Below are 103,223 nucleotides of genomic sequence, written 5' to 3' on the forward strand. Positions count from 1 at the left end.
GGGGAGTATGGCCAGTACAAAAGGGGGGGAAGGGAAAAAGTAATTTTAGCCACTGACGTATGAGATGCAACCAGGAGAGAGGGAAGCCACGACAGGAGAGATGAGGGGCTGCAGCCATTAAGGTGTTAAGGCAGACTGATGCTTTGTGAGGTGGAAAATGTATGGGCCAGGTCAGAAAACACATTCTCCTTCTCCCCCTTATGTGATTTTAGTCTTTGAAAAGTCCTCCAGCCACTTATAAATGCATGCAAAACACAGAGCTTTTGTTATTTTATTTTTTAAAACAGTAAAACAAAGTAAACGGGTGACACAAAGGTATTGTTTGCAGGATGTCTTGAAGATCAAAAAGGCTCGTGCTACAGAGATATGGCTGATGTCATTTTTATCAGTGAGGATCCTCCTCTGCAACCATAACACTAGCCTCCCAATGCAGCTGAGGGACAATAAGGACCAGAGTCTCCAATTAATAATATTTTTAATAGGTTGTCATGAAGAAATGGGACCTGACTATCCCAGCAAACGTCTAATGTTTTATGTAGCCTTTGCTGCTCTATCTGTCCTTATAGTATTGTGTTATTATTTTACAAATAGTGTGTTTAAAAAGGTTAATGTGGATTATAACTGCTGCATAGACTAGAAGAATTATCGTGCCTAACATAAAAGTATATTGGCAGTTGTGATACCCATTTATAACTCTCAAATCTTTTACATAAACTTCAGTACTGGGAATAGTTCCTGAACTGACTGCTAATCTCTCAATAAAGCTAACTAAATGCAGCAGAAGATAAATTTTACTCCATGGAGAAAAATAAATGTTGTGATTATATACTTAAAAAAAGGTCATGCCAGCATATAGTTCAAGTTTTTGATGCACCATTGTCCCACAATCCATCAAGAACAGTTAGAGGAAGCTTCTAGGAGGAACATCTTAGAGGAATCGGAGGTTAAAATAATTTTTAATTATCTGGTATTCCTTTCTTCCACTTAGAAGAAGTGTTTTCATCTCCTGTAAGCGCTTCCATTCCGATGAAAATAAAATATAAGAACTTCCAAGTGGTAATCTAGATGGTTTAATGAGTAAAAACATTTTATAAGTATTTTCTTCTGGATTTACTACCTTTCTTTATGTAGTGGGTTTTTTGCTCTTCAGCTTGCCTTTTAAAATTTCTTAAATGTATTTCTTTTTCTGTTGTTGCTGCTAGACCCCTTTTCTCCTTGTGCTTCCTTTTTACATTTCCTTCTTCCTTGCTTTCCTCATTAACCTTTGTTTGCTTGTGTGGAGTTTTTTCTCACCTAGATTAGGATGAAGTTTTTACTTTATGTAATGTGAACATAATATCTGTATAGATAGATGCAGATGGACAACCGCAGCTCAGTGTAAGCAGGTCATAGAAAGCACAGGCTTTTTTGCTAATCCTTAGATTGTGGCACGCGCCACAAACACTGTGACAACCTGTTTTCCAGTGAGTCTCTGTCCTCCTGTGTTATCCACTAGCACTCTCAATCCAGAGCCCAGTGAAGCTGGAGGACATCCTTCTCAGTTTCTGCCTGTTCTGCCAAAGCTTGTCATCCATAGTACTACAGGAGGAATTTCTGCTGTTTCCACTGACAAGGGTGACAGTAGGATTTTTTCCTTTGTTCCCTATCACAGCTGGACATAATATCACTGAGCAGCATTTAGTGATTTGCGGGTTCCTCTTTTTAAACTTGTAACTATCGCCTCCTGATCATGGATTGTTTCTTTGTTTAAGGGCTGGTGACGCACTCCCTCAGTACCACATCACGTAAATGAAAGAGGTAGAAACAGAAAAGCAGGCAGCTCTTGAGTTAAATAGAACGTGGTGGTGCTGGGCTTCCTGGTGCTCAGGACATGGAGGTATGGAAGTGTTCTAGTCACAAGCTGAGAAACTGGGCTTAGCTTTCAGTGAATGCTGTGAAGCATGGGTGAGGTTGGGAGATCCTCCTGCTTTGTCTGTAATTCTGAGTGCTGTTTGTACAGAGAGAAGTAACAGGAGCACTTACCTGTTCGGAGCTATTTCAGTCATTTTTCCCCGAGGTGCAGGGGAGGGTTGACACAATGCACGGACAGATCCCCCAAGTCAGCATACCCTTGAAGCACGGACCACTGCTACACATGTATGTCCACAGGCAGTTTGTTGCTTACCTGGAAGAAAAGCATGAAGGCAGACTGTGGCAATAGTGACTTGCCAGTTAGTGTGCCCTTGGCATGCAGTATTCCTTGAGTAACATCCTGTGCCCCGCTTGGGTGGCACACATCTTCAGCTGGCCCGGCTTTCGAGGTCTGTTCCTTTCTTCTTTTTTTTTTCTCTTGTCATCCTCTTGCACATGGTGTATTTTGCCTTCTTTCCTATCGTGCTTTTCACATTGTCCACTTCTGGTCTCTTCCCTTCTCGGGAAGCTGTTCACTGCCACCGTTATTCTAGGTTTTTCTCTTTACAATTTGTCATTCTCCATCTGAGGAACCTGCTGTTCATAGCAGTCCTTCCATCTACTGTTAAAAGCAGCCCCCCCCCAACTTCATACTCCTTACAAGGGAAATATCTCCACTTCCTGTATAATAGCATCCAAGATAATATCAGTGGGTAATTATCCATCTTGTAAATACCTCAGTGTACACCAGAGCAAAAGAAAGGCCATATGCTCTCCAGGAGATACTTCTCAACCATCCAACAACCTTTTATCAATTTATGCTGCTCCCAGAAAATTGGTTTATTATGCACAATAGCAAAACAAACTTTGAGAAGAGAGATAAAAGCATGTTGGGAAGAGGAATATGACACATTCCTAGTCAGTGTTGCACTAGCACTGCTGTAGACTGCCCTGTAGTTATTCACACAGCATTTATATTTTAAGTCCTCACTTAAATTTGTATTTGAGCAGTCAACATTGGCAGAAGCAGTGCTGATACTTTTTTCATCATGGCAAAATACCTCTTTCTGTAACAGCTGGCATTCTGTAGTTCTGTGGTCTAGGCTACATAGTCACTCTTAAAATTAATTCAGACCGTGAAATAGAATAGGGAACGCAAGCTAGGGCTTTGCTAAGAATAATTTGTTATGTAATTAGTACAAGGGTAAGAATAAATCAAAACCCATATTCTGTCAAGCATGGTAGGCATAGGGATTCTTCTCATGTGTTTCCAACCTACTGGTTTCAACTGCTTGTACCTCAGAATTTTTCAGATTTTTCATTTGTTTGAAAGCAGCTGTTTTATTTCCAGAAAGTTTGATGGGGAGCGAGAATTTCTTTTGATCAGACTGCATTTATAATAGCGACAGCACTTCAGAAAATAAAATGCATAGCTCAGAGACCTGTACCGATTTTGGAGAAAGTCCTTGATAAATCAGAGATTAAAAAAAAAAAAAATTGGCAAGTCAAACTGTATTTTTAGGTGGTAAAAGGCTTCAGAATATGAGGATGTAGAACCCTTTGATCAGAATTGCTTTTAGTGGGAAATCCTTTTGTCTGTCACTGTCCCCTTCAAGGTAAAAGATAATGTTCTCAGTGGAAGCATTTAAAAAGGCAGGCTTCAAAATACTGCATATGAGTCATATATAATTCTTTCAGTTACTGAATAGTAACTTCTGGATACTGGATCTAAAATAGTCACCTTGGAAGGTATGCTGTGGTGTTAACCAGGTATTCCAGTTTATTTTCTGCTTAATTTTTTTGCCCTGCAGAGCATATACTGACTTGGTTACGTAGTCTAGTGTGGAGAAAACTGAAAAATAATTGTTCAAGACTCAAGAGATAATGGCTTTCAGCTACTTAGCAGTAGTCTGTCATACATCTAAAATTGCCGTTTTCATTTATTTCTTCAAGCTCTTACTCTACATCTATCAATAACCTGTAGCCCCTTACAACTATTCTCCATTGTATTGATGAGTTCCTTATTTTATAAATGTAATATCACTTGGCTTTTATTTTGTACTTCAAAATTAAATACATTTTTCTTGAAGGCCTCAGAACTGGTGTTTCCTGTGGCAAAATAGTACTTCTTTCTTTCTGGATTAAATTGGGATAGCAAGCATCTGTCAAAGCTCTTCATAGAATTTTCATTGTTTTGTAGTGGAAGAGTTTAAACAAATAAATGCTTTGAAAATTTGGACTTTATCATTACTTCACTAACTTTGAGAACTGGATTATTCAGATCTGATTATTCAGATAGTAACTTGCTATCTTCTTCCCATTACAGAGTATTCTCTATGCAGCAGATCCTAACTGGTGAAGCCAATTTAACAACTAAAGGAATATGGTTGCACTTTTCTTGTTGACTTTTCGTACCCTTCCAAGAATCAATAACATTTATTTTTTAGAGCTGGTGAGTTCGCTGCTGCTAGTAACATTTCAACTTATTTTCTTGGAGGAAGCTGGAATCTTCTAACATCATCCCTCTGTGAACCTGGCTTTTTTGTTCTCTTGAACTAGCCCAGATGGGAAGACAACAGCAGGTGAGACTGTGTACCAAACAGCGGCACCAACAGCTGAGTAGGTGGCATGCTGCTGGCAGGGACAGCTCACCTTAAGACTGGTCCTCATACTTTGAGATTCTAGGTTGATGCAAGAGCTGTGCAGAAAGCCAGTGTGTTTACAAGCTTTTGTGCAGCTGCTTGCAGGGTGTTACTGTAAGATGAGGAACCTGATTGTATTCTGAATTCAGGCATGGTGATGTATTATAGGAAAATTGCTCTGTCTAGGGAAGATTAATAGTTGAGCTGCTTCTTTTTGTATGGTCTTGCACAAATTCTCAGCATAGAAATTGAGGATCAACATAGATTTTTTTTTTTTTCACGTGTAACAATTCTTACAATCTTGTGATGTTGTCACTATGGATGAAACCTTGGAATGCTGCTTTACCAATAAAAATAGCAGTACCAAGTCGTTATGGTGTCTGCTTGTCTTCACTTAAATGTTATTATTCATTCTAGAAAGTCAAAACACTGTTGTTAAAATCCTTTCAGTGTCTTTTTCAAGTGTCAGTGTTTGATGGAGACTGTGCTCACTACAACACAATAGAATTAGTAATCTCACTCCACAATTTATGTTTTCCAAAATAGAGCCTTTTAGGCTAGGGTTTAGGTTTGCAGGGGTTTTTTTCCTTTTTTTTTTTTTTGTTCCCCAATCTTACTGCTCTTGAACTACACTAATTCAATGTTTCCCTCTTAGCATATTAAGAAGTATGTAAAATATTGAGAGCCTTCCTACTAGGCGTAACAGCCAGATCTCATTCCAGCCCCTGCAAGTTAGCAGACAATTGAAAAGTTAAGTTTTTCTGCTGAAGGATCTATTTTCTGGCCACTCTTACATCCATGTATCTAAGCTATTAAATAAACAATGCTATGTTAAAACCAATTGATTACCATAGGAAAGTCAGCTAGCTGTCAAGAGAATTAAGGGAAAATATTATTTGTGCATTGGGCCACCCAAGAGTCCTAAGTCTCTCTTTTTGTGAATTTACGCATACTTACAAAAAAAAATATGTAGCCTTTAATCTTGCACAGAAAAAAATTCAACCCTTGCAGGAAAATTTAATTTGCAAGGCTTTAACTGCTTGCTATGTTAAAGCAATTAAATAAGAAACCCAGAATGGAGATGGAAATGGTAAGATGACAATACTGAAGTCTCTTTGAATAAAAATTTAGGATTTTGATTAATTGAGCAACTCTTGAAAGCCAAATTTACCATTTCTGTGACAGTCAAACAAATTATGGTTAGTCTCCCACTCAATTAAAAACTGGGCTATACTTAATCTAGATTCCAGTATTCAGTGCTAGTGAACAACATTGATTATGCTTCTTTTAACAAGTTTCAGAAAACAAAAATGGGAATTCTAAAGGCTGCGTCTAGTCCCTGTACACATTACCAATAACCTTGTGAGCCAGTTCTCCAGCTACAATATTCATATTTTCAGAGCTTTGCTAGTATTTTTTCACGTTATTTACTGTCTTCATCTTTTTATTCTGATCCCTAGTCTTCTGTTGCAGCTTCTTATATTGTACCTTGAGGTCTGTGGCCTTTACCCCTACTGAGTAGACTACAGGAAAAAATAAAGACGGTGTCAGACAAAGATGTTAAGAATAGGAATAACAAAAAGAGGTGTTAGTAAACCTTAAAAGGAAAAAAATATCAGAAGACTCAGTATTTTACTGGATAGAGTAGGATTATTTTTGACAGAGATGTTCCAACTGGGGGGTAACAGTACAGAGAACCAAATTACAGAACCTTTTTAAGTCCCTTCAGACTTTATTCTGTGTTTCAATTGAATCCAGCACACCAGCCACAAGACATCAATGACAAATGCTGAACAGCACAGCTCATTTCATGTCGATACCTGAAATGTTTGGACACTGTCTGCAGGTGATCCATTCAGCTGCTGAACCTAATTGTCTGTTTTAACTAAACCCTTTTCCTGGTGTTCTGAAGCAAGATCTCCCCTCTCTACTTAATCCATCCTCAAAATAAACTCTAACTGCTCTTAATTCATTTGCCTTCTGTTCATGTACCTTACATGTGAAAGGTGCTATATAAAAATCAACATTATCACTCATGTGATTCCCATAATAAATTATTCCCCTTTGTTTCATGCATTCAGGTGATGTAGCCCCACAGAATTATCCAGACTTTCATCATCAGTAGTGCAGTTTCAGTACTTTATTTTGAAAGTCTCTTAATAGCTAGTTTAAAACAAGTGAACAAATGTAAAGTGTTCTTTATTAAATAACTCAAAAGGTAAAGCAAATTGTGCGATTAAGAAAGACAACAACATGGTTCCAAAGAATTTTTACAGCAGAAAACAAATTGCGGCAAATGAGCGTTTCAGTCTAGCAGCCAAATTGTCCTCATTTTTATGGAGTTAATTACGGTCCTCAAATTGTGACTTGTTTTTTAAAAGATATGCTGCTAGAAATTCAATGGGATTTGGCGGTCTGTAAAGAAAAGAGTAAATCAAAAGCAATTATTTTTTGTTATATGAAATTAGGTAGCTGAAGAACTAATCACCTTCCCTGAAAAGCCACGTAACTCCTCCTAAACACTTACAAGCATTGATTTGGGGATGACCAACTACCTAGAGTTACCCTGTAAATTTCCAGTTTATGTCTCATGAGTAAGTTTTTAATGAGTTTCTGTCACTGTTGGTTCAACATTACTAAATTGCTAAAACAGTTACATACCTAGAACTAGGGTATAATCCATAAGCATAAATACTGTATGTACATCATTGGAAGTTACATGCATTTGCCTATTTTTTTAATGCATGCAATATAAAGTAAAATTTAATCTGTCAGTGCTTTCTTGCTTCATTTTCCTGAAATGGTTATTGTGTAGCTTCAGTAGTAGAGCTGTTTTCATGGTTTCTGGTAGCTGCTGTTTCTTTTTAAATGAACACACCAAATCCCTCAATTTTGAAGAGCGCTGTAATTTGCAAGTAGTCAATAATGCACACTTTTGATTGCTGGCCTTAGCCTGTAAATTTATTTTAAATGCTCCTTCATCTACAGTGCATGAATCCTGCTAAGCTAGACTCTGTCTGCAGAATAAATGGCATGCTTACTTATTCCACACTGAGTCAAACCAAAGGTCCAGGTAGTGAGCAAGTATGCCTACAAAGAGCGTAAAGAATGGAAGATGTGCGCAGAGATACTTCTCTGGACCATCTTTTTGCCCTCCAAGCACGCACAGTTAACCAGCTTCCTGAGCTAGCACTTTTAAGTCCTGGTGGATCCTCTGCGACTTTGACTAGTTGCTCCTTGAGTCCAAATAAAATGTTATTATCCTCAACCTGATGCAAGTTATATACCTAAATTATGTGACCTATGAAGGATCATCTCCTTTTGTTCATTAAGAATTTGCTACCTCCTAGCTTAATTTGATTACCATATCAGAATAGATAATAAACAATCCATCCCAATGTAGTATCTCCATGTTATTAATGATTTAACAGATTCCTAGTATGTTCTCTCAGAAATCTCTTTTCCAGGTTGAAGTATCACCTATTCAGTCACTCCCTCTACAGATAGCATTCCATACTTCTGACCACCTTGTCACTCTTCTTACGTCTTCACATTCTACCAGAATAGAGGGGAATTGGAATTGCAATATTCAAAATACAAGAATACTATACATTTAAATAGTGACATTATGGTTGTTTTTACCCCACCAATTTCTAAGTCCTACCATTCAGAATTGATTTTTCATTCAGCAATGCACTGACATATACATTTAACAGTTTAAAGGTATTTTTCATCAAGTCTGAATGTATCATCTTGTCACTAGCATTAGGGTATTTATTACTTTCCTATGTGCATAATTTTCTGTTTATTTGTATTCAATTTTTCTTTTTTCCCCAGAGATTCAATTTTGCATAGCAGTCATCCATTGTTTCACATCAAATTTATGAAGTTCCTGTACAATTATTTACAATTGATCAACTTAAAAAAAAACCAAAACACAACTCAAACTCAAGAGAAAACAAAACATAAAAAACCCCAACCTATTCATTAAAACTTGGTATCATGAACAAATTTTGTCAGCCACGTTTTCAAATAGTTATAAATGACCCTTTCTAGGATTCTGGCAGTGAGCTCATGTCACCATTTACTTCTACCCTCTATCTCATTTCTTCCAACCAGTTCCTCATCCATATAAAGGCTCTTCCTTTAATCCCACAGCAACTTGCTCTTTTTAAAAGCCTTTAGTGAAAGACTGTGCCAGAAGCCTTTTGGAAATTTAAGCGGACTGTATCATCTAGATTTGTGTTTGTGTGTGCTCACCGACTCCTTCAGTGAGCTCCAAGAGACTTACGAACCCTGACAAAAGTTGTGCTGACTCCTCCCAAATACAACATTTATCCATATGCTTGCTATCCTGGATGATAATTTCTACTGAATTCCAGGCGTAGCCATCAGATATACTGGGCTGTTCCATGAACATCTCTATATTCCTCAGAAAAAGAAATTAGCATCCACTAGTTACTTTCCAGTTCAATTTTAAGCAGAAGATTATACAACAGAGCTGGTAGTTCAGCTTTGTCACCCCTGAGGTTTTAATATGCTCAACTGTATAGCCAATTTGACCTTGGCAGTTTGATACTGTTAATTTTTCTCCTATACATTCCCCAGCCTCTTCCAATTTCACTCCTGTGATCAGTCCCCATAAAAAACAGCTCCTTCTATAGTGAAGAAAGATCTTAAAAAAACAGAAAAGACCAAAGAAAAAAAAAAAGTTTGTAACACAAGTATCCAGACTGTAAGCGTGGGGTATCCACCTCTGGCTGTGTTTTACATTCAGTCTGTAGCAGAACTCCCACAAATGTCAACTGAAGATCTGCACACTGCTCAGGTGTACCTTCCTAGGTGCTCTTTTGCCTAATCAGCTGTCTGTACAATACAGTTCTAATTCACCACACCTTTTGAGGTTAAGACACTGGTGATGGTTGTTCTGCTGTAGGTACCGCAATGGGATTATGGTCATCCATACCAGCTTTTCATAATGCTATTTCAGCAAAATTGAGAAATAGTTTACATGCAGTATGACTCACCAATAGTTCGGATACACCAAAAGGCTACAAATTAATTTGTATAAGATGACCAACTGTTTGCTATTATTGAAGAATACCCTGCAACATTGACTGATAAGAGATTCAGGGCACCTTGACAGCATAATCTTCACTGAAAGGATAAACTATCAGTTTGCTTCTTACTGCATTGACAGTACAGGGTCAGCCTCATCCTTTAGATAGTGTTTTAATCTCCAACAAAGACGAACGTCAGGCACAATTTGTCTTTCTCTTAAATGGCAAGCAGAATTCTTTATACCACACTATGAAAATCTTGTTCAAAACTAGAACAACTTCTTGCCTTGCTTCTATAAGGTGAATTATGTGATAAAATTAATTAAAAAATACATTTTTTCCCTCCAAAACCTTTGCAGTATCACACCTCATTAGGAGATCACAAATTCAATAAATAACTCCTACCATGCCATATGCACCTAAATGAGGAACATGTCCTGCATGGTCAATCATAGTAATTCATAGGTTCATAAACCTGTTGTAAGGACTTTCTTAGAACTAGCAAACTAGCAAAACCATGTCTGGTGTGCGAGGTCTGAAAAGGTGACATACTACGCAAGTTTGAGAGCTACTTTTGTCCTAAGAACAGAAGGAACATTGAAGCACCTTACCTCTCTTTTGCAAGAACAGCAAGTCCCTGTAGCAAGATAGGTACAACTGTCTGATCCAAGTAGGCACGCGTGGGTAACGACTGAAGATCCACCTTCTGCTTTGATGTTTTCTCTGCATTTATTTTCTCATTTTCTACTATCCTCTGAAGTAGGGGGAAAAAAAGGTGAATGAGCATTGGTAATAGCAGCCATATCTGCTTTGAAGCGTGAGTGCAGACAAAATACCCATTTCTCTGCAATTAACTGGCAATAACTTCTTTACATCTTGTAATAAAATTTAAGCATGTATTTTTCCTTGCACAAAAATCCAATCCAGAGGACCCTTCTGTTAAATTCTTATGTTTTGGGGAAACGATGTTAGGAATTCATAAGTTTTCCAAACCAGAAGACACCCAAACTCTATCATTGTTATTTCTGCTTTTGCTTTCACAGTTAAATTCTACACCATTGTGACAGGAATGACTACTAACAAGGGTGGTCCCAATTAAATGGTTCCTGCATGCACTCACTTCTAACACAAAATCCTAAAAGCACTAGAAATTCAAGTGAAGTCTGACACAAGGGACTCTGTTACAAAGTCAAGCACTTTGAGACCTGCTCTAGTAAAGCATAGATGGACACTTTAAAGAAAACATATGAAAAATGCTTCCAGGTGCCTTTTGGTCAAAAAGCGCTGAATCATCTTACACCATTAACTGTAGTTAAAAGAGGATACCCTGCCACTGTCAGTTAACCAACACAACACACACCAATCTACTGATATGGGACCAACGTATCCAACGTGTTCTAGTTCTGTAGTGGAAGTTGAGGCGTACAGGCAAGCAGTTATCAGGGAAATGAGTCTCAAAGGACATTTAAGAAAAGTTTCTGCAAAAGCTTTGTATAGAGTAGGAGCTTGTAATGAAGGGAGACTGAAGGCTTTTCTTTAATGAGGAACAATAAACAAATATCATAGCATTATTATTCTAACCTATGTTGTTACCAACAGTGGAGAGAATGGATTGTGTCTATTCTTTCTCAGCATAATTAAAGATAGCTTGGAGTATTCTAATCCAATATTTATATTTACAAGAATATGAAAAGAATCCCTCCCTTTGATACTTTCATAGAAATCCATCTTTCATCAACTCCTCCTACTCCCCTCCCTGTAATAAAAGTCTGGCTGGCTTTTTGTGGCATAACGTATTAATGGATTACAGCATACTTCCAAAAAGACCCATCTCATTAAAAGATTCATTATTTACTTCAGTACCATTTAGTATAATGGAAGCAACACAACAGAAAACATATTAATTAACAATTATGCGAGGGATTAATATCTGTTGGTTCAGTTTCCATCTAACTTTCTTGGGAACATGACATTTGCTGAAGTTAGACTCAAGACTGCACATTTTTCCCTTTGATCGGGAATGTAACTTCCACTGTACTTTACAGCAACAAAATCTTTGTTACCTCTACATTTTCAGTGAGACCGTATTCAGAATGGGGATTTTCTGGAACCTGTAAAATAACACACGGTCAGCAAAGTGGAAATGCTCCTTTTACGCATGTAGCATGATGCACGTAAAACATTTCTTGCAATACCTGTGGCTGTCCCTCCATAATCTGTTCTGCCTCCATGATTTGAAAAGCAGAATTTCCTGGACGTACAGTAATCTTGGAAAACAATAAAAAAATTGGTCAGGACGCTGAGAAGACGACAAGTGTTAGCTAACTGATACTGCATCACTTGGTTACTAAGGCACAATTACTGGAGAGCAAAGGGAGTTGCTCTGTGCTCCCCCACTGCCGAACTTGCACACGTTTTTCCCCGCATACAGAATTGAGAAGCGCCTCAAGGTTCGCGTTACGTCCGCTGAAGAAAACGGCACCGGGATTAGAAAAAACGGCATTCATCATTTAAACAAGGACCCCCAGCGACGGCCCGCTCCTCTGCCCGGCCGGGAGCGCCAGCGGGAAGGCGAAAACACCCCTCCCTCCCTCCGTCCTTCCCTCTCTCCTCTCCTCTCCTCTCGTCCCGTCCCGTTCCATCCCTTCCCTTCCCCGCACGCCTGCCCGCCGCGCCGCCTTACAGCGCCAGTGCCCCAAGTCCCCCCACCGGACCCCCGGCCATGCTCCCACCGCCCCGCGAGGAACAGGCGACCCCTCCGCGCCGCTCTCACCCGCCGGTGGGTCCGGAGCTCGGCAGAACACCGACAAACCTCTCCAGAGCAACCAGAGCCGCTAACGGAGGTGTCGTAAATTGTTTTGACGTAAGTGAAACGGTCGCGTTGCCGCCGCCGAACCCCGGCGAACTACGCCTGCGCAAGGGGAAGCCCCGCCCAACCCTGAGAGCCGGCCTGCGGGGAGGGGGAATGCGGATGGCAAGTTCGAGCGGCCGGTGAATGATGTCATCTCTGGGCGGGGCCTTCACCCTTCTCAACCCCCTTCCCATTGGCGGGTGGGCGCGTGGAGGCGGTTCGCTGGGCGGTGCGGGTCGCGCGGCGGTTCTTCAACCGCGAGAAAGCGAAGGAAAGAGAAGCCTTCGGCTGAGGGGAGGGAGGTGCTAGTGGCCGCTGGGCTGTCGTCAGGGGCTCCCCGGTCTTGGTCGGGCTTTGATCAGGTACTTGTCACTACGCCGAGCGACTCTGAGTGAGGCGCTTTTTTTTGTTCTTTTTTTAAAAAAAGGTAATTTTCTTCATTGAAGCAGAGGCTCTGTCCTGACCTCTGTTAACTGTTTTCAGGTGCAGCACAAGGAGCATTGGTTAAGGCCAGTTGTGGGGGAGCAAACAGGTAATTCCATTCCACTTATAGGTGCCCTGTCAGGACTAAAACTGGTGGGATGTTTCTGTTCTTTAAACGAGCCTTTGAAAGCCACTGGCCCTTGAAGGTTTTGTGGTACAGAAACCTACTGATAATCAATGCAGTTTGACATCTGGGGAGTTCACTGCAATGTTTATGCAAAATAACTTTGCTGAAACTAACCTTGAACTGAAAAGGGGGGTTTGTTAGTGAAATAACCTTTCAAAGCCTTGTAGAGTACAGATTGCAAAACAATGACTGTTTGCCATTAATTTTGGCTAGTTGTCTCTGTGTTAAGGAAAATGCAGCTGCTCAGCTTTCTCTAGGTATTGATTGGCTTTAATCATCCTGTCTTGACTTGAAGCTATCAAGAAGTGAAAAATCTACTGTTTGTTGTCATACTGTTACAAATTGCATGAGGTTTTTAATATCTATGCCTGATTTCTTTGTTTTGGTTTTTTTTCATTGGGAATTAAGTTCTATGTCTGGTAACATCATTTGTGCTGGTAGATTAAAAAGATCTTTAGAAGCTTTTTATTTTTTTAATTGATTCTGTAGCTTGTCACTAAAACCATTATCATTTGCTCACAATTCCTGACTGATGTCTACTTCTGAAGCTGTGTTTTGGCTTAAGTTGTTATTCCCCTAACAGGTGCATTGTTTACCAGTGCATCAGTCTATATTTGATTGCTGTGATATAGTCACATAAATTTCAACGGTGTCATTCTAAGTTTTTTTTTTTTAATAAAAGTAACTGAATAGATTTGAGTAATCAGAATTGTTTTAGATTCATCTTCCTACTGTCATCCAATCTGTCCTTTAATTTATTAATCAACTTATTCCTTCACCAGCTTTTCTATTCTTTTGCTCAGGAATGGGATGATGCTTTAGATAGTAAATGGATCATAGAGACTGTAGATGGGTAATCTGTTATCATGTGTCTTATTTCACTTGATGTTTTTGAATGCTACAGAATACTAACACCACTTGAAGCTTCTGAAATTTCTTTGGTATTCCAAAATTTCTTAAATTTTTGTATCAGTAATCAAGAATTTTTTTTTTTAAAGGACTGTTAGGTATATTGATGGGGGAAAAAAATTAAAAAAAAAGATACCGAATTTTTTCCAGTCACGAGTGGACTGGAAAATACTTCATGATATTTTCACAATAGAACTACATCATCCTTCTTACAAAATACAGAAGAAAAATACTTAATGAACCTTGCTGCATTTTTTTATTGGTACTGATAGGTTTACTATCTCTGTCTAATAATAGTTCTAGGTCATGTATAGTTATTTTGGGTTATATGTTTATATGTTATTTTACATGTTAATAAAATTTTGTGTTTTATACAGTAAGAAAACTAATACTTGGTTCTGTCGTTCAAAGAAAAACACTCTCCTCAGTCATTTAAGAAAAACAATACATATTACCGGGGGGAACTTTCTGTACTAGAAGTAACTATGTGTGGCATGAGCAAACAAGAAGAAAACCAGTAGTTTTATAGTAATTTAGGAAAAATCAGTAAAACATTGGGGACAACAGTGATTTCAATTTGGCATATCCTTTTAATACCCCACCACCCCAATTTCTTGCTATAAACTGGGGAAGGGAGCTGGTGCACTGAATTAATTCGTAGTATCTTTCTATACTTTTGGGACAGCCTAGGCTACTATATGCAGTTCTGGGGTGTTGGGGAGAGATGATCTGTCATAATGTGGCTCTTGGCATTTCATTTGTAGAACAGTGAGTGTGTGACAAAGCAAACCAAACCAACAAAAACCCAACAAGCAAACGAACAAATGAATTCAAAATAAAAGGGGGAGGGAGGAGATTGAAGCAGAGAGGAAAGGGTTTGCTATATCGTTGGATATAGCAGTAGCAAAACCAGGAACAGAACATGGGAATGCTGCTGGTGTGTGGAGGTCCAAGTGTACCAAAGCATTTTTAGATCTGAAATAAGCAAAGGAGGAGGGAGCTGGAGGATCTGTATGATCAGGGAAGACTCAAATAAATAAATATTATAGTGGCTGGGACAACAGGGTATTCATATTTGTAATGAGGGTGGAAAAAAAGAGTTAAGATTTTTTTTTTCCACAGTGATGCATCTATAATGTATACTCAATTTTGTTAGTTTTTGTCACGTGAGGAGACTGTCATTTCAATTACAGAAATGTGGAGCAGACAAAGCACTGGAGAATATTTTTTCGGGGGCAATTCTACAGTGGTGGGAAGATGGACACAATAAATTACTGGCTGTTACACTTCTCAGTGAGAGAGGTCTGTGACTTTCGAAAAGAGGGAATTCCCCCGAACCCTCCTCATCTGCCTCTAAAAATGATTGTGCACGGGGAGCAATGCAAGGTAGCTGCACTGCATTTTGCCTGCAGGGCCGTTCACAGCTCCAGTTAGAATAATTAATTTTATTAAACTATTTATCGTCTTTCCACTCAGTGTGCTTCAATGCTCTGAAGTCTAATGGGCCTCGGCTAGGGCCGGAGCACGCTGATGCTCTCCAGGCACAGTGCTGACAGGACGCGGAGCTCACCCCTGGCCGCCCGCCCTCTCCCTCCTGTCGGGGTCCCCGCCGGGGACCAGGCTGCTGCTCCCAGAGGCAACCGGGCCGCCACATACCGTCCGCCGCCGCGGCAATACGCTTCCCGCGCTAAACGAAGCGCTGCTGCCGCCCGCCCCGGAGCACGCCGGGAGCCGTAGGCGCCCTGCGCCGCCATTCCCGCCTCCTATTGTGGCTGGCGCTGCGGCGCGTCGACAATAGCGGTGCTGGGGGCGGCGCCGCTGCCGCTCCGCATTCGGCAAGGGCCGCTGCGCACTCCTCCCCCTGGGGCCGAGCGAAAGGGGCGTCGCCGCCGCCGCCGCCATGGCCGGTTGTTATCAGTCCTTGGCAGCGGGTTATGGCGACGGCGGTGAATGAATTCTCCGGGCGGCAGAGGGAAAAAGAAGGGCTCAGCCGGCTCCAGCTCTGCGCCCCCAGCCGCCGGGGCTTCACCCTCTTCGCCGCCCGGGCCGGCCCCCCCCTTGCCGCCGGCGGGGGCGGCGGCGGCAGCGGCGTCCCCCCACAAGCGGAACCTGTACTACTTCTCGTACCCGCTCTTCGCCGCCTTCGCCCTGCTCCGCTTCGTCGCTTTCCAGCTCGGGCTGCTCTTCGCCTGGCTCTGCGAGCGCCTCTCCCGCGGCGCCCTTATGGCCGCCAAGGGCAGCAGGGCCGGGGCCGGCGACGCGCCCGAGCCCGGCGGGGCGCCCGAGACGGTGCGGGCCTGTCACAAGCGGGCCTTCGAGTGCATCTCCATGGCGCTGCGCATCGACGAGGACGAGAGAGGTAGGGGAGTGCCGGCGGCCGCCCCGGGCTGCGGGGGGAGGCGGGCCGGGCCGAGCCAGGCAGGCCGGTGTTGGGAGGGCGGGTAGGGCCTCTTGGCTGGGCGCCGGGACACCGGGGCTGCAGCTTTGGGTTAAACAAAACCCGCTTACGTGAGAAATGCGGGTTGCGAAGGATCCGTGCGGGAGGGTGAGCTCCGGTGCCGCTGCCTGCATGCGGTTACGGTGCTTTGCTCCCCCGCCGCCCCCAGCTGGGTCGGTCCCTGTATCGCCGCAGCCGGCAGGCGCAGGTTGGATCAAAGAGCTGCGGCTCAGGCTAATTCCCCACGCAAAGCAAGTGTTTGCATTTCATTCTAATAACTTTAATTTAAAGTTTTTGACGCGGAGGTCTGGGTGAGGCGGTTAAAAATCAAGGGATGTGACTGTAACTAGCCTTCGGTTTAACCAGGCCACCCGACAACAAAAGCACCAGGGACAATAATAGGGGTACCTCCTTTAATGTACTGTCTGACAAGTGATGGAAGCGTTGAGGTGAGCTTTCAGGAAACTTTGCTCTCCAACTGCCCATTTGGAGTCATGTGACTTTTAAGGAAAGAAATATTTATTCACATTTTGGCAGTTGCTTTTTAATCTGACACACTTACTTGAAAAAATCCCTATCACTATGTGATTAGAAGACCTTAAGGAGGATGTTTAGGGTTCGATTAAATAAAATGCAGGAGTGAGGATGGTTTTTTTCTGTTTAGAGGATAAAAAAAAAAAGGGCAATTGCTAGTGCATTTGACTTAGGTATTTAGTCCAAATGCAGCAGCACAACTGTCAGCATCCAAAAGGTAGTCCTTAGGGGCATGCTGGGCTAGGTTTTAAAATTGTCTGGACACATCAGAATACCTTATTACGCCCTTTCAGTTGAGCTTCAGTGAAACTGTTATCCTAGAGGAGGAGGTTAAAAATATGGGAATAGACCTTCAATAGAAGCTACATGCTGAGAGCACCATAAAAGCAAGGGATGTGTCTTGCTTTGCATTGACAACTTGGGAGTGGCAGTGGTAAGCTCTGGGAGAAAAGAACCCACCATGTGCGGCAAGGTTAGTTCAGAACAGATGTACAGTATAAGAGCATTGAGGGTCATAGGTCCAAAGCATGAAAGAAGGTGAGGTAGCTTAAAACTTCAGTGGTGTTGATGATTGCTCTGTGAATAGTAGCTAAGCCTTAAATTATCAGGGGTCTCTTCCACTGTTGTGGCTTGTGACTGTTGGTGGTTTGAAGGTTAAGCCTTCAAATACTGATTTTAATCACAGACTTGCCTTAGAGATATTTTTAGTGTTGCCATATAAGAATTACCTGCACAGGTCATTTATTTAGTCAGGAAAAAGTCTCTGCTGCTAACACAAGCAGTTGCAAAGCTGTTACAACCCTGTAAATGTAGTAGTCATTTCACTGAGAACTCGCTTTGCTTTAATTCATAGATTTGTTATTTGCTTATCTGGTTTTACTGGAATACATGCATACCTTTGAATTTGTTTGATATGTAAACAAGCTTTTTCTAACTTCCAACAGAAGACAATTTATTAGACATAGTATGTGAAATGCTTGGGATTTCTGGACTATAATATCCTGTTAATTATGTGGCATTTTTGCTGTTCTGGAAGCTATGCGCGCTTTAGTAATTATAATAGCACTTCTTGTAATTTTTATGATTCTGAATTATTGGGCAAATTTAATATTCTTGCTTTAGTATTTTCAAAATCAAGCTTAACATCTTTTCCTGGGACTGAGAAGGTACATGCGGTGGGTTGGCCACAGCCAGCAGCTAAGCACCCACATAGCTGCTTGTTTACTTCCCTCAGCAGGACAGGGGAGGACCAGAAAGTGAGAAAAGTTATGTTTCAGCATAAAGACGTGTTAATGTGCAAAGGAAAGAACTAGGGGGAAGACAAATGATGCAAAGGCAATTGCTTACCAATGCCCAGCCAGTTTCTGAGCAATGGCTGCCTTGGAAGACAGCCCCCACCCTGTTCTTCCTCTACCCAGGTTGTTACAGCTGAGCATTATATGACATGATATGGAATATGCCTTTGGCCAGTTTGGGTCAGTCATCCAGCCGGTGCCCCCTCCCAACTTCTGCACCGCTAGCCTACTCCCTGGGGATCCAGAACAGGAAAAAGAAAACCTTGAGGCTGTGCAAGCTGTTCAGCAATAGCTGAAACATTGGTGTCTTATCACCACTGTTATAGCCACAAATCCAAAACACAGCACCACATGGGCTGCTGTGAAGAAAATTAACTCTATCACAGCCAGACCCAGTACAGCAAATTAATGACTTCTAAGGAATGTGACTTTTTTATTATATTTTTAATGTCTTAATCACTGAGAACTGGTAAACCGTTCTTTGCGGATTCAGAGCGCTACTTTTGCAAACAGCTCGGTTTGATATATTGTTTTTAAGACTTCTCCAGTTAAAAGGTGGAAGTGAGATTTTAATGAAGAGCTTGGCATGTTCGCAACTGCTCTTCCGAATAGCAAAGCAATTTAGGCAGTAGCAGCGGTGGCTGAAATAATCTCAAATTTGATTTCTAATAGCTGTAGTCAGCATTAGGCGTACACTGCAGTCAAAACTGTTTCTATAGGTGATGGGAGGAAGCTTAAAGAAAAAAAATGGCTACAGAGAGCATCAAAGTCACTGATGATTTAATTTACCTAGCTTTGTCCTTAGCAGTCAGGATATATGAGGCTGGCAGAGAAACGGCAGTAATAAAATGATTCCCAAGGTGTGTGATATACATGACTGTAGGAAGGTGCTGCTCCTGTGGTTTGTGTTGGTAAGAAGAGCAAAGCGTGAAATTACCTGCACAGAGTAACTTGCCAAATGTTATTAAAAGGCTTTGTATCTGGAAAGGAGCAAGAGAAAACCCTTACGAAGATTCTAGAAGTGCATTGAAATATTTTTACTGGCACTAAAATTTGCTAGAAAATAGGTTTGGGACTCAAGTTATCAAAAGATTTGAGTGCAGAAGCAACACAATCACTGGTAACTGGCACTTAGGAATAGTTTTGTGAAACTTTATCTCTTCTGAAACCAGGCTAATGGTATCTGAAGGTTTCATTCTAGGCATTTTTGTTTTTTCTCGCACTGGCAGCTTGTTAATACTAACCAGGTTTAAATTGTAATACCTAACGTGCTGTATTTCTGTGTGGAAAGGCATGCTTAGTGTGGCATAGCTAACTTGCAAAAGTATGTTTCCATATGCAGGCAAGTAGCTTTTTAATGGAGAGTATTTATAGAAGGGGAGCAATGTGAAGTAGATACTCATATCTCTTCAATGGGTTATTTGCTGTCATGGTGTCAGATAGTATAGGTTAGGCATAGGCATGTTCATGGTTGTATTTGCTGTAATATTCGTTTAGGGCATTGTTGGTACAGAGATGTACTCTAAATTCTACATTAATGTACTTCGTGTGATAGTTGATATATACCTGCAATACCACAGCTTCATGACAGGATGAACAAAGAAATACCCTCATGACAAATGAGCTGCTCTGTACAAAAGTTAACCAGAGGAAAAGTGTCTCTTGTCTCACTTGTGTAGTATCTTAGACTCGTTGCTTTTCTTCTTGAGTTTCTGTGCTTCTAGCGTTACTTTGGCATGGGCTTTCACTGGAAGATTAAGAGGCATGTCTCAATTTGATGTTCCAGAAAGAAAAACACTTAATTTCACCATTTCTGTTGTGAACGAATGGTAGGCGTGGGTGTGGTTTTTACCTTTTTTTCTTTTTAAGGCAGGTGGAGAAAAACAGGCAAAAGTGATTTGAGGCTGGTGTAGTACCTGGTTTTAATAGAAAAGCGTATTTGAAATTAAGTAGATACAAAGTTGACAGTGTCCCTTTAAGTGTTTCTTTAAATCATAGAATTTTGTTCAAATATCTCTTCATTCCTCTTACTTGTTTCACGCAGTGTTATATGGAACCATTCCTAAGTTCTAATTCATTACAGAAAATAATGGGTTCACTTCCTTTTTAAGCAGGACAAAAGGAACAAGCTGTTGAATGGTATAAGAAAGGAATTGAAGAACTGGAAAAAGGAATAGCTGTCTTAGTAATTGGTCAAGGTAAGCCAGTTTTGAGTTTTGTGGAAAAGATTTTGGTTTATGGCTTCTTCAAAGTGAGGGATCAATATTGCTAAATATGGTAGGTGCTAGGAATGGTCTGCTGTATGAATTCATTCACAAGAGTGTTTCTTATTCCTGTTATAGCCGTAGGTGAACACTGGTCCATTTCTCTGTTCTACCTTAATGTTCTGGTCTATAACACATACAAATCTTGTTCCAAATATTTTCAGACTATCCAAAATCATAAGCAGTTCATGAAAATTCGAAAGTAAAACACTTGATTTCTTATATAATGTGAATGCCAAAATACTGAGTTCTGATTTGATTTGCCAAAGTTGACTGTTCATGTTCTCACTTATGCAGAATTTTATATTCCCTTCGGTATAATTAAACCAGAAACACCCCGATTTGGAATGGGCTAGCATTGTGTTTCTGAATAGCTTATGCCAAAATAGCTGAACATTTCCAGCAAAGGAAGAAAGCCATCTGTGTGTATGGAAATGTTTTAAGCTGTAGTGTAGAAGCAGGTATGTACCATAGAGACATAGGTGTAGTGAAGGACTTGCGAAGAAGTCCTCAAAATAATATATTAATAATAACAACCACCCCCCACCCCCCCAAAAAAAAACCCCAACCAACCAAGAAAACCCACCAGACCAGTAACTGCTTTTGCAGACTGCTGTTTTGTTCCACAGTTATGTTTAGAAATGTTTGTGAACAGTTTATGGTGACATGTTACTTATCAAGCAATACCAGTGGCATTTGATACAACCTGTCTAAATTGCACAGTTAAAAAAAAAAAAAAAAGCTTGACTTGAACAAACATAAACAGACATAATTGTTTTAGGAAGCAGTGATATTGTCTGTAATTCTGTGTGTTTTGAAATGTAAAGGGACACAGTCAACTGAATTTAAATCTGTCAATTTTGCCAAAGCGAATTATTTCAAATTGTACTTGCCTCTTAGTCACTTTTCAAGCTTTTTAGAAATCTTTTTTATTTGGCTTCTGTTTAAAAAAAATGCAGTGACAAAGAACATATATTAGGTCAGCATGAGATGTTACAGAATATACAAAGCAATGCTTAGGTTCCCACCACTCTACGAGCAATATCATAAAGCAGATAGTGTCAACTAACTTTAAATTCTTGATTAAATAGAAAGCTTTAGGATTTTTTCGTTAGTTTTGTAATGATGTTCCGTAGTGGAGGGGGTAGATAAGGTGTGGGAGGAAGAGGAGGGAAGGCTGGGTGTCAGTATTTTAGCACTTATAAAAGTTAATTTGCCAAATTGTATTTTAACATTGATTTTTCTTTGTAAGGTGATCAGTGTGAACGGGCTCGACGTCTGCAATCTAAAATGATGACAAATTTGGCAATGGCCAAGGATCGCTTGCAGCTTTTAGGTACCAGTTACAATTCATGACTTTGGAAAGTTTGTCATTTCTTGCACAACTTCATGTAATGCATTCTTCTGAAATTTTACTTTGATTTTTAAAGTGAAGGGGTCATTATCTGTGTAGGGTCTCAAGGCTGGTTTTTAGATGAGAGTAATAATTTTTCAATGCTGTTGGTGGATTTTGAAAATTGGAATCTCATGACCCACTTCCCTGTGCCTTAAGAAATAGGTGTAAAAGTAACTGAGAAGTCTTTATATCATAGCACGCTTCACTCAAACTGAGGGAGTCTTGACTAACTCTTGTTGGAGTTAGTTTAGGATTTCTGTGTTAGAATTGTAGTAAAATATGATATATTGCTGATCATGAGTGCTAAGTGTGCCTTCAGTAAGTGTAACTACTTCATGTTCTGTTAATTTTGCTGTCACTTATATAACAATTTTCCTGATTATTGGTATGTACTGTAATAATAATTCTTTTTGCATTATGTAGACCATAAGGTTGTGAAATCCTAATTCTCGTAATTTTTATCTAGTACTGTTCTATTTTAAGAATAGCAGGTAAGATCACTGCTTTTCAGAAGCATAGTGTTATATAGTTGTAGCTTTATCAAAATTAACTGTTGTATATAAGCTCTTAATGGACAGTGTAAACCAGGCGGGACTGGAAATGGCATCTTGCTGTGCATGATAAACAGACAAAGATCCCCTCCATCAAGCAACAAACCCACAGCTTTGCGTAGTGAATCCTCTAAACTGAGAACTTTGGAAATGCATTCAGTTCATGCAGTAAAATGAAAATAAATATTATAATTTTTTTTAAATTGCACTTTAAGGGAGAGTACTTGACTATAAATTGCATATCTGCAGCTTTAATCTTGTCCTGTGTTGAGTTCTTCTAACTCCCTCTCCTAGGAAGTATAGAGCAGACAAGAAAACTCACGTTCTTTTCTCCTCTTACATTTTGTGATTCTGTGGCCCTGCCTGGTGATTGGCAGGGAAATTTTGGCAACCACAAGAAAGTGAATCCCTTTTGTTTCCCTTGAGTTCCCGGTGTCCTTAGTTCTTTTTGAAAAAAGTGAAGAGAAGGAACATGAGGTGAAAGAGGCTTCTGGCTTTTATGCTTTCTTACCGGTGTTTGTGGGTAGAACCTTAGTATATGCAGAAAAGGTATTTTCTACTCATTAGAGTTAAAGGGTGACCAGAGGTAATATAAACTAGGGAACAAGAGAGTGAGTGATTACATGCTAACAATCTTTGATAAGGTATGGCTTGTTGCTGACATCCTAATTGCAAGTAACTAGGATTTCTTTGAAAAAATGTGCTGTTCTTTGAATCTTGATCTAGCAATGCCTGGGTTTTGTGGGTAGTGCTTCATTGTTGCTTGTATTACTGCAGTAGCACTTGCGATGTTGATAATTTGCTTGCTTGCTGTGCTCTGACTGAAAAGATAAAAAGGGTAAACATTGCAAAAAACCTAAATGTGAAGTCAAGCTGGTACATTCGTCTTTACTACCAGAATGTGTGATCACGTGCTATTGGTATTCTTCATTCAGAGTGCAGGTTGAAAACTAAACAGATAGAATAGTGTTTTTTCAGTAAGTTGATGCCAAATATGATTTTATTTTATTTTTACTTTGAAAATATCAGAAGTTTAGTATTCTGTTCTGCATAGGTTCTTGTTTAGCTTGCACTAAGGATCTGCCTCAAACAATGTACCTGAGAGCAAAATTTGGATGGAAAGGAGCAAGTGAAGGCATCTGCCGTTTAGGAAGGAAAAAGATGTTGTTTGGAGAGATATTCCAATGGATTTAAATCCCCGCAAGCTTGATTATTATGGATCTATTTGAGTATATTTGTTATACCATCTAATCAACTTTCAAGTATTGACAACATCTGTTTTTATTACTTTATATGTCATTTTACCTGGATTTTGTGGAAATTTAAGGTACTCTAGAGTTGAATTGCATGTGCAATTCTAAACACAGCTTTTAGCTTTTTACTTACAGTAACAGATATTTGGAAGTTTTAAAGTGGTGTAGAGATGCTTTTGTAGTTGAAGTAAACCAGAGGCTCTTGAAGCTCTTAAGGTTCAATAAAGTGATTTTCCGTTATGAATCCAACTCTTAAGATCAAAGAGTGTTTTCCTCTAGCGCTGTGAAATGTCTCCCATTTCTTAAAGGAGAATAGGCAAGTCCTTTATTGCATTTGCTGGCAGGATAAACCAGATTTAAAGTAGATAATATCAAATATTTCATCCTGCTTGCTAGATGGAGATGTGGTTGCAGACTGCCTAGCTGACATGCCATCCAGTCAAGCAAGTTACATTGGTAACACATAGAAAGTGAAAAATAAACCATATGGATTATAACTGCTCCTTAAAAGTGCTCAGTGGTTTGATTTTTTTTTTTTTGAAGTGTGTTGGATTATCAATGTAAGTTTAAATTGCATGACACCACTGATGGGGTTGTGATGTCGATCACACCCATGTGTTATCACCATGTGTCATCAAAACACCGATGCCTTTTAAAGTTAGACCAAGAGGATGTAGCTACCTACCTTGGGTGATGGCTTTAATATTTTGAGCCCAAATTACTGTATTGTGTTTGTTTAAAGCTGTACTGTGACATAGCCTGAAAGCAGAAGTGACTCCAGGTATGTTTCAGAGCATGTCGAGGTGACCCAATCACTTTGGCAGTCCAGTGACAATATTGAGTTGTGCTGGCTGTCAGGAGACTTCCAGGTTCTACCATTAGAATTGGTAGAAGTCCCTGGTTTTGACATAGTTTAGGGGGTGTTAGCTGTGCAGTTATTTAGATGAGTGGATAAATCTTGCTCTGATGGTCTTCGCGGACCTGATTTCTCCTGTGTGACTGATCACCCATCTTAGAGTCATCATATCTGATACATTTAGAATCGCAGGAGGATATTTGTTTTCTACAATTGATACATAAAACTCAGCAGTTTGCCGTTCCTGAAGATAGATAACCACAATGTCCAGTGCGACGCTATTCAATTCTAACGCTATAGGCATGTTGTACCAATCTGTGTTCTCCCGTTTCAGAGTGACTTTCTGGAGGGGATCAGATTGCTGTTGGCACAAGTGCTTTTCTGTTTACTATGTGTAGCTTCAATATTTTGGTTGAAAGTATGCATGTGGCACGCAATTCAAATATCTTTCATCAGTATCCTCTTTGGTAATAATTCTGTGCATGTATGGATATGGGCTTCAATGGACACCTTTTGGGATTCTTCCACTTTCTTAGAGGTGATGGTGGTTTTGCTTCAGGCTTATGTTATACGGTAACAGGTTTTTTCATTCGAAATCAGTTACCTTAAACTTAAGGTCTAATGTTGCCTAAATATGATAATGGCTGCAGTGGTGTTTATTGGGTAGGTTTATGTCAACATTGTATCATCAAGGAGAAATAATGAATGAGATTCTGTAAATATTTTTTTTTAATATCTGGAGACAGAGAGAGAAAGCATTTCAATGGAAGGTAATAGAATGTCCTGTTAACTCCCTGGAATAATATTTAATAGCTCGATTTATTTTCATTATTCCAGATGGCTCTACAGCTACACTGTTTCTCAAGAAAGGTGATATATTCGCTTTATGTAATTTTATGTGCAATATTAAAATTACATGTTAATATGTAATGTGATGGGAAGATAGTGTCTGAATTGAAACTGGATAACAGTTGGATTATGTTTTTTTTGGTTGCAGTTTTGGAGTTCCTGAATATATGGAACTTGCTAAGCCATTGATAATTGTGGTAAAACCTCAGTTGTGAACTGTAGTGTTGAAGCAAATAGCATTTCCTGAATTCCTGCCCAAGCCAATTGATTTTATTATGGTCACTTGCTAGAAAGTTTTTTGTAAAGTTCAGAAATGTTGTCCAAAACTTAACTGATTATCTAGTATCTTACCAAGGCTGTTAATACTAATTTTGTTTCTTAAGCTTCTCTATGTGCTTTCCATTCAGCTTGCACGCACTGGGCAGGGAGTATTCTGCTGTCTCCTTCAGTAGTGCTGTGCCCACTAAAATAGTACACTGTGTTTGTGGTCAGCCATACTAAAAGGACTTTTCTTAGACTTCTTTAGAGGGAGGTTTCTTTGGGTAACTTCTTGCAAGTTACAAACCTTGTGGTTGTTTGTAGACTGTTCTTGTGTGACTAACATTTTTTTGTTTTACTGTACCCGACTCGTCAATGCTTTCAGTTTAAAACAAAGGAAACCCTGGGTGCACGTGCTAATCTTGAACTTTAGCTTTTCATATTTGCCTGTGGCTACTAAGTTTTCACTCTAAACCACATCTTGTTCAGTCTGGACATTATTACTTATATTATTATTACTTAAATTATTGGGACTAAAGATACTTTTCAGGGAAGATAAGTGGTGAGTGATCAGGAGCAGACAGAAGAAGAAAGGAATGAAGCAGAAAGACCATAGATCTGCAACAGACGAAGTAGAAACAAGGAAGTGTTTATGCTTGTTCGTTGTACAATCTGCAAGCTCTGAGTGGCAATTCTTCCTCCAGTGAGGGCATTTATGATCTTGGCTGTGCACATTTTCAATAGAACTCAGCTTCTTTTGCGGTATGTGCTTTCATGTTGCCAGAGGACATCACTCCTCTACTTGGCCATCTGTTTTCCTGTAGCTTCTTGGTAATGAAGTACTCCTTGGGGGAGAGGAGGAGAAAAAAAAAAAAAGAGGGGGGAAGGAGTGTAACAATGTATGCCTTGCATCTTTACAAACCATGTTTTGTTTTTACAAAAAAGGGGAGGGGTGTGAAATAAAGGTGAGAGAGGCTGTAAAGCGCCCCAGAAGTAAGTCCTAGAGGTTTTTAGCTGCAGTAGGAAAAGCAGGAATGGTAGGTGAGCTGTGGAGAACAAATAGTCCTGAGACTTAATTCTTGGTTTGTGTCATTTGCAGCCTTACACCTCTTTGGCTAGTTTATCATGACTTCTTAATTTTTTTTCTCCTCAATCTTTGACCTTATAAATCTTGTATTCAGATGTTTCTGAAGTTAATCCTCTTAAAAAACACAGCTTGCATGACAATTTTATTAACTTAATTTCAAGGCAATTGTATTTCTAAATAGAGATCTTGAAAGACATCATCGTAATGTGTATATGGTGTTTTGCTTGAACAGTTGAGGTTTCTGTAAAATATTGACTGGTGGTTACTACTGAAGTGAAACATGTGATATGCAGGAGAGTGATGACTCCTTGCAGTTGTTCAAAAGTAATGCCTTTGGGAGGACTTTCAAAAATGGGTTATCAACACAAGTATTTAGTAAATGAAGTTGAATTAATCCTGACCATTGCTCTGGGAAGTAGCTACAGTCACTAGATGGGAAGATTGTTGTACTTAACTGAGCTGTAAATGGCTAGTTTTAAAGGTGTTTTCAGTCATGCTCATACTGACAGAATTTTCTTAGAAATTTGCTAAACATGTAGAATAGACAGAAATACTCCTTTTATCTTTAACCCTGTATCAAGTATAACAAAGCCAAACTTGACATTTGTGTATTCAACATACATAAATTTTCTTGGTTCATTTTTATTTTTTGTTTGTTTATTTTGTCCTTTTTCCTCCCTCCCCCTCTGTCTATTATGTAGAGAAGCTGCAGGCAGTTTTGCAAATTTCCAAGCCGCAAATGGAGGTCTATAATGACAGTACTAACCTGGCATGCCGCAATGGACATCTCCAGTCAGGTGGGTTTGGTTTTACCAGTGCCTATTGAGGGGATGTCTCTCAGTTTCTGGTGTATTACAGGGAAAAATATGCAATGCTATGTTCTGGCCCCACCAATCTTTTAAAAAATTGCTTTATATTTGTTTTTAAAAGCTTTATATAAAATACATTCCATCCTTTCTATGGCTTTGATGACACTGTTTTATTTTGTAGTATTCAGTTCTCTCATACAATGTCTGTCCTAGAATCCAAAACTATTAACTAAGACAATGTTTTAGAGAATATTTCTAATGTTATATACTTAAAGGAATTAAATTAAACCTGTTTTAGAAAGTGTCAAAGTCAATGCAGGACATGTAGGTTATATATTGTGCCTACATAAGTAGTTCTTCCTTTGTGATATTGTGAGTGTGCATTTGCATTAAGCTGCTTTAAATGTCAGGGGTTTTTTACTATGAGAAAGTGATACATGATTAAAACAAGGGGGGAAAAAACAGCTCTTGCTTTCTGTCAAAGAAGGTTGTGTTTATCCTTTCTCAGAAGACTGCACCAGGGATACTAAAGTATATCCAGAAGTAAACTTGTTTGTCCATACACAAGGAATTTGTGAGGTTTTTGAATTGTCTTCAGGGAATGTTTTAAGCCAGCAGTAAGCTGTTGTTACGACTGTGATTTCAACTGATAATTCCTACAGTAGACTATAATGAGGTTAAATAAAATGGAGAGCTAACAAGCAATGGAATTCATAAAGCTTGTCTACTGAGTCGAGCAGTATTCAGTTTTTAAACTAAATAAACTTGAAACAGTGTAAACCACATGGTTTGTCTTTCTTTTTAGCTCAATTTCTAGTTCTGAAGTCATCTTACTGTTTGGGTTTATTCCTTCTAATGTATGAGAACTTATAGTGGAACGATGTCATGTTAGAGACCTTTAGATTACTCTGTGTGTGGTATTTTTAACTGCATTTGTCAAAAAGATTTAGTTAATATGGCTCTTCTGTGTAAGTTCCTATGTAGATTGAGCTTGAGAACTCTTTACCTTAAATGATCCATTACCACTCTGCTCTTTTTACCTGGTTGGGTAGAGATTGAATGAACAAATAGACATATCACGTAAAAGTTGATAACGTGCTCCATCTGATTCAATGCGAACAGCTTTTTCTTTAAACTCTTTTCTCTATATGTTGTTGTACCTTTTTCTCAGAGTATCTCAGAACTGGATGCTGCAGGAGAAGGTTAGACTTTCACTCTTAAAACTGCTAATTTAGCTACTTTGATCTGTTAGTAACAAAGCATAGAATATCCATTGGCATCTACTGGACAGGAAGAAACATTTTGCCATTCTGTGGCAGGTGTTTTTATTTACAGAAATTCCTGTAGCAGAGTTGGTCACTGTTGGTAAACTTGTGGAAATTGATACTAGTCAATTTACCCGTTTGGAGTCATATTATAGAAGATGGATGACTGAACCACTTCTGCAAAACTGTGGAGGAAAGGGTAGCAAAACAACTGCAAAGGGCCATGGTCTTCTGGGAATGCTTTTTTTCTAAGAGTCTTCCCACTCTCTGAAAAGGAACGCGGGCTAACGGAGAAACTTTCATTTACCAGCCTCAGTGGGATCTGAGAAGAAACAGAAGGACTAAAGAGCAGGTCATGAAAAAGAGTTAGGTACCAGGCATCTACTGATTACTCTGAACAAGACTTCAAGAGGCTTGTTCCATTTGCATTTACATTGCCAAAGGTAAACTTTAGATTCACAACTTGTGGAAGTTAGAGGTTTACCCAAAGTACTGAACTTCTCCTGCAGCTGTGGGGTCCTTGATAGTACTAGGAAAGTCAGCCTATTAATTGATGTCTGAATTTCTTAATTGGCTGGTGCCTATGCTTACTCTCCGTCATGCGCTCTCTCTTTTTTTTCTTTTTTTTGGGGGGTATGGGGGCATGGAGTCTTGTTTGTAACAACATGTTGGTGCTACACTTTTTTCTTAAAAGTACTTCCTTTATGCATGTATTTTCACATGGACAGCTGCAATCATTGGAAAACACAAAGTAGATAACAAATTCTTAGAAAACTGTACAAAATCAGCTTGCAGGCTACTTGAGATAAGAGGACTGCTGTTACTGAGACAATAGAGGTAACTGAGCCACAGGACTCTGGCATAAGCTTCATTTTTCTGTCTACATAAAGTATTACCTGTGCTGTTGCCTAATCAGGCTGGACTTTTTTAAAAGTCCAGGATTTTATGAAGTGTGAAATATGGTCATTCATAGTTTTAACGTCCAGAAAGTGGATCCGTTCTTTGGTCAAAAAGTGTTTTGCTTTCTTTCGTTTGCCTTTAAAGACCAGAGTCTTTAAAGATGGTTTTTGCTTCTTAATTCTGTCTGATACTCTATTCTCGCAGCTATACTGCACATTTTTTGTATTTCCAAAATGTTACTGATGTGAGATTCTTCCTTCTTTGAAGATACTATTTGTGTCAGCCTTTCAGACCTATTTACTTGATTCTAGCACGAATGGCTACCTATCCCTGTCTTCCTCATTCATAGTTTCCTAACTTGCCTGACTAGCTAGAGATTTTTCTTGAAAATGTATCTGATGGATTTATAATGAGGTTTTATTAGACCTCATCACAGCAGTATCACCAGTCCTTCAGTTGCAGAAGGCCATGTAGTAACTCATCTTAAGAGTAAGAACAAGACCCAAGACTTTTATTTTGAAATACATATTTATTAATATCCATCATTCTTGTTCTCATAGCAATCTTAAATTAGATGTAAAACAATTTAGCTGTATTTTTTTACTCAAACGTGCATGTTTCCCTTTGCGTTGTGGGTTGTTGGGTTTTGTTTTTAAACTTGCTTGGGAAGGAGATTATACCCGTCTTGCCAAAGGCAGTGTTGATGAGTTTTATGAACTTACTGGGCATACAATACTGATAGTATTACAGTAATTCCAGTGTACCATTTTACATCTAATGGGTAAATCTCAGCATGATACACAATCACAGAAAGTGTTCAGTTTTTCTTTCTTACCACAACATTAGCACTGCGCAAGTAGCTAGTATTTTATCTCAGTTTTCACTTGGAAGGATTTGCTGGCATGTCTTTAATAGTAGACATATATTGGCAACGGTTTTCAAGTTGCAAAAATTCTACTCTTAATACTGAAGCCTTTTTAAGGAGCTTCCCAAGTAGAAGAACAAGTAGCAATAAGATTGTTTTTAACACCATAATTTCGCAAGAGTAGATCTTTGACATGGCTCTGTCAATTCAGAAAGAACAACTGTGTCCCTGATCTGTGGAGCTGTGCTACCATTTGAAATGTAGAACATGTCCTTGTTAGTTGCTGAAGCTTTCTGTTAGGTAGCTTTTATTACTTGAATCTACCTATTTGAAACATCTGAATATAATCTTAGAAGGAATTACTGGTTTGGAGCTATTGCGAATGCTGATCCTGAATAACTATCAGTCTTGCAATTGCTACATGTATTTTTCCATGCAATATTTGCAGAAAATGTATAGCTAAGCAGTTTAAAGATTTATTTATTTTTTAAATAAAACTATATACATAAAGTTGCAGACAATTCTAGACTGGTGAAATATTTTTTTTCCAACTTGGGGTCCACAGACCACATGTAATAACTTCTCTTAGTCGCTTCATATCAGTTGTCAATAGGCATACATAAGGAATTTCTGAGGAATATTCCCTGATGATTTTTAGGGTTTCACAACTAAAGGCTGGAAACTGTTCTGCAGTACTGGAACCGCTGCTGCTAGTTTTCATTTAAACTCTTTTTTTATGCTTAAGAAATTATAAAGCAGCAAAAACTTGTTTATTAAGAAGTGCCTTAATCTGTTGGGGTTTTTTTCTGTATGATCTAGTGGTGTTAGCTTGGAGCTTTAAAGTAAATTATTCTGCCCAGTCAAGAATAAAATCAAAATGATCAAGCTCCTATTGCTATCCTATAAGTATATATGAAGTAGACAATTGAATTATTCAGTGTTTCAGATACACTTGAACAAATGCCATGGTCTCTCTCTGTGATTAAACATATTTTAGGCACGTCCTTACCGTTTTATACGGAATGGTGAAACGTTTGGCAAAAGGCTGCTGGAGATATTACAAAGGTTTTAAGGCTGCTTGCAGCATATTTTCAGTCTTTCAGCAGCTGACAAATACAAATGGATAAGAAATGTGGTTTGGGGGTTTTGCATTTGTTACAGCAAAATATATATTTTTACGTAATGAAACAGTAGGGGCTATCAGTCTGGCAGGTGACATACACGTGCTTTAAAACACTTAACGCTTTAGAAATAGGTGAATTTTAGTTAAACTGTAATTCTGAGAAGTTTGATCACATTTTTGTTCTTCAGTGAAAATTTGTAGATAAAATTAAGTTTCTCTCTGGAGTTGACACTGAACAGCTACGTTAAGAGTAGTGCATTGGTGCTTCTTTCTGTGCTACCCATCAGGACTGACCACAGAACATATGTCAACTTAGTGGTCTTGATTCCTGGAGATACAGCTAGAGTAAATTGTAATTTGTATTTAAACCCTTCTCTTTTTCCTTCTCCCTCCCTGCATTTCCAGCTTCCAGAAATACTCCTTACCTGTGCAATTTTATGATTCTTAAAATTGCAATATGTGTCTATTGTTCTCAATAGATGGGAAAGTGTGATAATTGAGCAACATGTTGGGGTGAAGGAGACAGAGAAAAACTACTTTAGCTTTTTCGAAGCCTTCCCATGTTGACTTCAAGCCAGCTGTGCAAATGAGGCTGAAGAAAAAAACAGCTGCCAAACTGAGTGCCACCTTTTGATTAAATTTGATCAAAGTGTTGAGTAGCTAGCTTTTTTTATAGATTCATATGCTGCTTTTTGAACTTGAAAGTTATTACGTCTGCCTAATTTTGAAGAGTTTTTGACTTGGAGATTCCTGTACAGGAATCTCCTAAGTAAATGTAACCAGCTCTGGATCTGTGTGTGATTTAGTCAGTAATCAGGTTTTTTTGGTTGGTTGGTTTTTTTACAAGAAATATCTTACAGGTAAATGTAGTTAATTATATTCTTCAAGTTCCCTTGTTTTTTGCATATTGATACATCTGCCTTGTTTATGATGACCCCTGCAGAGTTTCTGTACCTCTAAAAAGGGGTAGATTTGTGACTGAAGAAAGGCTTTAGGAGCTCGTTAGCCAGGTAGTTCAACCCATGCATAACTGCAGACTGTGTAAAGATTTGCTCCTGGTAGTATGCAAGACTTAAGTTTAAGGAGGCTGAGAACATGGTAGTAATTAATTAATCCTTCCATAATACTGTTTCACTGAAGTATTCTTACTTGAATGTTTTAAACACAATATTCAAAATTATGATGTTTTCTACTGAAAGTGCAGTTCAGTGAAAAATAATATTGCAATTAAAAATTATTCATAAAGCTGTTAACATCCTTAAAAATCAGAGTTCTCTGGCCTGCTGCTTGAGACTAACAAGACAAACTGAGCTGAATATTTCTAAAATCTTAGTGAAGAAATTTGTAGCTGAAATCCATCTTGAGCTTCCTTACCTCTGATGCCATATTTCTCTTATCTAATCAAAAGGCTTCTTAATCCTTTTAAAAGGATATAAAATAAGACAGCATTTACTGTTTTCATTGCAGACAACACTACTGTACCAGACAGCTTCCAGTACTGTATTCTCACCACCAAAAACCCTGATCTGATGCTGTGCTCTAATCGTTAACCAGCCTGACCAACCTGTGTGCTCACTGTAGCACATTCTTACCTCTTAGTCTCTGTTTTGATGTTTTACGCTTGCCATTTCTGTGCCAAGGAACCTTATTCTATCATGTATTCTGTACAGAGAATGTAGAAAACAAGTGTTATTTCACTTACTGTGGACCAAAATGGCCTTTTGTAGTTTAATCACCTGTGGCCAGTATGTTGTTATATCTGTCACCAGATTTGAGACCTTTCTGCTCCATCATGGAGGTGAATTAGAGCAAGTGCGAACAGAATGTGTGGTGGTGGTGGTTGAATTCAGTGGTATAATGTAATATTTTAAGACTTAATTTTAAATGTGGGAAGGTAAGCTGCTTCAGAGCTGTCCATTCAGAATTTGCTTACCCCTTGAGATTCCTGAAGTGAAACAAAGTTCTGAGAAAAAGCTCCTGATAGTTGCTTGCAGGTATAATTATTTTAATTTTCCCAAATTAAAGTGCCTTGGTGAAGCTTCTGTGTGGAAGGTGCTAGTTAGTGTTAGCTAGTATCCAAAGTAACTAGCATGCTAATATCACTTAAGGAATGAATGCTCTGGACCTAATGGCTAATGAATGCTCTGGATCTAATTGCTTGAAATTTGGGGATTATTATAATGAATATTCTTACGAGTTCTTGGGAAGGAAAATCTTCTGGCTTGTGTTCTGTTGTCTTCTGTCTTAAGGAACAGATGATGTTCTTCCCTTAATACAGGACTTGGCCATCTCCATCTTTTCTAAGGTGGCTAACTAGTGTTGGTTTTGAGAGCTCCTAAAAATGCAAAATTTAACTTTAGGAGAAGGCCACAGTTAATATCCTCTTAAAAGTACTAAGCCTCTTTAAAAACTAATATTATTCTGCTAGAATACTGTATTATGTCTCAACAATACTGTCCTCAAGTTAGAATTGATGGTAAAAGCATGACTGCTGAAAATGTTCTCATGACGTTGGTTTTTCTTTATAGAAAGTGGAGCAGTTCCAAAAAAGAAGGATCCCTTAACACACACGAGTAATTCCCTTCCTCGTTCAAAAACTGTTGCAAAAACTGGATCCACAGGTCTTTCAGGTCACCATAGAACTCCTAGCTACAGTGGGATATCATCATCTTCTGTGTCTAGACCAGCACCTAATCCTGCAGCTTCAACTCACAAGGTATGGCGAGGATAAATATAGTAGTATACACTTAGGAAAGTCAATGTCAATTCCAGGATAACCTTTGGATTTACTGCCTTTGTTACAGTATTGTAATAGCAAAAAGTTTTTGGAAGAAAAAAAAATGCCAAAAACCAAACACCTGATTTTTTTGGCCAGCCTTTTGAGGTAGGCTGTAGAGTGGATTTTGGAAATCAGGGGACATTGGGTGGCTCCATGGACAAATGGATTTTAGTTGTAATCACAGTAATAAATGATAATATTTGTTTTGAAAATTGCATGGGAAACTGGCTGAAGCTTATCTAGGAGAAAAATAAATGCCACTCCCAGTTTGTAAGAGATGGAGAAAAAACCCCTCTTACTCAAGAACTAAAGATTTTCCCCTGACGTGTTTCTTCTCTTCCAAAGCATGCATGCACAGGTTGTATTTCAACCACATTGAAAAGCAAATTATGGTTAGATTGTGACTTAAATACAAAGGTGTGTCCTATACTAATAAGACAGAAAAATGCTGCATATCTTCCGACCCATCTCTTTCCCTTTGATCCTTATCTTCCCCCGCTACTCCTGCAGTAAAGTAGAATAAAGAGCAGAATGGACAGAATATAAATGTTGTTAAACATTATTGCTGCTAAAATATGAATGCTTTTAAATGGCCTGTTATCAAAGTATGACAGCAGTAGAAATTCTTGCTTATAGGTATTTGAGAATCTGAAACCGTTTGTGATGCTCTATTCTAGAGTGTGGTAGGGGAAATACCACAGTTAAATGTAATGAATTATCTTAAAAACAAAACACCACAACGAACCAACAAATAAAAAACACACCAAAACAAACAAAACCAAGCCAAAAAAACCCCTCTCACCACTGTAGCCTAAGATGTTCTAACTTTGGCTTAATATGATAGTATGATTTATAGCAAAATATAGCATCAGAATATCTGGTATTTGTTAATGTATTAGGTTTTACTGGAGCAAATGAAATGTAGAAGTAATTTTGTTAACAGTATGCTTTAAAAGTATAGAGTTTGGTTTATTTTTGGTTTTTTCTCTCCTTTTTCCAGGTTGCTCCTAAAAATAGCAGAACAAATAAGCCCTCTACTCCTACCACGGCTCCTCGAAAAAAGAAAGACTTGAAAATATTTAGAAATGTGGACAGTAATCTTGCTAATCTTATCCTGAATGAGATTGTTGATAGGTAAGTCTGAAGAACAGTAGGCTTTTCAATGCAAAAAACCCCGGTTTTTTGTTCAGTAGAGTCTTGTCCCCTTGGAATGAAAATTAGTACTTCTAGTTTGTTTTGGGTTTTTGGGAGGTTGTTTTGGTGGATTTTTTTTTGTTGTTGTTACTTTGGCAAAAGGATGAAAATTCAAATCAGAAATGTGCTTCTCTTTTTCAATGCTCAGCAATATAAGTTGTAGATTTCCTCAAAAAGGTTCTGTATAAATAGTGAAATGCATTAAATTAGTCAGCTGCAGCTGAAAGAGTATCTCATTGTTAAACTAATTAGTATTCCATTTCTTTGTTAGTGGGCCAGCTGTCAAATTTGATGATATTGCAGGGCAGGAACTGGCTAAACAAGCTTTGCAAGAAATTGTTATCCTTCCTTCTCTTAGACCTGAGGTAAGCGACTGGTTTTTGTTATTACTCTGTGGCAGAATCAAAGAAATGTATTGTGCTTCACACATGAAGTGGTGATTCTTGAATCCTGCCTTTACTAGTTATGATTGCTGTCAGTAGCTGTGTGGTGATAGCCATCCTGGAAAAGAAGAATGAAGAATTTATGTGTTAAAAAACTACCATGAAATTCCTTGTCTTCTGGTTAGTCAATGTTGAAGAAAATGACTGCGGCAATAGCTTAAAAAATAAACCAAAATCAAAACAAACCCCAGCAAACCATAAACCCCTAAACAACCCAACCAACCAACCAACCAAATCCTGAAAATTTGTGAGACTGTTCCAGGTAGCTATAGCTGTTTATCCAACCCTATACAGACATGTAAAGTACAGAGGCCAGAATTGAAAGAGTGAAACAGATGAGATTTGTGTAGGTAAGTTAAGTCATGACACTATCTGATCTGAAAAATATTAAATTGGTATTGTGGTCATGTTCTCTGTGGATGTTGGTTAGACATTCTTAATAGTCTGTTCACAGCAGGAGAGGATGCAAAGAATCGTAGTAGTAAACAAGCAAGTACACTGAGGTGTATAATATTTGAGGATGGATTTCTTTGCTGAGTGGAAATTGGTCATTTAGGCTTTTATTTGATTTATCATAAGTGGTACCTCAACTACTATGACTGCCTAGATTCAGGTTTGGTCTGTCTACTACTGGAATTTTCTGAGCCACTTTTTAAAAAAATTAAATTGGTCGTTTTCTAAAGCTGGACTTGTTGAAAGTTGCTGGACTCTTGCAGAAATTGCATGCAATAATTTACTGCAGCGCTGATGATTCAAGCAAAATTCCTCTGTTCTTTTTTGCTCCCTTGTGGGTCTCTTGTCACATCGACGGTTGACTGGAGTTGCTCTGTGGTCTTCCTCTTTCCTTTAATGCAGTTTCTGGTTTTGAAGTGTCATGCGGAAGAAACCCTGAACCTGGCATATCATCACAAGAATACTAGGCCTGAGGAAAGCAAAGCTTTGGCATCAAATATGCATGCTCTGGTATTCTTACGCAGAAGGAAAATGTCACTGTACCCTCTGTTATTACAGTGCTTTAGTATGTGAGGTTTGTTGTTCAGTAACACTAATATAATGAGCTGGGTAGGAATGACTTTGAGATGTGAGTCTTGGAAGAGTTATGACTTTTTTCCAATAACAGTTGATATTTTCAATAAGGTCTTTTTCAAATGACTATAGCTAACAGTGGGCCTGACCTCGGTGTATATTGAGATAAGGAGGACAGAGAATCCTGTGGATTTTTAAACTTTCCTTGGTTTTGTTCCTTGTAAATGAACATAATAGATGTGGCAACTATAGGGCAATATTTAGTCAATTAAATTTGAACATCAATGAAGTTTTGAACTCAAATTAATGTTTAAACAAGCCAATTAATGGTATTTTTGTGGGAGAGCAACGGTTGAGGTGAAAGAATAGAAAACATTGGCTAGAGACATGACTGCAACCATTTCAGCAGTAAGACGCTAAAAAAACAGTAGCAATTAGTTCAGACCATGTTTAGCATGATTAGTCTGTTAATAAAAACCTTGAAAGCTTAGTGTGTCTCAGTGGTAAATGGCAGTTGCGGCTGAACTGTAGTCGGTCCTCTTAAAAATACTATGCTGGTAATGGAGCCGTTTCTTATTATGGATATCGTGGGAAGGAGTGCCTGCCAACAGGGGTGTTTGGGCACAGTGTTATATATAAGTGATGCCCTGTTACTCCTTTTGTTTGATGGAATTATTAGAAGCTGTAATGGAGAGGTGAGTGTGAGGCCAAAACCGGAACTCCAAAACTCTTGAAAGTGGTAAAGACAAAGTGCTGGGGAAAACAGGCTGCAGGATTAATTAGATGTGCTCTATGAGAACTTGTAGATTTGCTTGCTGTGATGCTATGTATTATGGGTGCAATTTTGTAGTGTAGGAAAGATGAATCCAATGCAAAGTGAGAGGGAGGAGATTATTATCAGTAGCATGTGGAGAGAGTAGGTGGTTTAAATAGTTTCGGTCAAAGCTTAAGTCTTCTCAAGTTTAATTTAATTAAAAAAAGAGACAAAGATGAAGTGGTTCTTCCATATGGAGTTAGTAGGAACATTGCTTTAACTGTCCTACACACCTGCATTTTCCCCCTTTTTAAATAGAGTTGATGCTTTAAACTTGTTAGGCTGGTCTGTCACGATGAATGTGTTACTTGCCTTTTATACTTGTTTCACAGTGCCTCTGTGCACAGAATGATCATAATGTAATTTAACTGTTTTATGGGAAACAACGACATGCATTAGGTCAAGTTAGCAACAGAACGTAGTTCTCTAAAAACACTGCTACTAGCACTGCTACTGTTGCTACCAGTGCTAGTCAATGAGCCATTCCTCAATCTTAAACCATTTTCTTACAGAGGTAAATCAACATTTTCTTTAAGTCTTTGAAGGTAACTTACAATGATGTACTTTTCAGTTATTTACAGGACTTAGAGCTCCTGCACGTGGATTATTGCTGTTCGGCCCACCAGGAAATGGGAAGACAATGTTGGTGAGAAAATTACTTCATGCATGAATTAGTGGGCTAAAAATTTAACCATGAGGGGTGGCTTTCAGTTTGAGTGTTGTATATTCTTCCTGGATACCTGTTATGGTGCTGATTTGATATAAAAATGCAAAATTGTTCTTAACTGTGGATTTTATGGGGGAGGAAGTTAACTGTTCTTTATTTAATTCTCTTCAATATCACAAGTAATACTTTAAAACTTAAACTAGCAAGTCCATGTTTCATTTTCAGAGAGAGTAAAAGTAACATGGTTAACAGTGTACAGCAGTGATTAGTCACAAATGGTCTGCTCTCCATCAAAATATACTAGAAGTGCATTTTTGGAAATGAGGAAGGAGACAACAGCAAGAAAGGGGGTTGTCTGACTTCCACACTGCTATGCAAGGAGTATAAGTGCTGTGGAACTGTCTGGCTGCTGCTTGTTTTCTCAGCCTCATGTGCTGGCTTCAGGGCACTGGAGGGAGATGGCTGTGCATCAGCCAGGGAGCGTGGGGTGTCCTGATGCAGCTGAGCCGGGCGCATTGTCCTGCATCACATGGCGTGGCTGCAGCTGCACGCTGCCGTTGCTCATACTGAAGCTGGATCAGCTCTGAAGCACAGGAGTGTGAATGCTGAGCAGCTCACTTTGCCTCATCTGTTATGTTTTACATACTGGAACATAATTACTAATCACTAAAATTAAACTGTATAACCAGAGAATCGTAATTGCTTGAATATGGAGAAACTGTTAAAGAGGGTACTCTGTGTGAGCATTCTGGCTGAACTGACGTTTTTTTTCTAGCTTTCCTCTGAAAACAGTTTCTGTATAGATAGGGTATAGAGGGGAAAAAACACCCATAATTTTTAATGTGATTTGATCCAACTGCTACCCTAAATTACCCCCCTAAATGAGTTAAAACTGTTTCAGATGTCTGCTCAGGATACACTGAAAGGAGCTAGAGGCTTGTATTCTTCAGTAAGCAAGTTGTAGTTGGCTGTGGAGATGGTGTGATTAGAGAAGTCTAAGGGAGGCTGGAAATTTCTGTAGTTGTTAGACCACTTATGTGTTCCTATTTGTAAGTGGACTGTACAGATGTGTGCTGTAGCGTATACAAGGTGTTCCCTTTGAAGGAATAGGGGTTTTCAAAATCATCAATCAGGATGTAACTGCTAGCTACAGAAGCAGATAGGTATCTTCAATGTGATGTTTTAAAAAGTACCTTTTTTTCCTCTCTCCTAGGCCAAAGCAGTTGCTGCAGAATCAAATGCTACTTTCTTTAATATAAGTGCAGCGAGCCTAACTTCAAAATACGTAAGTAGCGGCTGTAAATCGTATTGATCTGAAAACACACATGCTGTAACTGGGTCTTAAGAAGGCCAGAGATTTCTGATGAGTCCTTGGTGAACTGTTAGCCTATACCGAATATAAAGTTTAAAAAAAAAAAACAAACTTGTGGAGTAAAAAACGTTGTTTTGTGCTTCTGATAACTCAATGTCAAAGGCTTTAGCAGTTCAGGATGATCCTGGCTGTCATATAAATGAGTGCTTGTGGGTTTTTTCTTCTTTAAAAAGTAAATTAAGTGGGTCCCAGCTCCCTTTCTCTGTGATAATTTAGGTACCAAAATCTCTTGACAACTCATTTGTGATCATAAGTGAAGTTGTAATCTTTCTTTTAAGACGTAAACAATATTGTCATATGTAATACTGCACTAGTGATAGTCTGTGGTGAATGGACTGAGTGCGATTGGTTATCAGCAAGATTTTCTGTAGGTCCTTATGTTAGCTCTCTTGTAATAAACACTCTCTAAACCCCCTCCAAAAACAGTTTATTGTTGTTTTAGGTGGGTGAAGGGGAGAAACTGGTGCGTGCTCTATTTGCAGTAGCCAGAGAACTTCAGCCTTCTATAATTTTTATTGGTAAGACCATAAATAATGTTGACTTTTGTGTATTTTCTTAAATACTTTGACTTATGAAATTGGAATCATTATGTAAACTTCTTTTGGGTAATTCTGCAGTGTAGAACAAGTGTCTCAGATATGACCTGCTGGCTAATCAGTAGTTCCATATAGAGCATGTTAGATTACTTCTGTGTTATTTAATTGGTGTTAATAGTGGGAAGAAATACCCTCAAAACCACAAATGCTGTACTACCTTTACAGACTAAGTCCATTTATGTATTAAACTTCAAACATGAAAATGGGTTTTGCTTGTCCAGAGTTGCAGTTTATTATCAGCAGGATTTTTTTTATCTGTGCTTGGTGTTACATATTCAAAGGACAACATGTTATACAAGCTTTTAAACTTCACCAAGATCTGCCTGTCTCCTGAGGAACAGAGATCTGATCTCTCTTACTGGAGCCCTATATTAGCAGAAGGACTTAGGCAAATATGAAGACTTTAATGTTATATGCTTAATTAAGATGTATTTCTTTGTTTTCAGATGAAGTTGATAGCCTTTTGTGTGAAAGACGGGAAGGTGAACATGATGCTAGTAGGCGTCTAAAAACAGAATTTTTAATAGAATTTGATGGTGTAAGTATTTAGTCTTGAGTATTGTTTGATTTAGCTGAATTGGCCAACATAGTGGGTGCCAGTACAAGCTACATGTGAAGCACAATAGGATTTGGCTGCTGGGGCTTAGCTCTGTTCTTCTCCCCCTCCACCTTAGTCGGCAAACAGCTTTTTTTTTTTTTTCTATTGCTGTTAATTTTTTACCTGCTTACTGTAGTATTCTTGAAAATTCAGTCTGGGATGAAAGGTAGTAACCTGAAGATGAGCTGAAATCATGGGTTGAAAGACTATGGACAGAGAAGAAAGGATAACAAATAGCAATAATAAAGGAGCTGTTAGAACAAATGTTCTTACAGGTCAAGAGGGACACTTGAGGGTTAGGCAGAGTTGAAGCCTTGATTGCATTTGTATGTTTTGGTGAAACGCATCTCTTCTGGCAAAGTAAAGGAAGACTGAATGGCTTTTAAGTAGTGTCTTTTTTGTTTTTAAGGGATATGTGTCACAAAAGTATGCACTGTCAAGGGGTAAGGTGAGACTTGAGAGATGAGGATTTCAAGCAGATCATGGGTATCCACAGCTCTGACACATCGGAAGGATTAATTTCTGTGTTAGTATGCTTTTTATTGAGCTATAAGTTTTTTCTTGGCATCATGACCTGGAGGTGACAGGACACAGTAAGAATATATTTAATAGCACATATGTAATATCCAGGAAAAGGAACTGGGTTTCATAGTTGTGAGGGGGAACAAATTCATATCAGCATCTTTTTCTGTCACACAGTGTGGTGGGTTGACCCTGGCTGGAGATCAAGTGCCCCCCAAACCCACTCTGTCACTCCCCTTCTCAGCTGGACAGGGAAGAGAAAATATGATGAAAGGCTCGTGGGTCGAGATAAGGGCAGGGAGAGATCATTCACCAGTTACCATCACAGGCAGAACAGGACTCCACTTGGGGAAATCAGTTTAGCTTATTACCAATCAAATCAGAGTAGGATAATGAGAAATAAAACCAAATCTTAAAACCCGCTTTCCCCTGTCCCCCTTTTTCCCTGTCTTCATTTACTCCCAATTTTTTCTGCCTCCTTCCCCCCAGCAGCAGAGAGGGACAGATAATGGGGGTTGTGGTCAGTTCATCACATGTTGTCTGTGCTGCGCCTTCCTCCTCAGGGGGGAGGACTCCTCACACTCTTCCCCTCCTCCACCATGGGGTCCCTCCCACAGGCTGCAGTTCTTCACCAGCTGCTCCAGCGTGGATCCCTTCCATGGGGTCACAAGTCCTGCCAGCAAACCTGCTCCAGCCTGGGCTCCTCTCTCCATGGGGCCACAGGTCCTGCCAGGAGCCTGCTCCAGCGTGGGCTTCCCACGGGGTCACAGCCTCCTTCAGGTGTCTCCACCTGCTCTGGCGTGGGGTCCTCCAGGGGCTGCAGGTGGATATCTGCTCCCTGTCATCCTCCATGGGCTGCAGGGGGACAGCCTGCCTCACCATGGTCTGCTGCAGGGGAATCTCTGCTCCAGTGCCTGGAGCACCTCCTGCCCCTCCTCCTTCACTGACCTGGGTGTCTGCAGAGCTGTTTCTCACATCATCTCGCTCCTTTCTCCACTGCTGTTTTTCGCAGCAGTTTTTTTTTCCCCTTCTTAACTAAGTTATCCCACCACAGCTGATGAGCTTGGCAAAACCTTGCCACACACACCCAATACATGCAACACTGTTTTTTTTGTATTGAACAATCTTAGTTTATATTTCTCTTACACAGTGGAATATTGCTACAGTAGTGAAGCGATAGTAATGAGGTGCAGGAGGAGAAAATAACTATATAAAGAGACAAGAAGATCAGGGAAAACTTCTCCAAAGTGGAATGAATCAGGACAAATAATGTAATGTGACAATGATATGCAGAAATTATTACACACACACACAGAGTTTTCTCTTAAAATGAAAAGGGGGAAATTAAACATTGTTAGTAAGCTAGTAAACTTTGGATCAAGGTGTAACTATATTGTACAATATTTTTTGTGGAACTTTTTTGCCTCAGTAAGGCAGCAACAGACTTAAGTCTATGAAGTATTGGACACTAGGTGAATAATAACATGTCTGTGATACCCAAATGTGTTCTCTGAAGTCTGGAAGCTGTAATTCTCTATATTCTGGGGTATAAAATCAAGTTATGCAATTGAGTGAACTGGGGAAAAATTACTGTGTCGGTGTGCTATTGAATAGCTTCTCATTTTGATTACTAGCTTCTTGCAAGACCCGTATTAGATGAATCTCTGATTTAGTAGTTCTGGCTTTACCTCAGTGTAAGGTTTTGATTCTCTTTTTCTCTGTAGGCTTCAAGACAATGTTTGGTGTTAAAACTCACAAGAGCAGAAAGTCTCTAGCTTTTTAAACATGATTATCTCTGGATGACTAAACTTCTGAGTGCTTTTTGTAGTCTGTTTTCTCCAGCATTGAAACATGCAATTCCGTAGCAACATTTGTGCTCTTGCACTACTCTTCTTGAGCAACATAACTTGAGCACTAGTGTTTACATTCCTTTTTTTTTTTTTTCTTTTTACTTTTTCCTAGTGTAAAGAATGTTTTAAAGCTAACTGCTTGGGGGGGCTGTGGGGAAAGCATATACGGTAAGATTCCATGAGTGTGCTGAATCCATGGCAAGTCTCTAACTATTTTTGTTGTATTATTACTTGATGTATACTGAAAGCTGTCTTGCCTTCCTCCATTATACAGGTGCAGTCTTCTGGAGAGGACAGGATACTTGTAATGGGAGCAACAAACAGGCCACAGGAGCTTGATGATGCTGTTCTCAGGTATCAAAATATCTCTTCCATTGAGTACAATAATATGATGTTCATTGTGAAGAGCAGGTTTTGCTACTTAGTGTCTTGTTTTTTTTTTTTTTTTTTAAGTTATGGAATAAGTAGCAAAAGCTGTTTGGCAAGGTTAAATAATTTTAACTTCTCACAGAAGTGCCTGTCTCATCTCTTTTGGGATACATCTGCACAAGCCTTGGAATTGTCTAAACCAGCAGAACCTGTTGAGACCAAGTCAGCATTTTATAACCCTCTTACATATTTTTTTTTTTTATTATTTGGATCTCAATGGCAGGATGAAGACATTTGACTGGTGAAATCCAATATTTTTTTTCTCTGTGAATATTGGACTTCTGATGCCTCATGCAATTACAGACCTTGCTGTAGATTTGCCTTAGGACTTTTTTCCTACAAGTTCTCATACTTGCTTTTTGTTTTTGATTGAGGAAAACAGGCATGTCAGCACTGTCTGAATAAATAAACCACATTTTTAATGATTCCAAAGATTTTTTTGTGTACAGTGAAGAGATGCTTAGTTTTGTTGCTGGTAGTAGTCAGTGGTATTTCCACCTTTAGAGTGTTTCCTCTCTGGGTGGAGTCTTGTCACCTTACTCTTACTTGAAGTTACACCAGTGGCTTGTGCATATTGTTTGATTGGTTGTTGGTTTTGTTGTTGTTGGGTTTTGTTTTGGTTTTTTTATTAACCTGTAGTTCTACTCCCTAGAATTTGATGTAGGTAAAATTTTGACATTTATCAAACCAAATGTTAGATCTGTATGCGCTAAAAAGTTATGAAAGTGTATGTGTGTATATACGTATCTGTGTGTTTGTTTTTTTCCTAGACGATTCACCAAACGGGTATATGTGTCTTTACCAAATGAGGAAGTAAGTATTGCTTTCCATGCATTTTCTTCATTTGAAGATAAATTTTATTAAAAAAGAGAATAAAATACATCTCATAGGCTATACCCTAGTGGATGATTACACTTCTGTGAATTAACTTCTGGCCCAGCTTGGCCATACACACTGTGCTTTAATTCTGGTGACTGTCTGTAAGTTTTTGCATTTTTTTTTTTTTTTACATGTGCTAGTAGCAAATGTGGTAGTAGCTACTCAGTATTTCTTGGCTAGTGAGGTGTTGGTTAGATACTAGCAGGCATGGACAAGTCTGAAGTAGGGCTTGCAGGAGCACGTTTGGTTGGCTGGAGAAGAGTGTTTATTGCAAAAGATGACAGTAGCTTTCTTTAAAGTAACGTTTTTCAGCTCACCAGCAGATTGGAGCTTTTGATGAGGATTCTGATGTATTATTCTTGAAGTAGTTTGACCCTTGATCTCATTATTACCAAATCCCTATCTTTTCCCCTGAAGAGATGATAGTGTATGTTCTAATCACAGAGGCACTGTAGGCAAGTTTAAACTAGCGAAACACAAAAGCTAACCTGACAAACATGTTTTGTTGTTGCGACAGAATTTTAAGTGTACTGTGAAAATTAGTTTTACATCTGATAAATGTATCTTCTTTTCAGACAAGATTGATTTTGCTAAAAAATCTTCTAAGCAAGCAAGGAAGTCCATTGACCCAAAAAGAGTTGGCACAGCTAGCTAGGTAAGTATTTTGTAACTATACTAAATAAATATGCTCCTCCATTCATTCAGACTGTTTGATTCATTCAAAATGTGACTAAGGTAAATCATCAGATAGTGACAACACTTGCTGAGAATGAATTGGGAAGATAGTCTCCTGCCAGGGTGTATGAAAGTGTTTTTATATATGCTTTTTTATATATATATATAAAAATATATATATAATTTTCCCCATACCACCTGCCTGGGTTTCTGTTGTTGAAACATGCTCATCAGTGCTTTTCTTTCTGAGGAGGAGATGGGAGGGGGATGCTTCTCTCCACCCGTCTCCCAGGCGGTCTAGCTCTCCTCCTTGATGCAAAAAGGCAGCACCAGCTTTACACTTGGCACACATTTAAAATCAAAAGCAGCAACTTTCCTTTGCTTGTCCATTGCTAGGTTTGTTGAAGGTATTACCAACTATAGCAGAGCACGCACTGGATAACTTTAGATTCTTTTCAGTTTCATAATTGATTGGGAAAAGTGGGTTAAATGCCCTTCCTATTATGAAACCAAGTTGTTTTATGTTTTTCATGATTAAGATGGGTACAGTCCTGCTGTTTGTCACCCTCAGAAATTAAATGTAATGGGCGTGAAGGAAGTTAGACTGAAAAGCAGGTAGAGCACCTGGGGCAGGAAGGAATGAAAACAGAGCATGAGATACTAAAAATATGCAAGTGGATGTACTTTATTTTCTGTTTGTGGTAGTACACGGGAGGTGAGTACAGTCTTGGATGTAGTGTTTGTCAGCCTTTTAGTAACATTACAGAAATTCAATGTATAATCCAACTGAATAAATTCTCTACTTGAAGGATGCTAGCTCAGGCTACGTTTCGGCTGCAGTAATAGCTAACTGGAGGAAAAAGACCATGTCTTGGATTCTAACTGCAAATTTATGAATCAAATTACAAATGCAACTTAAGTACACTTTTTTTTTTTTAAAGGGTTTAGAGAAAATATAAAAGTTGAGGGTCCTGCCTACTTCATCTGCCATCTTTCTTTGTTTTGAAAGAGATGGGCATTTAAACTCCTTCATGATTTTGTGTTCCTTCGCTGCTCTGCAACTTTTTCTATAAACTATGACAGGATTAATGATGTCCAGAAAACTGAGCTCTGAAGCTCTTGTTGCTGCAGCTAGCCACTGCTCTATAAGCTGGGTGGGGTTTTTTGGGTTTTGTTTTCTTTAGGTAACCCTTACTACTCCTTTTCACTTATGTTGGTAGTACGTGCTGGTGGCTTCCTGGTTCAGTGGAGACCTTTAATCTGCAAAGTATTTAATTGGTTAAGTTGGAAATAAAATCCAATTCTGGAAAAGCTCCCATAGAGATTGGGTGATTGGGTCCTTTGATCCCCACCCCACCTCCTCCTTGTGGTTCTGAGGATTTGAATGATCTGTATGTCTGCCAATCTTTAAAAAAAAAAAAAAAAAAAACAACAAACCCACAAAAAAACAAACCACCAAATAACAAAAACCAAAAAACCAAACAAGAAAACCCCAACCAAACCCCAGCAGATAGCACAATTTAACTTCCTTTCAGTTCACTTACAGAATACCTGCACACTTACACTGTATTATTTCCCAAATCAATGGGAAGTGTGTGCAAAACATACTTAGAGATCCTGCTTCTTTCTGAATAAGGACCCGTATTTCACTTCCAAGCTGAATAATAATTGTTACTTGAAGCTAAATGTGTGAAGTGTTTGGGCTTCTGCAGATAACTGCTGACGCTGTGGCTCAGGCTGTTGCAGCCATCTCAAGTCCCTCAGTTGGTTTTCAGTCATTAGTAATTCCAGTTTTAGGCTTTAACGTTGGAATCAGTTGATGCATCAGACTTAGCTGTGCTAATCATTTTCCACATGTAAACTATAGGAGGCTGTTTCAGTACTCTGCTAAAATGCAGACTGTAAATTTGGAGAGTTGAAGAAGCTTGCCAGGTACGTTGAGAGTATAGTCTGTTACCAAACCTTCAACAGTAGAAAAAAGCCTTCCACCAGAAATACTGCTGTCTGTGCTTTAACTTGCTAGGCAAAGTGGTGCTGCTATTCAGATTTGTGTTTATTCTTCTGAATTAGTAAAGTTTTGTACTCCCTGGAGTCCGTGGGTCAGCTGCTACCATGGCTTTCCATTAAGGGCATACTGCAAAACTACCATTTGTTTTCAAAACCAAACACTGCTGCTAGATTTCTAGTAATGCCTGCTTTTGCCCTTCTCCTGGCTCTGATGTGCACAGAGTTCTATTCAGAAAACTGGTCATGTGATCACTTCATAATAAATGTATGGTATTGTGTTCTCATTGTATTGAACAGGTTGAAAGAGTACAGGACAGTTGAGGTTTTGGTTTTATATTAATCTATAATAAATGATGACAAACTAGTGGTAGGGCATTCTTGTAACAGAAATAGTAATTGTGCTTGAGATTAATTTTCATCTCCCAATCCAAGTTGGTTGCTATCTTTTTGCTTTTCCTAGAATGTTATTTGAGACTCTAGTATCTGCACTTTAAATTTATTCTGGGAAAGACTTATATATAGATCACTTATGTTGAATGCATTTATGATTTATTAAACTTGCAAGCCAACATCAAAATAATACTGCTTCTGATTTACATTTTAATCATCTGCAATTAAATTGATATGGTTTGAAGCAGGTTTTGTGTTGTTTTTTTTTTTCCTTCCTCCTTTCCCCCACTTTTTCCTTTGACAAAGAATGACAGATGGATACTCTGGAAGTGATTTAACCGCATTAGCAAAGGATGCGGCGCTGGGCCCTATTCGAGGTAAGCTGCATAGCTTTTTACTGAGGTTGTGAAAAAACTCGGTGCCCTTGATATTAGAGACAGTATATTTTCCTACATCTTTACAATTCTTAAACCTCTGAAATTAAGCTTTTTAGATTGGATTTTGGCCTGTTGCTCATAATAGCATCTTTCTAAGACTTACCATACACAAACCTTTTCAGTACCTCCCCATGTGAAACAGACAATTTTTGTGTCTTAAGAGGAAAGCAGAGTGGAGTGCCTTTCACAGATTTGGGGTTTTTAAGTAGTGCATCTTTCCTAGGCTGGTGTCAGTTCTGTTGTATCTCAGTTAGTACTTGCATAGCAGTCTCTGACTGCATTACTTGTCTTTATAAAGTGGGCAGATCTCTTTCAAGTCTAAAGGATGGAAATACCGAAACAATTTGTGTTTTGAGGGGTTTTTTTAGATACGGTTTGAACGGCATAGCTTTTTTAATTTTTAAATCTTGTTAATGTTGAATGGTGATCCAGATGGCAATTGTGACTCAGGTAGAATTTTACCTAGATTTGCTCTTGCTCAGATATTGCCAACTTTGAAAAAACCCAATTTTAATGCAAAGTGAATCCTTTTTTCCAAACACCCCCCCTTTGTTCTGTTTCACTAGCTAGTTATTACGTGTCCAGTAGCCACATCTGAGGGGGCTGATTTTGTTTAGTGGGGATCAGTAGTGGGATTTTGTGAAAAGTTTGTGAAGATTTGATGTTAGTTTTGTGTTTGCAGATACATTGTCCTACCTGACAGAAAGGTACTAAAGGCAGCCAGAGCAGAAGTGTCCTGTAATATCAGCCGATTATGTGTAAATAAAAGTTGTTGCAACTCTCTGAAACGATTTATGGGGAGGAGAGGTCTGTGCATGTTTTGTGGGTGTGTTTGGTTTATTATTTTTTTTAATTGAGTCAGAAATCCTATAGCACGCAGTTTTGCCAGTGCACTATCTCTCTGAAAGCAGATGCTGGAAAGTAATGGGTTTTTTACCCACTTTCAGCTGTTGCGATGAAGGCACATCTTCCAAAATCCTGCATAATGACTGGGAAACAGAATTACATTCAACGGCTCACACAAGAGACATCATGTCTGTTAAGACTTTGAATATGTTTATTTAGAGTGGCTGAATTAATAATGTATGCATTTAGGTATGCAGACTTCGCTGACAAATCACTTCACATGCAAGTCCATTTTGAGAAGACACCATGAAATGTTGTGCTACCTATTTCTTCCACCTGCTTCTGGCTTCCATATAAAACAATTTATTTTTTAAAATGTTTTTTAATGTCAGCCTTGCCAATCCTGCCTAAGTTTTTTTTCTTGCACCCTCAGAGCAAAAAGTTTACTGGAATATGTTGATCCTGTAACAATATTGCAACTAAAAAAAAAAAAAAGTAAAATGGTGAAGGATATAGGAATGATTAGATCCCACCAGTGCTGCATGGGGCAAGAAGCACTCCCGTTTGTCCTGCCTGATTTTATTTCTGTATTCTTGACTGATGGTACCTTTCCATTTCCTGAAAATTGTGTCTGTTTGAGGGGTAGGGGCGTTGTAGGTACCAGGAGCAATGGGGGGGAAGGCGGCTCTGTTACACTGGTGTGCTGTTCACCATGCTTTAGGAAGAAGGAAATAGTTCTGCTACTGCTTTGTACTGTACCTGCAGTGACTGAGTGTGGGAGCAGCCCGGTTGAGGAGCTGATAAAAGGGGAAGGAGGAGGTAAAAACACCATGTACAGGAGATTACATTGAGGCAGAGAGGTATAATTTTATCTGTGGGGTTTTTTTCAGAAGAAATGTGCTTCTAACATGCTTTAGTTGCCAGAAGAGATGAAAGTTTTTCTTATGAAACTCACTGATCTTCCTTTATTTTTACAGAATTAAAACCAGAACAGGTGAAGAACATGTCTGCCAGTGAGGTATGCTGTTGTTTTTTCCCCTTTGCATAGAATGCATGCTCACCAGAAACTTTTAAGGTCCATTTATTTACATAGTATCATAACAAATACCTACCATATTTTTTTGGAGGTATTGCCCCTTTTGATTACTTCTTCATTGAAGAAAATTCTTTACAAATAGTGATTGAGAAGAAAATCTCTTCTCAGATGTCTGAGGTTCTTTGTCTATTTTCTTGGTTATCAGTTATTAAGAGCACCCCTTTTTCCAACAGTAAGTCTCCACTGTCCTTAGTTTCAGCTGACTGTTCTATCTTTTCCTTCTTGCTGAACTACAACTTGATCTGTTACCTGTCAGATGATGGCTTTTATTTTCTCACAGTGTTATTCCCCCAAAACATTCCCAGAAGTATTATGTCAAATATTTTATTTCCACATCCCACCCCCGTCTTTACATAAAGAAAGTCATCTTAGGGAGAACTTCTGAGGGATTTTAAAACAGATTTGTTTGTGTGTGTTTATAATACTTATATTCATTCACATGGACCATCGTGAAGCAAGAAAACATAAAAAGCTTAAGTAAGTTCCTCACCACAAATTGCACCTGTAAACATAAAAGAAAAGGAAGAGGTTGGTCCTGCCTATAAAAGTTTCTGTTCCGATCTGTGTGCAAACCATGGTTCCATAGGTGAAAATGAAGCAAAACTTAATTCCTCTGTTTCTTTCTGTGTTCAGCCTTAGATCATGGCTCAGGTTATGATAAGCTGAAAGGATTTACTGCAGGAAGATGGAAACATCTGTGATGATTTGTGAATGCATGTTTACATCCAGTAGCCCATGAACACTAGTCCCAAAGAAACATGGGGTATCTGCCCCAATTGTAACGTTAATAATACTCGTTTAATAATGAGACTGCTTGTTCCACACACCTTGGTTATCTCCCGTCATGTCTGGGCATTTCTCTATACAGGAAATGTCTGCTTATAAGCATGTCCTCAGCAGACAATGGAAAGGCATATGTTCAATCAGAGAGGTTAGATAATCGGGTTTACTTGGCTGACAGCACGCTATGGTCTGGATACAGTTGTGGTAAGGGTGGGAACTTTCGTGCCTTACTCTCCTGGTATGCAGAGGTATGCCATAAATGTGGTAAAAAATCCCACATCTTAACTCTTTACTCAGTTGTGTGTCCTCGTGCACCAGCTTGCACCACCTAGTGAAGTAGGCAGTAATAACACCATCTCATGGGCTATTAAATAAGGCGGCAGACATTATGATTACCAAATGTTAGTTTATTAAAAACAGTAAATACTGATAGTCTTAAATTACAAGACTCTTGCATCAGGTCATAGAATCATAGAACAGCCCAGGTTGGGAGGGACCTTGAAAGGTCCTCTGGTCCAGCTGTTTGTGGGAAAGGGAACCTAGAGGAGGTTATCTAGCACCCTGCCCTATTGCATCTTGGAAACCTCCAGCGATGGGGACTCTACCACATCCCTGGGGAGGTTGTTCCAGTGATTGACTGTTTTCACTGTAAAAAAACCCTCCTCCTTGTATCAAGATGAAGCAGAATACACTTGAAGTACTTCTTGAATAAACTGAAGCACGTAAATCACTTGTGATCCTGATGTCTTTCACTTTTTGTTTAGATGAGAAATATCAAACTATCAGATTTCACCGAGTCTTTGAAGAAGATAAAGCGCAGTTTGAGCCCTCAGACCCTGGAAGCGTATATTCGTTGGAACAAGGACTTTGGCGATACCACGGTGTGAAACACTACTTGAAGTGAAACAAAGTGCTGCCTAAGGAACAATTGGTACAGACTACTGGAAAGCAGCCAGAGTTTACAGGACTTTACAGATCTTTAAGTATCTGCATTAAAACTTGAGATTAAGAAAAAATTATACAATGTGAAATGTGTTCATCAAAGCCTCCTTGCTATTTAGTGAGGATTTACACACTGTAAGTAAGAGCACAATAGGACTTGAGATAAAATTCCTAGCAATCCGATTATGGTTTGAACAATAATATGTGTATTTTGTTTCAGCTAGAAGGCTCTGATGATATTGATCATTGGAAAACCTTTTCCCTATGTTGTGTGTGCGGCTTTTTGTTTTTAATTTTGCCATGACATTGATGTCTGGCTTTCTTCCTTATAACTACTAACTTACAATTGGAGGTTTGTAAACTTTGGTTCGGTTTTTGACTTTTTTTTATCCTTAATGTGCCAAATAAAACAATTTCCCTATGCAGACAGGAAGAACAGCATCGGGGAATTATGATTATTAAAATGTAAAAAGCAGCTGGTCTGTTATTATTTGTCTTTTTGGTTCATTTAATGTGACGGTCTTGTTCACAGAACAGTTTTAAGGAAGACCTTTGATAGCAGAACAGCAAAAAAACTCAACCCTATAAAACCAATTCAAACTGTCTTTTAAAAAAATAAATTACTAAATAAAAAAATAGACTAAGACACTCATTTACTGGCAGTATTTTCTCTTTAACGCATTTTGTAACGCTTCCATTGGTAGAATTTTAGCTTATGCTTATGGTGTACAACCTGAAGCCCAGCTGATGTTTGAGAGAGTAAGTGATGCTAATTGTCAAGTTTCAGATATGGCGTGTTTCTACTCTGTATTTTGGTCTGTTGATGATAACATAAAATTTCCATTGTGATAATTTTTTTAATCTACACATGTAAGCATTAAAATACGAGGCTACATGTTTAATACATGGCACATTAATGTTTTTATAGCTTTCATATGTTTTGGTTTATATATTAAACTATGAAACACTCAACTGATCTGCTTTTTTAAAAAGAAACTGCATCTTTGTACAAATACTTGTTTTTATTATATAAATGACAAGCTATTAAAAAAAAAAGACCACTTAAGTGATAGCCTTTAAATACTGTAATAAAGGAAAACATCTTCGCCTTTACTTCTAAAGGCCTGACATCTTGTTTACAAATTCTACATGGATTAAACACAGATGTTTGCAAGGCAGAGTACTAGTTCCTTGTTAGACCAGGTTTGTGGGGTTTTTGTTTGTTGTTTAGGTGGGGTTTTTTTTTTTTGAAAGACAACTCTCCCAATTTAGTGATATTACAAAAATGCATACTGTTGACAGTTGTTTAAATTGAGTTATAAGCTCTGTTTACTTTTGGTCTTAACAGAAAATGTTAATTTTTTATTTAACTTATTTTTTTTTATTGGTAGGAGTAAGTCAAATATTTCTGGGACTACTCACCTGAAAGTTGACTATAAATAATATATATTTTATATATCTATGAAAAAATCCCTAGCTGATAGATGCAGTGTAAGTATAGTAATGCCCAGAGAGGACTCTGTGCTCACTGCATAGTATTGGGTACTAAATAGCCGAAACTCTGTCAAACTTTCACAGATGCAATATGTTTGGGATTCTGGTTTTTTGAACCGGAGATGCTTTTAACTGATCTTAAGATTAAAAGCAAATAAATAAGAAAAGATTGTGTTACACTAGTATGCCTTTTGAAGTAGTCTAACCAAACCACTTCTAGCCTTCTAAGGGTATGACTCAAATGTATGTCTGATGTAAATGAAATATGTGACTTCTGTTCCCCTGATTCCCTTTCCTGGAGAAGTGAGAAATGCTAAAAGATTTCTGTTTCCTAAATCTCATGTATTGCTTTGCCTTCGTTCTGCCTTCAGTAGACCATCTCTGTGCTTGGAGATTCCTGGCTGACTTGGTCCATGTTTGTCATGGACTCCGTAGTGCTCAGCATGAATATTACTGGTTTGTTAGCACCTGCCAGCTAGCTAAGCAGCTAAGAAAGGTCTTTGGTCTTCCCAGTCATGAAGCTTGGAACCTTCCCTAGACATCCTTTGCAAATGAGACCTTTGAGGCTAACACTACTGGTTTTGAGTGTTCCTAAATATTTGTTACCGAACTCTGTTTTTCTCCACTTAATTTTGAGGAATATACTGGTATTTATTTCAGGTACGTACCCATTGGCATGTGACAGGTACCTGAAATGTAGAGGTCGAAGTTCCCATCTGCTAAACCACCCGCAGTATGCAGCACAAAGGGTCAGAACTCCGAGCTGCTACTCGAGAAAGGCAAGAGACGAGCCCATTCACTTGTTTGTACAACCAGTTCAGGTCAAGAGAATTGGTGTGACTGGTACCGCTGCTTTTTGGTTAGCTGTTCTGCCCTGCTTGTTTTCTGCGTAATGGATGAACTACAGTTCTATAAATTACTTCTGGAACACAGTAATAAGAACTTCATTTTGTTCTGCAACATCAGTTTGCCCCACAGCTGCTGGATTTTTAGCCCATGACCAAGCGTTGTTTGGTTCATCAGTCTCCTTTAAATGTCTTTTTTACGCTATTTTCCGAGTAGTGTCTTTCAACAGTAATTCTGTTCTCCTTAAGGCATTATCTCGCATCTTCTGGTTTCTTGTTTTACATGTACTGAGTAAGTCCCAGCTCAGTGATTTTTTTCATATATCTGTTGGATTAACTGTGTATAAAAGCAGATCTGGAAAAACCCAATACCCTCCCACCCCCCCAAAAAAAACCCAAACCAAAATACCTGTATTTCCCAAATCTGTGGTATTTTATGTAGAACTTTGCAACTATAATTACTGCAAAATCAGATTATGTTCTAATACAGTATCTTGAATTAGAATAGGATAAGCAGGACAGCAGCTTGGATGCTTTTAACCTTTGCAAAGATTGGCATTATGTTAGCTCTCTAAACCGCTTTTTTTTTTTCCTCTTCCTGAATCTGCCCACTGCTTATGAGTGATTTGACCCACTTTTTTGAGATGGTTAGGAAGCAGCTTGCCTGGCCCTCTGCAAGCGTGCTTTACTAAGTGTTGCAGTTACTGGAGGGAGAAATCCCCCCTAAGCCCCAGTTTTTGTTTTAGCAACCCTCTTGATACATCTTTGCCTGTTTTTATTAAGCAGGAAGCACACCTTTTACGTGTTGGAAGAACAATGTCTTCTCAGGCAGTGGATTGCTGCTTTTGGTGGTGTAACAGTAGGAAAAACTCGAGCACTGTGTGATGCTCTTTCTCCTTAAAATGAAAATTTGTCATGTGTTATAACGTTCCCATGACTAATGTTGACTTTTCTGTAGAGTACACCAAACCTGTCCAGGTTCTCTCCTTGCGGCCAAGACAAAGCCAACACTGAATATTAAAGATTAGCCTTTAACTAGGATATTTGTCCACATGTAAGTCTCTGTCATGTTAGTTTCTTAGACTTTACAGAGTTCAGTGTGTTAGAAATGGACATTCTGCCCGAGATGTCTTACTGACTCCAGTCAGTTGCTAATACAGTTTCATTGAATGTGGCCCTGCAGCTTACTGTAGGTAGATAATAAATGTGATAGTAACACTTTAAAATGGAGAAGAGAAGGAATTTGTGGTCATTGCACTAATTAGAGACCATTGCCGATTTCACTGTTCGATTCTGTCAAGTGTTTTTAAAATGACAGTTTTTATACATGTAACTTAGACAATTTACCTTCTGGTGCAGAATAAATTGTACTTTTTCTATTCTAAACAAGCAGGTTTTAGCACTGCTTGGCACTGCTGCCAAGTCCGTCTTGTGCAGTTGAAGTACTTTGCACTGGGAATACCGAAGTCGGATATGCTGGCAAATTAAACCCAGATGTCTGTTCTACAAGTGGTGTGGAAAGCAGCATTCTACTTCAGGCTTCCTGAATCACCTATGGGGAAAGTTTGTGCCCTAGATTCTTACAGTGCTTTCCTACCCGAAGACACGGGTAATGCGTAGTTGTGCCTACGACGTGCTTACCTAGCTACTCCAGTGCTTTAGTGATGCTTTTGCGTGTGGCAGCTTTGGGACGGGGCAAGCGCTATTGCAGGTTACAGATTTTCATTGTGTGGGGTGGGCTCAAGCTTTCATGATGCTTTTAGTGCTGGGGGCTTCTACCAGATACCAAGAACAGAATGAAAAGTAGCAAGCAGGTAGTGAATGCAACTAGTCGTCTCGAGTCATTGCGCTAATTAGCGGCAGTGGCTGGTTTCATTGTTAGGTTCTCTTGAGCTGCTATTTAGTGTTGAAGGATGTTGTTTTACTCACCTATGTGAATTTTCATGCTTAGGATGATCTGCTGGTCATCCTAAGAGATGACCAATGGGTCAGTTATTTTCTTTTAGAATTTTTTTCTTTAAATATTATTTCCAATATTTTTTCTTTTAAATATTGTAACTGTAATTCCACAGGATGAGGAAGTTAAACTGTCACTTCCTGCAAATACAAAACATCTTCTGAAGTATGGGGAAATGTGTATTGTGTTTTTCCAGTTTCTCATGTAAACTGTCAACTGTCTTAGAGTGGAAACCGATTGTTACGTCAATAACTACCTCCCGAGTTCGGCAATAATTGGCAAGGCATACACTCCTCCAGTGGATTAAATACATTGGCTAAACACTGTGGGTTCTTCAGAGTTTGATCTTTTGATTTCCAAATTCTTGACATGATGTCTGGAAACTATGGTGATCAGCCTTGTTTTGCTGTAAGGCTTTCTCGCTTTCATAAGACGCACTTAAAATCCTGTTTCAGCATAGTGGCTTTGAGGAAAAAGGTCAATGTTCTTTGTAGTTGGTTAATATAGGCGTGTCCTTCTAAGATGCTGGTGTGTAGCCTCTCGGTTCTGCAGCGGTTTTTTTACCTTTAGAAGTGGGAAGAAAGTACTTTATCTGATACTCGCACAACTGTCAAAGGGACTGGAAATATAGAAACTGTTTTTGCCGCATGATTCAAATTTTTATTCATGTGAAGGGCTAGTCAGTATTTTTCAGAAATCTGGATTAAAGTGACAAAAACCAAAGGTGGAGACAAAACACTATACCCCACGCCCATCAAATATATTGGACGACTCCAGTCTGGGATGGGGTTAATTCTTGTATTTTGTTGTTTTGAAGCATTTTTGTTTCATTGTTCTTCTAGAATGCTTTCAGAAATGTTAAACACCATTTTATTAATAAGCAATGTAAAAAAGCATGATGAGCAGTCACATAGCTTTAGCTTCACAATAAAATGTTGCATTTGTCCTGTTCTCTACTGTTTTCTTGTCTGTTTATCAGATACAATGTCCAAAACTAAGAGCCTTTTCATTAAACCTGACACTGGTTTAATTGCTGCTGGTTTTAAAAAAAAAAAAAAAAAAAATCAAGTGTTGTATACCGGATGATAGAACAATAAATATGTAAATACCTCATTTAGTTTCTAAAGGACATAACTCAAGTTCTTAAAACTAATGTAAACAGAAGTGCTACTTCCTAAATAAATGTGCTGAAACTGAAAGTGTGTGCCTATCCTCCTATCCTACCCAGGCTTGCTGTATCACTTCACATAACTAATTCTGGTAGTTATGGTGAAGTCCTGAAAATACCTATTTGGAGCCAATTTTCTTGATATCAAAATGGCATCTTGATATGGCACTTTTGCTGGGGGGAGATTCTGCTATTATTTTTGAGGTAACAAGAATACCTCACTTATCCCCATCTCCTTACTCTTTGTCATTCTTTCTAGCTATTGTATTGAGGCTGCATCTGGACTGCTAACAACTATGAGGGCTTTCTCACAGTTACATCCTGAAAATAAGATTTAAAAAAAAAGTTTCATTAGAGTAATTTTAATATTATGTATCTGGGCAGCATTAGGGCTCTCTGAAAAAGCAACCGTGACCCCTGCCTTCAACATGTCATTGTATCTATCACTGTTAAAGCAAACAAACCAAATAAAAATCAATACAGTAATCAGGAAGAAAACTCCAATATTTTGGACTGAAGCATAAGAGCTATTACTGCTTCTGTCAAGCCTCACCTTCTGGGATAGAAAGCCACCATTGTTGTCTATCCAGGATAATTATCTCTCTTTGGCTGAGATGCTACTACTTGGAGGTAGATTCCGAACGACTGAAATTATTTGAATCGGCAATTTTGTGTATAGGTTACAGATACTCAAATAGACTTGTTTTCTTGTAGAGGAAATGCTCAGATAAATTTAGTGAAGAAGCAAGAGCCTGAAAACAATATCCCAGCTCTCACCGTGTTGAAATCTGCAGAGATCATGGACTTGGCAGCATAGCCAGGTCATAAGAAGATCAATCTCTTCCCAGTCCAGCCAAGATGATGTGAGACAAGGCGCCATGCCTAGTGTCAGCTGCAGGCATATTTCAGCTGACAATCTGTTCATTTCTGTATTTTAATGTTTTAAATTTGCCAGAGAAAAAGTGAGAAAAAGTTTTGGGTTTGGTTTTTTTGGTTTGGTTGGTTTTTTCCTCAAGCCATCTTTCTGCAAATTTCCAAATACTTTGTGAACTTGTGAAATCCAGCCTGTTTCCTACAAGGGTGCATGTGGCTCCAGAACAGACAAAGAATTATGCAACCTTCTCTAAGTAATTTTTTTTTTATTCAGTGTAATGATAATACAGGAAATATTACAAAGTAGTGAATGCAGAAAGATACAATTTAACTAAAATCCATCTCTCAACAGACGTGAGGGATTCCTTGGTGCTGCGATGTAGCTAGAAAAAGAAAAAGTGGGAATTTCAGAAGCCTACAACCAACATAAGCCAAGTGTGTTGTTTTTACCAAATGCTTTTGAAGATTCTACTTTTTTTGCACATATATATTGTAAGTGCAATATGTTCTTTCTAATATTGTAACTTCTATGATTTTCAAATCTCATTTTAGTAATTTCTAAAAGGCATCAAACTTGCCTCAGCTGTAAAACATTCTTGAAGACTTAGTTTTGTTATATGCAGAATACTGGTATCAGCTGTACTATTAATTGTAGTATTTCTCTTCTGTGAATTGTAGAAGTACAATTTCATATAACTAACTTTGCCTCTTCTGGGCAGAAATACCCTAAGATGTGAAATAATCAAAAAGCTTGATAACGTGGTAATAATGAAGTAACCAAACAACTTTGTATTTGTGGAGCGTATCATACAGATAAAATGTTACCCCTGTGGTTCACTTGACTTCTGATTTCCTGGTTAAATTGGAGTGGAGGCAGCAGCAGCTGCAGCCTGTGGAGAATTTATGTATGACAACATTGCACAAATTGTACAGACTGAAAATGGATTTACTTATTTTTAAATTGTTCCTCAAACTATTTCTGTATACCAGAAGAAATTTCTTCATTACAGCCAACAGCTTAGACTGAGCAAGTCTCAGACATTAAATATGTGTCTCATGGAATACAATTACCTGTCCAGTCTGGTAGTTGTTCTTAATTAATGATACTGTGTCCTGTAAGGACTAGATGCACTCAGAATCTGGGAAACAAATTTTGTCAATAATGAAATCATGTGTTCTGCAAATGCACAGGAACCAGAGACAACACACACCTAAAATCTATCAGAGGCAGATGGGAATGACTATGGCTTGTTTCTGGTTTCAGTTGATATACAGGCTAAAGCTCTCCCAACCAGAGTCAGGTAAGTCTTTTGGTATGTTTCACAGAATAGATTAGATGCAAATAACATTTTTAACCACTTTAACTATGGTCATTGGACAACCAAGTAGCTCGTTAAAAGACCAAAGACAGGGCAGTGTTATAGAAGGTTGTTTCAAGAAAGACATTGAGGTGCTTAAAGGCTACAAAGCTGGTGAAGGGTCTAGAGCACAAGTCTTAGGAGGAGCGGCTGAGGGAACTGGGGTTGTTCAGCCTGGAGAAAAGGAGGCTGGGGAGACCTTATTGCTCTCTACAACTACCTGAGAGGAGGTTGTAGCCAGGTGGGTGTTGGTCTCTTCTCCCAAGTAACCAGTGATAGGACAAGAGGAAATGGCCTCAAGCTGTCCCAGGAGAGGTTTAGATTGGGTACTAGGAAAAGTTTCTTCACCAAAAGGTTTGTCAATCATTGGAACAGGCTGCCCAGAGAAGTGGTTGAGTCACCATCCCTGGAGGTATTTAAAAGATGTGTAGATGTGGTGCGTAGGGACATGGTTTAGTGGTGGACTTGGCAGTACTAGGTTAATGGTTGGACTTGATGATCTTAAAGGTCTTTTCCAACCAAAACAATTCTATGATTCTAAGTATCTTCCTGGGCACAATAATTTGTTTTAATAAAATATCTAGCTTCATTTTTATTCCTACTTCTTTTCACTTATTTCCCAAAGGCAGCAATAAATAAGCTGTCATGTGACTAAATCTTTCTGTACATTAAATCCTATGCAGGTGTTTTGTAATGCAATTTTCCTTAACAGAGTATCCCAACTTCCAAGACTTCAGTTCCTGTATTTTGTTCCTAGTGAGCACTGGTTCCATGTAAAGTGATCTTACCATTCACATGCCTTGTGACAGAAACTACTGGGGACAGTTTAGTGGTCTGCCAGCCAGGCCACACAAGGGGATTGTTGTCACCTTGCAGACCTCATGTCCCCATGTTCCAGAGCCTCAGTAGTCACAGCAGTATCTTAAATATGGCTCTATGGTTTTCCTCCCTCAAAGTCTGCTTTGCACTACAGCAGACTTTGGGATGAGCTTAGACTGACAGTAGATCACTCCCCTGAACTGTAATTCTTCTAGTGTTTTAACATAGAGCACTGGCAGCAGGGCTCAGAACTTCAGCACACAACAAAGTGACTAAATTTTCAGGAGTTCCTATGGTTTGGAGAGCTAATGACCTTTCAGCGTTCTCCTGGGAAAAAATCCACTCTGAAAGATGCGTACTTACTGCCATTAATGCTGAATACAGCAGCAGAGAGGGGGCTGGCCGTAGTGATGCCAACGTGATTTTAGGTGTATGTTTGTTTGGAGGATTAATCACACTAGGAAGCGAGTTGTCACAGTAGAGGATCGTGACCACCACGACGGAGTCCCTTCCTCGCGTTCTCAGAGATAACGGGCAGATAAAAATGCAGAAGCGCAGCCGGGTTTCATACAAAATCCCTCGCTCACAAGGGAAGGCCGTCGGGCTGAGGACGCTGGGGCAGGCGAGGCCTCTGCCGCCACCTCTCTGCCTGCTGCCTGCCTCCGGCTCGCAGCGCGCTGCCTGAGGGGACAACGCTGCCTGGAACGAGTCGCTGGCGGGTTTGGGCGCGCTGCCCCCGGGGGAAGCAGAGAAGGAGGGGAGCTTCTCCGCCGCGTGAGAGCATCTCCAAGCCAACAGCCCGCGGCGTCTCCATTATACGTCACATCCGCTACCGCGCGTACCCTCACGGGTCCGTTCGTTGCCGTAGCGACCGAAGCCTCCTCCGCCTCTTCCGGCTTCGCATGGCGCCGTCTCTTCCGGTGCGGGGAGTAATATGGTGAGTGGCCCCCGCTGGGGGGAGGGAGGGAAGTCGCGCGGTGGGAACGGGGCGACGAGGACGGTGAGGGCTGCCGCTCCCGAGTGGGGGGGGCCCTGCTACTGCGGCGGGGCCGGTCAGGGCAGAGCGCCCCGGGCCCGGTGCCGGCCCGGCCTGGCCTGGAGCTCGCCGCACCGCCCCGCCGTAACGCGCCCCGCTCCTGGCGCGAGCCCTGCCGTGCCGGCGGTGACGTGGCTGCGCGCGGGGGTCCGCCCCGCCCGGGCGGGCCTCCGTCGTGTTTAGCCGCGGGCAGCGTAACCTGTTACCGTTAGCCAAGCGCCGCCGCTAGCCGCCCGCCGGCGGGGCGGAGAGCTGGGGGAAGTGCCGCTCCGCCAAGGCGGTGGCGCCCTGGGGCACCTGCGGCAGGACGGTAGGGCCTGGCGCGGCCGTTAGCGGCTCCGGGTCCCGGCAGGAGCGCGCGCTGTGGCTTTCCGTATCGTACTTCCTCTTCAGGTCCTCCCGCCTTCCCCCCCTTCCCCGTACGTGGTTTCCCCGGTCACGGGCGGCTCTCCAGGGCCGCGGTGGGCGCGCAGGCCCCGGCCGCTGCCGAGCTGACAGGGGCGACGTGGGTGCTGGGTGTCGCGGAGGGCTTCGCCGCCGGCGGTGCGTCTGGAACGGGTGACCTGCGCTCAGCCTTGGAGCTGGGCTGCAGTTTTGGGTGTCGGTCTCAAAGTTTTCATTCAACACCAAATCCGTCAGGGAGCTGAAATTCGCATCAGGACAAACAGGTTATAGTGCCCCTGCCCCCGGGTGTCCGGGAAAGCACAGGACTGTTGCTCCTGGTGTGTATGGCTTGCTTCCCAGAGAGGAAAAGTCATTCTTCTGGGAACGACCGCTGTATGCTTGTTCAGCTGGGTGTCTAAACTTTCCCTTTCCTTTATTTGTGCTCAGCACAAGTAAATTGGCATCAGCGTCAATACCAGGTACTGTCACCTGCTGGCATCATCGGAGCAGACACTCGCACTCTGTAGAAATGCTTCTTGTACAGCTGTTTTAGCACCCCGGGGGACCTTCAGTGGTTGCGGTATGGGGTAGCCGCCGTCCTGCTCAGCGCGGAAGTGTTTCTCTTCATCATGTTGACAGAAGTTTAGGAGCTAGGGAAGCTTTAATGCTGAAATGCAACATCTGCTGAATTAGGGCTTCCTTCCAGGGGTGAGCTATGGCTAACGGGGGTTTGCATGAGGTTCTTCTCTGTGATGCAGAATATACGCAACTTTAACGCACGGTATCCTTCAATAAGCAAGGACGTGTGGCACGGTGCCGTTTGGCAACAGGCGTAGTGCTAACAGCATGGGAAAGCAATGGGTGCTAAGGCGATAGAGCAGCCTTCATAAACAGGCAGCTCAGTGCCTGTTAGAAAAGCTTTCCAAAGTGTTCTGTCATCCTGTATGTCTCTGTTGAGGGGAAAAAAAAATAATCATCATGTAATGATTTGCTAGTGAAGAAAATAGTAAGTGCCAGCCTTTTGCCCCAGGTGAGCTAAACTTGGGATCTATAGTACTGCTTTTTTGATTCATGGCACCAAGGCATACCTGTATTTCTACAGATAATATGAAATGCAGCTGTGTTGACAAATATGTCTGTAAGTTAATTGAGTCTGTTTTGGTGACCAGCCCCTTAGTATGTCTTTTTGTCTTCTGCTGGCTGTTACAGATGTAATAGCTTACAGTCAAACCTTATTTCATCCAGCCCCAAATAGCTGCGTGTGACAGGCAATGCATTACAAGTCCACAAATATCTATTGTAAATCAGGAGGGCTTTTCATGTGGAAAGTTTACTACTTTGTGGGGAGAGCAGAATGGAAGGCAACTAACTAGAAGCTAGGGCCTTCTGAGGAAGGGGAGCAAGTGGCATGGTCTGTTCCCTGTCACACTTTGAGGAGAGCCACGTAGCACCCCCTTACCCCCATCTCCTGTGTGCACACGTGTCCTCTCAACCCCAGGAAAGGAAAAGGAGCCCCTACAGTGACCGCATCGACTGTGTGCATTTAGGTTAAGCCATAACCAAGATTGTTTGCCTGTCTCATCATGTTACTGTCCTTGTGTCCACCACTTTATGGATGATACCAGCATTGTTTTTATTTCTCTGCTTGGTTCTCATTTATATAGAGATATATATATAAAAACAATACTTTCCTGTTTAATAAACCCATTGGCTTTGGCTGAGAAGTGTGCTTTGATAAGAAAAATATTTGTGTTTTCAGAACATCTGTAGTAGTTTTATTTAAATAAAAGTAAAAACCCACTCTTTGAATGGTATTTTGGTCTGTTTTCCAGTAAACTTGAATTCTGGATTATATCTAAATGAAGCTTGATTCTAAGTCATTCATGATTTTCTAATATGTTAAATGGTTACAAAAAATATTGTTGTATTTTAATATAACTATGGAAATAATAAATGAAGTTTCCCTTTTTGCTAATTTAAACTCTAGGTAAAATTTGTAATTAAACTATTGGTTTTTTTTTTAAGGGGACAATACACTTGTTCCGCAAATCACAGAGATCATTTGTTGGAAAGTTAACGCATGAATTTAGGCTGGTTGCAGCAGATAGGAGGGTAAGTATTTATTTTAAAAAGTGAATAGTAATAAAGAAGACATTATTTGTGATAAGTTAAAGTACATTTTGAAATTCTTTTTCTTTGAAATTTTCTAGCTGTGCATTAAAAAACAATGCAGCTGTGAAGCTGGATTCCTTCCTGCGCATTGTCAATTAGTGTTCTCCAGAACTGGACACTGAACATGCACAGATGTTTTTGGGACCTAAGTCTAGCACAAAGAATGGAACCCACTAATATTAAGTTGTCTTCAAAAGTCAAATGGTGTATGCTGTAATAAAATGCAAATATTATACAGGGCTGATTTTTTTTTTTTTTTTAGACCAAAGTGATGTTTTAAGTGTGATGCACAAGCGCTGTTTATAAATGAGTTTTGAGACAATTTGTAAAGTTAAAAATAGAATATGGGCTGCTTGTTCTGAAATGAGTTGTAAATTTTTGGGAGGGAGGGAGAAGCCAGTTCTGCTTGCATGATGAAGTACTGTAATATTGGGTTTTTTAAAACCAGATAGATATATTTTTGTCTTGTAAATTCTGGAAGATGTAAAATACATATTTATTCTCATCAACAGTCCTGGAAGATCTTGCTGTTCGGTGCTATAAATTTAATATGTATTGGCTTCCTGCTAATGTGGTGCAGCTCTACAAACAGCATAGGTGGGTGGCTCTCTTGTACTGAAACTACAACCGTTTCTTAGCTCGTGAAGTTCCAACATACTAAAAAAGCAAAGTTCAGCACGTAATGGAGTTAGGTGGCTGCACAGCCAGGTTTGGAAAGTGCTTCCTTTTGATTTGCAACAGTCAGTTTAGAGGCATTTCTCACAGGCAAGTGTGGATGGGTGAAAATCCTTCAAGGTTTGCAAGGTTTTCCAGACCTGCTGGTCATTGTCTTCCTGCAGTACCCTCACTAAGATTGCAAAAAAAGGAGATTTTTAAGCTAGTCATCAAACATGTCCCTTATATAAATAGTACAAGTGACATACAGAGACCCTGACTTGCAGTTGAATTAACATGTTTGTAGTGTGGCAAAAGGCTTCTCCAATTCCAGGAATGCCCCTTTTCAGTATTTTGTATATTTTCTACTTTTATGTAGGGGCTCTAAGATGCTTCCCGTCGTTTGTACTGAAAGTAGAATGCCTTACATTTCTAATTTGTGACACAGGTTTACTTGCAGTTTCAAGATGGGTCAGGGAAGCAAAGCAATTAAAAAATTCTGTTGAACCTGCAATAATGCAAATATTTCACTGCAGTAATGTACATAAGAGATCTCTTGCTTTGGCAGATGATATGTTACTGGAAGATCTCCTGACTTTTCTGTACTTAAATTCTTAGTCACAAGCTTAATACTTGTTGTATCTGGGCATTATTACATGCTTTATTAGAATTAGGATTGCCATAATCAACCTGTTTATGAAGTTAAATATATTGGTGTGTTTAGGACATTCCTACTATATACACATAGAAAAGACAGAGCAACTTGCTCTATCAGCAGAGACAATTTAGGTAGATAGAAGATGAAAAAGAGCTGCACAAGAGGGACGTAGAAGAATACAAGTGATTTCTGCCTTGAGAAATTATATTAAGTTTTAATATTTGGTTTTTTTCTACAGCTTTAACTGCTTACACATATTTGACAATCTTTGACCTTTTCAGGTGAGTTTTTTTCCCGTCTAGTCTTACTGTTAATTTGTGCCTGTCTTTGTATGTTTCTATACATACAAAATTTATTTACAAAAACATGTTATTTAGAGTCATCAGTATAGAAACACTGACTGCACTAGCAGGTTTAAATATAGCTTAAATGAGTATAAAATCATACATCACAATAAATAGATCATGAGAAACACCATAGCTGTATTGAGAATGACTAGTAACAAATCTTTGTGCAGATGTGTAACAACATAAACCAGAGTCTAGCATCAAACTGTTATCTGGTGGTTCACTCAGATTATTTCCCTAATGCCACAGTCATTGGTTCTGAAGTATCCCTCAGTTTTAGCATCAGGAAACTAGGAGTGTGTAATTCTATTTGTTTCAAAATATTTCAAGAGTTAGATCCCATGCACTCTTCCAATAAGGTCATTAGATATTTTTAGTATTTTTCCTGTGTCCTAACAAAATGATATTAAAACTACTTTAAGTATGAAAGTTCTGAACACTTTTGATAATATTGGTAATACAGACATGGAATATATTCCGTTCTCATCTGAGATGCAGATTGGTAGCAGTGGTTGGGAAATAAACTGCATTAAATGAATGTATTTTTTAATTATTAACCTACGTTATCTGCCTTGCTAGCTCACTAGCTTATTAAAAGTTTGGATCAGCTATCTGCAGTCTGTTTTGTCCACTACATGCTATAGCTTATCTGACTGATAGTAAAACATATATAAATCACAGCAGCAAACATGCAGAAAGGAAAATCAATAGTTGATATAGGCACAAAAGTACTTAACTTGATCTGTGACTGTTGTAGAATTGAGATATAACTTTAATGAATCTCATATTTCTCTGAATTTTGTATCTTCTGAGTTATGTCATCTTGACTCAAAATACCTTTTTTACCTTGGGAAAAGTTTTGACATTGTATTTTGTATTCATATAGGATTTTTTTTTTTTTTTTTTTTTTTAGTTTTAAGAGAAGATGGAATACCCCTGGCACTCACATATTAGGTTAATTAGGGGATGAACTAGAAGATTATTCTAACTTTCAAGAGTTTTGATTTGCTGTAAGGGAGAACAGCGCTCAGTAATTCTGCTGCAAAAATCGATATCTGTGTGGTTTTGTTTTTGTCATTTTCCTGGTCATTTATAATAGTCTTACTGAGTATGCGAATTTGGTATTTTGTAGATGAGCAGTATTATTTCCTCTGCTTTTGCTTTTACTCCACACAGCTGTGGATCAGGTTATAAGGATGTGATTGTTCAGCAGCTGTGGGGATGAGTTCTTGATCCAGTCTGTTTTAACATTGTCGTTAATTAAGAAAGGGCTGCATAAAGGCACAGATGGCACTGAATCTGGGTAGATTCCAATTTAAAAAAAAATTGTCCAAAGGGCTCAATAGAGGAAAAATAGGCAAAGGAAATGAGACTCATCTTAGAAAAATTCAGGATGGTACCATGGGGATAAAATAATTGGAATTTCAGACGTTCAATATGAGGGAAAAACTTTGAAAGAAAATAGCAAGAGAGACTGTGGCTGTCAGTGAATGGCCAGTTAGATTAGAGCTTGTGTAGATGAATGCAGCCAAAAAAGTAAATCTGTTTTGCCCATATGTGTAGACAAATTACACTGTGGAAAAGAAAGGCAATACTTGGCATAGCCTGAGTCATATTCTGGAGTGCTAAATCCAATTCATGGTATATCTCTCAAAGAAGACTTTAATGGAGAGCTTTCTTCACTTTTTCACTGGGATACAAAGGAAGTGACACAAATGTGACAATCCTGTCATCTTGCTGATCGAGTTCCTTCTCATTTAAATGGCCTTTCTCATGTTACAGTATTTCTAGGCAAGTTCATAAAGCACATGTAAGAAGAGCTTTTACTCCGTGTCCAGTTTGATATTTCATAGGCTTTTGCTTTGTACTTTTTGTTACTATGTGTGATACCAAATAGTATTAAAAGGATTTTCTCAAACCACCTTTGCCTGTTCATCAGATTCTGGGCTACCTGGTCTCATGTGCTCCAGGTTCCTTTCAGAAAAATTCATGGAGTGCATGCAGATCGAACAGTGGTTGTGCTGTTTTGTATCAGGGCCTCAGTGGGAAAATGCATTGCATTTGGAGTTATGGTAAACTCAATTTAGGCTGAGTGATGTTCTATATTGAAGAAGGTCAGTGGTAGCCTTTGTAAGCACAGCGTGCCATAAGTACAGCTGTCTCCTGGTGTAAGGAATTAGACTGACTACCATTCCACTAAGATTATTTGCTGCCCTTTTTCTGGGAACAGCTGAGACCTAATTGTGCAGTCTCAGTTTTATTCCCAAGCACAACCTTTTCTGGATTCACTGGAACTGTCACTGTGACAGTGATGGAGGCATTGAGTTCATGTGGTTACAAGATGTGGTTACTCATTTGTTCAGTTCTGATCGCTGAAGTGCATATTTGTAGGTTATCCAGTTTGTAAAGGCTGCAGTTATTTATCATAGTCTAATTCTCCCCCTTTTTTCAGTTTGATAACATGTCTAATAAGCTACTGGGTAATGATGAAGAAACCCAGCCCAGTCTATTCATTTGGGTAAGTACTAATAACAAGATCTAGTGTTTGAAAATACAACATTTGATACATGCTGACTATTGTTGCCTGTATGCCCTGACAGCCATGACTAATAATCTGTGTGTAAAAAAGCCTAAAACCAAGGAAGCCCAAGATTGATGCTGTAAAGAACAGTCACAGAAGAGAGGAAAGGGGAGGAACAGGAAAAAGAATTAAGAAATGCTTAATTTTAAGCTGTTTGTGATAAGTGGAGTATTGGCTTAAAAGAAATTGAAAATAACGCCTATTCCATAAAACTTCAGTTTCTTCCCATCTATCTGCTCTTGAAAGAACTGGAAATAGTAGGTCTGTCCTGCTGGTTCCTGCATTTGATGTGTTGTTTGATGTTCAGTGTTTCTAAACTTAATTCTCAAATTTCAGGTTTGAAAGGTTTGAAGTTCTAGCTGTATTTGCATCTACAGTTCTGGCACAGCTTGGTGCTCTTTTTATACTGAAAGAAAGGTAGGGATATGTACCACTTTCTTTAATTTTTTGTTAGGTATGAAGATATTCCAGATTGAGCAAAAGTATATGCATTCTACAAATGCGATCTGTATAGAGATATTGTAGAAAAAAACCCTTCAGATTATTAAAAATATTGCTAAACCTTACTGCTCACTTATATCGATTACACTGCATGTAGGCGTTAGATGTAATGATAGAAATGGATATAAATAATTAAACAGCTTTCAAGGAAAAGACTCAGTGTTCTTAAGAATCATTTTTCCAAAAAGTTAGGTATTTCATTTAATGCATTTCCCTATGCATCTTGACTTTTTAAGTTCATTAATAAATAAAACTTTTTTTTATTCAGTTACTTCATAAAATAAAGCAACTTCTTAATATGTGAAGGATCTGAATGTATAAACTGTCAACTTCATCAGTCCCTCAAAATTTGCTCAAGTATTAATTTGACATACCATCTATGCTTGGAAGGGTTTGTATTTCAGGAGGTTAGCCTAAAAAATTATTTTAGTCTTTAAAAATGAAGAGGCATTTGTTAACATCTGGAATTTAAAACCGAGGCAGCATACCTTCCATTTTTCTGTTCAAGGGCTATTTTCTCTCTAAAGGGCTATGTTAATAACTTAGCAATTTTGTACTACAGGTTGATTTGTTTTCTGACAATACACTGGAATGAATTCTAATAATGACACACTGTCAAAGCCTCCATGTATTCAAACATCAATTTTTAGGAAATTCCCAAAACTTATCATAGGTTTTTCTGTTACTGCTGAAGCTCATTTCTTATTTTACTGGTGGGTAAAAACAAGATTTGTATCTCCACCACACTATCCAACATCTACTTTATTTGTCCTTGCTTCGTGAGAGGCTGTAAGTTAGGGATTTCAGACATACTCTGTTGCGGTTCCCAACATCAGTGGTGGCCGTAGCAGTATTTTTTGGCACGTTCATTTACAGGCATCTTTTTTATTGTGTAAGTAGTATTTGTGGTAGCTAGCACCTATGTGGCACAGTTTGAAAGTAGTTGGAAAATCTAAATTGCACCCTGCTTCATTTCAATGTTAAATGCTTTCATCACTTACAGAAACTGCTGTGCTTATTTAAGCAATTCAGTTTTTTGCAGTGCTGTATCTGTCAGTTTTTCTTTATGAATGGCAGCTAATTCTTCAGAACTGAAAAACTGTACTTCAGGTATAGAGGTTCTATTGTATGAATATAACTGAAATTTTCAATTATTTTGTAGTGCAGAGCGGTTTCTGGAACAACCAGAGATACACACGTAAGAAATTATTTTGATATGTAAAATGATAGTTTTTTCAGTGTCCCTCTGTTTTTCTAATTCTTAATCTAGCATGTATTAATTATGCAAGTAAATTCAACACCAAATTGGGTTTGGTACTTTGGCATTTGTTTCAAACTCTATGCAAGCTATATTGCAAACAGTTTTTTCAAGGTACAATTGAAAGGTAATGCACATGCTCTCTTAAATAATGATTTAACTATGTGTTGCTAGTTTAGTTACTCTCATTTTTTTTATGGAGGCCTCTTAGGAGGCCTGATATGTGGGGGAGGAGGATGCTGTGATCATTAGGGAACTGGAGGTGTTGCAAAGATGATGAAGACCATAAAGAATATGGGGAAAGGAAAAGAAGGTGTTATGGGCAAAAGAGTGGGACATGGGATGTAGGGTGAAGTTGTCCTCCTAGGAAAGGGGAGGGGCATAGGGCATTGTTCCATAGGAAACTAAGCTTTTCTAGTTCTACTGCTGAGGGGACAACGTATTTATATCTTCAAAGGACAAACATGTATGTGTATGTGTGTGCATATATGCAATTAGTTAAGAACTGTTATGAAACATTATGAAAATTATGTACAGCCTAGTGTGATAACACAAATGTACAAAGTTCAGTGATCTCATATAACCCTTAAAGTGATAATACACATTACACTGGTTTATCTTACTCTTGTTTTCAGTCTCAGTGAAAGACACCAAGCAAAGTATTTTGATACCGTTACTAGTAATTACAGTTTGATTTCATGTTTTGTGATGATGTGAAATTAAGATACTTTTTTTAATTTTTCCTCCGTAGGGGGCGACTGCTGGTTGGTACTTTCGTGGCTCTCTTTTTCAACTTATTTACAATGCTTTCCATTAGGAATAAGCCTTTTGCTTATGTCTCTGAAGGTATGTGATAAATTAGTGTATAACAGGAATTGGGAAAAGATTTTAATGTTCCTAAATTGTTACCTGGGACTTTTTCACTGTGAAGTAGGCTTGCAATCATTCCCTGTAAACTGTTCATAGTTATATATTATACTTTATATTATATGAAATGTAATTGTGATGGTTATAATCTGGAATTCTATTTGTATTTAATCAGTTCAGATTGTTATGTGAGATGAGCATTTTACTGCCTGGAAAAGTCAGATTTTGGGGGTTTTTTTCAAGTGACAGTGAATCTGTTGAGATACATTTATTCATTCATAGCATATTGGGTTCTTCCTTTAAAATAAAACTTTAAGTGTGCTTTAAAATGGATACCTTTACTCATAGTAATTTTATTACCTTCTTTCTTTTGCAGCGGCCAGCACAAGTTGGCTTCAGGAACATGTTGCAGATCTTAGTAGAAGGTAAAGCTTTATAACATTTTTCAAAATTGTTAGCTTCTGGAAGGCAGTGTTGTTGTTTTGTGTATAATACACATTTGGTGATTTGGATGGGTATTGAGGCATAAACTATTGTGTATTAGAGCTTTTAAAATACCTTTACCTACTGTAGGTCTACTGTATGAACTCTAAGGCAAACATTGTCTCTCATATTTCCCAGATACATCAATTTAATAGAAATACATCTTTCTGCATAACTTTCCCCTTGAATGTGTTCAGTACATTATATGTAATTCTGCTTGGATGAGGTGAGGTAAACTAGCCTTGTCCTGTACAGACTTGAACTTTTTCAACAATTGTTACCTGAGTGATATATTTTGTAGTAATTTCTGTTTATTTACTCTGTGGGGTGGCCAAATGACTAGGATGGTGGCAGTTTAAATGTGATACATGAAACAGGTTACTCACTGAAGCATAGCTATGGAAACTCTGCACCTGTCCAGCAGGAAACTGGAAAGTCTTCCAAGGGTGGAAGCAGTGTTGCTTATTCATCTTGTGTGTTAACTCTCTTGCTTGTGTTGGATATATCAATGTGAGATAACATTGTTTACAGATAATTTTGTCAGATGTCAGAAATGTTTATTTTGAGCCATACATGTTCTTCCAAGCACTTATGCTGTCATTATCAAAATAAGAATGTTAAAACATATTGTATAACATATTAAGTATGCTGCAAAGCCCATCTGTTTCTGCATGTTGTGATTTTTGTATACAGTTGAGGAAAGCAGAGAATGCTGTCTTGTTAAATGGAGTAATTGATTTTATACGGGTATAAGGTATTACATCATCAGACCCAAATTCTGCAAAACAGCTTTGGAAGACTAATGATAGGATTGCCCAAGTACTCGGAGTTTCGGTGTAAAAAAACCAAATGTGGATAGCAATCACAGACACTAGCAGAATTTTTCTTTATCAATGTGGTAACACAGTGTTACGGGGAAGGACACAAATCGGTAACTTGAAGGGCTCCTAGATCAAGAAATTAGAGTTACTACTGGGTTTTGAGATAACCTGTACACAAGTATGCCAACAATTTTTAAAAAATACTAAATTTAGTTTGTATGTATGCAGCTATTGCCAATGTTTTCTGTGAAGCAGGGCTGATTACAAAATATCTGCACCTGTATATAATTATACTGATTAAAATTCTTACAGGAGCAGACCAGCACATGATGTCTAAACATAGGTTGGTTCTAAACAGAGCGACAAAACATTACATGTTGTCTTTTCCTTTAAATTTTCCAGTATGTGACATGCACTTCTGTTCACTGGGAAGCACAGAAACCCTTTTCTCTCTTCATGCTCCTACCGATAGGAGATAACTATAAATAAATAACTTTTCCCAATGTTCCCTCATGGGTTTTTTTGGTCTCCTCTTACTCAGCTCACTGGTCTTCTCCCTCTTTGCAGACTCCAGAAATTAGTTAGCTATGGCTTTAGAACACTTTTGCGCACCAAGGTGGCAGATGGATTGAAGACTAGTGATATGCAACCCCCCCCCCCAAGACTTACGTATATGTAATAGCAATGTCTGAGCCTGTGAAGTACTTATGTTGTGTACAGCTGACACAACCAGCTATCTTACCAGAAAACAGAAAGTAGCACAAGATGTGTATTTTAACATGTAGAAAAACTGTATAAAGATTAGTGTAGTACAATATTTTGTAGATGGGAAAATAGACTTAAAGCAAATTTAAGGTGCAAGAGGTAGGCATTAGTTTCAGATATCATAGAATCACAGAATGGTTTGGGTTGCAAGGGACCTTAAAGATCATCTCGTTCCAACCCCCCTGCTGCGGGCAGGGACACCCTCCACTAGACCAGGTTGCCCAAAGCCTCATCCAACCTGGCCTTGAACACTTCCAGGGATGGGGCCTCCACAACTTCTCTGGGCAACCTGTTCCAGTGCCTCACCACCCTCACAGTAAAGAATTTCTTTCTAACATCTAATCTAAATCGACCCTCCTTCAGCTTAAACCCATTACCCCTTGTCCTGTCACTACACTCCCTGATAAACAGTCCCTCACCATCTGTCCTGTAGGCCGCCTTCAGATACTGGTAAGGCCGAAATTAGATCTCCCCGCAGCCTTCTCTTCTCCAGGCTGAACAATCCCATCTCAGCCTGTCCTCACAGGAGAGGTGCTCCAGCCCTCTGATCAGCTTCGTGGCCCTCCTCTGGACTCTCTCCAACAGCTCCATGTCTCTCCTGTACTGGGGCCCCAGAGCTGGACGCAGTACTCCATATGAGAGAATGTGATGTGGATCTAAACTTGATTAATTTTTGCTGACATCAGACTATTACAAAACTTTGAGCAGAATTCGAAGGGCTTTTACAGCCCTCAGAGACATCATTTGCTGTGACTGCAAGGTGTATTTGAAGTCTAATTCTGAAATAGTGGGTGTAACTCTGGGATTTTGAAGTAATGATGAACAGCTACCTGACAACCGCTTTTTCTGTTTTGTTCCAGTATTTGTGGAATCATCCCAGGATTGAGTAGCATCTTTCTGCCACGAATGAACCCTTTTGTCTTGATTGATATTGCTGGAGCTCTAGCTCTTTGCATTACTTATATGCTCATTGAAATCAAGTACGTACAGTTGTTGTTTAAGCAAAGTAACTCTTTTTGTATCCAGTCTATGAGAAATTGCATTTTTTACATAGAATCATAGAATCTTTAAAGTTGGAAAAGACCTCTAAGATCATCAAGTCCAACCATCAAATGGAAGGAATGATCTCATCAAAAGCTATACTTTATATGAATGGGATTGCAAGTTCATGAATATATTCATCTTTTTTCAAAGATGTATAGTTCAGATGAGATTAGTATGTGTAATATTCTGTAAGTACATATAACTTTAAAAGAATGAAAAAGAGTCAAAAGAAAATTCTTACGCCTTTCAAAAATATAAATACCTGTTTTTCTTTAAAATTTCTCTTGTTCTCTAGCAATTATTTTGCTGTAGACACAGCCTCTGCTATAGCAATTGCTTTGATGACATTTGGTACCATGTATCCCATGAGTGTCTACAGTGGGAAAGTACTACTCCAGGTAAGGCAACGTCACAAAACAAGGGGTTTTGTGGTTTCAGTTTTGTTAAATGTCCTTATTTAAGGAAAAAAACAAACAAACAAACAAAACCAAACCAACAACATAAAATCTGTTTTAAGTATTTGAATAGGAAGTGTTCCCAGGGGGATTTGTGCTGGAAGAATTCTAAGAGCAGTAGAAATATGTATCACAAAGTCACAACAATTTATTGTTTAATAATGCCGTTGGTCCCTTGTGTAGGTAGACCAGACTTAAAAGACACTCTTACTTAAACAGGGCCAGTTAATCTTTTATAATAATGTTTTTCTTCTTTATTTTGTTCTTCTTGTTCTTAAAGACAACCCCACCTCATGTGATTGGCCAGTTAGATAAACTTCTTAGAGAGGTAAGTCAGTGTATAATACATAACACAGTGTGCACAGCTAATGTTAAATAAACATTCAGGAATATAAAGAGTTTTTGTAATCCAAGAAGACTGATAAAGAAATATTTTTTTTAAATATTCTTTTTTAGCTGTGTGTAGAAAATATGGATCTTGCTATCTAAGATGAATAGTGTTGTTCAGGTATCTGGAAGAAATCTGTTGAAGTAGTGCAGGCTGTTGTTTTTATTAACTAAATTGGAGCTACTGTTGCAGTGGTTTACAAATGTGAGTGGGGGGAGGAAAAGGAGTACAGGCGGCTGTTAACTTACAGCGTGTCAAGTTGAGAAACTACTGCAATTTGGCAGCAAGAGTTACTTGAATCTGTTACTTAAATACACTTTTTGATGGATTTAGATGTTTAAGGGTAGCAAAAGTACAGTAGATAAGCATTAGGGGCATCATTAACAGACATCATCCATTCTGTGTATGGAAGCTTTTATTTCGCTGCTGAAAATGTTGTATTATTCAGCTGTGTGTCAAAGTACATTTCTAAAAGGATTTGAAACTTTATTTCTAATTTTCATATTTCTGGATGTTGCGTAAAATTAGGTTTCAACGTTGGATGGTGTCTTGGAAGTTAGAAATGAGCATTTCTGGACATTAGGGTTTGGCACTTTGGTAAGTTATGTCTTTATTGTCTTTTTAACCTTTAAAAAGAATTGTCAGTTACTATTTTAAATTTTTTATTTAAATAAAAATAAGATATTTCTTCTGAAATCTTTAATATAAAAAAAAAATGGAGCCAGTACTCAGTCCTTGTGATTTATTGCAAAACTTTTCTTCCCCCATCCTTTATATTTTTTAAAGCTTTGTTATTGGTTAATGTTATTTACGTATATTGCAGCTCTGGATTAAAGCATGCATTTTGCAACTGTAGAATTTCGTTTGTATTTTGGCAGTGAAGAAAACCCCAAGTAATAGTAAAGACATTTTTCAAATTGTATATTAGTGTAAATTGTCTCAAGGGGGAGAAAAAGAAAGCTGTAAACCTTCAGGTACCGTAGGTTTACAGTAGAATCGTGTTTTCAGCACTTCTGGGGGAGGGGGTGGAAGAAACCAGCTACAGTTGTATACTGATATTTTGTAAGCTGAAAAAAACAGAGGGGGTTTTTGTGATACAGACTGGTCACACAGAACTCAGTTATTCCTAAGTTGATGCAGTATGTTGTGACAGCCAGAAAATTAAAACTTTTAGAGTTTTTCTCTACTTTTGAATTCTTCTAGTATGCTCCCCTTCTTAAAAAAAAAAAAAAGGCAGCAGCTCTGACTTGCTGATGTGAAAAGAGCTTTCAGTTTACTGTTCTGCTGCCCAAAATACCAGGTCACAGCATTGTTGGATTGATCACAGATGTTTATAAAACCTTTGTATGAATATTTACCTACCGGCATCTTCTGAATTGTAGTAGAAACTTCCTGAGACCTGGATATGTTTTCAGCTGTACCATCTGCTGTAAAAATGGCTTATATAGCATAAGCTGTGAACCCTGTTCTTTATTAAATATGAACTGAAAAATCATGGGAGGGGGTTCTGTTTTGTGAGGGGGTTCTGTTCTGCAGCAGTAGTTCAAGGTAAATGAGAGAGTGTTACCGAGAGGAAGGCAGGGGCAGCCCGCAGCTATATGAATGTCCAGGAGAAGCTCTTAGTCTGAGTTCCACAAGGAGCATTGCCTCTGTTCTTGCTAATGGGCCTGATTTGAGCGTGTCTGCCATGCATGTTGTCCTCTTGCCTGCTCCAACAGCACACTGATGACGCTTTTTCCTAAATTTGGCATATGGAGTTTGTATGCACTCCGTTCTTCTTTTGGGGCACTTCTTTTCCCAGCTGTTGCCTTTCCTTTCCTGCCATCACATGTTGTATTTCATAGTTTGGTTGTAAGACTCACTTTTCGTGAATGACAATCTTGATACATTTGTAAGAGATCAGTGCACTAGGAAAGATCAAAATGTATCCTAATTATGGAATTATTAAATAAGTTTCTCAGTGTAGTCAGTAGTCTCCACGGCAAAAGGTCTCTGCAGGATAACATACGTCGTCTTGAATGCACATGGAGGATCTTTATTGAAGTAACAGTTAACAGCCAACTTATTTTTGTCGCTTTCTAGGCTGGATCAGTGCATGTCCGAATTCGGAGAGATGCAAATGAACAAATGGTACTTGCCCATGTCACTAACAGATTATACACATTGGTCTCTACCTTGACTGTTCAGATTTTCAAAGATGACTGGATCAGACCTACCTTATCAGCTGTGCCTATCACAAACAACATTCTGAACCTTTCGGATCATCATATTATTCCAATGCCATCTTTGAAAGCTGTTGATCATTTGAACCCTGCTACATCCACTCCAGCTAAGCCCAGCAGCCCACCGCCAGAATTTTCTTTCAATACACCAGGCAAAAATGTGAGTCCAGTCATCCTTTTAAACACTCAGACAAGGCCCTATGGATTGGGCTTTAATCATGGATCTGCACCTTACGGCAGTGTACTCAATCAAGGATTTGGAATACCGGGAACAGGAGCAACTCAAGGATTCAGAACTGGTTTTACAAATGTCCCAAGCAGATATGGAACAAACACTCGTGGTCAACCCCGACCATAATAAACACCGTTATTTATTGTACTTAAGGGTATTGACTTAATTCTTTTATTACCCAATTTTTATAAACATTTGGAATGTCAGATCATTCTGAATGGCTGGGAACAAGTGCATTGTTCATATTCATGAAATGGTTAAATTGCAATTTTTTTCTTTGCATCAGCAGTAGCCTGTGTAATGCCACAAATATTTTCCGGACTTATGATACTTTACAGGTAGTTTTTATAGAGTCTCTATTTCTATTCAGCTTTTTATTCACTTTTCTTTATTTTTCCAAGAATGTATTGAGATATAGCACAACTCCATATGAGAGTAAAATTGTGACCAGGTAGCATTTTTTTTTTTCTAAGGAGTTTTACATAATGAATTACTGAATGCTCCATAGCTGAGAAAATAGGAAATTGCAGAAATACAAGTCCCAGTTTTTAGAGATGTTTTGATTGCTGTATACAGCCATCTTTTGGCAAAGTCACAATTATTTTTTGGTTGCAAAGGTTCATCAGTATCCATATTGTGGCCATCGTGAAGACAATCTGGCATTTCAGAGTCTAATTAATTTTATGAGACCGTGTTTTTACATTTTTACTGATGCTTTTATAGAAATTCAGATGGTTCAGCAACCATTTTCTAGTTGTAAGTATTCCATATTCATCTCTGATATTTCTTCCTTTTTGGTTTAACTGCAAAATTATTTAGCAATATACTGGGAAATAAAATATTTCAATCTTACGATTTTACAAGCACCTCTTTTTTTGTGATTAACCTTATTTAAGATACAGAGCAGATGGCTGTATTGTTTCTGAAGCCAGTATTTCATTTTTGACTATGGAAAGTATTCTCTGATTCCATTGTGACTTTGTATTTTTCCTCTTTGTATTTTTTCTGTAGTTTCAGGGGGGAAAGTATCTATTTATATTCCTGGTTTATATCCAGAGTACAGATCAGTAATCGCTGACAGTTCTTAGTCATTGCTAGAGTGCTTAACCTTTGGGGCACGCTTGGAACAAGACTGCCTAACTCGTCTCTGCCTTTCTATTATTGTTCTACTGTATGTCTAGAAGGCTGTATTTCTTCAGGGCCTTTCTCAGAGAGCTCTTCCCTCTGACCGCTGTCTTTTTCTTCACTGCTCTGATAACAGGGAAAGGCCTTTTAGAAATACTTCCATTTTTTTCTCTTCTCCTGTGCAGTATGTATCTTACAATTCCCTAGCCAATACTTGCTCTGCACTTTCTTCTGCGTCTCTTGGCTGTTGAGGAATGGGTCACCTGTTCCTATTGTTTCACTTGCAACTCAGGGTGCTATATATTGGCTTCCACCTTGTTAATCTGTATCTGAAGTCAGTCTCTCCATTTGTGCAAGGTGGTTATATGGAGCTGTAGTATCTCAGGGACTCCAAAGATATTATGTTACCTGAAGATAATGGGTTTGATAAATCTTTCTCTTATAGAACTGAGTTGAGAAAACAGCCTTCATTTGAATTTTAAAGATCTGTGGCCTCTTCACACTGGCTGAGGATTTCCTTTTCTGCATAACGACATGGCTTTCCTCTTTTTTTCCCTCCCTCCACTACCTGTGTTTCTCACTCCAATGTATGGAGGAGGGGGGCATCACTCCTGCAAACAAAGCAAGGTGACATTCTGCATGATGGTGTCTTGCTGGGATGTTTTAGGCTGAGAGTAGTGTCCAGACTGCCACTGGTATGTGGTCCATGTAAGCTACAAGTAGGGAATCTAGCTTTGTACTTCATTTGCAGCAAGAGTAACAGTTTCATTGCTGTGTTACAAAATGTAATGACCTGAAAAACTTGCATTTAAAGATTACAATGAATTTACAATGATTGGCTATGTTTCTATGAGGTCAGTATTAGCTCAGTCATCACCTCTGTTTCATTACTCTGTCTTTATGTGCAGTCTATGACACATGCCATTGCTGCATGGCAATTCACTAAAGTAAAGAACACTTGAACAGATTCTCTGTACCTCTTGGGTGCTGAACTAGACTGCAGTCCACGGCATCTGCAACACCTTAGAGCCAGCAGAATGTTTACAATATACTACTCTCGTGTGGCCTATTTGAGAATTGTTCCTTACTCCAGTTTCATAAGAAAACACTTGCCCTTTTTCTGACATTTTGAATACATTGTATTATATTGATTGCATGCCTACTTGTTTTTAACAGAAAATTAAAGCTCCATTTTATTAAAAAATGAAGCTGATCTTTGATTTAAAATGAGAAGGGAGAATGAGAATCCCAGAATTCTGAGTGCAATATAATCACTTTAACAAAATTATTTTTGAGTGATTGTTTACAGTATATCTCATATGTGCAGATGATAAAGATTCTTTTAGAGATTAGAACAGCTTTTTAGCTGCTTTATTGTTATGAATATATTAAGAATATTTGTTAAATCAGCACAGAGTAAAATGTCTCCTTTTATACAAGGAAAATAAAATCAGTGTCATACTTAAATGACAAGGAAAAAGTGCTAATTTGTGTACAAGATTTTGTAGTTATCTTTTTATATATATTGATTGTTTAAGTGATGCTCTCGGGCGATACTTCAATCTCAATGAGCAGATGTGTGAAACTTCAGAACTGGTTTGCTGGGTCTGCTACCAATGTAGACTGGGTCCTTGTAATAATTCTACAGAAAGCATTTTTACTGCATTTTGTCTTTTCTAATTGTATTTTGCTGTTAGGTGGTCACAATCTAAATGTTTCTTTGAAATGTGGTGAATAAGAATTGCTAATTTGTATCGTCTTCATTCCTAGTTGTAGGAATGCTGCCTTGACTAGAGAAAAAAAGAGGACTGGTACTTGTTATCGTTTCTGTCTACCAGAGGATTTGGCATTCTTACTCCCTTAACTTGTTCCAACTGTGATTGCATAGGATCGCTTCACTTGTCGGTAAATGCATCAAGCGTTAGAGAGTTTGAGAGGCAGTTACCATTACTTAGGCTTAATATTCCTGGGAAAAACTGCATTGTCCTGATATAAAAGGAGCTAGAGCACCTACTACAATATAAACAACTAATGTAATATGAGGGGGTTTTGTAGCTTTACCTAAACAGTTCTGTTCTGCATTCCCTTCAGCCAGGTAATAGCCACGTGCACCTTTGGGAGGACTCTGACAAGCCAGTGACAGCCTCTCATGGCTGGTAGATTGATGATTTTTATTTCCCCCCCCCTTGACTGAGATGTGACAAATCCTATTCAAGGAACCTGTGTAGCGATTCTGCTGCTTTGTATAATTATTAAATAATAATTATTAAATTAGTTGAAGTTGATTTCTGTCCCCTGCTGCCAGTATCCAACCGGGACAGAGAAACTATCTAGGGACAGGTCCTTCAGCATAAAGCCTGTCTCTGAATTCTGAAGTGATTATCTGTACTGTGCATGTCCAGATCCTACGGCTCTGGATACTTAGTGATATTCAGTGATGCAACTGAGAGTGGAAGAGATACCAGTCTTGGTCTGTTCACTTGTATTTTTTGTTTTCTGGGTATGTTTTCAAATGGCTAGACTTTCTCCTACCTGCTTGTTCTCCTCTGCCTTAGTAGCAGTGAGAACCCACCTTGCACTGTGTCTTTGCTTTACTGACTACTTCAGGTTCTTGTGCTTTGGGGAGCTTAGATGCTTGGATTCATGTGGTTACTGGGCCGATGTTTTCCTTCCAGCAGTTATTTTTTTAAATGAATGACGGATCATATAAATTGCTAAGATGATGACCCTCCTCTCTTTAAGTAAACCCTTTCCAGGGCTCATATGAGTTAAAAGATGGCCCTCTTTTCCTGTACCAAAAAAAAAAAAATCCCAAGAACCCAAGGAAAAAAACCAACCCTCTCCATGTTTTCTTCATGTTTTGAGAACTATTGAATCATATTACACCAACCTGTATCTCATTTCTTTGAACTGAGTAAACACTTTGAGAACTGCATGCTCAGGCACTGAGAAGTTGGTGACAAAATTGATGTGCCTGAGATTCGGTGTACTACATGGTTAAATTATGATTTCAGCTAACTCTTAATAGAGATTTTAAAAAAACGGACTTTTCCTGGTTCTAACAACCTTCTGATCCCACATTTCATAATGAAGCCTATTTTAAGTTAACTTCCAAATTCTTGAGGAAGTATGTTTAATATTTGTGTTTATAGCCATTTTGTTACCTTTTTTTTGCCACTTAAGAGGGTGAAGGAGGTGCCTTATACTGCTCAGAGTAGTCAAACTTCAGGAGATTTAATTTAGATGTTTTGAATGTTTTCTCATGGGCTGAATTAGAGGAGAATATGATAGCAAAGAGTTCAAATAGCTTTGATGTATTTACACAGATGTACAGTAATATCTGAAAATAAACACATCTGTCCAATTTTTAGAATTTTCATTGTATTCTATTTCAGAAGTTGCATGCAAAATAAACATTTCTCACAAATGTTAAAGTGATAGGAAAACATAAAATGCTTTTGTTTCATCTTGAGCAACAAAACCAGATTGAATTTCATTTTCAGGCTATCCTGTAATAGTAACATTTTACAAATTTGTATTGCTGTAAATACATATTTCTATTGCAACTCTAAAATATGTATGTAAATATTGTCTTAGGTTTAGAAATGATTGCTTTAGGAAAATGGTAAAATACAGGCCAAATCTGATATGCCTACAACCTCCATACCTTATTTCCTTTTTAAATCTCTGCCCAGGATAGAATTTTCTAATGGAGGAAGTTTGGAGCAGTAAAATACTGACTTGTTCATCTTGTACCAGCTTGATTTTTTTTTATTTTTATTTTTTTCTTCAAATGCTCTCATCATTTTCTCACCAGTGGAAACAATAATTCTGTAGGTAGTTTTTGAATACTGTTCTTCTAGCTTCTCCTATTGATTTCATTCCAGGCTAGATTTTTGCCAGAGTGCTATACTAAATTTATTGAATAATCCCAGTAAGGAATGTAAAAGCACAGAGTTGTTTAAACTGGTGAGTATCTCTTTCTGATACGGGCTATGGCTTGTCCTTACTTTTTGATGCTTCAACTGTCTTCTTGCTTTTGACTCATACTTACTTTACTCTTTATAGATAGCACTTTGCCTTTAAAATTATTTTTATATAAAACTATAGTTTCTAAAGTGATCACTTTCCTAGTATGATTAGTTCTGATGTAATCTGTATTAGAAACAGCAGGGTTTTTTTAATTTTGGGTCAAATTGTGAATGATTCTCATATGAACAAATGGCGTGTGCTGGGGCGTTGCTCCCACACTCCACCTACTCTTCTGCTTATATCTCCTGTGTTGCAGTCACAGCACAATGGACACCCCGGCATACCTTCCTCTTAGCATCACTCCCCACCAACCTTCTCCATCAAAAAGTATCCAACGGGGAGAAAACTGAATTTGGGTTATTTCTCTGTTTCCTGGTGGCCTGTTTTCTGTGGACAAAAGCCCTTTCAGCCCTCCTTGTAGGGGAAGGGGGAGAGGGAGCAGAGAGGATTAAAAATCCCTTCTGTGTGTCAGGAGTTCTAGCAACTCATTTCAGGATGAGGTGGTTTAGTTCAACCCAAAGTAGAAGTTTATTTTAGTGTGATTTTTTTTTTTTTTCCCCCCTCTTCTGGTAATGTGGTATAAATTTCCATTGCTGAATACTACAAAAGTTGGTCACACCTTGTAAAAACAGTAGTTAACACTTAAGTCGGGAGGCATTCCCTCCTGAGATCTTAATATGTGACATAAACTGGTGATAACAATCTGGAAAAATTCTGGGTTTTTTTATTCAGAGGTAAGACATGGAAGGATCAAATTCTTTCCAGACTGAAACTAATTCTTACTTAATGCTATCTTGTTTGGCTATGTGGAACATTGGGCCAGGAACAGCTGAATCAATAATCAGTCTAGCAAAAGCTATCATTATGTTTTGCTTCGCTTTAGTGCTCTTCAATGCAATTAAATAGCAAACGTGAAGGTGGGCAAACAGTATTTAGAATGGAGTATGATTTGTTGGCATTTTGCTGATCACAGGTTTAGATATTCCAGCACAAACACTTGCAGGATTTTGCTGAGATTGTCAACAGTGGTTTTGTCAAGGTTTTCTTCTGTGTCTTCCATGGTGTGCCATACTGCAGGAAAAGGGGATGGAATCAGATGTAGGACTGGAACCCCTATAAGGAGGAAAGTGAAATTTGAAGAAGAAATAGTGGAGAAGTTCTGTTAAGCCAATCTATATGTTGCCATTTAGCAATAGAGTCAGGTAACTACTCAATAAGCGTACTTTAGAGAGGAGTGTGTCACACTTTTTTTTTTTGAAGCCTGTGACTGCATCCCATCCGTTTCATTGTGTGTTTCCTAAAATTGGCACCTTCCTTTCCTTTGAGTACTTTTCCTTCTTTGTGTTTGGGGTTTTTTTTTTGTTGGTTTGGTTTTTTTAAGGCATCTGTAGCTAGTAGTTTTACTGTGATACTTGGGGGATTTTTCCGAGATCCTTTGCATTGTAGTTGTTGATACCGTGTTTAGGAGAAACCACTGCAGCTCCCCAGACTGAAAACTGATTACAATGTTCTAGTGACAGTGTTAAGACTTAGCACTGTTTGAAGCATTTTTTTAGTCCTCTCCATAAATGGTAAAATAGGGTGTCTTTTACTCTGTAAAATAGAACCACTGTTATTCTCATATAAAAAAAACTTCCACTAAAAAGAATCTGTATCACTGCATATGTATACACATCAAGCCACCTATACGTACTGCAACTTTTAAGTAAAAGAGGAGTTAAATCAGTCTTCTGCTTCCTGATCACTTTTTGGGGGGAAGCAATGTTTCTTTCCAGCCTCCTTCCTGTTTTACTGCTTTTCCTCTCTCATTTTTCAGCTGCGTACCACTAGGAAATCTGTGTTTTTTGCTAGGTGTTAATTGTGTTATTAGAAAAGGTTTTGAGGTGTAGTCATTGTTTTCTCCTATCAGTTTCTCCCATGTAGGACTTTTTATATCCCTGGATGTGCATATGATGGCTGTGTTGGTTTTGTTGGACCTGGACCCTGCCTTGGTGTGAAAAGTGAAAGATTCATGGAGTTGAAGAGCCGTTGAGCAGGAGACAGTAAGCATAGCTCAGTGAAGAGAGCACTCGCTTAGAAGTGGAGTGGTGTAGCTGCTCACGTGCCTGCTTCCAGAGCTGTGTGTGCATATTACGTTACTCAGTAGTTAACAGAGCATAAGCTGGGGCTGGATATGAAGATACCTGCCTCCTTTCTTAGGTAGATACCCGCTTCATTGAACTAGTGTTACATCCCTTTTTGGTTAACCCTTCTCCAGCAGTATGACTCTTGTAGTCCTCGCTGTACAGTGGAAAACTTCAATCAGAGTTTACTATATCTACTACCCTTCTTTGGCCTGCCTTAGTTTTGAAGATACTCTGCTGAGTGCTTGAACTGAGGAGGACATCGAATCCACGTCTTTAACTTGGACAAGAGCTTTAATCACTGACCAGTAGCTCAACAAGGTGGCAGCAGTAGTACAACTGTTTTCACTTTCTTTGATTCATCCCAAAGGAAAAGAATGAACAAGGTCTGGCTATATGGTGTAGGTGTCTGCCAGGAGAAGTGCTTAGGTAAGGAATCCCAGTTTTGGGTATGTATCTAATTCTAGGAGGGATTTCAGGCGTATTGTGTCCTCTGCTATTTCTGCTGGCTGCTCTATGCACCTTTACCGCCCCAGAAGCTGACAGCTGTGAAATCTCCATATTTTTTTTTTTAGGGAACGAGGATGTCTAATTTGAGTATGTGAGTTTTTGCAGGACTCAGTGTGGGCAAATTTAAACAGGTAATAGCGAGCATTACTGTAACTTTGACAACAGTTCTTCAGAGATTTTTTTGGTAGTCTTTGAAGATACAACCCTTGAATGTTTCACTGCTCCTAGAAACAGTAACTAGCTGGCTAGTGTGGTATGTAGTGACATCCCACTGGGTAAGACTTGCTTATCTTTGTAGGACACTACCGCTGACAGCAATTTCCATTATCTGTGTTCCATTGGAGCTGTGCTCATGCAAAATGATGATGGGTGTGTTTTAGCGCTGCTTTTTTTCAAAGCTGTGACTGCATAAAGTTGCATTTGGAAGCCTCAAGTTGGGGCAAATAAGCTTGGAAAAACAGGATCCTATGCACTTGCTCATTCACTAAACGATGCATTTGTTACTGAACTTCTACTTTAAAATAGAAGAGCTTCTGGTACCTCTTAATAAAAATGGAACGTGGTCGTCTTCAACCAAGCCTCGATGTGAAGTAGTCTGGAAATACTGCCTTTCAATAAGGTGATCCTTCAACAGATCCATGTTGTGTAGCTCTTGCTCTGTAATTCACAATGAAAGTGATTATTACAGCTTTTGGACAATATGAGGCATGTTAGCATGTTTGAATTAGTTTTCTTCTCACTTTTTCCATCAGAGAAGAAAAAGGAGTTGGTGACTGTCTTTTGCATTTGTTTAGTACTTAGAAGACCCCAAGATTGGTGCTATTACCATCATTTTACAGAAGTGAGAACTAAAACAGAAGTGAAGCAGTTCCCAAGAGTCGCAGAGTGAGAATCAGTAATAGAATCTGTTTCATGGCTTCCAAGTGTCTGGGAATACTCCTTGGTTATTTTATTAATTAAATATTAAAATCTTCATATAGGATTAAGATGTACCAAATTTAACATTTGCATTATTAAATATTATAACAGTAAACCAGAAAAGTAATCTAAAAATCTGATTTACATGATTTAATACATTCAGAAACTACACACTAAATTTTCAAATTCATCAAAAGCCCATTCCCCTCTCCTTACCAATTGCTTGAAGCCTCTGAAACCATCGAATAGTGTTTGGGAAATAATTGGGAAAGACTGGGCTCGGTGCACCAATTAAATCCAGTAGTACAAGCAGGTCCTATAGAAGAAAGAATATTTAATACAGAATTCTTTACTACACCAGCAGCAGCAATGAAACCTCCTTGTTCTGTAAAGGTCATGACTAGGTCTTTGATAGCTCTGGCCAAAGATCTGGCTTTTCTACCATGGTGTGCCTGAGAAGGAATCGTGTTCTGCTAATGAGTTCGATCTGATGCATTTTGCTGTCTTTCTGCGGAGGAAACAGCCTAAAGCTGAAACAGATGGCATCTCTTTGTTTGCAGTTTGTGTGTTATATCCCTTTAAAAGAAAAAACTATGGTAGGTGGGGAGAAAGAAGAGGAAATTGCTTCTTCCCCAGAGAACAACAAAGTCTGTCAAGGGAAAGACATTTTATGAGTCACAAGATCCAGTGACAGAAGAAAAGTGTCTCAGCAGTGAGTAGGGAAACTAGAAGGCAGTAGGGAGAAGGGAGCAGACAACCAGAATGTTAGTAGGATTCAAAGGGAAACAGAGTTTGCTGTAGCTTAGCTCTGAGCTGGGGGAGATTTGTTCATAGACCAATACTATGTCTGTGCTCTTTCCTAATCACTTTGAATTATCTCTTGAAGAACGTGGGTATCCTAGTCCATATTCTAATAAATCTGTGTATTTACATTTTTCTATGACTTCTCATATTTGCATGGAGAAGGTCTAAGCAGATTCACCTGGAAAGCTCTTGCTACCTCATAAAATTTCCACAAGCTTGCTTTTTTTCTTTAACTTTGGTGGGGTTCATGGTTTCTTGGGATTTGGGCCAATTACTAATGAAATATTTAAAAAAATGTATTTTACTATTATTCATTAGGGAGGTGAAAGCCACTTACTATGCCCTGCAGCTGACTTGTGGTTGTTGAACCAGGCGGATGTGGAGTAGATACCATTTTTTGAGCTAAGTGTTGAGATCCATAGAGGGAATCAGAAGGGGACCACCGGACAAAGGCTTCTTCACCATCAAAAAAAATGAGCTGAAGTGAAAGGTCTGGTCTTGATGTTGAGCTGGTCTGTTGGAGGAAATTAAAAGTAACATAACTGATTCTGGCCAGAACGTTAAATAAAGGACAAATACTGTAGTCATATAAGCAACATCAGTAGGGGTATATTTTCAAGGTACCCTATGCAAACCTTCCTATAGCTGTTAAACACAGGTTATGGTGTAATAGTGGTAGTGATCAGTCATTACTATTTATCTAGCACAGTGACATGTTCTCCAGTCTGGTATCATTTTGGTTCTGGTTAAAACTTTCATTTCTTACTTTAGCGGACACGAGCCGAGTATGTTGAGACAGGTCTGCAAAACTAGGCAGCAGAAACAACATCTCAAATAATGAAGAGACATGTCAGCAACAACACCTGATGTGAGTGCTAATATTATTACTTGATAGTGTCACAAAGGAGTGATATCTCTGCTACAGTTGTACATCAGTGGAGGTGAATTACGTCTTTGTAAGATTGATGGCTCTTTGAGGGACAAAGAGCAGTCAGTCATGACAAGAAAGACCATTTCTTTTCCTTCAGGGGGACTTGTAACCATCCAGGTGACTTTACCCTAAAACCAAAGCACAGGGAGTGGAGTAGATACACCCTTTGCTTTCAACAACCAAAAATATCACAGCAGTAAAACTGAGAATACATATAATTAATGTATTTAAGGTCACAAAGGAGACATCGGTGTGAAATTTCTTCCCAAGGTACAAGGAGCCTTTTTTTCTCTCTGTTTACTAACTGAAGCCTTGTTTGTACTGGCAGTGTTTCCTAATAACCTAAAACATGGCTAAACTCAGCTTGGTTCTGCTATATGAGCAATTTTGGGAACTGTAGTCTTGGCAGTTGCTATAAATATTTTAACCCCTCTGAATTAATGCTACTTCAAGTGAAATTGCATGATGTGGTTAAAAAGGTGGGGTCACTGGCAACAGTCATGTCCTGTATAGGCTACAGCTCCCAACTAGCTGGAGCTGATCCAGTATAAACACTAGTGGAAAACTTTTATAAAATGTCGCTCACGCAGGCAAGATTATATCGATTATGCTCACAGTGATGTATGGATTTCTCTAATGGCAATGCTTTGCTGCCCTTTGTCCTTTGCATAGGACAGAGCTCTCTTGATAGCAGTCATTTTGCATTATGTTCTGGAGGAAACTATTAATGCCATTTGAATTTTATAAAGTAGTATTTGTATTATTACTGTTTAACACATTCCCAGGTCTGAATAACATAAAGAGATGTCTTTGCCCTGTAATTTTAAACTTACTCTATATAACTGGAGAAACATCAAGATAAAAATCAGCTTCAAGTCGAAGTATAAATAGATTTGGCTGAAAACATAACAAAGTCTGTTATGCTACTATGAGCAGAGCAAAAAGGTCATAGCTAATGTATTAAGCAGATGGATCCCAAAGTATATTTTGTTAACAGACTGTACAAACGGTAGCCTGTGAAAAGTAATCAGATTGCCTTTTTGTCAAATACTGTCATCTTACATGATAAAACAATTTAATCAAAAAATGATGTATTACTTGCAAAAAATTCTAGTCTTTAAGTCAGTGTGCAGGTTGTTCCATAAATAACCATCAGGCAAATTTATTCTAAATGAAGCTTCTAAATGAAAGCATATGTATTACAGGAGTGCTTTGTTTTGTCATTAAAAACATGGGCATATTCTTATTAATCTTCTAATTCTTAAATATTCTACTGTAAGAAGCACCAAATCAGTTTCTGGAAACAACTGCCAACAAGTAACCTTAATACCTGAGCTGACTGTAAAGCATTTGAGACCTTTTCCTGTGAAAGCTGTTAGTGTATGAAAAGTATTCTTCTGCAAATAGTAAATCTTGAACCAGTAGATGGCACTCAAGAATCTGTAATCCTACAAGCTTTTAGATTGCAAGTTCAATAGATTTTTGTGCCTAGCAATGGCAGCACTTGAAAACAGATTTTCATAGCATAGGTAACACAGACTGATAATATTATACTATTATTTGACTGTTTTCCTGTACTCAGACATCACTCTTTTCATAAATAAACTATTCAAATTGATAAAGGAAAACAAGAAGAAAAGCTTGAAATTGTTATGGGATTGAGGGATGTGAGTGTAACTCTACTGCACAGCAGTTAGTTCATCTATCTCCCAAAACAGAATACAACTGAGAGATTTTAAAAATGCAAGATTCAAAAAGCAACAAAACTTTGCCAATGACCTGAGATGTTACTGGATATGATAAGAGCTTCTGATTAGGGTTCTGTGCCTTTTAGATAGAAAGTAAGATGATATCTCGCCAAGTCTACGAACCATGTATTATTCAAGTATAAATTATTATTTTTATATCATATATTTTTATTAGATAATTTTTAGATAGCCGCCCTTTGCATAAGAAGCTTTAATGTGATAATGTACTCTACAGTAGTAGCTACAGATCTCTGTTCTGTTCTTCTTGAAGTCAATGGGAGTTTTACTACAGGCACGGCAATCAGAGAATCAGGCACGCAGGCTATGAGAGAGAACATGGAAGTACCCTAAAGCCTATTACTATTGCAAAACCAAATGAAAATCAAACAAGCAAACTACCTTGATTAACTGAAGCTTGTTATCCAGGGCACGTGCCAGCTCCAATAGCATAGCACAAGGCACGGCTGAATCAGTTGCTCCCACAAACACTCTCTCCTGCCATTGTTGTCCAAAGAATTTTGAGTCATAGTGGCAAGCAAGTACTAGATGGCGTTTTGCAGAGGGGTTGAGAGTGCTGATAATATTTGAAAACGTCTGATACCCATATGGTGTGTACCTCTGAAATGTATCTTCTTCAATTTCCCAACCAGCCTGTAGTCTTTGAAGACGGTGCTTGATATGCTGCAGTTAAATAATAAAAAAAAAAAAAATCAGATTAATATTGCTTGCTTCAGAAAGATGTTGCAGACAAATTGTCATTAGCTAATTAATAGTGGCACTAAAGCTTATTTCTGTAAGTTCATGGTATTTTTAAAAGATAAATTTTATAGCAAAAAAATGTAATGTCACTATATAAAGCAAGCAACATGTTTGCCATTGACTGGCTCACTTTTGTCTCTTGTCGTGGAGTCTGAAGGTGCTTTGAATGATTGCCCATTAATGTGACATATTAAGATCTTGATCTCTGAAGGTTCAAGGCCAATGTTTTTTCAGGTGTAACCAGGACAGATTTAATGTTTACCTCTTCAAATCTAAACTCAGTTGTGCCCTTGAATGTCAGAACTGGCTGCAGAGAACTTGGTGTGCCTATTTTGACAATTACCACACATAGATGCCACAGTAGTATTAAAAAAAAATGCTGGGTTTTTTTTATTTGTTTGGTGTGGGGTTTGGGTTTTTTTTTAGCTTCTATGAGAAATCCTCTTTCAAGTGATATAAGTTGTTTACAAGGCTATAAGAGACAGTCTGATTCTTGTAAATTAAAGAAAGAATTTAACATTTCAGAACAATATTTCAAAAATGAAATCCTGTAAGCGTACCTCATGTAAAGATAAAAATTAAGACAGTGAATCTGTAGAAGAGATCATTCATTTTAGGTATCTTCCTACCTAAAAATAATACTTCTAACAACCCCAGTTATACTTAGTACAAAGTTCTGGCTAACTCTTACTAGAGGGCCATCTCTGTTGAGCAACTTATTTTTATGGGTCGCTAGAGTGCTTCTTCAAGGCAGATTCCTCTCTTTAAATAAACATTAGGAAAAGCCTCTAAGGGGAAAAAAGAAAATAGACTTTGAAGACTTGTCCTGCTCTTAGCGAAGTCACTGGGAATATTGCCATAAATTTTAGTGCTAGTACAAATTTCCATTTTGTTTGTGGTCACCCTCTGAAAGCTTTTATGGCATTGTATGGCCTATCTGTAGGCAGACCAAAGGATGTCTGTTATGGATTAACGGGAATATATAAGACTGGATGCAGTTCCCAGTGTGCACTAGCCGTGACTGGCACTAGCCTTCTCCCTTAAAGGAGTCTGATGCTTTTTCTGTGTCTTAACAAAGAAATGTCATCCACTTCAAACCCCATTGTGCTTTGACAATGGAGGACTCTTCTTTTTTTGTCTTCCTTCGGTGGGGTCTACTTCAGTATGTGCTGTTACCTTTTAACAGGATGATCCTATTTTGAACATGATTTGTGGTTTTCTAGCCTAGGCTCAGCTGGGGTTTTTTTGTTTTTCTTACTTTTTCCCCTTTCATTTGGCTGCCTTCCAGGGTATCACTAAAGAAGCCACAAAACTAAATCTACAGAGACATGCGTGCACACGCACACACAAAACATATAAAAGAAGCTGTGTTTTTCCAGTCTACCAATTGCAGAGTGGGAAATAAACTTACTGTAGTTATGGCTACTTTGGAGCTGTTGAGTTACTGCCTAAAGGGTAGATGAAGGCTAGTGAGATGTTGTGAATGTCTTCTATAAACTCAGCTGTACCACCGTTTTAGTCTCCCACTTGGCTCATGTAACCCAGAGCCAGCATGGCATGCAGTCCTGAAGACACCCACACTGTGAGTGCGGAGCAGAGGTGCCGGCAGTGGCAACCCAGTCCTGCGGTAACTCCTTCTGGCTCAAATGGTGCGACCTGGGTCTGTTAGCCCAGCGTTAACACACTGCTGTGCTTGGGCCAGTGGACCTGGCGTGGTACTCGGAGCAGTGCTGCACTTTCATCATGTTGACCGTTTCATCTGCCTGCCCATTTGGGCCCCTCTGATCTCTTTTTTTTGTGTCGATACACCCATCTGAAGCAACACTACAGGGGAGTGTAACAGCACAGACCTCTCCAGAAAAAGGGCTCCAAGGTGTCATTTATTTCATCTCTGTGTATAGTCCCAGGGGGTTTGAACCAGTGACCAAAAACCTGCTCTTGTAAGGGAAAGGACAGCGCTTGTGTTGTACTTTGGGTACCAAACCTGAGGTAAGCTTTTTAATTTAAAACATAAATTTAAAAACAAATTATTATTTTTTTCATCATGCTATGCAGCCCTGGGAAATAATGTCAGCTAAAGTGCAAGCTGTGTCATGTAGGCTCTATGCAGTCTAGACTTGAACAATAATAGAGTTCATCCTACCAAATGAAAGGAATGTGTCTGTCCCTTTAGTGGTCACTAAAGGCTCTACCAGAATATAAATAATAGATGTTCTTAGAGGTTTTCAGGAAATGTTGTCTTACCTGTCGTACGATATAATTTCCTGGTGATCCCGAGTATCTTTCTATCAGCATAGGGCGCAAATCATTCTCCCACATTTCAGAAACATCTGTGTTTGCTGCAACTTTTTGAATAGCATGAGAATGTAAAATTCTTGGTTGGTGAGAATACTGTAGAAGGAAAAAGAAGGAAAGATTGCTATAACTATTACTAGACCTTTTTAACCATAGTTTTCTTCAGAATTACAGTAAACATGATATATTGTGCTACTTTGATTTACTGACAACAAAAAGTAATTTTAAAAAAAGACTTTCTCTCAAAAATGATTGGCATTTTTAAGTTCTGTGGCTTCTGTATCTTTGATTTCCATGTAAAATACACTAGTATTAAAAACATGGGACAATTTTTTTACCTACCAGCTAGCTGTGAGAACTCAACCCATGATTAGGTTGTCTCTTTTCTAATATCTTAATTCTACATGCATACAGACGTGTCTGCAACCACACCACCTTCAAATGAGGTTTCCATTGAGACAAACACCAGAAGCTTTGTTTTCAGTAGTAATAATATTTAGCGTTATGCTGTGTCTACGTTATGAGGTGCGGTACAGCAAAGAAATGCATAAGCTAGCTCTGTCCCAGAAAGAGTGAAGCTGTGTCACTGTGGCCTCTGCCCACAGAGGTGACTGCACAGCATGGTGTAGCTCATTTGGGGCTAGCTGGGGTATACATCAGCTTTGTGACACATGGGTTAACCTCAGACCGGGCAGCTTGTCTCCTGTGCCAACAGCTAGCAGTACTAGCTACCTCCCAAGGGGCTGCCTTTCTGTTGCCTAAGCATGGACCTTTAGAGCTATTTCAGGTGACCTAGAATACTGGAGACATCCTCACAGGCTGGCAAATGCATGTCTTTGGCGTGCAGGAGCCTTGTGCTGTTCTGGAGTGGTAGCTGAATGCCAGGTGGGATTCCCAAGGACATCTCAAATACGCCTTTGGGCACCTAATTTGAATCTATCCAATCTCTAGCAATTGTCTCCTCAGGAACTTCCTGCACCGCTCCTGTTTTTATAGATTCCTATTTTAGGCGCTATCATAGGGTTCTCCTATCATATCCATTCCTTATTTCTATCATAGGGACTTCCCTCTACTCCTCTCTTTCTCCCACTGAAAAATCCTGCTCTGTTTACTTGTTCTTTGATTGGAACTGCCTTATGTGACTGATCGGACTTGCTCTCCTTCAGTGTACCCTGTCTACATCATCCTTTCGAGGTGACGAGAGGGAAGGAAACTGCAACATGAGAGCACCATAGCTTATAGTGTAGGACAATGGTATTTTCTATTTTATTCTTTTCCTTTCTCAAATCTGTTTAACAATTGACTTGCTGTTCAGCTGCTACTGCATCAAACTTACATTTTCATAGATGTACTTACTCTAACTCTATCATTGTTTATGTTAAAAAAATAATCATCTCCCCTCCTTTCCCACTCTCCTGTGTGTCATTTCACATTTGTCTGAAATGACCACTGAAGCTCATTACCTGGCCAGAAAGTGTACCGACCTTGAGATCCTCTGCAGTCCTCTATAATGACCTGTTATCTTAATTACTTTGACTGTTGAATATTGTTAAAAAATGGTTTTTACCTCACTATTTGTCATCTTTTCTACTTCATTTGTGTGTGTGCTGAGCAAAGCAGGCACAAGCACAAATATTTTCTAGACTTCACTGTAAACATTTAATTCTACCCTTCTCTCTTTTCGTTGCTGTTTATCTATGTGTGGACCTTTCCTCTAATTCCACTTCAGTTTACTAAGTGAAGTTAAGTAGAGGGGAGACACAAAGACACTGAATCCTATGATGCCAATTTTAATATAGTGTTTAAAGCTTAATTTTAGGATTATAGGGACACCACATTTTACAATGTGCAGTTAACATTTTTAATGTTAGCAAATTTAGACTTGGGTTAAAAAAAATTGCATTTCATCTGATATAAAGAAGAATTTTTACAAGTTTGGAAATTGTGTTGTAGAAGATGTATAAGCTGTCTTTGGAAAGACTAGAAGTTTAATACAGTGGAATTTACACCAGTGTAGAAAAGGCACAGACAAAAGAAAATGTTGTCAGGGAGCTGTTCTGTCTAGGAGGAATAGGCTGTAAGAAGAGAGAAAAGCTAAAGCTATGCACTTCAGAAGAGTGCAGGAGGACTATTTAATTAAGGAAGTTCAGAAAATATGCCTCCGGTTGAACAAGTGAAGGGCTCAGTGAGAATGTGGAATTGTCTTGCTTCTAACCATAGAGTGTGCCTGGTAATTGAGGTCATTGAATCACTTTGCAAAGAAACATTATGATTATTATTATTAAAATAGAAATGTATTAAAATACTTCAGAAGAGAGGAACAACCCATTTCTAATAATGGAGATATCTTCAAATTTGGGAAGTGAAAGGAATTACAAAAGTGGTCATGAAATAAAAGAGAAGCAGAATGAGATCTGTAGGTGACTCATTCCTTAAAGTGTCAGTCAATCTCCATTTCCTCCGTGGCCACAGCACGGAGGCAGAGTGATGTATTTATGACAGGGCTATCAGTAAACCTTTTGTACTAAGCTGCATATAACTACAAGACTTCAACTTCTACAAGTATCCCACGCTTACCTGCCAACTTTGGTATATTTCTGCTTGGTGCCAATGGAAGTTAGCTTCTAAGAACTCTTAAGTTTAGGACCTGATACCTCCTCATCAATAAGACAGGGAGGGAAAGGTCTGTACACTGTAAGGCTCTCAACTTTTGGCTCATGCATCTCTTTAGGGAGAAGGAACAAAAGTTGTCAAGGGACAAGAATTTGATGAGAAAGAGGAAGTGGTTCTTGGTTAGTGTCTGCATGGGCAGAGGAGTTCAGATGCTATGGTGCCGTGGTTAGAGGATGCTACTTACATCATCGACGAGTAGATTGACTAGTTGGAATGGAATGAGCTAAAGAGTATATTGGTGTGGCTCAAGGGGGCCGAAAAAAGGAGCACTGGGGCTACATGCTTGTATGTTGACTAGTGTGACTAAAGATTTAGCCTTGTGTATTCTTATCATGTATTATGCATACTACAGATGTATTAGGTTACAGATATGTAGTCTATACGTGAGCTATATATATAGTAAGATACAATTAATAGAACAGAATGATGAAATTTCTCTTTAAAAAACCAAACCAACCCAACACTTACTTGAATGGGGAGTGACTAAAATCAAGGAGAAAGGGAATGACTAAGGGGAAGTGAGTGGAAAGGTTATGAGGGAAGCTTCATTTTGGCAGTTTGTCCTGGACTCTGATCTATTGGTGAAGAGAACGGTGTGCTGGATTAGTGGAGTTCAGTCAGTGCTGGCTGAACTTTGAGTTCAGCTCTTCTGCAAACACCTGGGGATGGGCCCTAGAAGTATATTTTCCCTTTGGAAATTCCTGAACCCTTTAATTGAATGTAATTTGAAGTTTTATGCTCTCCCTTGTTCCATGTGGTTTAGTTCTTCACAAAGAAACTATGTTCGTGTTTCATCATCGACCACTAAGAGTTGTTACACAGAGAAATGAGGGGTTTACTGCTCATTGCTCTGTCATTAAATGTTATCTCGAAACTGCTTCATTCACCAGTTCACACAACACTTTGAATTGAAACCAACATAGTATGGTTCTATGACATACTACTCTATCCTTTCAAAATGATTTTGCAGTAGCTATCACTCAACACCATTCCTACTTGTTTTTCCTAGCTAAATGTGTATCACTGCTGGAAGAGCTCTTTGGTTTCTCAAACTGAGACACTGTCCTGTGAATCACTGTAATCCCATTGAAAACTGGAGTATAATAGAATGTTATACGGAATATAAATTCAGATTTTGATCCCTCTGGTCCTGGCTGTGTTTCCCCTTAAATTCACTCACTGCCCCTGACAAAGCTTATCGCTGCAGCTGCCGGTTCCCGTTCTGAGGTGACAGAGGTGTGAAGACTTGTTCTCCGCAGCCATCCGCTCGGCTGAGGGGGAAGCCATGTTATCCAGCCTCACCTGCGCTCCCCGCGGACGGGACCGGCCCCGCGGCTCCCGCGCCGATCACGGGCCGGTGCCCCACGGCTGAAATGCGTTTTCGCGCCCAAGGCAGGATCATGTGAGGCCGGGAGAGGGTTCCCGGCGGGCGGGCGGGGACCGTCACGCCGCGCGGGTACGTGGGGGCATGTACCACCGCCCAGCTGCTGATGCCTGCCTCCCGCGAAGGCACTAACCTTCCCCCCCCCCCGCAACCGAGTGGAGAGGCAAGAAGAGCCTGAGAAACCCAAACGTGACCCACCTTCTCCAGGATCCAGTCTGCTCCGGTTTCCCTCCCCTGTACCAGGTGAAAGCAGGCGACGGCGGAGAGGCACAGTGCCCCAAGCAGGCGGGAAGCGATGACCGCCCCCTCACCCTCGCCTGCCCCTGCCATCCCTCGGTTCTCCCCTCGCGGCTCTCCCCGCGGGCCCCCTTCCCTCCGCCTTTCCGAGGCCCGGGGATGGAAAGAGGAGAGCCAGGGCCGGTGCCGGCGGAGGAGGAGGCGGAGAGGGGCAGCGCTGGAGGGAGGCTGCTGCAGAAGCGGGCGCTGTCTGTTGCAGCCGCAGCTCCGCCGGCCTCTCCCAGCTCGTCTCCCCTCCGAAATGAGCCTCGTCCCTGGCACGACGTCAGCAGTGCCAGGAGGGCTGCCTGCCGCCAGCCCCGTGGCCGCCGCCTCCCTCCTCCTCTCCGCCTCCCCCCGCGGCCGCCGTGTTGCAAGAGGAGGCTCGCGGTGATTTTCACCGTGAGAAAAGCCGTAGCCTGCGGTTTGCCCTGAAACCCCGTTTTGTGTTCCGAGGGACGGCTTTGAAAGGAGCTGAGGCTCCCTGGGATCTCAGGGCGTTTGAACATCGATGGGTGGCTCCAGGCACTTGAATGAGGGCTCTGTAGAGCGGCTTCAGGCTCCTGCTGAGAAGGGGCCTTGATCAGCGGCCTGAAACGAGTATTTGTGAAGGCTCTTGAAAGGTGAAGATCTACAGAATTGCAAAGTACTTTAATTTCTTATTTTATAAGCTCTTCTTATGATCTTTTTTAGGCCTAAAATGACAATTCTGTCTTCAGGCATTTTAAATTCTGTAATTATCCTATTAACTACCAATGAAAGAAAATCTGTGGTGAGGCAATGCTTTGCAGTAGACCAGTTAAAATGATTAAACCAAACAGATAAGCTTCTGAGCATACAAGCCCTTCTTTAGGTCATTTGACATCACCATCCTTGCTCTGCAGCGTTGTAGAAAACATCTGACTATTCTGCATCACGGATATTCCATTTAAAGTCGCCAATTTTTACATCATTCTTCAAGTTCAGATTTAATGCAAACAAATTGAAAGAAAAAACCCACATAAAATGAAGGAAGAAAAAAAAGAAGGGAGGGAGCAGGAGTAATCATCTTGCTGCTCTTCAGCCCCTTACTGGAGAGCTGCATCCTGGAAACTACAGCTTTGCAAGTAATCAAAGTGTCTGCGAGGGTAATATTAGAGAAATGGAGCAATTTGCAGATTCTTGACCCAGATTCCAGAGATTTCCTATAAAAGCTGGTGGATCTGCTGCCCAGCATACAGACGGGATCTCTGGTTGATAGTTTTACTGCAGATTCAGCATCCTTGTAGCTGATACTAAGAATATGGGTGTACCCATTTTTTTCATGTATGGGGAAACAAAGAGTTAATTTAAATCAACCAATTTAAATCAATCAAAAATGCCATTTTCCCCCCACAAAAGTCCACACATTTGCTTTGTTATGAAATTGTTCCAAATGCAAAGCCAAGTCACTGTTGAATAGGGAGAAACAGGCAATCATTTGATTACCAAGAAAAATCAGCATGGTTTACAGATTCTTAGGTAAAAGCCACAGCATCTCAGCAGAGATCAAATCATGGGAAATCAGATGACAGTGATCCCGACAGGACTGCACAACAGAACAAAAATCTGTTGCCCCTTGATCAGATTTCCTGTAGTTGACTATATAATCTAGATGCTGGACAAAAATTCCGGCTGATGTGCCAAGGTTCTCATACAATTTAGCAGAACAAAAATAAAAAATACAATAGCTACAGGAGGAATTTGCCAACTATATAAGCTTGATTCAGGACTAGCTAATACTCTTTTCCCCTAAGGGATTGTAGCCCCACTGAGGGCTACAATTATTTGATTACAAATTTGGTGAGCATAAAGTCAGCTTAAGACAGTGTTGATCTTACCTACATGGCAAACACAGATAAAAAACGTAAGTGCTGGACCAGATGCATAGAGAGATTGAACAGGATTTTTTTTTAAAGGTGTTACTTTCAAAATTTGGAGGGGAAACCTCCCTCACCTCCTCCCCTTTATAAGCACCTCAAAAACTTCCATGTCTAATGATATAAAGAAGACTGAGAAGAGGAGGGGGAATTAAAATAGGTATTAAAATATAACAGAAATCAAAACAGTTCACAGGTGAAAAGAGAATCATGTAACTATTTTAAAAAAGAACCTACAATGTTAAAAAAAATTATCAAAGGTGATGAACGTTTTGTTTTTCCAGGGATTTATAAAAGGAAAACATGTTGTTTAGTCCTACTCCATACTACCAAATTGAAAAGAAGTCAACAAATTGCTCAGTGGTCAGCTGTTCTATTTTATACAATTTAAATTATTGGTTTATTACCCTGAAAAATCCAGTAGATGTAACCAGATATCACCTAGAGAAAAAAAAAGATGATTATTTGAAGAAAAGCATACATTATGTATGAAAATATAATCTGTACGTTGTTCCTTTCCTGTAACCCAGTTGATGTGACAGTGCCATCTACTGAAGTCCCGAAGGATAGGCGTTAGAGGCAGCGCTGTCAAAAGCTTTCCCTTGTGCTGACCCTACAGCATATAAGCGTTTCAGCCCAAACCGCCTCTCGGAAGCTGAGGCTGACTGTTCTGTCATTACCTTGGTTATTAACTCTGGTGAAATGCATTGTCGAATGCTGCGGATTTAATGCGTGCCTCTTTTCTCAAGAAGGGGGACTCCTGCACCTTCTGCCGTTTCAAGTACAGTTTTGATGTTCAGCTCTTTCAACTGGCAGGGCCATGGTAGGGAGAGGAGAGAATGTGTGGTTTGTTGTGTTTTGAATCCGCCTAATATAAGGCAATTCTGTGCCTGAGCTGTAGCTGATTTGCCAGCAGTTAGAAGATACAGTCTGAGATTTCCAGTGTTTGGCGGCCAGGGCTGCTGCATATTCAGAAATCCATAGGCAGCTCTTACAGCCCGGAAGGAAAGGGTAGTGGGGCTGTTGTTCACAGAGAAGCACATGGGCCAGTGCTCACGTGCATTCTGTGGGCTTGAGCTCCTCTTCATCCCAGTCAGCTCGTCCACCGCTGATCTCTGTGGGGTTCAGAACAGAGCATTTAGCAGGCTGAGGAGGTACTGCGCTTGGTGATTCAGGTTTGAGAGATTCTGTTTTCGTGGGCTAATGTATTCACAGACAAAGTTTTACTAAAGGAAATGTGCAGGTGAGCCTTGAACACTTATTTAGGGAAATAACTTTATGTTTATTTCAGAGATGATACAGTAGGATCATATGTTGTGAATACGGCTACCCACCCAGCAGGTGCAAGCAGTTGTGAGATCATTCTTTAAACTAGCAGGGGGTAAGTGAATTCCAAAAGGTCAATTACATATGATTATAATAGAAATATATATTATGTTTTCAGTGGATTTATACCAAGGTAGATTTTGATTCCATGTTTTTTAAGCCTATACTAAATTTTTCACTGCTTTGTCGAAGGTGGATTTTAGGACAAAGTTCAGCTAAGGGCTCAAACTGAGACGATGAGGTAATTCAGAGACACATCCACATTTCAGGATTTTATCCAAACCAAACCTGAACTCCTAACTCTTTTTCAGTTCTCTTATAGGGGGTGAAGAAGGGAGACCATGAACTGGAAAAAAAAAAAATAAGGAAAAGAAAAGCATTTTGACGTTTTGTCCATAGAGATATTAGTTCCTCTTTTTGCAAGCATTTCTTGCAGATCTTGCAAATCCTGAGTGGGAACATTTGCTATGTAAGATCAGTGTCAAAAGCAGTGAAAACTAATCATGGCAGTACACACTTACGGAATGTCTCAAACAAATGCACCAGTCAAGTCTCCCAGGACATTGCCGCCTTTGTAACCCAGTTAGATGATACGAAAATATTCCAAACATCAGATTGGTGAATAGAAATGAATGTGCTATGTTTCTGTTTTCAGATACAAAATATCCAAATGCTATTGGCATTAATTTCAAACTGGAAAAACTTGACGTATTTTTAGAATTATAAAAGAGTTGTTCCAAATGCAGTTTGTCTATATAGACCTAGTGCTCCATATAGAATGAAAACCAGGGTTTTTATAAAAGCAAATAAATACAATAAAAGTTACTCCTATTTCCTGCTATCTTGTAGCTGTAAAAGAGAGCAATTTATAAAGTGCAGCTGGCTTCAGCAGGGAAAGCTCTGAGCTGTGAAAACAAGCTAACCATCTGAGGGAATGATGTGGGCTCAGAAACAAGATGAAGAACTTTGATGAAATCCACAGGAAATCACTAATTATGGCAGTCACAAAAATAACAAACCAGAATGCTCGCCCTGTCACTTTGTGCAGAGAGGGCTAATGCTGTCATAATGCTGCGCTATATAGTCACACAAAATCGGTTGTGTAGATGCACAGAGGTATGCGCTGCTCTGTACGTAGATGCTGAAATGCAGAGCTGCTTTCAGATGTGTTTTACTCAGAGATCTTTACAACCAGAACAGTTTTTGGATGCTTCATGAGTATTTGTTTAGTAGACAGTACCGCTGCACAAATACTTATAGCAGTTTGTTTTGGTTTGGCTGATGCCATTCTGTGCTTTGTAATAAATTGATTTTAACTAATCCATCTTCTGTTCTAATTTATGAAAAAGCAGTTATTATGGCTTAGGGCAGCAAATTAAATGGCACCAACCCTATTGGATGGTATAAAGCTGAGCTTCTTTACAAAGAAGTATAATCGTTGCCCAGTGACTGTGGTAATACCTAATATCCATCTGGTATCGTCCATAAACAGCTATTTTTAGGGCTGTTACTCAGAATGTGAGAAACTCCCTGCACTTTAAAGGCTCTAGAGTATAACTTCTTGCTGTACTAAACATCAAAAATCATGTTTATGGAGGCAAGCTCTATGTTTACAGTGGTGGCGTGTGGGAGTCCCACTTCAGAGGAAAAAGGAAACGATGATTGCTCAGTTATCTGGTGCAGAGCTTTGGCAAGAACATCCTCTATTCATGGAACAGCCTTCATTTAAAAGTCCCAGGGTGTTTTTTAGCATTCAAAAACAGTTAAAAGCAGAATCAACCATTAACTGCTACAGTTTTAAAGTAGTTCCAGATTTCGACAAGAAGCTGCAGGCTAATTATTTATCAAATAAACTGACTCCGGTCAGAACGCGGACCTGGTTACGCTCTGTATCAGCTGCACTGTGAAGGTTTGATGCAAAATAGGGTGAGGTAAGCGGAAAGACTCCACTCAGCTTCAGTGGGTTTTAGGCAAGGCCCGAGGAGTACAAGATGAAGGAAATGAGAAATGTACGTTACAACCAGCACTATAAATGACAAAGCACTAATCTGCTTCTCTCATCTGTGTCTCGCTGAGCTGAGAATTAGAAGACTTTGAATTTCTGTTGACAGTTTGCCTTTTCCAAGTGTTTTTGGTCTGACATCTAATTTAAACTTCAGCAACTTCTTATGGTAGTAGATATTATTTTAAGACTTGTACACAGAAATTGAATCCAAATTCAAGAAGGAAGATTAGGGGTTGTCTTTTAACAGGGAGCTTTTGGGCTGGAGGGAGGTTACAAATGCAGTTTTGCCTTGTGACCAGTTGTATTTAGTACTTGTGCTAAATCTGTTTGCTTAATATCTTGCGTGCAGAGTTTTGCTGATGATGCAAGACTGGCATCATTAATGAAGATCAGGAAGATGGGATTTGGGTGAATCAGAGTATTAGAAGGGGGGTGAGGAGGCGGGGGCTGAAGTGTAGCAGCAGAAAGGGCCAGCCATGTCTGAAAGGGCCTGGAGAACTTCTGCGGTAAGCTACAGGCTCATCAGTGAGGGCTACCAAGAAGAGGACGGGGACCGGCAGGCACGCTGTTTGCAGAAAGCCCTTTCGAGCTACCAGGTCAGAGCGGCCACGAAAAAGACCAACGTGATCCTGTGACACACTAGGTCAAGTATTTCCTGTGCAGAGATGAAGTGCCTTGTCCGAGGCCCTGGGGAGATCTCCGTGGGGCTGAGCCGCGCCACCCACGCCCCGGAAAGGTGAACTGAAAGTGGCGCAGATGGAGAGACGGGCTGCGGCGGTCCCGCCTGGGCCCGGGAGCAGGAAAGCCTAGGGCGCTCCCTGAGGTACAGCGGGAAGGGCAGAGGAGCTGTCGAAACTCGAGGCCGGTGCTGGCAGAACGGCGAGCTCGTGCAGACTCAAGTTTTTGCCACGACCGGAGGCGGCGAGGGCTAGAGAGAGAGGCGCGGCGAGGGCGGCGGCGGGGCGCCAGCTGCAAGATGGAGCAC

The 103,223-nt window shown here is 39.3% G+C and overlaps 4 protein-coding genes across 16 annotated transcripts; 2 read left to right on the forward strand and 2 right to left on the reverse strand.

Moving 5' to 3' along the window:
• Positions 1-6,360: 6,360 nt before the first annotated feature.
• DPY30 (dpy-30 histone methyltransferase complex regulatory subunit) lies at positions 6,361-16,139 on the reverse strand. 4 transcript variants are annotated; one of them, XM_054822808.1, is made up of 5 exons: positions 16,090-16,139; positions 11,788-11,859; positions 11,656-11,703; positions 10,204-10,346; positions 6,361-6,947 (listed from the first exon to the last, which is right to left on the reverse strand). In XM_054822808.1, exons 2-5 carry the CDS (start codon positions 11,821-11,823, stop codon positions 6,875-6,877), a joined length of 300 nt encoding a protein of 99 aa, XP_054678783.1. In that variant the 5' UTR covers positions 11,824-11,859; positions 16,090-16,139; the 3' UTR covers positions 6,361-6,874. The 4 variants fall into 4 exon arrangements, with proteins under 4 accessions (XP_054678783.1, XP_054678782.1, XP_054678784.1 ...); XM_054822807.1 differs by lacking the exon at positions 16,090-16,139 and adding an exon at positions 12,366-12,508; XM_054822809.1 differs by lacking the exon at positions 16,090-16,139 and adding an exon at positions 12,325-12,343.
• On the forward strand, positions 15,628-57,296 carry SPAST (spastin). Of its 7 annotated transcripts, none has more exons than XM_054822785.1 (17): positions 15,631-16,321; positions 20,340-20,426; positions 21,745-21,828; positions 27,444-27,539; positions 34,233-34,420; positions 35,484-35,617; positions 35,949-36,042; positions 38,532-38,606; positions 39,841-39,912; positions 40,442-40,517; positions 41,042-41,133; positions 43,840-43,919; positions 44,765-44,807; positions 45,449-45,528; positions 48,252-48,322; positions 50,206-50,246; positions 51,872-57,296. In XM_054822785.1, the coding sequence occupies exons 1-17, from the start codon at positions 15,913-15,915 to the stop codon at positions 51,992-51,994; spliced, it is 1,845 nt and encodes a 614-aa protein (XP_054678760.1). In that variant the 5' UTR covers positions 15,631-15,912; the 3' UTR covers positions 51,995-57,296. The 7 variants fall into 7 exon arrangements, with proteins under 7 accessions (XP_054678764.1, XP_054678763.1, XP_054678766.1 ...); XM_054822786.1 differs by having other exon boundaries at positions 20,343-20,426; XM_054822789.1 differs by lacking the exon at positions 27,444-27,539 and having other exon boundaries at positions 15,628-16,321; positions 20,343-20,426.
• Positions 57,297-61,413: 4,117 nt separating this feature from the next.
• SLC30A6 (solute carrier family 30 member 6) lies at positions 61,414-77,578 on the forward strand. Of its 4 annotated transcripts, none has more exons than XM_054822793.1 (14): positions 61,415-61,500; positions 64,009-64,095; positions 64,668-64,752; positions 65,706-65,748; positions 68,267-68,332; positions 68,732-68,812; positions 70,059-70,094; positions 70,906-71,000; positions 71,398-71,446; positions 73,951-74,070; positions 74,430-74,532; positions 74,870-74,917; positions 75,506-75,574; positions 77,060-77,578. In XM_054822793.1, the coding sequence occupies exons 1-14, from the start codon at positions 61,498-61,500 to the stop codon at positions 77,555-77,557; spliced, it is 1,383 nt and encodes a 460-aa protein (XP_054678768.1). In that variant the 5' UTR covers positions 61,415-61,497; the 3' UTR covers positions 77,558-77,578. The 4 variants fall into 4 exon arrangements, with proteins under 4 accessions (XP_054678769.1, XP_054678768.1, XP_054678771.1 ...); XM_054822796.1 differs by lacking the exon at positions 61,415-61,500 and adding an exon at positions 61,889-61,909; XM_054822795.1 differs by lacking the exon at positions 61,415-61,500 and adding an exon at positions 62,181-62,462.
• Positions 77,579-77,730: 152 nt separating this feature from the next.
• QPCT (glutaminyl-peptide cyclotransferase) lies at positions 77,731-97,303 on the reverse strand. The gene is made up of 7 exons (XM_054822799.1): positions 96,932-97,303; positions 92,626-92,772; positions 90,022-90,303; positions 87,281-87,457; positions 86,356-86,455; positions 85,762-85,878; positions 77,731-83,701 (listed from the first exon to the last, which is right to left on the reverse strand). Exons 1-7 carry the CDS (start codon positions 97,061-97,063, stop codon positions 83,556-83,558), a joined length of 1,101 nt encoding a protein of 366 aa, XP_054678774.1. The 5' UTR covers positions 97,064-97,303; the 3' UTR covers positions 77,731-83,555.
• Positions 97,304-103,223: the final 5,920 nt, after the last annotated feature.

Source organism: Grus americana, chromosome 3 (genome assembly GCF_028858705.1).
Source record: "Grus americana isolate bGruAme1 chromosome 3, bGruAme1.mat, whole genome shotgun sequence".
Lineage (NCBI taxonomy): Eukaryota > Metazoa > Chordata > Aves > Gruiformes > Gruidae > Grus > Grus americana.

What these genes read in the sequence shown, in the direction of transcription:
- DPY30 (XM_054822810.1), bottom strand. Translation starts at nt 12,099, where the DNA reads ATGAATGCCGTTTTTTCTAATCCCGGTGCCGTTTTCTTCAGCGGACGT. An exon ending in TTATGGAGGGACAGCCACAG is followed by an intron (nt 11,704 to 11,787) that starts GTATTGCAAGAA and finishes GTTATTTTACAG; the next exon opens with GTTCCAGAAAATCCCCATTC. An exon ending in GTCTCACTGAAAATGTAGAG is followed by an intron (nt 10,347 to 11,655) that starts GTAACAAAGATT and finishes CCCCTACTTCAG; the next exon opens with AGGATAGTAGAAAATGAGAA.
- SPAST (XM_054822785.1), top strand. Translation starts at nt 15,913, where the DNA reads ATGAATTCTCCGGGCGGCAGAGGGAAAAAGAAGGGCTCAGCCGGCTCC. An exon ending in CATCGACGAGGACGAGAGAG is followed by an intron (nt 16,322 to 20,339) that starts GTAGGGGAGTGC and finishes TTCCTTTTTAAG; the next exon opens with CAGGACAAAAGGAACAAGCT. An exon ending in CTGAATGAGATTGTTGATAG is followed by an intron (nt 35,618 to 35,948) that starts GTAAGTCTGAAG and finishes TTTCTTTGTTAG; the next exon opens with TGGGCCAGCTGTCAAATTTG.
- SLC30A6 (XM_054822793.1), top strand. An exon ending in GAACAACCAGAGATACACAC is followed by an intron (nt 70,095 to 70,905) that starts GTAAGAAATTAT and finishes TTTCCTCCGTAG; the next exon opens with GGGGCGACTGCTGGTTGGTA. An exon ending in CATTAGGGTTTGGCACTTTG is followed by an intron (nt 75,575 to 77,059) that starts GTAAGTTATGTC and finishes GTCGCTTTCTAG; the next exon opens with GCTGGATCAGTGCATGTCCG.
- QPCT (XM_054822799.1), bottom strand. Translation starts at nt 97,063, where the DNA reads ATGGCAGGGGCAGGCGAGGGTGAGGGGGCGGTCATCGCTTCCCGCCTG. An exon ending in GAAATTATATCGTACGACAG is followed by an intron (nt 90,304 to 92,625) that starts GTAAGACAACAT and finishes ATTTAACTGCAG; the next exon opens with CATATCAAGCACCGTCTTCA. An exon ending in TCAGAGGCTTCAAGCAATTG is followed by an intron (nt 85,879 to 86,355) that starts GTAAGGAGAGGG and finishes TGTGAATTACAG; the next exon opens with AGCAAGAGCTACACAACATG.